This window comes from Cyclopterus lumpus, chromosome 17, assembly GCF_009769545.1.
Source record: "Cyclopterus lumpus isolate fCycLum1 chromosome 17, fCycLum1.pri, whole genome shotgun sequence".
Lineage (NCBI taxonomy): Eukaryota > Metazoa > Chordata > Actinopteri > Perciformes > Cyclopteridae > Cyclopterus > Cyclopterus lumpus.
This window is the reverse complement of record NC_046982.1, coordinates 15275544-15405142: the sequence shown is the minus strand read 5'-3', so window position 1 is coordinate 15405142 and position 129599 is coordinate 15275544. Positions and strand designations below refer to the sequence as shown.

At 40.9% G+C, this 129599-nt stretch overlaps 9 protein-coding genes across 18 annotated transcripts; 4 read left to right on the top strand and 5 right to left on the bottom strand.

Moving 5' to 3' along the window:
• Positions 1–19786: 19786 nt before the first annotated feature.
• On the bottom strand, positions 19787–30591 carry LOC117746373 (WW domain-containing adapter protein with coiled-coil-like). Of its 3 annotated transcripts, none has more exons than XM_034555453.1 (13): positions 30234–30591; positions 29758–29791; positions 28943–29132; positions 28301–28392; positions 26733–26848; positions 26452–26549; positions 25936–26214; positions 25161–25277; positions 23442–23590; positions 23205–23296; positions 22500–22683; positions 21908–22035; positions 19787–21313 (listed from the first exon to the last, which is right to left on the bottom strand). In XM_034555453.1, the coding sequence occupies exons 1-13, from the start codon at positions 30272–30274 to the stop codon at positions 21244–21246; spliced, it is 1590 nt and encodes a 529-aa protein (XP_034411344.1). In that variant the 5' UTR covers positions 30275–30591; the 3' UTR covers positions 19787–21243. The 3 variants fall into 3 exon arrangements, with proteins under 3 accessions (XP_034411344.1, XP_034411345.1, XP_034411346.1); XM_034555454.1 differs by having other exon boundaries at positions 30400–30552; XM_034555455.1 differs by lacking the exon at positions 25161–25277 and having other exon boundaries at positions 30234–30518.
• Positions 30592–33212: 2621 nt separating this feature from the next.
• LOC117747006 (MAGUK p55 subfamily member 7-like) lies at positions 33213–53517 on the top strand. Its single transcript, XM_034556387.1, has 18 exons — positions 33213–34401; positions 35735–35853; positions 36556–36633; positions 37930–38010; positions 40464–40598; positions 42505–42586; positions 42750–42835; positions 43460–43534; positions 44224–44420; positions 44517–44575; positions 44781–44792; positions 45203–45247; positions 47275–47448; positions 49263–49343; positions 49443–49536; positions 49700–49808; positions 50519–50662; positions 51937–53517. The coding sequence occupies exons 1-18, from the start codon at positions 34377–34379 to the stop codon at positions 52165–52167; spliced, it is 1827 nt and encodes a 608-aa protein (XP_034412278.1). The 5' UTR covers positions 33213–34376; the 3' UTR covers positions 52168–53517.
• A 2475-nt stretch (positions 53518–55992) lies between these two features.
• Positions 55993–62006, top strand: LOC117746801 (homeobox protein Mohawk-like). The gene is made up of 6 exons (XM_034556111.1): positions 55993–56222; positions 56524–56683; positions 56818–56971; positions 57135–57473; positions 61317–61350; positions 61592–62006. The coding sequence occupies exons 1-6, from the start codon at positions 55993–55995 to the stop codon at positions 61914–61916; spliced, it is 1242 nt and encodes a 413-aa protein (XP_034412002.1). The 3' UTR covers positions 61917–62006.
• Positions 62007–62752: 746 nt separating this feature from the next.
• On the bottom strand, positions 62753–67067 carry LOC117746856 (ras-related protein Rab-18-B). The gene is made up of 7 exons (XM_034556181.1): positions 66850–67067; positions 66396–66451; positions 66227–66288; positions 65694–65766; positions 65288–65406; positions 64923–64989; positions 62753–64318 (listed from the first exon to the last, which is right to left on the bottom strand). Exons 1-7 carry the CDS (start codon positions 66915–66917, stop codon positions 64146–64148), a joined length of 618 nt encoding a protein of 205 aa, XP_034412072.1. The 5' UTR covers positions 66918–67067; the 3' UTR covers positions 62753–64145.
• A 958-nt stretch (positions 67068–68025) lies between these two features.
• Positions 68026–71204, top strand: LOC117746361 (patched domain-containing protein 3). Its single transcript, XM_034555440.1, has 4 exons — positions 68026–68745; positions 68836–68957; positions 69042–69187; positions 69691–71204. Exons 1-4 carry the CDS (start codon positions 68026–68028, stop codon positions 71202–71204), a joined length of 2502 nt encoding a protein of 833 aa, XP_034411331.1.
• A 644-nt stretch (positions 71205–71848) lies between these two features.
• Positions 71849–80678, bottom strand: yme1l1b (YME1-like 1b). 2 transcript variants are annotated; one of them, XM_034555772.1, is made up of 18 exons: positions 80462–80678; positions 79903–80037; positions 79643–79820; positions 79269–79358; positions 78523–78632; positions 78187–78337; positions 78000–78083; positions 77514–77687; positions 77263–77415; positions 76260–76392; positions 75541–75603; positions 75241–75353; positions 74844–74999; positions 74479–74630; positions 74217–74343; positions 74048–74121; positions 73559–73645; positions 71849–73465 (listed from the first exon to the last, which is right to left on the bottom strand). In XM_034555772.1, exons 1-18 carry the CDS (start codon positions 80492–80494, stop codon positions 73322–73324), a joined length of 2157 nt encoding a protein of 718 aa, XP_034411663.1. In that variant the 5' UTR covers positions 80495–80678; the 3' UTR covers positions 71849–73321. The 2 variants fall into 2 exon arrangements, with proteins under 2 accessions (XP_034411663.1, XP_034411664.1); XM_034555773.1 differs by having other exon boundaries at positions 77514–77669; positions 80462–80639.
• Positions 80679–80907: 229 nt separating this feature from the next.
• On the bottom strand, positions 80908–87744 carry LOC117746959 (acyl-CoA-binding domain-containing protein 5A-like). Of its 5 annotated transcripts, none has more exons than XM_034556318.1 (14): positions 87609–87744; positions 87238–87359; positions 86817–86940; positions 86329–86401; positions 85135–85291; positions 84960–84998; positions 84407–84622; positions 83747–83965; positions 83382–83533; positions 82962–83148; positions 82228–82436; positions 82057–82107; positions 81820–81935; positions 80908–81727 (listed from the first exon to the last, which is right to left on the bottom strand). In XM_034556318.1, exons 2-14 carry the CDS (start codon positions 87317–87319, stop codon positions 81715–81717), a joined length of 1638 nt encoding a protein of 545 aa, XP_034412209.1. In that variant the 5' UTR covers positions 87320–87359; positions 87609–87744; the 3' UTR covers positions 80908–81714. The 5 variants fall into 5 exon arrangements, with proteins under 5 accessions (XP_034412209.1, XP_034412211.1, XP_034412210.1 ...); XM_034556320.1 differs by having other exon boundaries at positions 83439–83533; XM_034556319.1 differs by lacking the exon at positions 84960–84998.
• A 663-nt stretch (positions 87745–88407) lies between these two features.
• On the top strand, positions 88408–111823 carry LOC117745953 (abl interactor 1-like). Of its 3 annotated transcripts, XM_034554594.1 has the most exons (10): positions 88408–88662; positions 93649–93816; positions 97814–97990; positions 101552–101655; positions 101920–102060; positions 103772–103872; positions 104766–104981; positions 106548–106637; positions 108830–109015; positions 109116–111823. In XM_034554594.1, exons 1-10 carry the CDS (start codon positions 88546–88548, stop codon positions 109289–109291), a joined length of 1476 nt encoding a protein of 491 aa, XP_034410485.1. In that variant the 5' UTR covers positions 88408–88545; the 3' UTR covers positions 109292–111823. The 3 variants fall into 3 exon arrangements, with proteins under 3 accessions (XP_034410485.1, XP_034410487.1, XP_034410486.1); XM_034554595.1 differs by lacking the exon at positions 106548–106637 and having other exon boundaries at positions 88409–88662; positions 109116–109431; XM_034554596.1 differs by lacking the exon at positions 109116–111823 and having other exon boundaries at positions 105551–108871.
• Positions 111824–112020: 197 nt separating this feature from the next.
• Positions 112021–124338, bottom strand: LOC117745954 (amyloid beta A4 precursor protein-binding family B member 1-interacting protein-like). The gene is made up of 13 exons (XM_034554597.1): positions 124298–124338; positions 121451–121510; positions 119774–119849; positions 119028–119233; positions 118868–118939; positions 118622–118781; positions 118366–118487; positions 118203–118277; positions 117500–117643; positions 115032–115142; positions 112835–112933; positions 112587–112671; positions 112021–112191 (listed from the first exon to the last, which is right to left on the bottom strand). Exons 1-13 carry the CDS (start codon positions 124328–124330, stop codon positions 112058–112060), a joined length of 1377 nt encoding a protein of 458 aa, XP_034410488.1. The 5' UTR covers positions 124331–124338; the 3' UTR covers positions 112021–112057.
• Between the last annotated feature and the right edge of the window lie 5261 nt (positions 124339–129599).

Below are 129599 nucleotides of genomic sequence, written 5' to 3'. Positions count from 1 at the left end.
AGATTTGGTGGGCCAGTTCAATTATCTGCACGATATCTTCAAGGCGTCTCCATTTCCTTTTTTATTGAGACTCACAACTTTGTTCATGACTGAGGCAACACATTCACACTGTGGAGTCACAGAGTGGGAAGAAGGGGAAGAGTGGATGTGTCTATTTTTCTTATGTATTGTGGATTGACCCATTGGAGAGCCCTGAGGCAAAAATGAGTTGTGGGCCCCTGTTGACCCCCACATTCATCCCACTCTGTGCATTGGCTATGTACCCTGTCATGTTCAAGTACTCATCAAATGCAGTTCAGACAGGGGACTGCGCATGGCAGCTTCATTTGAATATGCCTGAAGGCCGAAGAACCACACTGTACTCTTCTGCTGGGGTACCTGCCTCCAGATTGACGATGTGTCAGTTTGTGCTTGTTTGATTAGACAAAATCTGTCCATCCCTTATTCAGTCGCAGTCTTCATTAGGGATCTCAGGGCGCTCCCAAGCCAGCTGCAACGTGTAATCCCTCTGGTGTATGTGGGGTCCCTCCCATCGCCTTCTCATAGTTGGAAACCAGCTGAAGCACGATATCCACAAAAAGGAGAAATGTAATTCTGAGGCAAACACACCAGACTCTCTTCGCCTTGAAATTCTGTCTCCGTGAAAATCACAGAGACACAACTCTTTTTCTTTTTTCTCTTACTTTCTTGATTATATTTCCAAACAGCTCTGCAATTATTCACAGTACCAAAGTAGCTGTCGCACAATGAAACTAGGGCCCTCAAAATCCCCTGTGGGTCTTGGGCCAGGGCAGCTACTCACTTCTTCCACTTGATAGTCCAGTCTGTCTCGAGAAGCACAAATCATAATCCTCGTCATCATCCGTTTGTGTTTCAGGCTGGGTGGAGACCCATCAGTGTAATCAAGAAACTCTCATTCTTTTATTTCCTTACTACTGAGGAACCAATCTGGCGAAGTGAATACAAAAAAAGAAAATATTACATTTAAAGCTTGTCTTTGGTTCTTTTGAGGATTTAGCAAACCCACAGAGAGGTGTGTTTGTCACTCCCTAAATGAACCTATGAGCACAGCGTGGGTGTGTTGAAGAACTGCCGAGCGGTGATATGAAAACTCCTGCTCTGATGCAGGGGGGCTGCAGCTGTAACAATATGCGTCATTGAGGACTGTGTGTTTGTTATACAGCCAGCATCACAAACAGCCCTCTGCAAATCTGACAGGTGGGATGTGAGATTAATCCCACCAGATTAATGGCGTCTTTTTACTCTCACATAAAGCCACTGAAGTCCATGGTGATTGGTGGAGAGATTTAAGGTCATATCGTTCTGTTTTACATGTCAAAGGTGAGAGGATCAAGGCTCGGGCTATTGAGTGAAAAGCTATTTAAAATAATTATGTGCATCAGATAAAGGTATTGGAGGTCAACAAACGTATCTTCAATACTGATAAAAGGGCACAGGATCCATCCTATTTTGCTTTGACTGTAGCAAAGACAGTTTATTTTACTGTAAAAATACAAATAAAAAGTTACAGGGCAGCAGTGTAACACAGTGACACGTCTCCGGCTCATAGTGACAGGGTCTATTCTCAGATCCTGCCGTGCTGTGTAGTTTGCTTGTTGCCCTCCTGGTCAGAATTCCTTAATGTGCTTCGCTTCCTTATCCTCCCAAGGTGAAAAGACAGCCTTGAAATTGCCCAACGGTATGAATGTGTGTGTGAGTGATAGTCTGTCTACCTGTATTAGCCCTGCGATGGATGCGTGACCTATTCAGACAGTTGTGCTGCATGCCCATTGTGTGCTCAAGCTACACATTGTTACTGGAGAGAAATAGGTTGATAACATAATGTATATTAAGGTGTTGATGTGCCTTACATTTAGTTTCTGCTGACTTTCAGCCTCATGGGAATAGCTAGACAGCAAGACAGACTGATTTTTATTTTAAATTCAAAGCTTCTTAGATTATATATACTGCTTTATGGATACACAATTTCACTGTATCGTTGTCTCAGGAATGTCTGTGCTGCAAAGCATAAGATAAAATAAGATAATCCTTTATTAGTCCCTCAGTGGGGAAATTACAGGATTACAGCAGCATTGCTCACAGTAATAAGTAAAAAACAAGTAGTATAATAACAGAAATAAGATAAAAGAGTAAAAACAAGAAGAATATTATATATATAGACGGAGTAGAAATAGAATAAAGTGGATAAAGTGTATAAAATAAATTAAAAATTAAAAAGTACTTAAACGTATTAGTATTGCATTTATAGATATTAAGCTCTGACCATCTTCCTGACCATTAAAATGGAACATAAAAACCAGTGCTGTTCATTTTGCATTGTTGAAGGATCATATCATAGCTGTCTTTTCCTTTACATTCAGGATTTCTGAATCCTTTGAGTTTTGTTGTAAATTAGTCTTTAAAATGTAGTCCCTGTGCATCTGATTCAGACTTCAAACTGCTGTTTAAGCCAGCTGAACTGAAACATTATGAGTCGCAGTCCACAGCCAACGTCAGATTCCCTCCCACCCTCGAAACGCAGCCTGTGCCAGGGGAATAACGGCTGTGGACTTTGGCTTTCAGAAAAGGCCTCTCTGGATGTGTGGAGCTCATAGATCCTGCAACCAATGACCACACGGGTGTCAGGAATAGACAGTTTCCTGGGATTTATATGCCAGCTGTCTGAAACTGGGTGAGTCCATGATGTAGTCACATGGTCACAGAGTCGCATCGTTGTCTGTGTAAAAGGGACAGCCATGCATGCCAAACACTAGATGCCAATGCTGTTGTGGTTAGCGAGGTATATGATTGCATGAGTGAGTTTGGTGGTGGGCAGGTATCCTACACTTGGTGTAGAGGTGGGTGAGAGCAGTGAGAGTGAACAGAAACAGTTGAAAGATGCCATCTCCATACAGCTGAGGGGGTCAGCCTCATCTCTACCAAGGTAGCCTTTCATCATCAGAGTCATCATCAGATCCATTTTAAACATAAGAATATTGACAACAGCTGCTTAAGACCATTTAACTAATTTACAATGTTGGGTGAGCTACTTTGAGCTAAATCATATATTGTACCAATTTCTTCACACTGGATTAACAACAGCAACACCTCTGGAGAAATCTAGTTTGGTTAACTGGAGCAACTGATAAAAACATTAGAACAACATATAATGCAAATAAATAAAGCAATAAATGACACTTTATTTGTTTGCCCCATATATTTACCCACTTGTTCACAGGTCATTCATTAAGCAATGATAATAAATACCACACACTTACACATTTACACAGTTTGACAGGCTCTAAAAAGAAGTAATCTTAAATCCTCAACTTGCTGAAGTTGTTGATGCTATCCCTCTGTGAGCAATGAGCAGTCCCGCCCCTTTAACAGATGTAGGCACTGCACAAAGCTGAAAAGGCACGTATGTGGTCATGGCTGCCTATTGAATACGTTGAAAGGAAAAAGGGCCACGCCCGGTCAAAAGGGGTTCAATTACAGTAGAGAAGCAATGGTAAAATGGTGAAAAAATCATTCCTCTGCTTTTATGGCCCAACACTGTTTTTCATTAGATAACTACAAAGAAAATGTTTTTTAAAAAATAGTAATTTAATTACTGGAATCTGCAAATATGATGATACCAGCAGGATATTGCAAAATGTAGTTAAACATCTAGTTCAATTGCATGTAGTTCACTATATTCCCCAACACTGCTCATTTAGCACAATCAATAATACAACATGTACTGTGTGTATACTCAGAAGGATGTTTGTTTGTCCTACATCCATTTGCTCACACACAATGGTGTTAACAGATGTGTGTTTGAATTCAACCATTTAAAATCATGTACAGTTTTCCCCCGACGCTGTGAGTAACCACAGAGTTCCATCTTACTGGATAGAGAGCACCTCATAAAAGTTGGATGTGATGCCAGATTGGTGGATTTGAGCAGAAGAAGCTGAGCTCAGTAGAAAACCGAGAATCCTGCACCAAGAATTTTGTTTATTAAGTGATTTCAACATAATATTAATGGGCTTGAGCATTTGGTGATTTAATTATTTGTCATCTTTGTCAGGGTGACAAGAGAGCAGCTATATGTGTCTCTATAGACCCCGCAGCTGATGACCGTCTCTCAAATCAATGTGCACTTTGAGAATAAAGACACATTTTGTTGTGCACTGTAGGAGAAAGTAGATCCAAGATTAAATTAATTTTCTTTTTCTCAGGGGGTATGTTAATGCCACATCAGTGACATTTGTATCGTTCATTTATCTGTAAAATTAAATATCTTTTTACACATCTTTCTATTATGACTGATCTTATTTAATAGTTGTACCCCTATTACTGTTGCAACTTTACGACTTGATTTATCAAAGCTTTGTCAGGGGAGCCTCTGAGTAAGTGTTCTTCAGGTTTGATCTGTATTTATGTGCAATCCCGGCATCCTCAGGGCCAGATCTAGTTCTTAAGTCTTCTGATTTAATTCATGGTCAAGATCGTATCACACCAAAAATGTTTTCTGATGGTTTAAAGACAATATTGGTGAAGGCATCGAACATTGTGGGATAAAGAAACTAATCATTGAACAAAAACATTAATAAAGGGGTGCCGATTTTACAAATTGTTTACTCATCACAAGAGAGTACTCTAAATAGAGCTTTCTAAATGAATAACTCGTATTTTTGCCTTTTGTGTTTTATCAATTAAAAACTGCAAATACAAATGCATTGATGGGCAAGTTCACATGAGGATCGCTGTGCTTTTGCAGCCACTGAACCTGCCCAAAAGAGACAAAAAGAAACCGTGTAATCCTCAAAGCACCCGCAAAGCGTGAAATGCACCCATAAAGCGTCTTGGTGCTTCTGTGCTGTTTGAACGTATTTAAATGAGGTAATATCCCTACATCTGGCACAAAATTAAACCCTATGCAAATTCACAAAGATCAACGCTAACAGCCACATGCAGTAACAATTACATTAATATTGTCTTCAGAGAGTTTGTTGTAACTAAATGCGTTTATAAAGGGTGTCATGCCCAGACTTAGTTAATTTGGGATGCAGTGACTGGATACAATGAAAGTTTTAAAGAAAAGTATGTGAACTTTCCTAAATGTCATTATTGGAAATATATAACAAAATAAGATTCATTATATAAACCATTTCTTCCTTTCCCAAATCCAGACCTCTGGCTCTGGCCAACTCTCACCACTCACAACTGACCTGGCCTGAAGCACGTTTATTGCTTATCCACATGAGTAATTGCAATGAGACTCAAAAAAATATAATAATATCAAATATATAAATAATTTCGCTCAGCTGCAGAAATGTATGAGTGTGTTTGCAATCTAACATCATTAGCACGATATCTTTTCTGAATCAGATCTTGACATGTGGCAGAGAGATTGTAAATGACGTGTCCACGATCCATTCTTTATGAATTCCCAACATTTTAGATTACATGTACACCAGGGAGCTCAGGCTAAGGCTAAAGTAGTTCTATAGTTCTAACTCACAGACTGTGAGCAAGATTGTTTGACAGACAGCAAAGCTTTGGGAAAAGACATACTCTGTGTTTGAGGGAGCGCTCACGAGATATGTTTTAAGGTCAGTTAATGGAAGGCCTTGAAAATCAATGTGAGGTGGTTAAATTTCCCCCGCGTGGTGTGGGGGAGTGCTGCTCATCAAGTAAGTAACAACTCCAGAGCCCAAATGAATACCACATGATTAAGTGGAGAACATGAAAGCTTCTCCCACTGTGCATGCTGCCCATGATGCGAAGCAGAAATGACGACAAAGAGGGAAAGTGTGAACACTCAATCTCTGGCCCGCAGGGCCTCCAGCCGTGAAGGTGGATGAGCTGCTGGGTGAGTCAAATGAAGGTCATTGGAGTGAATTTCCAAATCTGGCAGCCACTGAAGCATATCTGTTTTAGTAATTTAAAGAAAATGCTGTTTTGTTTCTGAGACCTACAACAGTCTAAAGGTGCTCAATATGAATTTCAGAGCATAGCCTACCTAGCGCCTCCAAATGGCAAGTGTTGAGCTGGTGTCTCGCAGTTCACGGCGCTGCCAGAGCCACCAGAACAAAGAGGTCACGGTGTTTACTCGAGGTGGCTACACTTCCGCAAAGACGGCGTCCATCAGCTGTAATGTCAGTGTGAGTGTAGTGGAGAGCGGCAGAGGTAAGCTACGTCAACATAGCACAGAGATGCTTGGATTACAACACATACAGAGGGAGAGCAGCTTCATTCTCTGCTCAGGTGGACATTACTCCTCGATATCGTGAGAGAGTAAATAGTTGTTTGCTACTTTATTAACGCCCGGGGCGTCGTAGGGAACCTTTAATTACTGCAGATTATTCCCTATTCCTCGTTGTCCACCTGGCTCTATCTCTCTCCTTTCCTTCCTGTCCTGTCCAGTCTGTACTGGCCCATCAAGAAGATATCAAGATAAACATTAAAGTAGTCTGAGGTTGACAAGAAAATAAGAGTCATCCATCAAAGGGCTTGGCTACTTACACAGCATGTCAGAGAACCCCTTGGGTTCCCAACAAACTGGCCGGCTCTCTTAAATTCAGGACACCGAACCGGAACATCACCATCAGACAGCAGGACAACAAGCTGAGATATACAAAATTAAATCTTAAAGGGACTGGGTTTTTTTGGTTAACGTTTCTGAACAGTTAAGAGTCACACCTTTGGTAGAGGTTGGAGTCCGGAGATGGGAGAGGATTATAGTCTTTATCATCATATCAGACCTCTGGAATCTGCTTAATCCTTCTTTGTCCAGGCTTCCCCCGACATATCGGACGTCAGAGTATTTTTCTTTTTACACCATCAACCCAACGCTCTGTTTCGTTTGCAGGGGTCAATAAATATGTGTGGGCCACATCAGCTGCTGTCCATTCCTTTGTCAAAGATAAGCTAATGTTTATAAAGTTTTGTCCTCCAATCCTGATAAACACCTCCTGAAAGAAACCTTGTGCACTTCTGAATATCACCTTTTATTTTGTCTTGTCAAACTTTTGCCTAAAAGATGGTGAATACATGTATATTCAGACAGACAATAGGAGAAAAATAAAGGGCATAAAATGAGCATATCATCTCTCCTCTAAGATTTCCGTCTTGGTTGATCTATAATTTCTATTTGAGGGAAAACAATGCAGTTGAGCTTAAAGTTTAGTAGTCTGGAGTCTTGTTTTTAATACATGAGCTATTTGAACGGTGTGCATTGTTCCATTGTGTGTGTGTATTCAATGGAGAAAAACTGTAATAAAGCATTTCTTTCCGTGAATGTCTCCACAGACACCCAGGTTGTAATTCTGCAAATATTGAAATATTGAAATATTTTCATCAGTGGGCCATAGGCACAATCACCATTGTGTTAACTCCTTCGGCGGTACAGAGGGACTTAACAGAAATCTTTGAGATTGCTACTTTAAGTGTTGAGCAAGTTCACGTCACCACCATCTGTGTAGCCTCATAGCATGCTAATATTTGTTAATTAGCGCTAAACGCAAAGTATAGCTGAGGCTGATGAGAATTAATCCTTTATAATTCATCCTCTAGGGACCTTAAATATGTGTAGCCAATTCCTCTGCTTGTTGTCTGGATATGTCAGTCACAAAACAAAAATGTCGACTTAATGATGGCACGAGAGGAAAAAGTCAGGGGGATCATCAGCGTGTGTACTAAAGTTTATGGCAGTTGAACGTATTGTTGTTGAGACATTTAACTTTGATCTGAAATGTTCTCTTCTTGTTGCCACTGGAGGAAAGGATACACCAACTTTAAGGTAAGGCGCTACTTTTAAGTAACTCTACTTCATGTACCGTCGGGTAGTTTATGTGTAGTGGAGTAGAAGCATAAAGTACATTTAAATACACTGGTAAAATACAAGTTGCTTAAGTAAAGTACTCCATTCCACCACTGACTATCTGATGAGAGGAGTGATTTACAGGTCAATAATATTGAATGAAAATCCACAGTCCTAATACTGACACTAGGGATACCCACTGCAGGCTTTTTAAGTCTGAATGTACAACAGGCTTGAACACAGGGAGCAAACCTATTGCAACAAACCTGAAAATCTAAAAAGCTTCTTTGATTTCCTGGAAAAAGTTGATGTGGTTGGCAACAGACATTAAGTCTTTAACTACCACTATTTCAGCATTTAATCGAATGACTCCAAGGACTAAGGAAACCACTCGCATGACATTTATCTCCATGATATCAATTTGTATTTCTCTCTGGGGAAAAATTCAAGTGCAGAATAAAAGGTTGTGAGCAGAAGTCCGCTCCCCTAATTGGACAGCTTAAGGTTACAAATCCTGTGACGGACAGGTCAAGAGACAGAGACAGAGTCAGGTTGTTCACATCGTGACTCGTTGGCAATGGACAAAAGGCTTCTGCCAGTCAGGAAAGGATGTTGGCAGAGACACACAGTCACCTTGTGACCTCCAACTGCTCTCAACTGTAAAGAGCTCCCCGTACCAATTCACATGCACTTAAAGTTATGTAAGTAACACCTCCATCAGTCACATCTGGCATCATTACACACTCTGGACCCTGATGATAATGAAATTGGCTTCAGCTGACACAGATCAGCGATGCTGCTACCAGCCATGTGAAGATAACCTGGTTTGTTGCCCAGCACATCACACAGGGCTGAACAAAAAACCTTGATGGCAACACAGGACTTGCTGGCTGAGCACATGCTTGAGCGTAGTCCCAGAATCCTGCAACTACAGCGTGATAATCCTAAAACCACAGCAGAGACCTACAGCACCATTAATCACTGCCAAGTTGTAGGCCACAATGCATTAGTTTGAATGAGGGTGTTTTTCTCCTTCCACATCAATTCTTACCTCTGAGAACAGCACAAGCGTCTAGCCAAACTGCTGCGTTAGAGGCCACGCGACCTGCAAACAATGGTACAAAATATGCTGCTTTCTCTTCCATTCTGGTCAAAAATCTAATAATAAAAACGAGAGATTTTCGTACACATTGTCGCCATACGAGCGTCCCGATCACTTGATCACATCCTGCCAGGAGAAACAAATGATTATTTAGCGAGCCATGCATTCATGTGCGATTAGATATCCAACATAATTAGTTAAGAGGCCGATATAATTAATTGGGGCTAATTAATCAACTGTTCCCTTCTTCGCATGTTTGCTACAAAAAGAGATTTTGGCCACGTAAGCTCAATTCAGGCGACCAAGCAAATGAGATCTTGCTTTTTAAAAAAAAAACTATTTAGCTGTCGACACAAAAAACAGCAGTATAAAATGAATGAAGATATATGGCTTCTATTAGCTGCTGTGATTTGAGGTAATACATCAAACGAAACAAAAAACGTGGCACTTTAAATAAAGAGGGGGTCAAAGGTGATATTGTGTAACTACAGCGATCATTAAATGAGGTGGAAACTGCACAGCTTTTTCTTCTCCAGGAGCAGTGATCCGAGGCCATCCAGAAAATGGATTGTGTGTGTGTGTGTGTGTGTGTGTGTGTGTGTGTGTGTGTGTGTGTGTGTGTGTGTGTGTGTGTGAAATGGGAGGGGGGCGGACTTGCAATGCTTCGGTTCTTTTCCCCATATTTAATTATCTTCAGTAGATTGGGTGGGAAAAAGGTTTCTGAGGTTGAAACAGTGTGTTGGGATCTTCCTTTCGGTGCGCAGCAGGAATCTTGAGGTATGTCAACTGTGCTAATTAAAACAAACCCCACCAATTATTGTGAGTAAAAATGACTCAGATGGTACAAACTGCTGACACTTTCTCGATTCACATTCAAACATATACTGTACATTCAACTAATCCAAGCCTCGTTTCTACAGAACCAATAGAGCTCAACAGTAATCGGCCCATTTGTTAATGGCTGCGGTTCCGAAGGTGGACTTCCCTTCATTCACTGCACTGATGTATCAGACAATCTAAAAGAGTTGTAAGCTCTGAACTAAGCAGAATAACTATGAGATGAATCAAGACCATATCATATATAATTTGGAGCAATACAAAATATTTGAAAATGGAAAAAAAGGCAAATGTACAAAACTGTGTCCATAACTAGCTCCAGTTGTCTTACAGTGTAATTGATTACCCATGATGCTGTGCTCACGAACTAATAAACTTCAAGTTCATTATCGGAGGGATAATAAATCCCAGGATCACCCGAAGTGAGGATTTATTAATAAATCATCTACGATGTAATTGAATTTGTAGATAGAAAGTGCTTTCTATCTACAGTATATGGCACACCATGTGTAATAAAATATCCATCCATCCATTTTCAATACCGCTTATCCTCATTAGGGTCGCGGGGGCGCTGGAGCCTATCCCAGCTGACATAGGGCGAAGGCAGGGGACACCCTGGACAGGCCGCCAGTCCATCGAGGGCAGTAATAAAATATGATTACCTCAATTATATTTTACTGTAACGGACGCCATCAGGGCTCATAGTTTCAGAGTGGTTTCAGCTTTCAGCAGCTGCAATATTATTGAATTGTTTAATCACTGCAGTTTCTTTTCATGCGTTTATACCAATTTACCCCTTATTGATACTTTTGTTAGTTTTGGTAAATCTGAATGTTGGACTGGAATAAAAACGTGTAATGTGTCCGCGTGTCAGAACGGATCTTCATTCAGACACCGTACAATATATTCATTGCATCATACACAAATCTACTTCTCTGTGCGGTGGATAGTATATATCTGATATTGGCCGGAGCAAATTCCCAAACTTTTTTTACTGGAGATCCATTTAAGCAAAAAGACACATCATGGCACCCAAATTCACAATATAGTAGGCCTTATTAATAAATAGAGAGAAGAGAGAATTTGTGTGTAAATTAATCTTCCTGACCATTTCCACATCACCATTTAAACAAGTTTGATAAATCACAACTTTGTTTTCTGCATGTGAAATTGAAAACATATACACATGTTAACTGCTTTATGAATAAGACTAAATAATGCATTTTGGCAGATCACCAGTTAAACTAAAAGTATGTACGCTTGCCTTTCATTTTAGATTCAATATTAAAAGTAGGCTAAAATTATCAGAGCAATACAGATGTGAATCTGAAATAAAAGACAGTCTTTGGAAATGAATGTTTCACTGTTGTACAAATCCTGGGAGTTTGTTGTACGTTTTCTCCGGCTGTTCTCAACTAGCTGACACATGCTGTGAGGGAAGATTGTGAGCGAAAACTGTAATTAAATATAAAATATCGGAGACATCTATTTTGGTCCCTTTAATTTGTTGTTACTGGTACTTCTATCCAATTTGTAAATAAAAATGTAATTCACCTAAATACCACAAATCACAAATCTGCCTCAGAGGGCTTTGTGATCTGCACAGCAGGCAGCATCCTCTGTCCTTGGATCCTCGCATCGGAAAAAGGAAAAACTCTAATGAACAAACAAGGCTGCAGGACCAAACAACTGCAGGCAGGAGATGATGTGATCTTGAGTAAGTGCTGCGATTGAGTAAACCAGACCATTTGTTATGTGTTGTGTGTACACTCCGACGCCCAGACGGTAGATTTAGAAGAGCATCCATTCTGGGTTTACCTTGAGCTCCTGATTCAATTTCTTCCTGTTTGTCATGTGAGGTGAACACAGAATCACCGTTTGCTGGGACAGATTTACAGCGACATTTACACTCAATGGCTTTTCCTTCCCGGCAGGATTATGGGGGGTGGGGGGTGGGGGGGAAGGGAATTACGCGGGTAAGGAAATTCCTATTCAAAGGTTTCCAGACAGCCGGCGTCCAAATCTTCAGCTCAGCTCGTATCATTGTGGTGATGTCGTGGACAACGGAGCGAGATCAGCTTAACGAGGGAACATGCAAACCCTAAACACCGAGGACAGCCACCTCCTCTTCTTCTTTACCTCCCTTTGCAGGTGAACATTTGTTCTGCAAGGAGATCAATACTTCATTTAGTTGAGCATTCAACCATCTTAAAGAGTACAAACTTAATTTGACTATCAGTGTATCATTACAACAGTGGGACTCCGATCCTGCTGAATTACTCCCACAGTGTAAGAAGGTCATTATTTGTCTCTGATATCTTTATCTCTGTTTGTGCGTAATGTGCTAAGAGAATAATTTGAATAGCTTTTAATGTATCGCACCGTGGTCAGATGTCTTTGTGAAAGGCAGGAAATGAGAAAGTATGCCAGTAGGTCTCCAATACTTTTAATTGTCATGCTGCTCTCAGAGATCAGCATAAGCAGAAACCATAAATACATATGTTTATTTTAATTTGAAAGAAAAAAGTGATCTTATAACACTAAAATGCTTGTAAAGATTTATCAATACATGTATCAATAAAATACAGGAAAAAAATGTGAACATTGCCTTGACTTTCTGCCCATTCACTGAGCTTCGTGGGTCAGGAAGCATTTCAAAAGCAGCTCCACCGTGTGATACGTGTCTTGTTGTTCTGCTAAGTGTTGCTCGCAATCAAATTGGCTTCATCAGACGTCTGTCGTGCAAACCTGTATTTGACATTGGGACTGCATGCTCATCTATTCCCCTCTGAATGAGATTGCTGGTGGTGTTGCAGACAACTTGAAGTGCAGACAAAGAAGCGCAGACAAAGAAGCAAATAAAATGATGCAGCCATTTTCTTTCCACCTTGGCGCTGGTTCAGTTGTACCAAAGAACAAATCACAAAGGGAAATGTTTGCCAGCCGGGCCAACGGTTCTCCACGTGGATGGCCGTGTATCATCACTACAGCCTACATACACACTCTCTTGGCTCACTCACCCTCGCCAGTTGCCAAGTCTTTTGAGAGTTTTTGGTTGTGACGAGGGAAGGAGGAAGTAAAGGGGTATAAATAGGGAGAGGTAGAGGTTACAAAGCTAAGTCATCCACACAGCTGCTCAGGAGCCGTGAAGTACAGTCAAACCAGCAGAACTTTTGATGGATCCTTAAAACAAGCCAGCTATTGATTGGGCCTTAAAACAAATCCTTTATGTTTAATAATCTCTCATTTCTAAAATCTTTTAAATCATGGTGAACTGCAATGAACGCTGAGTCCAAAATGCATGGAATATTTAGACCGTAAGACTTCAATCCTCCTGTTCAGTGTGTAAATCCCACTCGCATATAGTTGGAGGGAATCTGCTGATAGCAATGTGCATCGCACAGATCATTGATATTCATGAGATGATAAAAAAAGACTTCATAAAGTTGTCTGGTTTAAAAGGGAGAATAACTTTAGAAAGATACATTACCACAATCTTCCTCTAACAAATGAAACGTTTAATTGATAAACAACTAAACACACACTTTTCAGAAGAGGGCTTTTCAATTCAATACACTCCTCCAGCTTTATTGGTATGGTATGACCATGGATGTATTAAAGTGCTGCCACTCAATTTGTCCCAGTGACCCTCGCAGTGTTGCATTGAAAAGAAATCCTCAACAGCCCAAAAAGTATTTTAGTTTTTATCATAAAAGAGATGTCTGAACAACTTCTAAAAGGCAATAATTAACCTCCTTTGCAATGCAAAGGAGGTTAATTATTCCTCTTTCTATTATTATTATTATTATTATTTAATCCATGAAAGTTATATAGAAAAGAGATTTGTATCTGCATGATTTCATCCCAATGTAAAGTGTATTGGCCCAGAGAAAACGCGTGGGGGGGAAAACAAGGAAGAAAACCCAGAAGGTAGAAAAATAAAAGTTTGGTTTATGAGCTCTAGTAGCAATGCTCTTGTGTTGTCGACATGTGGTATTATACAACGTTTAAATTTAGTTTAAATATTTCATGTAAGATGGCTAATTTTATCATATGTTATCTATCGTTGTAACTGACAATACTGAGTTAGTTTTCAGACTTTCTGGCACCTCTATTTGTGCTGCATTTCATGATCCTGTTACTGCCCCGTTCAAGGACCTCTGATGAGGCAGCATCCTTCTGGCTGTTGAATAGGCTTATTTACGCTACTCCCAAAATAAAACCTCTCTTAACAACAATAAGCATTGGAGCCCCGATGAGCTGTAACTATTTGAAACAACAAGAGTTTTGGCATTCAATTATCGCAGCAAATTGTCCATTGTTCTCGAGAAGACTAATTGGTCCGGTCTAATGGAGTTCCAAGCCGTCTGAAGATTTCTAAGTTATTTATTGTTATTAAGCGTTAACATTTAAAGTCCAGCTGTAGGGGACAATGCCATGGCATTTGCAGTTTACTGTATCTTGTGAATATTGTCTAGCTCTAATTTTAGCTGCAGAATATTGTATGGGCTTTTTAAAATGACACTTACGTTTGTTAAGAGGGCCTGTCGGGTCAAACAATGACACTTATTTGCAATATTAAAACCCACACACTTCCAACGGCTCTTTTTGGCTGCTTCAGTACTTGTAATTGTCTTAATTTGTAAGTCTAGTTGGGCTTTCCATCCACCGTTATATCTTTGTAACTGTGTACCAAAGGCCAAAAAAACAAAATCTATATTAAGATAAATAGCCAAATATTTAAATAACCATCACTTTTACATAATGTGGTTAAAGCACTTATTTGCTCTCTGGGTGCACAGCAGATGGATCAAAGCGGCCCACAAGGAGCTTCTTTTCTGTGAGAGTGCATCCGTCGGCCTGACCACTGACCAACAGCACTCCCCTGTGGTAAGTCTGTATTATTACAGTTTCTCACTGTCCCAATGAGGCTAAGACCAATATCTTGCACAGTTGTTGCCTTCCTCCATTTATTTATGTGCCTATGTGGATTTTTATTTATATGCGTATGTGTATCTTCGATCTTGTACATATCCAGGACTAAATGTATAAATACGCAGGTTTTTGTCTTTATCTGTCAATATATTGCTACTCTAAATGGCTCACTAGATTTTTTTTTAGATCTAACTTATTATCCTGAGATGTCTTTGCAAACACATCTCGCCTCCAAGCTATTTTTACTTGGATGACCACCTGGTTACGCAACATAATCATTCCGTGCAATCACCAGCTCTTAAAAATAATGATGTATTTATGCATTCTGTGTGCAAGTCATTTAAGAGATGAGCAATCACTGTGTAGATGGACCGATTTTAGACGTCCACGGGCTGGAAAATGTAGATAAGTACAACAACAAAAGATGCACGGGCACTTGTGGGAAGGCAATTCCAACTGTGAGTGTGTTTTTTTATCATTTTGAGGTTCACTGTTGCAGAGGGGATGAGTTCTGATTTAGTTTATGAGCCAATGTTTCCATCGCTAAATGACAAATCTCCCATTTCCAGGTTTGAGTGGGTTACACTTGTTTGGAAATATGTGCTCACGTCTATCTATGGTTTATTGTAAAAGTACTTTCTTGCTTCTTTCGTATGTCAATGCAACTCGTCAATCATCGTGATGTCAAAGCCCCTGAAGACTGGTATTGGAGTCTCGAATATTTCTCTCAAAAAGTAAATATTCCTGAGTAATAAGCAAAATGAGTTATGTAAATTAATCCTGCAATAAATGCAGCTGTTACCACAACACTGACACATCATCACCTTTTAAGTTGATATTGCAAACCTGCGAGCAAACAGTTGCTTATTTACACATCAAGCAGACCCAGAGCAACATTTACATTTATTTGGAGTTTTGTCTCTGATCTCCTAATACATGTATGTCTGAATAAAGAACTGAATGTTCTCCAGAAGTTCTTAGGGAAATATCTGGCTCTTTAGATGATAAATGGACCTCTATGGCCACTTCTTCTAAAAAAAAAAAGGCTGCCTGTCGACAATGCTGATGTTGACTGTAAAATCAAAACAATGAGCTGAAAGAAAAGCCCCGTAGAGCTGACGGGAACTGCAGAGTCAGATGATGATTCTGCTAAATCCCCAATGGTTCACAGAAATATGTGATGTCACATAGTTTTTCCAACAGTCAACTTTAAACCATTGAGAAAAGCACATAAAGATAGCTCTCAATGTAAAAAAACAAAAATGTTGAGCTCATGAACATATATTTTTCAGGGCCTTTTAATAATGGCAGTATTCTTAAATGTGCTGCCCATGCCTCTGTTACATATCACATCGTAGACGGCTCCTCGGTTGAGATATTAAATCACAAGATAGGATTTATAGCACATCAACGTATTTGCAATAAGTGCCGATCCCGTCAATCCTCACACGTTGCCATTCTAGTGACGAAATGACAATCGACGGTAAAGGAAGTGCTCAAATCTTGATGACACACGTGTTTCATTTAGAGAGCCATGCGTACAGTTATGACACAAGTCCCACTCCCCTCACATCAATGTCTAAACCGTGTGAGAGTTAATTCAATTCAATTCAGTTTATTTTGTATAGCCCCAAATCACAAATTACAAACAAAGAGAAAAGAGTGAGAAGAGGAGGAAGAGGGTGAGATAAGAAAAGAGGCGGACAGAGGTGGGGATGGAGAGGGAACGGAGCTAATGGCCAAGCTCACAGCTGGCTCACTTGGATAAGTGGGGACTCATAAATAAACCTGTGACAGCGATAAATATAGTATGACTGGTCATCAGCACATTACCCACGTCCCCCCCAAGGACAGTGCTGGTGAAAGGGGCATCGCACATGCGGACTGCCCAGTGTCTCACGCACCGTTTACTGGACAAACGGAACACAGAAGGTAAGAGTAGATGAAGATGACCTTTGACCTGCGCTGGATGAAATGAGCAGTGAGGGATCGAAGACAGCAGCGATGGAATCTATCACTCACCTGATGTGGACATATATTGGTTCTTATATAAGGTGCAATGTTCTGAGCTGTCCCGTGGGCCTGAAGGGTAATATCTTGTCCATAGTGCCTTTGACAGAATTTTAAATTCATGCTGACATTGGAAAAATAGTTCAAACTTGTTTTACAGAAAGATGAAACAGGGCGGGAAAAGTCCAGTTTCACAAAAGTAAAAAATAAGTTTAGTTTAGATTATTTTTGCAAGATTTAAAATAATATACAAACATAACAGAGATACATATTATCACAGTGCAGGAAGAGGCAGAATGTCTACTGGGCTTATTTAAAGCCTGCACTTACATAATATTAAAATGTAACAATATTATAGAAAACACAAAATGAATATCCATAAGATTAGACTACGTAATATTGTTGACAAGATATTTTGGGCATTTTCCTATCCCATAAAACTGCTTGTTCGTCACATTTTCATTCATTTGGAACTGGTAACAATTGACATTTCTTCTCATATGCTATGAAGCAATTGGTGAAATTGTGCAAATACAAAAGTAACTTGTGATCAGGCACCACGACGAGGCCACTGTGGTTACTACTTGAAAGGTGTTGCCACTGGAAAAGCCAGTATTGCAACAACCAACGCAGAGGGAAGATACATGTGGGCAACATTTGTAATACAAACAATGCAGGCACGAGTTAATGCTGCAGAAGAAGTGGTGATTTCCAAAAGTTTTTCCAAGGGTGAAACAGACACAGAGGGTAACAACTACCCAGCATGCCTCTTTCTAGGATTAGACCAGTACCACAATGTTACCACGGATCCACATTAGTGATGTAGAGACTATATTTATTTTAGAGTCTGGCTGCAGATCTATGATGACATTGGGTTAACTTGTCATATTCATTTAAAATGTGTTTATGTAACTCTGTATTGCTGTTCATTCTGTACACATGAGTGATGACATCTATTGCATCTGTCCATCTGGGGAGAGGGATCCTCCTCTGTTGCTCTCCTGAAGGTTTCTTCCCTTTTTTCCCTGTGAAAGGTTCTTTTTTGGGGTGTTTTTCCTGATTCGATGTGAGGTCCTGGGACAGGGATGTCGTATGTGTACAGATTGTAAAGCCCTCTGAGGCAAATTTGTAATTTGTGATATTGGGCTATACAAAATAAACTGAATTGAATTGAATTAACTTTACTTCTCCATCAACATGGAAGTAGAGCAATTAAATGTGTCACATATCTTGAAATTAATTATCAGCTTTGACTTAAGAGGCAAATATAAATATTCTTGACATAGTTTAAACTAACGGGATTATATTAATACAATATGTTATATATATATGTTCTGAAAGATGGTTGCAAACACACACAAGAAAACTATTTGGAACAACCGGGTTTGGGGAGGGTTGTCAAACTGAGGTACTATGGCAGCTCATACGAATTGTGTTTAGCAGCCAAATAGATAAATGAAGTCCACTAGTCGTAGATCACATAATGACACAGAGGGGTTCTTAACTGTGTTTACTGCTGACGATGAAGCTGGAACAATAGAGGCGACTGGAGACCTCTTTGTAATGAGAGCAGCTCGCTGTAATCTCCGCGCCCTTTTAAATCTGTCTCTGTGTTGGATGTGAAGACCTAAACGTTCCCCACAGGATTGCTGGATCTCAACAACTGAGTTATTGTACTTGGTAAAAAAAATTAAAAAAAGAATATTCTAAATGGCATTGACAGTTTGCTCACGTTCATTTGAAATTGAAGGTATCAGACATGCGTATCAACATTAGAGGCAAATTAAAAATGTCACACATCTAGTTCTCAAAGTCAACAAGAATTCTCTGGTGAAGCATTTAGTTTGCTTGATATTTAAAAGAGGAACACTTCTGAAGTTCATTGGCGCACATTCTTGTTAAGTTGAATGATTGAGTTCATATGCAAACATAATTAGAGAAACATTGACACCAAAGCATATCTGCCATCTGTGGGGTGTCTCTGGTGATATGAAAAGATGTAGTGGTGTTCTCTTTAAACTGTCGGTTCACTGAAATTACTAATAACTATATATTTCCTCAGGTACCTCAGTGGTTTTAAGATATCCGTCTCTGAGATTCCTGCCAACACTCCGATACGATCAAGCTGAATGGATTTTGTGTGTTTGTGGCACTTCATTTTTGGACTCAAATTACAATTTATTGATTTTTTTTATTTTACCATTTTAATGCCGGTGTGGACAGGCCTTTTGTGTCAACTAGAGGGCACTCACAAGCTTAAACTCTTAAGGTCCTGCTCAGTACAACACTTGTTTAGACCTATCTACGTACAGGTAATGACCTCATAAATCCTGTCAGGCTATAATCACTAATATTGTCATCACTTAGAGAACACTAGAGTTGCAGCTCGAAAATGTATTTTACAGTATTAAGCCCAGCTGTAAGTATGACTCCTCTGAAAGAGCTGTGCAAGCAGGAAAAGCTGCCGAGGTGTTCTCACCAAAGGCCAAGTTCAATGTCAGATATCCCACTGCGGCTGAAATAAGTCAAAATAAGTTTTTTAATTATCTTGTGCTTTGGTCTTGTCCACCAGCAACTCTGTTTTATTATCATCTCTCATCTTTGTACCCATCGGGGGTATTACCCTAAGGGTTGGCCCGGTTTCATAACACGGGTCAACTCAATTCTGATTTCATCCAGCCTTCTGCTTTAGTTAATGCTACATTTTACACAATGACCTGTTCACTAATAGGTTTTTAATCTGAGAGAACAAAAACAACACATAAGCAGAACCAGATTCATGGTTAAATTGCACAGCGTCACCACCTTGTGGCCAAATATTGAGCTGCACTCCTTCAGACTCTGGAGTGCCCGGAGTGCATCTGTGCGACAAGTCATTGACAAAGTGCATGTCTGGTCCCAACGCACATACAGATGTCAACCTAACCCTCCCCTAACTGCATAATTACACACTTTAATTTAACAAAATTTCTAAATGAATAATTCATCGAATAATGTACTCATGGCATTCAGCGCACAAAAATGCACACGCGCAAAGACTCCTAAACAGATTCTAGACCCGCTTAACAGTGAGTAACAACTAGAGCAAGAGGTGTGGTATAATATTTTATTCTCATATTTTATGGAATACAAAGCCCCCAACCCTCCACCCCAAAGAGTGTGCACATCAGATCTGGTGGAAACTATAGGGACAAGGAAAAGAACCGGCCAGAGACAAAAGGAAGTTGCTTCATGGGCGTGGAAATGTGTGACTGCAATTAAATGTGTTGCTCAAATAAAAAGCTTACCCTCTCATCATGAATTAACCCTTTTAAAAAAAGCAGCCATAACTGGCTCGAGTCAGTTGATAAACGGGCTGCAGCCATGACGACTGAAAAAAAATAATATATATATATGATTAACAAAACACGAGTTTTCCATTTTGTAAAAATAAAACTTCTTTCCATTAGGACTACAAGGAAGTGTTCAATCATGTGCAACAATAATTTAGCTTTACATGACAATAGATTCAGTCGCCTTTCCATTCTTTTAGAAAATCTCTTGCTAAGCTGCACAACAGGAATGAAATATTTCCCCAATCTGACTGGGGAGAGAAGTAAAATGATAATTACACGCACAAAAGACAACAAATAGCGGAAGGGATAAGAAAACAGCCAGCAGGGCTGCAAATGAATGCAACCCTCAAATGTACTTGCAGCCAACCTAGGTCCAATAATGTAGGCTTTTTTTTATAAATGGCTCTGAAAAGAATCTGGAGTGTGTTTGATAGCTAGCCAAAACGCCCCAGTGAATCTGTACCACTGGAACCATGATGCAGAATCCCATTAAGTGGGACAAAATAACTGAAGCACATTTAAAGTATTTTCAGAAAAGGTCTGGCCAAAGGTCTTTGCTAATCTCATGACATGTAAAACGAACCAGCTCGAAGACACACTGGGATGGCAAAACCACGGACAAGTATAGTGAATTAAAAATAACATTAGTAACATCACTGCCATTGAATCCATACATTTCAATGAATGACTAAGTCCATTTCAGAATATTGGGGAACCCCAGAAATGTGTCACACCAATTATAATGACATGGCTTGTTTTAGTTAAATTTTCCCAAGAATGAATTGTAATCTTTTCCTGACCACTACACATCAAAACACACCAGAAAACAAGTTAACCCAATACAATACACACAATCCAAGGTTCACAGTCCGAGAAGGTGCTGTTTGAAAAGAGCCTCAGGTCCTCTATGTCCACGTGTTAAAGTGTCCGACTCGGTGAACGGGCAGTTTCACCTTTCAGCAAGAGCAATTCATGTGGTGGACACTGAAAAAAGACATTTTTAAAAAAAGAAGAGAAGAAAAGACATGTTCAGGATAATGGAGCTTCACCTCGCCAGCCACGTCTTTTATTTGTCTTCTAACGGCTGTTCTCAGTTGCTCTGGTAGGGAGAATAAACAGGCTGTAGCAGCTTGCCGTCCATGTCTATTCCTCTTCTTCAATCTGTATTTCAACCCATCCATCCATCCATCCGTCCGTCCATCCATCCCAGGTCCTCACACCATGTAGGAGTTCTGGTTCTTCAGCTTGTCCAGCTCTTTGCTCTGCTGCCTCAGAAACAGGATTCTGTAGTTGAAGAGAAAATAAGTCTGTGAATAATGGTTGGGCGACAATGGAATTCCCCTACTGATGAAATGGCTTCCAGCAAAACAATAGACAAAATGATCGCCTGCTCCTTCACACAAGGGCATGCTAAGACCAATAAATCAGATCAATAACTGGTAGGAACAGCCCTTGTAGAGTGTCGCCACCGTTGACTGTTAGGCTTAGATGTTGTAGTCTCGATGATTGAGGGTTGTGGGAGAACTTTCATGTCCCGCTGCTCTTTGTGGATAGAGTTACGTATTCTGTTGGACGGTTAGTTTTAAGATGGGAGCGGAGATTTGTGACATTTCTACCCGACGTGTGTATTACTCGGGCTGTACCGAATAGTTTGACACTTCATTCATAACGTTGACATTCAAATTCTTATTTATTACACAGAAATCATGCAATATTAGTCCTTTACCTTCACGTGTCCTCATCTCTGTAAATGTCTCATTCCAAACTTTTACAGCAGTCAAACTCAGACACACAAGTATATTTTTTGGAGAGCAAAATTCATAACTGCCATGGCAAAATTGAATTATGTCCTCATCGAAAATGTCCCAGTCGCCTCACCTCTGTTCCCTCAGTGTGGCTTGAATTTCGCAGACTCTGACCAGGGAGCGGAGGTTTTTCATCTCTGTGCAGATCTCAGACATGTACAAGTTGCCCATGTTGTGGATGTCCTCCCTCAACCGAGCCGCCTGACGGAGAGGAACGAGTGCTTGTTGTCAAGTCATGACTGGAGACTTTCAAATCAAACAAACATCAACATTTCATCGATACTTTGAAAACATATATAAACACTGGCTCACTGATTTAGAATTTATCAAAACGCATCGAGCTGAAGGGAATAAACGTTTCACAGAAGAATGGCCATCACAAGGACCCATACTTGGTCTTGACAAAGCTTCCAACCACAACTTCCTCTGAGAGGCCACGAGATGAAAGCTTCGGAAACAACAAGTGAGTGGACCCTGTGATGACATTCTCTTTTTGTCAAAGACTTAAAGTCTACATTTGAAGCCGGCATGTCAATGAAGCCGTTACGTTTCAGTCGCGGCGTGATGATGCTAATGCTAGAAAATGCAGTGGTTACTCACTTGTAACACTCTGAACAACTGAACACTGCTCTGTAACGTGTGTACATCTCTGTGGTGGACAATACCTGTTTCTCTGTGTTCTCTGAAGGCCATCCTTGGATATGTCTGATGAGGCTCTCATCAAAATGAGATGCCAGGGTGGGGGTGAAGGAGCCGGGGGTGTCGGCCTGGGTTTGGCTGGTGCTGGCGGAGGGGACATGGGCCAACGCAGCACCAGATGTGTTTGATCCCGTACACAGAATCTCTTGGCTGAGGGATGAGACAACTGATTACCGAGGTGTAGACGGTGTAAATAAATCCAGCTGCAGCTTCCATACTGGTGAAATTCTGCTGTTTGGGCATGTTCGACATGGATACTATGGATAATCCAGTCCATGTGCATTTCTTTCTCCCCATTTATTATCACAGAATATCTCAAACACTGCTCATCCTATTTAGATTAACATTGGGTGAATAAAAACCTCACCAATGTATTTAACCATGTCATGAGAAGTCCAAGTGAGGCCCTAAGGTAGTATGAAAAAGAACTTAACATACTTCTGGGAACTACATCATTATAAGTAGTGAAGGCGTTATATTTAAAATTATAATAATTGTAAAAGTATGTGTTCCAGACAGGAAGACGTCTTTGGACTAACAAATCAACTGTGAAACCTGACCTATGCTGCTATTGTAACATGTTTTTTGTAATTCAGATTCTTCTTGTTTTTTTATTCGTTTACTTTACCTCCGAGCTAATTTATCATCGCAAACTAAATAATGTCTTCTACCTTCTCTGCTGGAGAGTTCTGGGGTCCTCTGGGCGCTTCTCTGCGGTCTGAGAGGGGGGCACTGATCCTTGTTTACCTGAAGACATGGTGCCCTGGAGACGGAAGAACAGACGGCAAGAGACAAATAAATATGAATGAAAACAAAAAGAGGTGAACCAGACGTTAGTCATAACAGAAAAAAGTACTCCTCCATTCTTCAATTTGGACTTTCCTGTTACTTTTGGTTCTGCGACTCACCCTTGTTTGTGAAGATGTGATGCTGCCAGGGTGCACGCCCAGAAGTGATTTCTGGTTGCTCTGTGGCGTTCCGTTCCGTGGTGAGACGTACGGCCGCGGTGAAGATGCATCAGATGTCAGGGAAACGGGGGACTGACTGGAGTGCTGGGCTGAAGGGGGAGAAGAGGTTCATTACTTTCCTTTTGTTTCAATCGTCTTACACAAATACAGAATGTTAGCCGTGATAAATACCAAGAAATTGGAAACCCAAAGCCTGCAGTAATTTCCATGCTTGGATTGAAGAATAGCACACATACGAATAATTAGTTTAGCAACAAAGTAGCATCAAATCTGACAACAAGCAATTTAGAAGGCTAGTCATAATATGGTTTTCAGCTCAGGCTTGTGTCAACGTTGTCTGGCTCACTGGTTGTGATTGCAATGCAACACATCTTCTCTTCCAACAGAGGGGCCTCATTAAAATACATGGGAGGACATCTTTTGTTTTTCCCACAGACAAAGTCACTCTGAATAAACCCTTAAGGCATGCACGCAAATCACATGCATACAATGAAAAAGTTCATTGACTGAAGGTCAACAACAAATTGTGTCTTACATTGCATTAAAAAAAATCGGATTTGCAGGAACAAGAGAAAAAGAAAACAGTTTGTGTAGCAGATGGTGTGAAACAAACTGTGGTGCGGTCGCAACAACCTAGAGCTGAACACGCTTAAAACCGTGGAGATGACAGTGGACTTTAGGAAAAGCCCCCCAGCACTGCCCCCCCTCATCATACACAACACTACTGTGTTGGCTGTGGAATCCTTCAGGTTTCTGGGATCCACAATCTCCCGGAATCTGAAGTGGGAACCCAACATCAACACCATCATCAAGAAGGCCCAGCAGAGGCTGTACTTCCTGCGCCAGCTTAGGAAGTACAACCTGCCTCAGGATCTGCTGACCTTGTTCTACACCGCAGTCATAGAGTCTGTTCTGTGCACCTCAATCACTGTCTGGTTTGGATCGGCCACCAAACTGGACAAGAACAGACTCCAACGGACAGTCAGGTCTGCAGTAAAGATCATCGGTGCCAACCTGCCCACCATCCAAGACCTGTACACCTCCAGAGTCAGGAAACGGGCAGGAAAAAATCACTGCAGACCCCTCACACCCCGGATACAAACTATTCAAACTCCTCCCCTCTGGTAGACGCTACAGATCACTGTTAGCCAAAACCTCCAGACTCAAAAACAGTTTCTTCCCCCTCGCCGTCTCACTACTGAACAAATAACACCACTGTAGCATATATATACATATATATATTTATATTTATATACTTTAAATCCCTGCCCTTCTTGCCCTTCTCGCACTCTCCACTTCTTCTTGCACTACTGCTGTGCAACATTCCACAGCCACTGTATATTTGTTTGTCTGTATTGTTTGTATTGTATTGGATATTGTGTTGTATATTTGTATTAAGTTGTATACTGTATTGTATTGTATTGTGTTGTATATTTGTATTAAGTTGTATATTTGTATACTGTATTGTATTGTATTGTGTTGTATATTTGTATTAAGTTGTATATTTGTATACTGTATTGTATTGTATTGTATTGTATTGTATATTTTGTGTAAGCACACTGAGAGTCACCTTACCAAGTCAAATTCCTTGTTTGTGCAAACTTACTTGGCCAATTAAACCTGATTCTGATTCTGATTGTGACAGCGAGGCGGCCGTACCTTGATTGGAGTGCTGAGCAGCTGAGAGCAGAGCAGTGATGTTGAAAGCAGGTCCAGCAGTGAGGAGCTTATGAAGCACAGACCGCAAGGAAGCTTGGGTGACAGCAGCTGCCAAGACTGGAGGGATGAAAGAGAAAATGTACGCACACACACACACACACACACACACACACACACACACACAGTACACAGGTGAGTTCACAAACACGCACAGTAAAGTCAGAAATCTATAAAAAGATGTTTACCGGCACAGGAGTCGGTTCATGTACGTGTCATTTTACCAGCAAACAGCTATTAAACAACGAGCACACATTTATGTCAGCCTAATAGCAAGAAATTCGTCATCAATGACAAGTGCAAGCCCTGGTTAGTAACCGCGTGACATATTCACTTTTTTGCCATAAACGCAGCTGTGTGCACAAATACTACCGCACTGGTCGGAACAAAATAAGACAAACTCTGTTTGCGGTGGTGTTTGTAAAAAGACACAAAACTCTTTCACACTAGTCCTGTTACGTTACATTACGAGCGACTCTGCAACATTCTACAAGTTATTTTCAATGAAAGCCGGTGCCATGAAGCGACAGGCTTGAGCCGGACACTTGTTGCTGCGTGACTGGCCGTGATACACTCCAAATCAAAGTAGAGCTGGCCTCCAATGACTGGGTGAAGCTTCAAACAATCAGAGGGTTTTGTTTCAACTAAATAAGATACTATGGAAGACGGCCATGTTCAAAGTGACACCTTGTGTTCCTCTGATCTTATGTTCACTCACCCTCGTTGAGTTTAGCCATGTCCATACTGCCGTTATTCATCTGCAGAGCAGCCTGCAGCGCCGGGAGGAGCTGATGCAGAAGGGCTGGGTCCTGCAGCAGTGCTGGTGACGGGGATTGGACAGACTGAGGCACCTGCCCCGAAGAGGAGGAAGAGGATGAGGACACGGCGGAGGGGGTGGTACCTAAAGCACCAGGAGCAGAGTTCAGGCTCTGAGAAGAAGAGGAAGAGGAGGAATGGCCGGAGTTGGATGCTGTGGACTGGTCCCCTGATGTGGTCTCTGTGGAAATGAGAAGAGCAGGAAAGCAAAGCATTACTTAACACAATATTTGTCAGGGGGAAATGTGTGAGCCAGACCAACATCGTAAATTATATGTAAAGAAAAAAGAAAAAAAAAAACTGTCTGTATATAAATGTATTCTCCAGAAAAGTGATCAACAGAAGAAGCTAGCTATAATGCTGGACAGGATGTCCATTTTAAAACATTAATTTGGTTTTATAATTCTCCCAAACTTACTTGTTGAGGCTTTGTCCTGCAAGGCCTCTTGTCTGTAGTCCATGTCCCTGGGGAAACTATTTGCCGCCATCTTGACTGGGTCTTTCTGTCGTTGTTCCCTGAAGCAGATTAAGGAGAAAGCACCGGTGACAATGTGCAGGATGCAGGATTGCGGTTAGACTCTGTATCCTAAGCTAATGATATTCTGCGAAGACCGGTACCCTGCGTGGTCTAATGTATGACCCTGCATGAGAATGAGCAACTCGATGCGTGTGTGGTAATATCTTTTTAAGATGGCTTGCCTCTCCAACAGGTCCTTGGGCTTCTCCCACTGGGAGACCTCAGTTCTACAGTTGTAGTAGTACTTCTTCCCAGAGGAGCTGATGTGTTCTGTCCAGTCATCTGCTGGCTCCTGTTGCTGAGAGAGATAAGACAGGGGGGTGTTATAAAGACCAATTTCTACATTCGACTTTTAAAAGACTAAAGACAAAACGTATGGTAACATATGATAACGGTTCGGAGAGTGCCCATCCATCAAATGTTACAATGTCCCAGTCATTGACATTCACTATCCACATGGTGACTTTCGGTAAACATGTTTGATTTCTTAAGCAGCTCAAACTACTTTACAACAAACAATCGAGATCACAGGAGCTGGCCACAACTCTCATGATGTTATTTTGACATTGGAAATTTGTTTGCAACAGTAATATTGCTGGAAAAGTTGTTTGAGAGATGTTATGAAAAGTTGAAGGATTGAAAAAAGCAAGCCGACAGCAGACTTCACATTCCCTGCGATGGAGTAAATCATCTCTCAAGCCTTAAATGTTCATATACTTGAAAAAATGGCAACACTTTTAAAAATGGTAACACTCCTATAATAATATTTGTATGATTTCAAAAATCATCACAACATGAGACAATGCAAAAGTAGCATTTCATATGAATTAAGTATACATGAGTCTATGTTCCCTTAATAAGTAAGCATACGTCTTCCTTTATTAGGTCAGCCTCCTTGACTTTCCACCCTCAGTAATGGACAACAGCTTTTCAGTATGGATTGGAGATGCTATGTTTAATATTCATGTATATGCCAACCATTCTAGTCATTACCAAAAACCACAAAAACAGATTTTTAATTGCAGTTTACAATTTTAAATGTACTCCCGACAGAAACGGAACATAATATATAACTTTGAATGTTATGGGTGATCGGCTACCCGGAGTATAGCATAGAGGTGGTGAGAGGGGGGCTTTGATAAAAAATAAATAAAAAACAAACAGAAGTTATTTTAGCAGCAGCTAACGGCTAATCAAAGTGTTCTGGGCCTTGGCACCTTAAAGTAGCGCAGAGAAGGGCAAGAAGGCATACTTATCAGTAGGCCCACAAAGCAAAAAATCATCTTTAATAACTTAATCTGGGTCTCTTAGTCTTTCCCTGTGTGGATTTAATGATGGTGAATAAATTAGGAAAAACCTGCCTTTTGGCTACACGATTGTCACAGTATAGCAGTTTACATTAACAGCATCAGTTAGACGTCCTGTATTTATTACGCTGATGAACCCATGTCCAACGAGACAATGATGAACATTGAGTATCTCGCTTCACTGCTCAGTTCAACCAGATACTGAGTGAGATACAATAATTCAATATTGTAATGAGAAAGTCTAAAATCAAATGCACCCTTTTATTCTATGAAAGCATTTATACATGCAATGTTGTTGAGTCCAAAAAATTAAATGTCTGCACAGCGAGCGAGAGAAACGCCTCTAGATATTGACCCAATACCGTGTTCCAAAGCAGTGCAACAGCAATTTGTAAAATAAATGCTGAGGGTTTATCAATAGATAACACTTGACCGCATCTTACCCTGTCTGCAGGCTTGCTCTGAGTCGCATGCGAGTCGGGGCCATGGTGGGAGCTGTTGTTGTGAGAGTTCTCCTGAGGAGAGCCGCTGGTCCCTGAAACAAATCCACTCATCAAGTCACAGAAGACGTACAATGTCCTGCAGAGGACTGAATCTTAGGAACAGCTGCGATTTCCAAATAAGAAACACTCTGAGATTGTTTTAGGTTAGCATTTTTCAAATTCACACAGCAGTAATAGCTGTAATGTGATCAGATGGCAGTGAGATGACAAAATAATGTAAAGTTTCACTTTGTTCTCCATCAAAGTTTCAGGGTACATGTTTGGCTTTTTCTCAAACTCTGCACTCACATATGCTAAAAATTGATATGGGTTAAAGTGCATATTTGACAAAAGAACCACACAGTATGTCAGAGATGAACAAAAAGTATCAGAAGACTCTTTTGATCTTCTGATATGTGTGTACAAAATTGATTACAGAAAGCTGAGGCTGAGAACCATTAGCTTGCCTGCATCCACAAAGATATGATTTTCTTTTTCATTTGTCTGACAGTATTGCAGGACAAAGATGCTGCCTTTTCCTTATAACAACCCTTCAAGACAAAACTTGTAAGGCATTTGTAAGATGAACAGATCCAGCCTTACCATTTTTTCCTCTAACTGCCTGAGAGGTTTTTGCCTTGCCATGCCCTGTGCCGTCTCCGTGTCTGCTGACAGGACTTTCGTCTGAGCGTCGCAGCATCTTGAAAGGGGGTGTGGGGTCTGATGAGCCGTCGCGCACCTTGTCATAGCGGTGAAGGCTGCTGGACTGGCTCTTTGGCTGAGATTTATGGGTCTAGATTGAATAAAGTATGTCAGAAAGACTTGTTGGAATGGGTAGTTTTGGTCATTTTTTCCATATTTTGTTGGAATAAATATTTGTGTGAAATGTGAGTGTCTGTAATAAATATTACAATATGAGTGGAGAGAAAAGGTTATTTGCCTTTCAGCGTTTCATGAATGTAGACTATAGGAAGCCATTGGTAATAAATGTTAATTGTCTGAATAACTACATGTGTGTAAAACCTGTGTCCTATATTGACAAGGTTGATGCTACATCACACCTACAACACCCATTTAAGAGCAACAATAAACAAACTGCCACAGCAGTCACAGAGCTTCTAGAGATAGTTTTGTAAAAGCCATGTAGGAGTATTGGTAAAAAAAAATAGTCAACTGTTAATGTTAGTGGTTTATTTTTGTATTATTAAGTGGCAGTATAAGTGGGAGATTAACTGGAGGAGTAAAGGAGACTCAAACCATAGACTTGAAACTGTGTCAGGCTTGAGCAGGGTTCCTGCATCTCCAACATAACTACATTATTGATAAATTCATCGTTCTCATGGAGAATACTACACCTTGATTGGCTATGTGAGTGGAGAATAAGGACAGGTGACTGTTAACAAATACGTCTGTCATACCTGATAGGATTGGGAATCCCTTCTGTCGTTGCACCTGTCAAAACATAGAACAAACAATATAGTCAGGCAGTTATCATTTTAACTGATTGTATTACTATAGCGCACTTTATGGGAGATAACGTTATTTAACTGCTGATAAATAACTGCCGTTAGCTAGGTTAGCTTAATATGCCACCTTAGCAACAGCCGTTTGCTCAATATGTCCCTGGTAGAAAATAACAGATCTTGTTTTAATCGCATCGTACATACTGTGGCCTGTGCACTAACGGTAACCATCACCGCGTCAGTTAGCTAACGTCTCGTTCAGTTAAGTAGTTACTCGATAAGCTAAAGGAAATATCCGGAACCTGCTAGCTTGTAGCACTGACAGCTAACGTTAAAAGCTAACGTCACAAACAAACAGCACCTATTCCACAAAAACAATAAATAAACCCTACGAATAACTTTGTAAACGTTGTAGTTTGTGCTTAAATTACCCATCGCTGACTCTTGTTGGTTTCCTTGCATACATCACCATCAAGGCCGTGGTGATGTGTGTGTGTGTGAGGGGGAACCGTGGCCTGCTGTCTATCTGCTCTCAGTTCTCTTTTCTTCGGCTTCCTAATGTTTGGGTTCAATATACTCTACCCAACAGATACCTACAAGCCGCGCGCCGAGCACCAGCACTGCATAGCGGGTGGTCTTTATCGCAAACCACCCTCAGTGCATCGTCTGACATGTAGTTTGAGGTATACGCTGAGATCGGCCGATGTTGCTCAGCGAAAAGCAGCGGAGTCAGGAAGAAACGGCGTAGACGAACTCCTCTGTGAAGTTTAGCTGAAAAAAAGAAGTTCCGGTTGTATATTTCAAATTAAAATTATTATCAATGAGGCAACTGCTCCGACCTTATTGAGGAAAGTATTATACAATGAGAGAGTGTGTGCCTTTGTGTCCCTTTTTTATTTTTAAAATGTATTTTGCCATTCTTTATTTATGAAATTGTACATCTGTTATTGTAAGAAGCATTATAAAAAGAAAAAGAAAGTAAAGAAAATTACCACAATGTACAAAAATGACATTAGTTATATGTGCTTATGGCGTTTTAGACGACCCTATGGATAGCTATATCCCTGTACAGAAAAAAACATGATAATTAAATGATATGCTAATTATTACAAGAAGGGACATTTTTGGGTAATGAAAGGTGACTTGCCTTTAAAACATATTTAATTTGTTCTAATTGTTGTTGGTACATCGTAAATAATATTTATTCTTTTCTTTTTTTCTGCATGACAAAGCAGAAGAAAAACACTTCACGACCTCGTTATAACGAATTTAACATTTGTTTTCACATTATGGAAGTTGTAAGAGTGCGCTCTTATTTTGAAGTAAGTCGCTCTTTTTCCGACAAAGCCGTGAGTGAGGTCATCTCCGTTCACTCCACTTTTTTTTACAGCAATGGCGGATCATGCCTCTGTGCCCGGAAGTTAGCAGCGAATATTACCAGCGGCAGATGAATCCCACTGCTCTTCTTGCCTAGACACGCCCTTCGTAGCATTCAAGCATTGTGATTGGTCAATACCATAGAGCCCTTATACAGTTTGTCGTTCCAGTGGAGAGAACTGACGAGTCGTTAAATTGTTCACACCAACACTGATTTGCTGTCGACTGTATTGTCATGGTCTGGTTTATCTTTGTTCTTTAAACTGTGGGGCGCGCCCCTCAAGTGGGGCACCGAGGTATTACAGGTGGGGCGCGGGGGGGCAGTGCGGAGAACTTCACATATTAAAAAGTACGTGTAAATATTTACGCTACGGTTACGGCGTGAACAGGTTACGCATGCGCATGCGCAATCGCGACGTCCAAGATCCTTTGGGACTCACGTGTAACTTAGTAGTGTGCTAAATGAAGAGCTCGTTAGGCTTCTGAGCATTTACCTGACAGAACACGGGCTGAATGGGAGAGTTGTGTGGGTTTCTGCACAGATAGTGCGCAGACCACGGCAGGGAAAACGAAGGGCTTGCAGGCGCTGATCAAGAGGGTCTCTCCAAATGTGCCCCACCAAACCCCCGGTCGTGACACTATGTAGTTCACACCATTAACACTAATTGCTGAAGGAAATATTCAGAAATGCCACTCAAACAATATATCAGGAACACAAACATTATGTTTATATTTTTTATTACAATTATTGCGTCGCATTTAACCCTACAATAAATCAATGATGGCATGTCGAATATATTAGCCAACATTAAAACTGCAGTGGGACTGATACAATTAATCGTTTTTATGATTTTAGTTTGGTTTTGTTGTCTTTGACTGAATTGATCGCTCCAGTTTGCCAGATAATCAGCAACCCTCATCGTAGCATCAAACCTGAACTGTAGCATTTGTACATTTTTGTGCAATGACACAATATTACTTTAGTTGGACAATATCATAGTATTTTCCTCATTTGGGGGGATCAGAATCTCCTCAGAAACAAAACATCCAGCAGAATGAATTTACACCTGCATTAAAATCTAGTGGCATCAGCAGAGCTCCACAGTGTTGATGCTAGGCTGGTTTGTAAGTGCATCTTCAGGGACACATCAATAGGGTTTAGTTTGTAGCTCCCAAATGTTTCGTCTAAAGTTGACTTTTTCTCAATCAAATTATGTATTATGCTTTAGTGAGGAACACAGTCATGTATTTCATGCATGGTGCAATATCTTCTTTCACAATGCAGGTGTGGGGCCCACATTAATGTTGGACACAATATTAGGAACTGGACATGGACACCCCCCATATTCTCATGTATTTTCATTTATGTATTATTTGGATTTATTGTTGATTGTTTTGTTTATTCATCTGGCATATGTTCATCTGCAATATAAACTGAAATGGTTTAGGAGGTTAATATTTGGTTGCAATGAGTAAAGCTCATACAAGCTCTTAAGTCAGCTCAGGGGTCCTTTGGGAGGAACGCGTGGGGAGCGTTACTACGCTTGCTTCATTCAGTAGACCAAAACTGTGCGTGTGTTTCTGTGCGTTAAGGTGGGTCATAGTGGTAAAACTGTATAAAAGTAGCGTCAAATATGAATCATAACTGTGAGAATAACGGACGATCAGGAAGGCAAATATGAATGTGTACAGTGAGTTGAATGTAATATTGTGTCGGGATACATAGTGCATCACCTAGCTAGTACCCCGCGAATGAGAAAACCAGTATAATGACCACCAGTAAATGCGTTCCATGATAAAATGTGTTTCCCTTGAAACTTAATTTACAATACAGTTCTGTTGTCATTTTTACGAGACCTGGTCTCTCTGTAATTCTTTTCCCAAATAACTGGCCCTGTAATGCTTTTTAGTTTTAGACTTTTGACATTTGATGGTTGCGACCATCCCACCTGGGCCACGATTTCCTGGGAAGCAGCTTACTTGCTGAGAGTTAATCGCGAAGAGCGACACCACTCTCATATGTGTTAGTTTAGCTTATGGGAGCAGGAGGAAACTGCGAGCCTGAATCTGTCGGTAGACTCCATGAGGTCACATGTGCTCAGCCGAGGAACAGTCCGAGCACTCAAACTCCCGTAAAACCTCAGCATTTCATTTTTCCACTTTTGCTTTTTGTACGGATTAAACAAGAACACCATAGCAATTCATCACAAAAGAGAAGTCCAAGTGTGAAATTAAAATGACAATCAAAGAAACTGAAAGGATGTAACTGCTGACCTCGGCTTCAATTACAGCCGTGTGACAAATGTGGAAAGTGAACATTACGCCCCATGCTCTTTGATTGCTGTATTGATTGCCCGCCGGCTTGATTTAGGTCAGACCGAACACATATTGACTGAACAAGGACAGTTTCTTTGACAATCTGACCTGTCAGACACTATACAACCTCTCTACAAGTGGATGTGCAAATGTTGCTCATATGAGGCACTAAGCGACATGGTCTGCCTGCACTGGGCCTTACGGAATGCAATGTCTCTGGTGAGTGAAAAACAAATATCTCTGTGGATATAATATTGTGTTTCTCTAGATGGGTTTATTGAGGGATTCTGGACAATAAGTGCATTTCTGTTGAACCAATTATCATGTTTTTCAATGGAATTCTGCATATTTGTATATCATTTCTTAAATTAATCAAAATATGGTCTGAGAAAGGGTAAACATATGTTTCTTTTATGCAGAGGACATTCATTATATACTGTGTAGTTATGTATGTAGTTATGTTCTCATCTTTTGCTTGTTCTCATCTTTTGCTTGATGTAATTTTAAGTAAGTAATACTCGTCAGTCATTCATGCAGATGTGTTTAGTTTAATGAAATGAAGAAAAAGAACCCTGAATATAACTGATTTAATAGTTTATTAATTTAGCTGTATGGAAAATGGAACAGTATTTTAACGTAATGTTGAAATATCTCATAACAGCAATAGGTGGCAGTAATATCTCAGAAGAAGCATCTTTTACATACCCTGTGAAAAAAAAATTGTATTCTTTATGTTTTCCCTTCATTTCTCCTTTTTGTCATGTTCTAGTCTCCATATTTGTCTGTAAAAATAAGAAATCTGGATACCAAATTGTATATAACATATATTAAGGGTTTCAATATTTTGAATCTTGATCTTCTCTGTTCTCAGAGTGAGGAGGATGCTAAGCCGAACAGAACACAGAGGTACATCCAATGTGTGTAGCAGGTTAACAGGTTATATGAACATGAAAGGCAAGGAGTATGCCATTTGAGCACATTAGGTTTCTGTTTGTTCACCTCCCTTATAGATAATTGATCTGTAATACTGCAAAATAAAGCAACAATCCCCATAACGGAATCTTTTAAAGGCTTCCCTATATGATTGTTGTTATCACACCCTTCATTTAACCTTCGATTTCTATCTTTGAGTTGTTGACCTCACCTCATAATCTTAAAAACAAGCTCTCTGAGTGCTGGTGGTGTACGTACAGTCAGGTCCATAACTCCAATGGGATTCAAATATCATCAACGGCCAGTGGCCCAGTTCCACTGGCAGCCATACAAGCCCTTGCCACAGCATTGCCTCCACCATGTTAACCAGCTGATGTGGTTTGCTTTAGATCAGGAGCCGTTCCTTTCCTTCTCTACACTTTTCTTTTCCCATCAATCTGGTACAAAAAGTCAGTCTTGGTTTCATCTTCCAAAGAACCTTCACCTAAAACTGATCAGGTATCAGATGTTTTCTGGAAAAGTTGAATCTGGCCTTCCTGTTCTTCAGTGTTCCCAGTGGTTTGCACATTGTTGTAAACCTTCTGTATTCAGACTCATGAAGGCATCTCTTGATTGTAAACTTTGACAAAGACACGTCTTCCTCCTCCAGGGTATTCTTGACCTCAGTATTCATGTTATGAAGGGTTTTTCATCTCAGAGGAAAGAATTCTGCTCCATCCACTTTACATGTTTTGTGTGGTTTTCCAGGCCTCTTGGTGTTGGTGAGCTTGCCAGTACATTCCTTCTTTTTAGGAATGTACCCAACGGTTGATTTGGTTAATCCTAATGGTTCTGCTGTCTGCCTGATCGGTTTCTGTAGTTTGTCAACTTTTTAATGGCCTCCTTCACTTGCATTGACACCTCTTTGGTCCCTAATGCTGAGAGTGCTCTGGACCAGCTACAAATTACAAACATTTTGAATAATCTCCAGACATTTTTATCTGCTCAATTTGTCATGAAGTACTGAGGGAACAGGCCATCAAACCATTTGTAAGACAATCGTCCAAGTACTTTTAAGCCTCTGAAAATGTGGGGGACTGTGTAAAAATGGTTGTAATTTCTAAATGTAATTAATTAATTATATACATTGAATTAAAGCTGAAAGTCAACCACATATTGACTGCGTCATTTAAAATCCATTGCAGTCGTGTAAATAGGCTAAATTAAAACTAAACTAAAATTGTGTCACCGTCCAAATACTTATGGAATCTGACTGTGTGTGTGTGTGTGTGTGTTTAAATGTGTGGTCGTGCTCCTTCTCCTGCAGGTGTGTGCATGCTGCTATCTTCAGTGATGTCTGGAACAGAGGCTCATACCGACAGAGAGGAGGACTACAGGTTCCTCCACAGCATGTTGATGGAGAAGAAGCTTCATCTGCTCTTTAAGGTGAAGACACGTTTGTGCTACAAGGATTTGTCCTTGATTACTTCCACTCGTTTCAGCTACAGCATCTATTTACAAACTTGTTTTAGTTGCAAAATGCATATCTTATTTTGTTAGGATACCAGTGCAAAAATGCTCTATTACAAATAAATGGTCATGCAATCAAAGTGTTACTCAAGCAACATTTGCTAAATAATCTAAACATTAGTAGAATGCCATACGTGTTCTACATATTATTTTACAGGACAAATGGCTGCTGTTTTATACATTTTATAAATTGTTACTAATGCATTACTGTGTAAGTGGCACTTCAATGTTGTAGCTTTTATGGATTTTAATTACTGGATTGTATTTACTGTTAGGTAATAAAATGTGTAAACATTTATATTTCATAAATTGATGATCCAGTTTGTGTGTAAACTATTAACCTCTATAGTAAGTCATGTACAATACATCAACATTTTGTACAATATTTTAATAAATGTACTTAGTTGAGTTACTTTCCACCACCATTAAAAAGAAAACACATTAACTGAACTGCGATACCTCCTAATATTTATTTTGTATTATAGTACGTTATTGTGTTCTAGCCACGGTACCATTGCAGGACTTTCAATAAAGAATATTGTATCCATATAAATAAATGTTATTAGTATAAGTGTTATTAGTAGTTTAAGTTACTGTGATACTTTCCTGACTTGACAGATCCACGAGCGGCTGAGGCGGTTTGAGAAGCGTAGCCCCGCCCCCGTCCTTGAGCACGCAGCGAGTCTGGCCTCAGAAGTAAGGGACTCTCTCCAAACATCTTTTGCAGATAGACAAACACAGACACTCTCCTCCTCATACAGATGCTGTGCCTTGTCACACAGAAGCATGAATGGAATGTCCAGTCCTACATTTGTGTAGTGAATTATGAAATCAGATCTCAAAACTAGGTCAACTCGGTTATTATCACTTGAAAGGCTGTGTTTATCGTTTTGTATTTATGTGCCAGGATTTAGGTCACTGAGGATAGTGACAAAGAGGGCTCCCACTCTGGTTGTGGCTCAAAACGGCACAACCAGTGTATTCCCTTCAGATGTGCATCATATTCCATATACCAGTCCACTTCGTTCCTGTTACCAAACAAGCACTCCTATATTTCCATCTCATCCCACTACCTCCCCTGAGCCATTTTGGTCATGTTCCACTTTGATTTCCTGGTTTCCTTCTCTTGTTCCTGGAAAACTTGTGAAACAAGGATGTTCTTTCTAATTTCCCCCTTACTCTACTCTTCCATCTGTTCTTCTCTCCATCCCCAAACCTCCCTTCCATTATCTCTATTCTTCCTTATCCTTTCACTTCTCTGTTCTGTAATTCCTGCCATGTTTCCATACTGTCTATCTATCCCTATCCTCTCCCCCAAACTCCTCTCCATCTTCTTCTCTTCACTCCCTTTGCTTCAGATTCTGTGGGACAGTCACTCTCCGCCTGGCTTAAATCATCAGGACCTACTAGAAGGGCCAAACCATGGGTCTGTTTCGACTCAGAGAGGCTTCTGTTTGCTCACAGTGGAAACTCATGACCTTCATGCATTGTGTCTCTGGAGTGTGCCTCGACATCTTGAAGCAGTAGAAGTCATTACAGTAATATGCTCGACAAGTCGGGCGACTGTACCCAGTCAACCGCAGCCTCTTCCTTTGACGGTCAAGGCTGCTTTGTTTAACCCGTCGCCGCAGCTGTCGTGTAGCCTTGAACATTTGGGAGCCCCCCCCACGCCCCCCGGCGGTGGCTAAAAGGCACAAAACCAAAACAGGAACACTGACAAAAGGTTAACATCAAGAAGAGAGAGAGAGAGAAAAAAAAAGCAAAAGTCCTAGTGAAGTGAACGGGGACAACATGAGAAGATAATAAATAAGAACAGTATGTGTCACTGCAGTCTGAACAAGACACAAGTTTAATGTCACTAACCCTCCGTCTCTCTTGGCTCATACAGTGTAGCCTGGAGGAAACCTTTGAGGCCAAGATATACATGTACATCTCTAATTATAAACAAACAAAAGGATGACACATCCTGCCGCTCCTTTCCTTTGCTTCCAGTTGGCGGAGGAGCTAATAGACCAAGGCTGGAGAGACGAAGTCAAAGAACTGGTTGCCCTCTTTTCCAAACCCAACTTTAAGGTAAAGAGTATTTCCTTCCATGTGTTTACTGTAGCTTCACACACACACACACACACACACACACACACACACACACACACACACACACACACACACACACAAATGCAGACACAAACAAGAAAGGAGCAGAAACAATGCAAGGATTTCATTCTTTTTTTAAAGCTTACAATTCGAGCTTACAAGCTGGAATTCAACATAACAGGTAGGAAGCAGCATGCACGGCAAACTGGGACCCAACTCCCAACATAACAGGAAGCAGCATGCACTGCAAACTGGGGTCCAACTCCCAACATAACAGGAAGCAGCATGCACTGCAAACTGGGGTCCAACTCCCAACATAACAGGAAGCAGCATGCACTGCAAACTGGGGCCCAACTCCCAACATAACAGGAAGCAGCATGCACGGTAAACTGGGGCCCAACTCCCAACATACCATTTAGCAGAATGCACAGTAAACTGTGGGCCAACTCCCAACATAACATTTAGCAGAATGCACAGTAAACTGTGGGCCCAACTCCCAACATAACATTTAGCAGAATGCACGGTAAACTGGGGCCCAACTCCCAACATAACCGAAAACAAACCGATGGCGTCTAACTTTTGGCAAGAAAGCAAATATGTGCATTTCCCAACCTGTCAAACTTTTCCCTTAAGGGACTTTCTAACATCTGTGATATTACCGCACACTCACACCCATAAACATGCCCCAAACTGTGCAAGAGTGCAGTTTTCTGTCACTGAAGCATAAGATATGATTGACATTCACACAGGCCATTTATTTAGCACGAATGCAATTAGCTCAGAAGATGCTGCTTTGCTTCCTTCTATTTCAGCGCCCCAGTGGATCATTAACAAGGAAATAAACCTTCTCATGAATGATTCAATTCAATTCAGTTTATTTTGTATAGCCCAACATTACAAATTTGCCTCAGAGGGTTTTACAATCTGTACACATAGGACCTCACATCTATGATGTGGTTACATGTTCAGTCATTTATTCTGGACCTAGCTCTAACACTAGTAGTGTAATCTGAGAAACTATAAAACCATGAAGGAAGGCTTCATCTGAGCTATTCTGATGCCGTTCAGGCGACTGAACATTGGACCTTACGCACACATCAAAAAGCCTTTAGAGACAAAGTCATCCAACTGCAAATTTTATTGATATTTCTTTCACCTAATTATTTTGCCCTCTGAGAGGTGCTGATAAATATTAACCATTAATTGAAGCTAATCTACGCTCTAATCGTGTGTTTATTAGTGTTCACTCATGTAGAGGCCCAGACTACTCAAAGGCATGTTTCCTTATTTCAGTTCTGCTGACAGTCATCATTCAGACATACACACACACACGCACACACACACACACACACACACACACACACAGCGTTTGGTTTTCCAGTGAGCTCCAGGAGTCGTGGTTTTTCTTAATGAGGAGCCAAATCCAGCCGAGAACTAACCGGTTTGTTTAAAGAGTCTTAATGACCTGTTTGTTCTTGGCTCAAACGCAGGAGCTCACACATACTTATGAGAGACTCAGGGTATAACATTCTTTGAATGAATGTTTGTTTTTTTGAAAACTTGCCCCTGAAAGTGTCCAGAGACACATTGCTCACGCGCTGGCAGTGTCTGAGCAGTGCAACTGTTGATGGACAACATGGATAAGTAGACTAACTGACGGATGGATGGCTGATTGTTAAAATGATGAGCAGATGTCCCCCCCTTTTTATTTTTTATTATTACATTAAATTCCCTTTGATAGTGAGTCATGTATCAATTCCCAGTCCCATCACTGGAAAAGAGCTTCTTAAGACGTCCGTGATATTTGAGGTGAGCCAGCACGACTGTCAGGAGTACAGGGGGTTGCTTTCAGATGGCCCACAGGCTGGCAGTACATTCCAGACTAAATCAAATGTGGCATGTTGGCACCATCGAAACTGAAGGTTTGCGACCAAAAGGGAAGTGCTGTATTTGGATTCATTCGATGTAGTGAGTGGTGCCAGGCCAATCAAACTTATTGGACTTTTGCCCACAGTCTCAGTCACCTTTGATTAGTCAACAGGGATCTGTGTCATTTTTGTTTGAATGCTTAGCATTTTTTTCAACTTTACAATTACATTTAACCATCTGTAGCCTAGTTGGCCTAAAGTGTTTGAACCTGCACTGGTGTCAGTGGTTCCTTCAGTGTGCTTTCGTCTAGAATGGATGGCATTAAATGAACGGACTCTTGCAGTGAGTACACATGGCATTTGCTCACAATGCTGCATTTGAATAGCGTGACAACCAACAGGTTGGTTTTCATTTTGTTTGGATTATACTGTTGTCCTTATCCAGCGCCATTTTTTCCATACAGAGTCTATTAAAGAATACGTGTTCCTTTCCACGCCTCGAATTCAAAGTGACATATCTGAACACTGATCAGCACCCTCACTCCGTTTCTGTTTCCTCTACAGATTCTCCTGGCTGTGCATGATGCTGTAGCTCAGAGAGACTTTGAGCCTCGTCTGCCACCAATACCCGATGACGCGCTGGAGGACGACGAGGATTCGGTCAAAATCGTCAGTCTGGTCAAAACCAAAGACCCCCTGGTCAGTAAACATGTCTTCATGTTCCAGAGGTCATGTTATAAATTAGATTCATCTCAGACTTGAATTATTCGTTCAACACAACGGGAAATACACTTAAGTGCTTTCTTGGTGAGAGTTACTGAGAAGATTGTTACAGTTTCACTCTGTTGCCTGTATGCTAAATGTGCAGCTAAAGCCAGCAGGCAGTTAGCTATAGCTTTGAATGAAGGCTGAACACAGGGGGAAACTAGCTCTGTTGAGAGGTTTGTAGATTCTTTTCTTTTCTTGGCACAACAGGAATGAGATATAACATGTTAATTAGTAAGTTGAGGAGTTGTCTGAAGGCCAGGCCATCTGTTTCATTCTGTTTCCATCCTCCATGCTAAACTAAGATAACCTCATGCAGGCTGCATATACATACGGTACATACATGAGAGTGGTATCAATCTTCTCATCTAACTCTCTTAACTATATTTTTATATGCCTCTAAAAACTAGTACAACTACACTTTGGGCCTGTCAGCCTGTTTCTAATTTGGTCTAACTGGCCTTGCAGTGAACACAAAACAAACTATTTAGTTTAAGACAACCGTGTAACAGGGCAACTGCACTGTGTAATTTGTCCAGCAGTAATTTCTGACACACATTGGTTCAAAGCAATAAACATATCCAAGAGACAGCGGATCTTTTTTCTCTGGTGACTGAATTTATATCATGTTGTCAAACTTGACTGCTCAAGCCACGGATGCCAAGGTGTAGCAGGACTCACAACGACAGGACACATAAGGAAAAGGTTCCTGCAGCAGCCAATACAGTCAATTCTTCCACATCTTTATTGCCATATATCTGCTGTGACGCATGCTTTCAGCATTGTTCTCTCTCTATCTGTGTGTGTGTGTGTGCATATTTACGCATGTGCGTATACGTATATCCACTGCAAAACTATAAATGAGTATGTTTAAGCCGCATTGAGCGTTGAAATGGGAAAATGTCTTTTCTGTTTCTGATATAAATCAACTTGTTTCTTTAATCAGAGCTCATTTTCTTGATATTACTGGAATAATCTGCCTTATTCCACCTTGTTCCAAGACACTGTCACTTATTTCTGGAAATTTCCTGGATCAAGTGTAATTGGACTGAAAACAAACCAAGACCAAAAAAAATTGTTATTTTAATAATTAAACAAGGTTCAGATTTTTTTTTTTTTAAATACATATAGTGATGGACCGCCTGGTACATGTGCCAGGTAGTATTACACTTAACTAGATCCAGTTGTTCATTAGAAAATAGCAGAAATGTAAAAAGAAAATTCCTTGAAAAGAAAATCTAAAACGTTTGTCAATGAAATCTGTTGCGATATCCTGCTAAATAAAAGACAAATAAATGGTGCCAAAGACATAACCCTTATGGCAGAGATGAGTTTCATATTTTCTAAGGAGAATAAATGAGAATAATTTTGTTAATGATGGACATGTGTGTATGCCGGTGTGCTTTGGGAGTGGAACGTGCTCAGGACCAATAATAGAGATAATAGAGAACACACTTTTGTATTGATCCCAAAACTAGATTACAAGGGGACTGACCTTTTTCTGACACGGTCTCTTTGATCGATCTAACATGTTCCCGTTTTCCAGACAACAGGGTTACACCCGAACATGAGCTGATTGTAGTCGGCTGCATAAGATGCTCTTTCCATTTGCGATTTTCTCCAAATCCATAACATCTGTTGAAAACAATGCTAATTTGGATAACCTTTTCCAGCGCTTTGTGTTACATGGAGGCAGCCTGCTAACTGGTCTTGATACAAATGACCTTCACTGGAATGAAGCGACTAAATAAGAAGCTTGTCTCGACGATAATAAAACCAACATGTTATTCTCTTTGCCTCTGTTTGTTTATCATCCTTTCATTCACTAATCATCCTCAAGGGGGCAACAATTAAGAGGGATAAATCCACCGGGGCTATTGTTGTGGCGAGGATCATGCGAGGAGGTGCAGCTGATAAAAGTGGTGAGCTTATTTATTACAGTTTTTACAGTGTATTATTGTGTCCACTCTACTCTCGCTCTACCTTTATACTGTTTCTGGTTGTAGTAACATTATGATGGTGCACACTAAATGCAATGAAGAGCATGTGGTACAAACTTTCATATGTATTTCCAACACTTTGAAGGCCTGATCCATGAAGGAGATGAGCTGAAAGAGGTGAATGGGGTCCCACTGGAGCACAGGAAGCCAAAGGAGATCCTTACTCTTTTGGTTCGTCACACAGACATTTGATTCTGTCTCCTCATTGGATGTTTCTGTTTCTTTCTTTCCTCTTGCACTTCTTCTTCTTCTTCTTCTTCTTCTTCTTCTTCTTCTTCTTCTCTTCAGCATTCTCACGCTAATCATGTTATTGTTCCTATCAAGGACTGTTTCAGAAAAGTAATTATTGAAAACATCATGGCACTGTAGTTTTTAGTGTGTTTGTTTGGATTAATCCACATTTGGTGGACTCGAGAGTATATGCAGGATGGCTTATTTTAGATGGAGCCAACATATTGCAATGCTGTATGTGTTTCGATCATTTCTAGATAACAATGGGGCTACCTGGCACAGAAATAAGAAATATCAGGATTTGGCTGCACAGACAATGCTTGTTGCTTGGCTATTCATTTTTTGGACAAATCTTTTATTGGATTTGTCGATGGAACTCAGACAACCGGTTCTTCCTGCTTTTATTTTAAGCTCAGCTAATCGAGGGCTGGGTGTAGCGTCAAATATCACCAGACAGACATTTATGAGAGAGACATCAATCTTCTCATCTAACCCTTGGCAAGAAAGTAAATAAGATCATTTTCTAAAATAAATAACTCCCACTTCAAACTGTTTTTTACGCAGACTCAATCTCGGGGTGAGGTTACATTCAAAATAGTTCCTGCCTCCTCCAAGGAAGAAATGTCATCAAAAAAGAAGGTACGGTTAATATTAACTCCATTTATTTATGCACCATGTGTTTTTTCAAGTTAGCATGCAATCTGGCTCCATGGGGAAAGCTGCCCAGCTGGTTTCAGTAAAAACAGATGAAATCAGTGGCATCTTGTGTTTGGTTATATTTTGTGTTTTTGCCACGGTGCTGTCACTTCAGCAGCACATTGTCAAGAAGTAAATCCAGCCCAAGGATAAGACACTTTCTGACGTTATTACAATATACAGCTTTTTATCATTTAAACACTTGATTTATCATTTTTCACATCAAATGTGTTAAACCGCATCAACTTAATTTAACATTACCAATGAATCTGCACACCTTATATGGAAAATGTCACAAGTTCCACAATACTTTTTTGGGGGGATTAGGAATAATTCATGGCCACAACCACCACATACATGACGTGGTTGTCGAAGCTGGAAACTGTTACAGCAGGGAGCATTTGCAATAGATTAACACAAATTATTTTCTATGATCATCGTCATTCCTCAAAAATGCAACATATGTAAAAAAAAAAAGCAACGGACAAAGATGTTGAGTTCACATCGAATTTCACAGAGCTGCATTATTAGGACAAGAGAATAATGAATCAATTGATTATAAACAATGTGCATTTTCCTTTGTCACCTGTTTGTCTGTTTGAAAGCAAAAACATTCAACTCTTTCCCCTCAGCTGTTTATGCAGGCTCTGTTTGACTATGATCCGAACGACGATCCCACCGTTCCATCCAAGGATGCAGCGGTCGCCTTCAAGAGAGGGGACGTCCTTCGGATTGTCAGCATGGAGGATGACACCTGGTGGCAGGCATGTCACCTTGGGGATAGCAACACTCGGGCCGGGCTCATCCCCTCGCAGCAGCTCCATGAGAGGTCGCCCATAGCAACATGTTTACCCACTTGAAAACACCTGTTTTGATCCAGCCTTGTTTCATCTATTTTGTATATGTTTTTTTTGTCTGTCTACAGGAGAGTTGCCCTACAGCGACCTAAAGCCCTGTTCACGCCTCGACGAGTCAAACCACCAGGTGATGAGCCAACGTTTGTCTATAAAACCCCCACACCTGAAAAGAATAAAACCTTTTAACACTTTCCAATAAACATATGGGAGCTCCTTTTGCACTAAGCTGAGAGGTGACAGGTCATCTCTGAAGAACCTGGTCAAGGTCATGACCTTGCTCTGCTGCCACCGCGTTGCACTCACTGCTTTTGTTTTCTCCACATGCTCCACAGATGAGGGGGAAGGTACTGTCTGTTTACATTTGCTTACGAACCTTGAGCATAGTTTATATGATATGATACATATGTACTATTTTAGGATTTTAAGATTTAGAGATATGTATTATCCAAAAATAATAACCTTGTAATTCTCCGTGCATGTCTTTCCAACATGGAAAATATTACGTTAAATGTTCCTTTAAGTAAGTTTATGGTATCTGGCCTTCTTGCCTTGTGCTAGTTTTTAGCTAACAAGTAAGAGTAAGGTAGTTACAAAATAAGACTTTTATTAGATTTTCCAAACCAAAATATAAGGACATTTGGGTTAGTACATATGCTAATACTTTGAGTATTTAATTTCAGAGCAATACACGTGTCATCTCTTTGTGGTTTGTGTTCCTCACTCTTTCCTCTTCCCTCTTCCTATTTTTTTCCAGTCGTGGAGGATGTAGACTACGGAGCGATAACAGGGATCCACATTGGTGAGATGTTTGAATTGTTCCACTCAAATCCTACCGAAACTAGAGAACGGACCAGTGTGATGGAAGACAAGAACACTCAGGGCTAATGGACATGACAACTCACAACAACACACATATATTACATATGTATTATATTTGCAATAAAAATAGATGGAGCAAAACCAGTCACAAAAGGAGACCCTGGTTAGTTACAGGACAAATACGTTCATATGATGATGTCGTTTCGTGGTTTGAGGATTTAAGGGAGAAGACTAGAACAGCAAATGTGGTTTCAGCCTTGCCATTTATCCCATTTGTCTTGATCTCAGGGATTGGATATGATGTGCTTGAGTGTATTTGCGTGTGTGCAAATGAGCAGTGCAGGATGTTCATATGGGGGGCGTGCACTTACGGCTGATTGTAAAAAGGCTCCTTACGTCGGGGCAAGGCAAGGTAATTACAGATGTTGCATGGTATCAGTTCCAAAAGTCATTTAATAATGTGCATTTCATCTAATCTCAGGCCAGCTTTCACCTGAAGACGTCGTTCAGACTTAACTTGTATCAATGCTGCACAAACCAAATGACAGCATGCAGAGTAATCAGAGCAAAGAGTGGCTGAAAGAAAAGGGAAATAGTGATAATAGTGGTAATACTTTTCGGACTGAATGTTTTTGTCCACTCTCTGCAGGTTAAGGCTCATATCAGACCATCTTAACATGAAGGGCCCAGGTCCAGTTTGTGACATGCATTGCACATATTCACTCTCCTCGCAGTCTTATCTCTACTCTCACCCTTAATTCATACTGCAGAAATAGCATGCAGCATTTCCAAAAATGTACTACAGTTTTACAGCTGAGAGCATTTTCAGCAACACATGATGAACGTCAGAATTACTCAAGATTGACATTTCCGATATGTTTTCCTCTAGACCTTATTTCATTCTAGGAAATAAGATATCTCATATGCTGTATAACATATGTTTAATACAGTATGTATTACTTTCTGTTAGTGAAATCATCAGTTTAAATCCTGTGTAAACAAAAGTCTGAAATCTCTCCTCATAGTGCAATGTCTCTTAGAATGAAGCCCAGAAAGGAAATAGACAGATATGCTTACAAAGTGAAATTGCAGCTGACGTGACGTCAAAGGAAGCCTGGCAGCATCACTTAGCAGCAGTTAACATCATGAAAGAGAGCGCGCGCCTGCCAAGCCGGGCCAGACCACAGTCGCATGGCAGACGCTGGCTGTCAGACAGCGTATAAGCGACGCGTGACAGCCTGAGTCGTCGTCTGTCGACTGAGACTTGTGCCGTTCAGGATGATGCTCGACACCAGAGTTTGGGTGGCTGTTTTGATGCAGCTCTACATTCTGTCATGGCCCTTGTTGTCACCTGAGTGCCTTGGGTGCTTTTTAACAATGTGGAGGAGTTCTAACCTTCACACACTTTAAAGTGTTGACAAAGAGAAGCAATGTTGGTGATTCGTGGAAGAAATACATTCATAATAAATCAAGCCTTTGGAGCATATTAATGTTTGATGGAATGCAGGTTATGTCAAAATGAATGAAGCAATAACATTGTCGTGATGGATTAATATGGCCTGGATTTAGCATTCTTTAAGTGTTTTAAGTGTTCTTAAAGTTTCACAGATCAAATTGTTTATTATTTACAATAGATCAAATATATGTTTTATATTTAATGTGACAAATCCACAGAGAATTATCACCTGTCCCTGCTGTTCCACTCGACTTTACTGTTGGTGGAGACTAAAACCTGAACTAAAAGGTAAGTGAATAAAAGACTTGCCCTCACCAGTTGAGGTAATGTCACTCTCCCTGCTGGATGTGTAAATTAGTCGTGGATTGTTTCCTCACACATCCACCACATCAACAAGAACAACAAAAAGTCAGATGTTGAGTCGCACTGCGTTCAATTGGCCAACTACAATCAGTGAATGCAGGTTTTAGGACTGCCACAATGTGGCTATCCTCCAGCTAGATGTTCAGCAATACAATAGCAGGTCTAAGGTCCCTCTGTTTCGTTTCCAGCTGGTTTAAGAAGGAGTTTCCGACTCGGGCGAAAGAGCAGCTTGGCCAGAGAAGCAGCTCGGTCCAGGAGGTGGAGCACAGGGGTACACAGCTCAATTTGTCCCCCTACCTACAAAGAGGTGATCCCCTACCACAGAGACCCCAGAGACAGACACCGCCTGGTTGTTCTGGTTGGTATGTATGAGCGAAAGATACCAAAAGAAACCGGCAAGCTCCATCTTGTGTGTAAAGTTTGTTTTAAAGTTTGACATGGATTCGTCCATGAGCAACTGCTGTGACACGTACATTTAACATTGCTATACACAAAGCAAGGTAGCTTCAGTGGTTATACAACATTGCACATTGTGATCAATTGTGTTCTGTTTTATATCATTACACACTTTCTTTGGTCCATATAAAACATTATAAACAAAACAATCCCATTCATTAAAAGGACAATATTATAGAAGCTGTTGTTGATCACAAGAAAAAGTAATGCATTGATGAAGATGTATGTCCCCACTGAGTACAAGAACAATCTATTCCCATCAGAACCACGTAAACACTGTCAGAGAAAGTCAGAATATATTGTGTTGTCTTAAATTACCAAGTGGCCCACCCCAGATTCACATCTCTGCCAATCCTGCAGGCCTGCTCTATGTATTTCTTAGCTATATCCCTCCACTGGGAATTCTACAATGAGCACTGCTGAAGGTCTTTTTAATGTCATATTATGTCATCTGTGACCAAGGTAAATCAAAGAAAGAAGAGAAGGGGAGAGAAGCAAAGAGAGGGACAGAAAATCAAAAGTGGAAGGCAGAGAGGAGCGAAACACAGTAAAAATGAAACCAGACAAAGAGGAGATAAAATAAAGGTGAATGTAGAGGAAGTGATGAGTGGATTGTGAAAAATATCCTTCATAATGTCAGCCAAGTGCTCCATCTTCAAACTGGAACAGTCAAAACAGCTTGGATTTAGATTTAGACTTAATTGAGTTGGAGCTATCCTCGACTCTGGATTATTTTGTACTGTCTGCTGTGAAGGCTCGTCATTGACCGGAGGTCATCGTTAAGAATATATAGCTTATTGGCAATGAGAGTTATGGCCGGTAAGGCCAAAAACCTGGATCGCTAAAACAGGACCTGCTGGACAATGTTTGACCAGGTTGGAAATGTATCTGTTTTTGTTTGCTTTGCATACGCACGTTGAATGAAACAATAGACTGTTGTGCCCCAGGACAGCTGGTGAAAGGGACCGCCAGCCATTTTAAATCCTAGAGATTGTGTAACTCTTGACTAAAAAAACAAAAAGGTTGGAAGAAAGTATCCTCAGAGCTCGATGATGCTCCTCTCCAGTTATGTGAAACAGCTGGGAAGGACATCAGCAGTGTGACAGTGGAGAGTCTATGAACTTGATATTTTGTAATGCATCAAGCTCATGCAACGCTGTGATGGAAAAGGCAGGTATGTCAAGAATCCGACTTTCAGACAGCTCTCTATTGGAGCCTGATGCAATCTTGGACTGCAGAAACCTGCTTTAGAAGAAAATCCCAGATGCTGCTGCTGCTGTGTGTGTGTGTGTGTGTGTGTGTGTGTGTGTGTGTGTGTGTGTGTGTGTGTGCGCGCACGCTTCATCCTGTACATCCTACACTATAATGACACTGATACTGTGTGCCTTTGCAGATGTCACATTTAATTGTGATGCTATGTATTTTCCAGAGGGCATATGAGCATTTAACATTAAATAGAGAGACACAGGAGGAGGGGGGAAAGGATTGGAGAGAGGTTAGTTGGAGAATCATTTTCAGACTGAAATCAGTATGAAATCAGAGCTCTGTCTGTCTGACTCTCTCGCTCCCCTTCTGCTTCTCTGATGATAAAGACAGATGTGTCACCAGATCACTGAGCCAATTTGATGTCGGACTTGTCGTGAGGAAAACATTCGTACACAAATATTGAGAATGAATACCCGCACACAGAACACAGTGTTTTCATCTTTTTTGTCTCAAGGGCCCAGCGGCGTTGGCGTTAATGAGCTGAAGAGGAGGCTCCTGATCTCCGACCCCGACCACTTCGGCGTCACTGTACCGTGTAAGACAGACGTCCGAAAAACTGTCCCCTTCACCTCCACAATGGTTTCTCTTCTTTGGTTTCTCTTCTTTTTACAGCTGCCGTCCCGTTCTCTTTCAGACACCACACGTGAAAGGAGAAGGCAGGAGACTGAAGGGGTGGATTATCATTATGTTTCAATTCACAAGTTTGAAGAGGATATTCTCAATCATAGGTACATAAACAGGTGGTTTGCTCTCCCATAGAAATAAAAACAATCCCACTCACTGTCCCTTTTCACGAGATTCATGTCCACCATTTCTCCTGCTGTCTGATGATGATTTGATGCTGTGTCTCGCTGTCTTTCCTGTCTGTCCCTGTTTCTGTTTGACCTCTAGGTTTATAGAATATGGGAGGTACAAAGGACACTACTATGGAACAAGTCTAGACTCTGTGCACAGAGTGATGGCTGAAGGCAAGGTGTGCCTCCTGGATGTGCACCCTAATGTGAGTATTATGCCATTAAAATAAACATGTTCACATAGCCAACTGAATTTGGCAGAAGAGAAGGAAGTTTTTAAACAAAATCCTTCATGCTGATGTTTTATAATGTTACTTGCGACGATTGTCTCATCAGTAATCGTTTTTCATCAGAAGACTGACTTTTAAATAATACAAATTAAGTTTCCACGGGTGTGTGCGTGTGTGTGTGTGTGTGCGTGTGCGTGTGTGTGCGTGTGTGTGTGTGTGTGTGTGTGTGTATGTGTGTGTGTGTGTGCATGTGTGTGCGTCACCACCACAGGGTCTAGGTCCTGGCAGTGGTGCTTCTCTCCTGGCCCCTTTATCAAACACATTTGGCAGTGGTGTGGTGGTGAGAAGCCAGTGAGGGATTGCATGCTACTGGTTTGTTGGGGTCCCTGAGTAGAGGAGGGATAACATGAACCTCCACTTTTTTTACTCTGACAATTAAAGTGTCATTGCTAACAAATAGCGTTGGGTGACTCCATGTGTGTTGGAAGAAGCATATTGAGCTCTTCCCTCTTCCCAAAATATTTTCAGATGGAGGTCCTTGAAGTAAAATCTTGTGAATTGGAAGTCCATGGCGTAATGTGTATCAATGTAGGGGTTCTCGACATGAAAGAAGTTGAGATCCATTATGTACCATGAATATTGCGGCCTACATCTAACCTCCTTCTTTTTTGTCTCCGCCACCCCAGAAAATAAAGCACGTGTACACATCTGAATTCAAACCATACATGGTGTTCGTGAAGCCCCCGCGAATAGACGAGCTACGCCTCACCAGACGAAGGGCTAAATTCATCTGCGATGAGGAGGATAAGACCTCAGTCAGGATCTTTTCAGTAAGTTAACCACAACATTAACACACAAAGCACATGCCACCAGGTCCATGTGTGAATCAGGTGCTTGTTCTGTTTCTAGTAACATAAAGGGCGGTGTGAGGTCAAACACCCTGGCCTTATTGCACCCACCCAGCCCCACAGACTTACACACACCTTGCCTTACACATAGTTGACCCTGTGGTTTGCATTTAAGAGATGTTTAAGAGACAGGGGGAGTTACAAGGCTGCTCTGTGGGTGGTTGTTGGTCCATAACTAACAGGTGAGTACTTTCTGTCCATGATGAAGGGTACAATCCTGTGTGTATATGTGATGGATTGAAATAATGACTGAATGAGGTGATGAAAACAGATCTCCAAACAAGAGCATGTATGTTCTGATGGTAGATGTGTGACAAAAAAGATGCTAGGTCACTCTCTTAGTCCCCATCTGGCTTGTCCTTCACTGTCTGACCCTGGCTGCAAATGTTGCCCTTATTAAACCCATGAGGTCACACACCTGTGTTGCAGCATGGCTGGGGGATGCCCAGTGCCAAGCACCGAAACCTTTCCATGGTGTAGGCCATAGAAACAGAATAGGAGCAGAACGGACTTTCCCATTCAAATCAATGTAGCTGGATGGTCAGAGTGGCAGCCATTTTTATGGTTTTCGTTGCCATTGCAACCGTCCTAGTGGGCTGCGTTCCATATAAAGGAAACTGACAGAGCTACGACAACACTTTACGACCCCACTGACTTGTTTTGTCATCATAACAACTAACAAAAATTGGCAATTTCTTTTGTGTTTGTCAAATGAGCACAGAAATCAGTTCAATGTCCGTTCTACTCCTATTCTATTTCTACGTTTCAGGCATATCTTCTCGGTCTGTGCTTTCAACTTGTTCTACAGCTTGTGGGAAAAGGCTTCCTCCGCTCAGCATGTAACGACGTGTTATGCCTTGGTAACTATAGCTGAATGGGCTCCGTCCCATGTGCTGTAACGTTACAGTACGTGCAGATTATTGTAAAACAACTTCTTGGAGGATGTCACCATATGGTCAGGCTTTAGCGTTTAGGTTTCCATCAACAGAGTTTGTCATATTAACACTGAAATCATAATTAATCATCAATTGCTTTTTTTTCATTATTTTTATTTTTATTTTCTGTAGAGATTCTTCTTATCTTTTACCAGCCGGATAGTCAAAGGACACTCAAACCAAATGATGAAAAGAGCTGAATAGAGGTATTATGACATCATGATACTACATTGTGTTAACCCAGTCGTTCTCTCTTCTCAGGAGGAGGATTTTGAGGACATGATTAACTTGGCTGAAACCATAGAAAGCCAGTGCGGACACTTGTTTGACAAGGTGATTGTTAACGGAGATATGGCCGAGGTGTTGAGAGAGCTGAAAGTGGACCTCGAGAAGGTGGAAGAGGCAGATGTCCAGTGGATTCCTGCTAAGTGGAGTTGCTCTTCACCAACAAAAGCACGGAGAAGTTGTGGTCATTTGGATGGCTGGATTTGAACTTTGAACTCACAAAGAACAACAAAATAATGTCTTAATTGTATGTAGATAGAATTCAACACCTTGAACCATGAACATTTAATTGTTGTCATATTTCACATATTTTTCCTGTCCTGTGATTACCACAGTTTTCCATGGTGTCCCTTGGTGTGTATCTAATTAAGCAAACAGAATCCATCTCTCTCCCTTCGTCTGTCCAAGAGCCAGTTTTTCTGTTGGCATTTGGCTGAAATAACGTTGGCTTGCAGGACGGAGAAGAAATAGAAAAAAAGGAAACTGTCCAGAGAAACTCTACTTGTGGCTGAGTGTAATCCCTCCCTGCCAAATCGCAAACATCAGCATGTAATTATTCTGACAGCTGCTGCACTTCAATTAACTGTAATGTACACCAGAGAAATATTATTAGTAGCAGTCAGGGAGGCATTTTGCCAAAATGCTGTACAAAATAGGGACGCAAACAAGATAACAGTCCATTAAAGACTGTAGATGAAGAAGAAGAAAAGCCTTTCTTTATGGCAGCAAGTTTCAGAATGTTTACATTTTCTAGTGTACAAGTAGTTTTCACAACTGTAGACACTAGCTTGGTTCTTGAATATTTTTAAGGGTTGAATTTGTGTATTTTTAAGGACCCGATGGTGAAAATCTATACCATCATGGACCCTGAAGTGGAAAGAAAACCTTTTTTATTCACAATCACACTGAGACCATTACAATTAATTGGCGGAGAGTCATTAGAGACACTCCATTAACAAATACTCATATTTGAGCGTCACAGCTGCAGATTCAGAGGCTCTCCTCCACAAGCTGCTTAAAACCAATTCCTTTTAATGACTGAATTCCTCCACATTCAATGGTGTTTCCTTCCCCTTGTTGGATGCTGTACTCAATGGGGTATGAAGGGGTGTTAATGTGTCTGTCATGTTGTGTTTGTGAGGAAGAGGGAACAACGCGATGTATGGAGACGGTAATGTCTTTCTAGGGACTCGGGCCTTCCCAGATGTTCGAAGAGAAAGTAACGACCGCACATAAAAAGCTTACTGTAAAAGCACGGTTAGGTTTTACACATAGTGGATTAGGCTGCAGGAATAAAGAGCATGCCATATTTTAGTTTTGCGGGCTTATTGTCAGTGTCACAAATAGATGGGTAGAGATGAAGCCCAAGCTCAGACAAAGCGTAGCAGTATAAGTTCATCACATCACTGTGAATCTGCAGGCAGCCTCTGAGATCATAACGATGCCGTTTAAGACACCAGAGCGATCCAATGAAAACCCACCGTTTAATGTTCACTGCAGCTCCCACTTCAGACAGCCCACAGAAGTATGATGTCAATTGGTCTCGGATGATTTGCCTTGATCATCGAACTGTCTATTCGAAGTATGTAAAAATAAATATGACGGATGTTAAACAATATCGTCGTCTTTGCGTGACATATTCATAACTTTTAAACAAGCAGCACAGTAACGTACATGTTGAAAGTATATGGGAGTTAATATACAAAACTGCAGCAGGAAGGTGAAAAGGGTTTTATTCATTACAGAGAAAATTGAAAGAGTCATCTACTGATTTATATGTCCTGATATTGACACATTAAAGCCAGACTATGTACCTTTTGAAAGAAGAAATAACAGTCTTCTACTCTCGAGTGTGTAGGTCTGGTGTGAGCAGAAAGTTATTGTGCAAACTTACAGCTGTAAGACCAACATGACTGACACAGTTGGCTTTGACATGCTAACAGGTAGTTTATCTTTTGAATGACAGGTTAGGAAGTCAGAGTGAAACATTTTGCTGGTTTGATTACAAAAGTGAAACATGAAGGGAGCACGCCCGATCTCACCAGAAGACACTTGCCTTCGGCTTGTGGTCATCTCGCTGTAAAGCTCATAACACAACATTGATATTTTATCACCTAACAGTGGTTATATTGAAAGTATTTGTAAACAATTGGCTGTTCATCTCGTATCTTTGAGCAGTCCAATATTCTCACCTTTTAGCTCTGTTTGGGTCTCCACCGACTCCTGAGGTATATCTCGTTCTTCACTCCCTTAATGTTCAAACTAGTTGCTAACTTTGTCAGTTTTATGTCCGAAGCTGGACAGGTAGTATACAGTGGGTTTATCAGTATTTTGCTAATGTTTTATTAAGTATTAGGCCTATCAACAATCTCCGACACCAATACTAAATTTGAACTAATTGAAGATCTACATTTGGCCAAAGCTACTTCTTCAGGATACTTGAGAACACAATCAATTTCTCCAACTCACACTTGATAGATGTTTGGCCCTTTGGATAGGCCTGGAGTTTTTGAACCTGCAAGACACACACACACACACACACACACACACACACGCTTGTGCCAAACTACCCAAACAAGATATATGTCCTTCCACAGCTTTTTACAGGTCTCCTAGCTGCTGAATGTAGGTGTGCTCACAGCTAATATCAACAGTTGAACCGGTGAACATATCACAGAGGGACGGGAGTAAATGGTGTGTGATAGCATGTAGCATTCGCCGACTACTGCTGAGGAATGTGAGCAAGGAATTTACTGCACCTAACGGGGATGCTTCTGGTCCATGTGTTTTTCAGCTTTGAAACCATTGAACACACTCAACCTGCCCACCAATACAGCTGAATTATGAACAGGGACGTTAGTTATGGATCCCTTTAATATGTTTGAACAAGTGCTGCACGGACTTTAACCGTAAGCCTGAAAATATTTCATTTTGTGGGCAGGAAAATTGCATTTTATCACATGTTTGCATAAAGATAATCAAGTTATGCTTATGCATAGCAAATTCATTACTGGTTATCCGACCAGTCTTACATACGACTGTTTGGATGTCAAGAGGAAAAACATGCATGGATGACAGCTCAAGTTGAACCGCAGAGTGTCTGAATACTGGGCCAAATGCCAGCATGGTGTCATGAAGTTACACAAATGACAACGCAAAGCTTCTGTCAGTTTTAAATCATTGTTTACAGTCCTTGTTCCAAAATGGAGACAAAAATAGACAAATGTGAGGATTATAGTTGGATACGCCTGCTCACACTGCAGAGAGCATAAAAAAGATCCACATTTCTGACAGTGGCTCACTTTCTGACTCGGAAATATGTATGTGCAACACTGTCTGAGGATTATACAGGCAAGGATCAATTTCATTTTCCAGTGTTTGTGTTAACTACTGTGAGCCAATTTGTACTGAAATCCATTTCAGCTCAGCAGGCATCCTTGTCTAACACAAGGCACAGTTTGGTGGTTTTGCTGGTTATTAGCAACCATGCAATTACACCCATAAAATTTCCAGAGTCTCCTGGTAAAACATGCAGTAATATCTGCTGACATGATTTTTGGTAAAACCACAAGAGATTCATATACCCTGTGTCGAAAATATGAGTGCTTAGCACAGGCTGTAGACATACTATGCAAAAATCCCACTAGTGAATCTTCTGATATTCATGTGCAATATTTTTCATATCCTGGAGTACTACCGAGGTCCAAGGCTGCCTGCCGTTCTGCAAGCTTCTCCTCACAGAGCTCTCCAGAGCAGTGATTGGATGGCAGGAGAGCCAATAGGCAGCTGAGCAGCAGGTTATTTGAACTCTCCTCACACAACTCAACTAAACCAGACAACATCCTCTGACTTTTAAAACATCATTCTCTCATGAGCATCATCTGTCTGCTCAGCCACTGCTCCCGTGGTGCAAAGAAGGAAGAAGAAGGAACACTTTAAACATTTTTTGTTCAATTTGTTTTTAATTAACTTCACATCAAGTGTATCCAGGATGGGAATCTGCTGCTTCTATTTACATCTGGAAGTCTACTGATGCACCTGTTGATCAAGGAAAACTCTGCATGTTCAACAATGATCAAAGTTGCTGAGATGAAGTCTGATACTCTGCTTCATTTTGAGGACAACATGAGAGCAGAGGAGAGGAGCAGACTGAACTGTGTAGACTTACCTCGGAGCAGTTTGACAGACGAGCAGAACACAGACCTGCTGCGATGCCAGGACACCACTGACGACAGCTCTCCTCTCAAGTACGGAAGATATGGGTACGCCCTTTTTGTCTGTGTTGGAAGTTATGTTTTGAACAGTTAAACAGGTGTGAAATGTATCGTAAAATGTAGTATTTCAGATGTCATATAAAAAGGATCATTCTTGAACCTATCAAATATGTCATGCTAAAATGTAGTTTTATGTTCTGCCTTTACATAGTTAAAAAGTTCTTTGCAGTTCTTTAGAAATGTCAGCCACATACATAAATGATGTATCTGTTGTCATGAGTAGGTTTAATAGTTCGAACAGAAGGGATTGTGGGTGGTGAATCTACGAGGTAACTTGTGATTCCTCCAGGTCTCGTCTGGGTGGGGTCAAAGTTCGTCACAAGAGACAGGTGCTGCAGGACATGGCCCGACCGTTGAAACATTGGCTGTACAAACACCGGGACAACCCTTACCCAACCAAGACAGAGAAGGTCCTGCTGGCTCTGGGCTCACACATGACGCTAGTGCAGGTGAGAGATCAGCTTGTGCAAGAAAACATGAATAGAACGGATGAAGGAAAATTTACTTTGGAGATGTGTCGATTATGAGTTTTGTGGCTTTAAATTAAGCCAGTGTTGTTCTATAACAAGGTGCATCTGTGCAGGTCTCGAACTGGTTTGCGAATGCCCGGCGGAGGCTGAAGAACACAGTGAGACAGCCAGACCTGAGCTGGGCCCTGAGGATCAAACTGTACAATAAATACATCCAGGGCAACGCTGAGAGACTGAGCGTGTGCAGCAATGAAACTGACACTGATGGTACGGGCTACAGCATCATTTCATAGTGTATTTAAGTGCATTATTTTTTAAAGATGGAATTATGAAGAAAAAGATTTATATTTAAAACTTTTCATGCTGAAACAGCAGTATTTATCATAGTTTGTAACATCTTAAATATTATATTTTGTTTCCTTGGCTGCAGATGAAGAGTGTCCCTTACAAACTCCTATCAGCCAATCAGACTTTGGCAGGTCATCTTCCCACAAGAGTGTGCCCGAGAAGCAGGGCAGCATCATCGCCATGGCGGACTCCGCCAACAGTGACGACGGCGCGTCACCTCCATCCAAGTACAAGAGCAGTTTACTGAACCGGTATCTGAACGACACCCTGCGGCACATGATGGCGGCGAAGGCCGACGGCGTCCCCTCCGCCCACAAGAGGAGGAGCCGCTCTGAGTCGATTAGCTCCAACGAGTGTGATCGAGATGTCGTCTCTCCGGCGTCGTCCTACGAAACAGAGGCCAATTTTGTCTACCACATGGGTGAGAGATGTCAGTGTGTGCCACTGTGCAGGACAATATTATAGAATAGAGTAGCAAAGGAATATTAACCTTTAACACAAAGTCTACATTGAACATGTTCAAGTAGAATCAGGGAAAGCACATATTAATGCAACATAGAGGGTGGAGGAAAATTGGTGCAAGCTTCCCCTGTCCACAGAAATCATGAAAGCATCGGCCTTGTTAATTGCAGATTCATGTTGAATTTGAGACAAAATGACACTTTAACTACCCCGCTTCCCCTCAGTTCATTTTTAACACACCACAGCGTACAGTAAAATAAGAACTGACTGAACAGAGACTTCCACATGGCTCCTCAGAGCTCCTTGACATTAATACATCTCTCCCTCAGAAGCTCTGTGAGATTCAATTATAAAGTTATAGCGAATCTGGGAGGGAGTTTGACACCTGGGTGCCCTTTCAGACCTACAGGGAGCCCAGCACACTGACAACACTCAAATCCGCTCAAGGTACAGGAGCCAGAGCTTTTACAAACATTACTAATAAAGACTCATGCAGACGCAGAAATCCCTCATTTTAAAATTTGGACGGAGCTCACGCTGGCTGCCGTTGCACACCGCAAATATAATTTCCATCTACTAGAATGTGCCATTTGTTCCGCTTCAACTTCTTGCCATAGTGGAAATGTCCAGTCCAGTCTCAAGGACAATTACAGAATGTCTGAGAGTTTATTCTTCCCCGGGTGAGAAGAGGGAACCTTAGCCAAATGTAGAAATGGAGCAGTCTGTCAGTAAAGCTCTGACGACGTCTCGTAGAGCGACTGTCAGAGCTGCCACTCAATTGTGAGACAACCCAGAGCGATATTACTAAGATCCATTTGGCTTTTCCCATTGCTGTTAGAGGGAGTAGCTTTGCTTCCCTGACTCATGTGTGCTTTGGCAGGCGGCTTCTCCCCAAGTGTTTCTTTCCTACTCAAAATCAATTTTAATGGACAATATATTATAAGAGTTGTGAAAAGCTTTTTGAAACCATTCTACTCTTTCGCATACTTCGTCTAAAAATGGCTTGTTTTAGTTACTTTTTAATATAATTTAATGTTTCTAGGGAAACACTAAATCCTGGTCCCAGTCTAAAGACATGTATTTAATGGATAGTCTTTGACAAGATTTCTGATCTGTATTCGGTACACTTTTAACCTCACATTGGCCTAGAGATTGGTAACTTAAATAATTAGGGTAATTCATCATGTTAACAAGTTGTACTATATTTAACCAGTGAAATGATAAATTGTTTAAAGTGTACTGTCCTGCTTAAATGTGCTAAATATAAAATTATGAGCGTATCTATAGCCTCTACATGGCTCTCAACGTGGCGACTGAATAGCCGGCGGCTTGCAGCCAACGATGCTAAAAGTAATGGGGAACCGGAGGATGGGCGCTTTGCTTCCGCAGCGATGGTTCACACTTGGTTGGTTTGAACAAACTAAACCAAAGAGATGTAACATGTTAATTTATGAGCTTTAGAGGTTTATTGACTGGTTAGGTTTTTTTACGTTTTTTATGTTTATGCAAACTTTTAATGTATCCCTGCTGGTCATATTAATGGTGTTTGCAACCAAGGACGACTCCTCTGTGAAAGGGAAGTGGAAAGTCAAGCTGCCAGATTCATGACAGGCACTAACACAATTAACACGTTTACACTCCGCCCAGGAGACGGTCAAAAGTAAACCTCAACTGATGGGCTAATAAGTGATGCCGCTACACAGTGTCTTTCACATATCAGTCTGAATACCACAGGCAGTAAAGTCTCACAGATTAGTGTCCTATATGTTAGTGATGTTACCATTTACAGGAATGTGAGGGTGTTTACTCTGGTACTCGCATCAACTTCAGTGTTTCCCTTAAAAAGGCTGGAGAGCCATAAATGTGACCACAGTTGTGTTTTATTGGACGCAGAGCGACGAAAAACATATCTGGACAAACGCCTTGCTGCGTTTTCCACCCATTTTGTTTCAAATGAAAACATGCATGCTGAGAGGGAAGTCTCTTGGTAATGAATATATATTGCCATTTAGGAAACAAGGTGTTGCAATATTTTCTGCACACAGTTGTTTTGCAGCGGTGATCCCAATGACACACCTATGAGAAAGGTGTTTAAACTGATATTTTGTAAGCAAACTGAATGACATAAATCCACTCTAAATTGTCTAAGTTTCGTAAACATTAAAATACACCTATTCCGTTTTCTTTGCTGAGAAGATTGATACCTCCTTCATATCTGTCAACTATATGAAGCTTGAGCCAGGAGGCGGTTAGCATTAGCTTAGCACAAAGAATGGAAGCAGGGAGAGACAGCTAGCGTAACTTTTGTTTTATAACTGGAAACCCGAAACTTGTTGTTTTTACACTTTATTTGTTGCCAAGATCACATGTTAAATTGTTAGCTTTAGTTTTGTCTGTTCAAACAAAGAAAGGCTAACTGTTTTGTTTTCAGCTAATCGAAGCGAACCAGCTACTCGCTAGCTTCATATTTGGTGTACAAACATGAGAGCAATATCAATCATCTCATCTGACTCTTGGCAAGAAAGTAAATAATAGCATTTCCCCCGAATATCGAACTATTCCTTAATTATAAATAGGTATGGTTAAATACACTCTTATATAAAAAGGCAATACTACAGCTCAATGTAGGCTACAATAACAAAAAGCTGAGCGGCTTCATTACCCCTTATAAAAGTCAGTTGTAACTGATCCATGCTGTAAATGTGAGACTCACCAGAGGTAAAACAATGTTTTCTTTTTGGGTAATAAATACAACAGAGGTACTCAAGAACTTTCTTGGCAACGCACGTTATAACTGTTAAAGAGATAAATACTCAGGGACTTTCAGTGGCAAGAAAACCATAAAACAGCTAAACGATTTACTATCAGCAAGTAGTTGCTTTTGGCTCCATCCTGGCAAAAGAATTCAGAAATGGGGATGTTTCGGGCTCTTAGTGTTGAAAGACTGTGTTTCACAGTGGACCTCTAAGTTCCTTGTCTGTTGTTCTCTGAAGAATGATTGCCTTTGACCAGCTTCTATTTGCTTCATCGAAAAAAAGCAATATTCCAAAACTGAAATGGAAAACAAGTTCTACATATAATGCAACAATATAATATTACTCTAAAGTTGTATTTATTCTACTTCTGAAATAGCCAGAGATACTGTAGTTTAATGCCAGTGCATTGTGAGACAAAGACCCTTCCTTCTTCCACAGATGGGGTCCATAGGTATTTAATCATAAAACACTCCCCGTCTGTTGGTATAATTTCACTTTGAACTCAGGCTTTGGTAAAAAAAAAAAGATGAAGATGTGCAGAGACAGCTTTTGGAAATAAATAACACGCAGTGAATCAACTTTACAGGTGCTAGCGGAGCTTTGGAAACCTGAAAACACAAAGACAGTCTTCATGACACATTGCAGATATTATTATTTTTTCCCACTCAAAAGCTCAAAAGAAAAATTGCATTGCATTTGTTTTGGCCAGAGTAGCTGAGCACAGGCCGACTGGTGCACTTTAGTGAGTCAACCCTATCTGGCACTGTAAAACACATCCAGAGAGACACACTGGACGAGTAGTAACTGATGCACATTCATATGAACAAACACATACACTAAACTCATGCAGATGCACAATCACCCATGAATACACGCATAGATACTCACACACATGCTGCAAATTTAAAACCCATGTATTATCACTAACATACGGTCATACAGCCAACATTGATGGCCCTGTGAATATTCTCTGTTTGCAATTTCATTGCTATCTAGTAAACTGATTCAAGTTACATTTAGGTGAGTCCTTTCCTTCTCTCTTGCAGACACGGTGGACTATGCTTCAACTAAATGTGACAGGTATGTGCAATTATTTATCACTCAATCTATAATAAAATCCATTTTGCCTTTTTCAACTTTCATCTGCTCGAAAAGTAATACTCTACATAATCCCTCTCTTGGAACCGAACCACCACTTCTAATTCATCCACATTATTCTGGCTGTATATCAAGAGGAGAAGCAAATCCACCATTTCTGCTTTGGATTTTTAAAATTGCTCTCTGGCCGATTTGGCCCTTTGTTATTTTCCTATATTCACAGGGAGCAGCAGCAGAGAGGAGGCGATCAGGGCTGGAGGGAGATCCACGCCGCCGTGGCTCTGACCAACTTGGCCCAGGGGCAGAGCTGCGCTGCAGAACAGAGCAGCGTGACAGTGCCCAGAGCTGCCACGGGGCAGAGCTGCACCCACGGGCCCTTCTCGGTTACGAGGACCACTATCATGGACAGGATGTTTGTCGCAGGACCCTCCGGTGCTCTTAGGCAGAGCTGCACCGCAGGGCCCACTCTCACCAGCCGCATCATCCAAAAGTCCTCTCATATCTCAGAGGTCCAGACTATTAACGTGGCCCTGGCAAACTGTGTGTAGCCACGTCATTGGAGCATCGGGTCTATCGTTCCATGTAATACCAGATGCTTAAGTGCCTTACAATATCTGTGCAGCCTCTGTGATTTTGTAATGCTGATAAACTTTTAAAAACATTTTTACATTGTTAAATAGAAAAAAATAATCTAATGCAGTTTCATATTTTCTACAGTTTTTGCCATGTTTCTAATGTCTTTCTATTGTCGTCTATTGCAGTAAGTTATATTAACTTCCATGAGACTGGATTATCATCCAATGCTTAAAGTTGACAGCAGCTATTTGAATAAACCTAATGTGAAATCTTTTGACCAGTCGTTTGCTTTACATCGTCACTTTGCAGTAGCTGGAGCGGCAGGTGAGACACACACAACTGTCATTGGTTTTTGATGTTAATAATAAATACAAAATAAGAGCTTGGGAATCGTCTGACCTCAATATGGGGTCATCTGCCCAAAAACAACACATGTCGTTGTTAATATAGAGAACACCATCAGCCGAGGGACAATGCCATGTCCACATGCGGTGAGAGTCCTACATCTGGAGAAATCCTGACACCAAACATAAGCTTGTAATCACACTCAGTCCTCTGGGATTAATTTACAAAACATGATTACCAAGATTTTTCCACTCCCGGTTTTGGTCTGTTTTTTGACAATTTGTGCAGAGAATATTTTCAGTCTTGCACGTGCGACAGGCGAGTCATCCACAACGTATCATGGAAAGAGCGCCTCACTCCCGTTCCACTGTAAACAACGTTTGACGAGATGGGCTTCTACACACATGGACACGTCATGGCAGCTCTCAAATGGCAAGTAAATAATCAGTCTTGAGGGACCCCATCTTGAAGTTGTCATTTATTTCAGTTGGAAACAATACAACCCTCACTGGACCATAAGTCCAGAACATGTCATTCAATGTTAAGGCAGATATCAATTTAACATGTTGCTGAATATGATTCAAGTAGGCGTACAGCAAACGCAACAGGAAGAAGAACGGGAATAAAAAGGTTGACATGATTTCAAACAAGAAAAAGGAATTCAAACAAATAGCAACAATACATCAAATCAATACTTTACTGTGGACAGGAAGCTCTTAGGAATGCTCTCATACTATAATGTGTGAGAAATGCCTTCAATAAGTGAGTGGGACATCACATGGACCACAGCACCACACAGAAACTGATAAATAAATGGGAAGAAAACAAGCTTAAGAGAGCAAAGCTGAGACTAAATGTACAAACTTGCCATTTTGCCAGATCAGATAGGCAACAAAATATATTTGAATGCAAGAGCTCTATTACTGTAAACGTTACATTTGTACTCGTGGAAATTATCGTGCAGGTCATGAATGCAAAGTAAATGAAGTTTAGTTGCAAGAAATCCAAAAAGATCCAAGTCGACTACTCGTCTTGGATCTTTCAATGTAAAGAGAAAGAGAAAAAAACAGGAAATGGGTTCATTTGAAAGCCTCTATATGTACTGAAGCACGGACTGGATTAAGAGTACAAATAAAGTGGCATCAGTAACCGGGGTCCATTGTGAAAGGTCTTATTCGGGAGCATTCACAGTGTTGTGGTGCATTATGACAGATCACTCAAACTCACACATGAAAACAAGCCTCTTCCATCGCCATCCGAAACCCAAGTGATGTGTTATTTATGTAATAATGCTGACAAATATATGTCTTTTAGAATATTTTAACTGTAACTCGGCAGCTAAATTCAGACATGTAGAGCTCACTAAGTATAAGCGGCGCTCTTCAGGGGACTTCTGTCTCGATTTTAATGAACTATTTGGGGTAAAATTTGAAAACATGTGTACTGCAACCTACAAATTGGTTCATGTAATAGGCACTACGCTATTAACCTGATGCCTTAATGCACAACAGAATCACTGCTGCCAATAAGCTAAATTCAAACCAGACACATACTCGTATGACGTACACGTGGCGTTGTCATGTAAATTTAAAACACCATACTTCCTTCGGGCGAGAGGTTATTTTTGCATTATCCTTTCATTCATGTTTTAAACAGAAAGTAGTGACAGATGATGATTGAAAAGGAAGTGTGCAAACGGCAAAGTCCTTTCGTCGGACAAAACTACTCCCAACAATAAACTTTTTTTAAAGTGAAGAAAGTATTGATCCATTTCCTTCACCCCCCCCCCCTTACTCTATGTTTGTGGTTTGTAGTCATTCCTATCACTTTGGTGCTTTTTTTCCTTCTGTCCAGTTTCAGGGTATGGAACAGTAACCTCCACATGCCCTGCCACCGCCCGGCTCCTGGTCCCCCAGACGGACCCTCTGACCCTGGTTTTCACTCTCCCAAAGCCCCGGAGTCTGGAGGATCTTCTCCACAAGCTCCTCAAAGGCACACTGGACGCCATCTTTGGTCTTTGCACTGGCCTCTGCACAAAGGAAAGAGGGTTGCTAAGATGTATAAGATCATCTAAAAAAGCCTATATATATATATAATATAGTAACTAATGAGAGAGATTTTAAAATATACATGTGTTGACAAACATGACATATAAAGAATGAAATTAATCTGTGGGGTGAATACATCCTCACAGCGGATTAAATCCACGTCATCTTCTTGCCCAGCCCTTTTCAAAACCCCATAATTTAGCCGTTCTAAAATGGAAACTCCATAAATGTTAACGAAATTTCCCAGAGATGAGCAGATTGGAGATGAGAATCAGGAACACATGTAGACATGGATCGGATAAAGGAAAGCCCACTAGATTTTAATCCTAATGCGGTTCTTCTGGAGTAGCCGCATATTTCAGCGTGCGAGACTCAGAAACGCCAAAGCAGTATAAACAACGCAACAAACCCAAACTAAATGCAAGCCTTAAAGTGAGGTCTTGACTTGTTCCAACTACACAATTACAGTTCTGTCTTTCAAGCACAGTATGGTAGGTTTAAGTGGATCTCCACAGCAAGTCACATGTTATGGCTCTATTAGTTTAAGTGGCCGTGTCTGATTTTTACTCTTCCATGGATACTTACCAATAAAAAGCATGGAGTGTTTCCGAGCAAATTTCAGCCCCTCATTTCTGTCCACTTCATGGTCGTCCTGAAAAATAAAAAGATATCCCATGTGTTTTTTTCTCTATGTGGAATACACAGGGTAAAGGATAAAACATCAAGTGAAGTACCACATTTATGAAACACTTCCAGGATTTTTAGAGTTGTGTGTTTTTTAATGTTTTAATATGACTAATTTAAGCATTAAAGATAAAAACAAGATTAACATGAAGGCCAACTTTCAGCCTTTATACTGCATATTCTGAACATATATGACAAGACCTGTCATGGTGATGGCCTGATGGGACAGTAACAACTATAACTTGTATTGGATGAGCAGCACTCACACGATCGATTTTGTTCCCAACAAGCATCTTTACAATGTCGTTGCGTGTGGTGTAGGTTTCCAGTTCATTCAGCCAATTTTCAAGCTTGGTGAAAGTCTCACGCTTTGTGACGTCATATACTGTCAAAACCATGCAAAAAAGAGAAAAGGAGTTAGTGAGAATATTTGACACAAGTATGATTAAATCTTCTTTGTTAAATTGTATTCATAACAAATTTTAACAGGACACTGCAGCTGTCCAATGGCTGTTGATTTCCAGTATTTATCCAAAGTAACTTACAAGATAATGTGTCGAATAAGTTCTACAAAAAGTGGAGAGTGTATGTGATTATTTGACTGGAAAGAGAAAATTGTCTCTAGGTCTGGAGTTGAACAGGTTATGTGGCTCTATGAGCATCACTGCTTACCGAGTATGACTCCCTGTGCACCGCGGTAGTAGCTGGGTGTCAGGGTGCGAAACCTTTCCTGTCCGGCTGTGTCCTACAAAAGTAAAGACACGTAACATCAATGCATGGCAGCAAACTTCAGAACAACAGGTGCACTAACCAGTCGTTGATTGAGAACTCCTTACAGATGTTTTACTTGAGATAATTATTCCTCAGAACACTATTAGCATGTTACATTTCCATGTAATTAAATGGAACATTATGAAATGTGTGCAATTATTGTATAGTATTTTTCTAGAAGTATTTGAGACCTGGTATCCTCCAGCACAAAACACATGCAGTGTATTTGGGAGTCGGTTATGGCCTCGCTGTGGATGTTGTGCTTTAGTTGGACATTAGGACTTGATGCGTCACGAAAGAAAGTTGAATCTGTTTTATTTCTGTGATTATGTCTCTGCAATGTCGCCATCTTGTGGATAAACCCTGCAGTGCATCATGTTTTTCCTGAGACAACAAGGAATACTATTGACAACACCTAATGACATCAGTCTTACCCATATGGCGAGTTTTGCTTTGTTCCCATCTATTGCGAGTGTCTTTACTTTGAAATCCACACCTGGTCAGCCACGAGAGAAAGAGGAGAGAGAGAGAGAGAGAGAGAGAGAAAGTCCATAAATCTGTGTATACACGTGGATGCAAGTCTGCGTGTGAGTGAGTTCAAACCTATTGTCGCAGACTGCTCTGGGTCAAAGGTGTCTTCAGTAAACCTCAGGAGGAGACTGTGGAGAGAGATAAAGACAGCATGGGCATACAGAATAAAATGCTGTTATGGGTTTCCTAAAGGCTCCAACAACGTTACAGGAAGGTCATAACATCGATACAGTGTATGTTGACAATGACATGAGCAGCAGCATCCTCTCTCATCGGCAAAACAAAACACCAGTGAAAAGTTGTGAAACTGCCTCTGTGACCATGACGTTATTAGCCAGCTATTATGGTTAACTTGTTCCCAGTAACAGTTTGGCCTAAACTGGCAGAACAATGGACATCGGTAACACTACCAGCTAGCTGCAGCAACAACAGCTGAGCAACGGGGAACACACTTACATAACGAGAAGAATGTCAACATTCACGACAGGCTAGCTAACAGCGCGCGACACAACACACACACACACACCTGGACTTTCCCACTCCGCTTTCGCCAATTATCAACAGCTTCAGAGTCGTCAGCACGTCGTCCTCCATATTCCCGGAGGAGCTGGTCTCACTGGCACTTTGCGACGCTTTTAATGATGAATTTCACTTGTTTTGTGCGAGCAGCAGGCGGTTAGCAGCTCCGATGACAGCCCGCTGGTCACGCAACTTCCGCCCAGCCTGCGACGGGGTCGTGACGTCACGGAGGTTCACGTGGTTTGAAAATTAAATAAAATAAAAACGAAATTGAAAACGAAAGTGAATATGTCACCAGTGTGTTATTATATTTTTATATTATTGTAGACTTGGTTGTGCACTTTACGTTGTATTCTATGTAACTTACATCAATAGAGTTGAATATAGTTGTAGTTTTATTTATTCCGTTTAAATTAAATCAATTCAATTTAACACATTTATACCATGTATACATTCTCTTTACAATAATGAATAAATAAATAAATTGTGTTTTATTTGTCAGGAAGTTACGTTGTGAATTTGTCACCAAAAAAAAAGTATTAATAATAATAATAATAATAATAATAATAATAATGATTAAATTAAATTAAATTAAAATAAAATAAAAGCTTTATCATGTGGCTTCTATTTTGTCCACTGACTTTTAAATATTTAGAAAAACTACACCAAATGTGGTTTTGTGTACATGGTTTGTTTATTTAAAATCAAGGCACATATTCATTTGCTATTGTTAGCCAGTTTACCCTGAAGCAGAGGTGGATGAGGAATTAGAGGGAAGTCGACCATAGAAAATGACTCTCAACTGACTGATTGAAAACAAAGGAAATAAAGATCCACTCTATAATAGGTCTTTGTTTTGTGCCTTTGCTACATTTCACCAATCTTCAAGCAAAAGTATAATGTTACCTCACCAATGAGAAGGAATCACCTGGGGGTCAGTATTGAAATAGAACCAGTGAGCCGTACTACACCAGCTGTTCTCCAATAGGCTCTTTGACTGAGGTCCTCCTCAAACCTCATCAGTCTCTGTTCATTGCAGCCAACAGTAGCCAACCCTGTAATTATGCAAATCTCATCTCACGCACAATAAATACAGCTAGTTGTCCTCACAGCTCTAATGTTGAAATTCATGAGAAAAGGAGCAGCTCTTCTATATCCCCAAAGTAGTTTTTCTTTTGCAGCTATGGCCAGACTCCGCACGAATTGCATAGAGAGACCTCTACGCATGTGCTATGAGATGTTGGGTCATTTTATTGGTTCCCATCCCTGGTGGTTCTTGATCGCCCCTCTTGTTCTCTCGGCAGGTCTGGGGAGCGGATTTTATCTCCTGGAGGACAGAATGTCGAACGATATCGAAGAGCAGTTCACACCACTCGATGGACAAGCCAAGCTGGAGAGGAAATATATCCAAGAAACCTTTCCAAGAAACGATTCCATGTTTTCACGTTTGAGACTGAGCACGGATGGGAATTATGCAACTCTCATAGCTACAAGTGACAGGAATATTCTGACTGCGGAGTCACTCCAGCACATTGTAGACTTGGACTTTGAAGTTAGGAGTATGATAGTGTATTTTGACAACCGGTCATTTGAATATGCTGATGTTTGTGCTGAGGTGATGGGATCCTGCACCTCCAATGACATTTTAGATATTATTGAATACAGTGCCAACAATATAGATACAGTTAATTTGACATATCCATGGTATTACTCTGATTTTAGGAATATTCCTCTATATTTAAGTCTAGGGAGTGTGAAGGTGTACGAGGAGAGCTCAGTGGTTGAAAGTTCTAAAGCATTACAGGTCCATTACTATTTACGTGAGGACAACAAAACAAAGACCGACCTTTGGTTGGAAAGCTTCATCAATTTGGTCTCAAACAAATCATCAACTTCCATTCAGGTAGGCAGAATTGTACGCTCTTTTGTTTTAAATGAACATCTTTTTGTTTAATTAATCAGCTTCTATTAAATGTATTAATAATCGTTCTAGGTGTCTTACTCCACCTCCATGTCAATGCAGTGGGAATTTAGAAAATCTCCAGCATCCGTCATCTATTTATTCTCCATCACCTATGCCACCGCCATCACATTTTCAATCATTTCATGTTGGAGGTTGGTAGAACATCTGCTGAACATGTTACAAGATATATTATTTGTACGTGTGGCTCTTTTTCATCTCAGATTTTCTTTTTTTAGGTTGGATAATGTGAGGACAAAAGTGTGGGTGGCATCCTGTGGGGTGCTCGCCACGGGTCTGGCAGTCCTGAGTGGTTTTGGTGCGCTGTTGTTGCTGGATCAAACTTTTGTCATGACAGTTGCCTCCTGTCCTTTCATGATATTAGGTAGGTGTCATTGTCCAAGGACACATCAAAGTTAGAGAACTCTCAAAACAATATCACTTCCTGTTAACCTAAAAAGTAAAATATACATTGACATGACATGCTGATCCTTTTCATGTTTGGTGTGAGCATTATTTAGGCCAGATCATAAAAAACGAAAGAAATGCAGAAGTAATTTGCGCAGTGAGGTATAATGCAACTTCAGTTCAAAAGTCTTCCAATTGATTGTCACAATGAATAGAAATGAATGGAAAACTGCATTGAACAGAAGTAAAATTATACATAGCCTGCATTTGAAAACAAAATACAAAGAAGTTTACACTTCAAACACAGTGGTATAGTCCTTTAAAAGATCTTGACAAAGGCTTTTCAAAAAGACACAAGTCACAAGATAAGGCCCCACTTCAGTTGATTGTGTACTTTAGTGTTGCACACTCCTAAATATTAGCCTTGCACACAAGACTGGAAAGAGTCATAAGCTAAAAATGTTCTCCTTCAACCCAAAGGTATTGGACTGGATGATATGTTCATCATGATCTCTTGCTGGCAGAGGACCCGCGTTCTGGACAGCGTCCCCGACCGTCTGGCCGACACCTACAAGGATGCTGCCGTCTCCATCTCCATCACCACGGTGACCGACGCTCTGGCTCTCTTTCTGGGCTACAGCTCGCCCTTCGGTTCAGTCCGGTCCTTCTGCCTGTACTCTGGAGTTTCTATCTGCTTCTGCTATCTGTACAGCATCACATTCCTGGGGGCGTGTATGGCTTTGAACGGAAAGAGAGAGGCAGAGAACCAGCACTGGTTCACCTGTGGCAAAATCCCAGAAGATTTACCTTCTAGAAGTTCAAAAGCCTTCAGTATGTGCTGTGTTGGGGGGAGCTACGATAGGGTCACTGAGAAAGAGGAAACTGAGCCCCTGAGTTTCATGTTTGAGCGCTTCTATGGCCCATTTCTGACCCACAAATGGATAAAAGTTTGTGTTTTTGTCTTTTACGCAGGCTATTTAGCTGTTAGTGTTTACGGTTGTTTTATCTTAAAGGAGGGACTCGACATTAAGAATCTGGCTTTGAATGATTCCTACATCGTAGAATACTACAACAATCAAAGGCAACACTTCTCTGAATATAGCTATAACGTGATGTTAGCAGTGAAGCATCCCCTACGGTACTGGGATGAAGATGAACAGAAGCATTTGCGTTCATGCATTTCAAGTTTTGAGAGTTTAAACTTTGTGAATGGGACTTTTGCTTGGTTTCTTTCCTTTCTCCAACATGCAAATGCAACCAATCTCAATATAGGTTCTCAAGAGGCTTTTCAAACACATCTGCTACATTTCTTAGACTTTAATTCCATGTTCAAACAAGACATCAACTTCACTGCAGACTATAAGATTCAGGCCTCTCGCTTTTTTGTTCAGACGCTGAGCAACACAACAACGAAGGACTTGATGATTGGACTGAGAAAAGCAGCAGAGGAAAGTCCATTAGAGCTCCTGGTGTACCACCCTGCTTTCATCTACTTTGACCAGTATACTGTCATCATGGACAACACCGTTCAAACAATCCTGGTGGCCGTGATTGTGATGCTGGTCGTCTCGCTTCTCCTGATACCCAATCCTCTTTGTTCCCTGTGGGTGGCTTTTGCAATTTGTTCAGTCCTGGTTGGTGTGACAGGCTTTATGGCGCTGTGGGGCGTAAACCTGGACTCCATCGCTATGATCAACCTGGTCATGTGCATTGGTTTTTCTGTCGACTTCTCAGCACATATTTCGTACTCTTTTGTCTCGAGCTCCAAGAGTGATGCCAATGAGAAAGTGATTGATGCGTTGGCCCAGTTAGGCTATCCAATACTGCAAGGAGCACTGTCCACTATTTTAGGGGTGGTGGTACTGTCCATGTCTGGGAGTTACATCTTTAGGACGTTCTTCAAAATTGTGTTTCTTGTGATTACATTTGGGCTGCTCCATGGCTTAGTGTTCATTCCAGTGTTTCTGACTCTGGTTGGGGCCTATGGGGCGTAATTATAGAGGGCTGGCATTGCCGTTGGGAGGGGGGCGGGGGGGGGGTTGCTGGGTAGACTATCATACTTGCGAGTAAAGAATTATGAATACACTTTTTTAAACTACTCAATTAAATGAATAAATTCTTATTTTCTTTGATATTTTTTTTTCATATAGACAAACGCAATTAGTATTTCTGGGTAATATGTATGCTGATGTTGTCTTTGAAATTGTTATTCCAGTGTTTGGCCACTATGTAAAATTTGCCCCAAAGCCTTTGTGCCCAATCTACAGATATTGGACCAAATAAATGACACTACTGACACCATCAATCAAAAGCAAAAAGGTGCCATGGAGAACATGTTACGGGTGTAATCATTGTGGGAATTTTCTGTTCAAAGAACATTGTTCAAAGAAGTCCACAATTAAAAACACACACCAAGGATATACTATTGATTTTTTTGTATCTTAGTATAATTAATGGTTTTAACTTCAGTTTGAGTTGAATACTTATTGTGATAATTTGTGTCAAACTTAACAATAAAGTTTTTTTTATCTGATTCTCTCTTGACAGAAGTGTATCATTTGCAATTGAGCTATGTGATGCAAAATCTTATAGTTATGTCAAAAATACATCTTAAGTACATTCCGACTCAGACCCAATACACATTATTTGGGATTCTTTTTATTTATCTCAGCTGCACAAACATTCATTAACCACATCCATCGTTGAGAGATTGTCAATCAACAGCAGAGAGACATTCAATGACTTCTCAGCATAAAAGCATCACTATACATTTATATACAATGTTCCCATGACATCCCAATCATATATACAGCTAAACATGAATAAAAGGCCAAGAAACTGAAGAACTTGTGTCCCAATTTGAAGCAAAAAAAAAGAAAAAGAAGGGAACATGAAGTACATATGCTGGTGGAAATCTTGACATGAGTTATACTTTCAATTAAAAATAATTCTAAAATATGGGTTACATACACTGCTGCAACTATTCACTTGACATTTTGAACAACATCTTAAGAGGCATAACTGCATGTTTCTACCCACAATCTGTGTTGAATAAATGTCACATTAGTCAAGAATTTCACTTGACAATTAGACTTCCTTTCTACAGCTTTGCAAGTAGGCATTAAAGATTGGCATCTTTCTTCCACTGCACTAAATGTGTCGAAACAGAAAGGTATAGCGCACAAATGTGAGAAATCTGCTTTGAAATAATGACAAAGGAGACATCAACAATCAATAACTGATCTTGAGGTTAGGCCAACATTGCAACTTTAAAATCGTAAAGTTCCCAATGCGCTATCCCAAGATGTTGCATGCTTTTTAAATCTGAGCATCAGTAATTGTTGATATACTTCCTTCTTTAAAAACAAAACACTTAACAGTACATTCCCAAAAGGCCACCATTTAAAATAAGAAACAGGGACATACACAGAGTGTAGGTGTAGATAAATACATATACACGATCCTCCGATCATCTCGAAGAATCCGATGGAACGTCAAAGAGCAGCACGCCATTGTGACACTTCTTGGTTCTTACTAAGAGACACACAAGCTAGAAGTGGAGAGTGTCGCCTGACCTTGAAGATATACTAGACAAATGGCATATGAACACAAACCCTGGAAGACAAGTGATAAATAGGAGTTGAGATTTAGTTATAATTTTATTATGATTACATGGGAGCTCTTTGGGCTAAAGATGAGCATTTCCCATCAACAGGTCTAAACAGACCTGACTAAACAGATTTTAAACAAATTTCAACTCCTTATTCAAAAATTAACAATATTTAACATGCTGCTTTTCTGTTTGAGGTGCATAATTACATTAATGTATTATTTCCTCCCAGCAACTGATGAAGTGACCTGAGCAACCTCCTTAACATGTACCTGTTGTTTAAGTGGCACATGACAGAATTACCTATCTGGGAATATCGATGGGATTAAACGAAGGGGACAGCGTGAGGATATGACACAGTCCCACATGAGTACTTACTTATCCAGAGACTTTGAGAATGCAGACCATGACCATCACTGCTCATGAAGTGACCCCTGAGCTCTACAAATCTGACCCCTTCCCCTTGTTGCTACCCCCTGATTGTTGATGTGCTTGCAAGTTTCATCTGGTCTCCAGGGCCTTGCCCTCCAGGACCAGCTTAATCTCTTTGGCATCCAGTGTCTCATACATGAGCAGAGCGTCTGCCAGGTCTTTGTGCTCTTTGGTATGAGACTTCAACAGGACTTTGGCACGCTCATAAGACTCCTGGGGACAGCAAGAGAGACGGTGGTAAGAAACAAAAGGTTTGACAAGGCTGGTTGAATTGCTGAGTTGTTTTGGGTTTAGCATCAAAAAGACCTTCAATAATACTCGGACTTCATGCTCCACAGCTGCTTGTGTCTCCGGGCTCTGGGCTGTCATGTCAGTGTAGGTCATCACACCCAACTGGTAGACAGGAAGGGAAAACAAACACATCAATGTACATACAATTATAGCTAAACTGTAGACTGCAATGCATATTCAGTACAAATAAACTAGGGGTCGACGGATAGTGGATTTTAAAGGCTGATATATTAACGATAGTTTGAAGCATGTTAAAAGCCAACAGATGATTTAAAATGGGTCATATGACACAAACACCACTTTTTTGCTTGCTGCAAAATCACCTGTTCCAGGAGACAGCAGGAAACATTTTCTAACCCTATCGCCAAAAAGAATGACGCTTTTACGGAGTGGAGAATTGCCTGTCACTTATTTATAGTCTGTCACTTATTGATAGCTGGAGCATTGTCGGACAACCTGTGCTATGAACAGCCTTCTCTTTTTACAGCCCATAAGTTAACTTACCTTTTGACACATTCCAAATCTGGTGACCATCATTTTAGCAATCTTTGTGGCACCATCGAAGTCGCTTGATGCACCTGGAGAAGAATTCCAACCAGTCAACCACATATCCTCATTTTAGAGAATCAAGAGTTTCCTACATTCACCCCTCATATCAAAACATTTTTCTCACCAGTTGTTATGTACTCCTGGCCAAATATAATCTCCTCTGCTACACGGCCGCCCATACTGACGTCCATCTGGGCCAGCAGCTGAGAGCGAGTCTCACTCCAGCGATCGTCCTCTGGGAGCATGGACACCTGACGAGACACATCAAGCAAGAAAGATTTGTGATGAGAGGATGTACGCAGTAATGACAGTTTGCACCAGACCTGTTATTAAAACTTAATATGCAGAGTTTAACAATTTAGTTTAAAAGCCCAAGGTTTCCTTACATGTCCCAGACTGGGGCCTCTGGGCATGATAGTAGCCTTGTTAATCGGCATGGCATCTTTGGTGTAGAAAGCCACGATTGCATGGCCCGATTCATGGTACGCTGTGATGAGCTTGTTTTTTTTGTCTATTTCTACACTTCTTCTCTCAGGGCCTTGAAGAAAAGAAAAGGTATGAATTAAATTATAGCAACATTTTCAAAATGACTTTGATTAGAGTGAAGCTAGTTATAAAAAGGAAGCCATGCAAGATGAAAAGAGAAAATCAGGATACGGTTTAATGGAAAGATTATTCATATTTTTACAATTGCTGGGAAACAAGAAAGGGGTCCGTCTTTGCCAACTAGCACATCTTCCTAATTACTCACCCATGAGGATTTTGTCTTTAGCAAACTCCAGCTCCTTCAGGGTGACCATGTCTTTGCCATCAACTGCTGCCTTCAGAGCAGCCTGGTTGACCAAATTTTCCAGGTCAGCGCCAGAGAAGCCCACTGTGCCCCGGGCAATGATATTGGCCTCAATAGCTGCAGAGATATCGCATCAACAAAGATCAGTCCAGGCCTCAGACTGGGTAAGTAAAGTAAGTAAACATTCAGCCTAAGATGTCAACTTAAAAAAATACCAATGTGCTGTGCTCTTGTGTCAGGACCCCCAAGCCCAGGCATACAAATAATTGTTAGTTCCGTCTCGTTACAATATCACATACCATAACAAAGCATTCGAGAGTGAAAATATTGTTAGAATTAGCAGATTCTGATCTCACACCTGGATCCATTTTAATCTTCTTCAGATACCAGTTGAGGATCTCTGTGCGTCCTTTCACGTCTGGTTTGGGTACAGTCACCTGCATGTCAAAGCGTCCTGGGCGGATCAGGGCACTAAAAAAAAAAAGAAGATCAACTGGTTAGAAAAGGGCCGACACTGTCAGCATCCGGGTCGCTGCATTCAAAACAGCCTCAGGGTTGCACTTCCTTCGTTGTTATTATCAAGGAACGCTCAACAAGAATGTACATTGCAAGCTCTGACATTTTGACAGGCTATAGCAAGAAACAGAGACAAACATACTTATCCAAAGCTTCTGGGAAGTTGGTTGCTCCAATAATGATCACGCCTTCATTTGGTTTAAACCTACAAAATAATAGCACAGGGTAAAAGTCAGTGTCTGCAATGCTGCGGCTCTCCTTAAAAACTGTTCTTTATGATCTGTCAACTGAGGGCCACACTTATTAAAGTCTTGCGACAGCCAAAGATAGCAGATGTTTTTATTTTGTCAGAGCATTTGATTTATTGATGATAATATCTTTATTGATGTGGGCGACTGTGGGTCAGTGGTTAGCATGCCCGTCTTTCAATCAGGGGGTTGGCGGTTCAATCCCCACCCTAGTCGATGTGTCCTTGAGCAAGACACTTAACCCTGAATTGTTCCCTGTAGCTGTGTCTACAGTGTATGAATGTAACATGATTGTAAGTCGCTTTGGATAAAAGCGTCAGCTAAATGACATGTATTGTATTATTATTGTATTGATAGATAATTTCAACAAATATTACATAAATGTTTTTTTAAAGATAACTAACCCTTGCTTTGAGAGTTGGATTGTTTACACAATGCATCATGTGTATTATAAACACCATAGTGATATTTAATTTTCTAAAGATAATGTTTGTCAATACCAGTATATTGCAACATCCCCACCCACCATATTGCCAAATGTCCATTGCCAAATCTAAATTAAAACATCTCACTCATTAAGTGTAAAAATGCAACAGATATATTTAGAGATTACCCATCCATCTCTGCAAGCAGTTGGTTGATAGTCTGTCTGGAGTAAGGGTGCATGGGAGACTCGATCCTTTTCCCACCCACACTGTCTAGCTCATCAATGAAGATCACACAGGGAGCATTGCCTTTAGCCTCCCCTAGCAAACAGCAGAAGGACAAATATAGAAATCAACACATGTACCACAATATTCAGCAGAGCAATTCATTAAAGCTGAGGCTGAACTGCATTGCTGGCTTTAAGAGTTTAAAAATACACATAATGTTTCAAAGTTGTACTCATTAAGTATGAAAGATATGGAGCATGTTATGGTCTGAATGGAGAATGAATCTTAGGCAAGAGTTGAAAGAAGAGTGAGAGACCAAATCAGAATTGGAGGTTATTTCATAAGATGAAATGTATGATGGGAGAAGGCACTTTGGCCTGGTGACTTAGAGTATAAGGTTTAAGGAGATCAGGCCTTTAGGAAGGGGCGTGTCCATTTACAATGTTTAAGTCACCAGAGGCACCTTAAATTCTGATCTGACATGGTTCCAACAAAGGGAAGAACGGGGAAACAAAATCCGTCTGAAACATTTCAAGACTTTTAGTATTATTGCTGGCTTTAAAAGTTGAAAAATACAAATAATGTATAAAAAATGTGGACTATTGTTTGTAGTTTGACTACATAGTGTAATTATAGTTTGAATAAAGTTTCAAGCTCAAATTATAAATGAAGTAGAGAAAAGCTTGAAAACAATGAATATTATTATATTTGTATACAGTATATATTTAATGTAGTCAGGTTTGACTGGTGAAAGTAAAAGGGGGCATGTCCTAATTGAGCAGAGCGTTTTGATGTTTGAATGACATTTCTCTATTGGAAGAAGTTAAGTAAATAATAAATATAAATTCACACCAATTACTTGTGTTGCCACAAACATGCAGCCCGTGTACCAGGAGTGGTCAACTCTACATACTAAGCAAGGACAAATTCTAATTTTTATTATAAATATTTTTTAAATCCTACTGAAAAGATTCCGGATGCGGCTGGCTCCCACTCCAACAAACATCTCGTCAAATTCGGACCCGGAGGCGTAGTAGAATGGCACATCGGCCTCTCCTGCCACCGCTCTGGCCAGTAGCGTCTTCCCAGTCCCTGGAGGACCAATCAGTAGAACGCCTAGAGTAGAGAAAGGGATGACGAAGAATGGGACCCGGATACAAAAACAAGCTCCCTGAACCGAATTAAAGAAAATGCACAGTGAGAGATAGCGATACCTTTTGGCAACTTTCCACCCAAGGCTGTGAACTTCTCTGGGTTTTTCAGGAACTCCACAACTTCCTGCAGCTCGTTCTTCGCTTCTTCTACCCCTTTGACATGCTCAAATGTCACATTTTTCACCTGGACGGGGTCCACTGCAGAGTCCAGGCCTGCTGTGGTTCGGAACCGTACTATCCAAAATGGTTAGATTAAAGTTCGAAATCACACTGCATGGCACAGTTAATAAACTCACACACACTTGCCTGTTACTGAGGATTATTTAAGAACCACAACTGATCGCATATATATTAGTGCTTTTCTTACTGCAGGTTAGAATATGCAAATAGCAGAAAAGGGTTAATCCATGTTCAAGATATATAGATTAGTTTAGCAGGCTAATAATGGACTTTATTATTGACATATTAAAATGTTAACATATTAGAGGGGAGTTTACATGTGATATGAAATTAAAAGCAGCTTTAGAGAAGAAAGAGAGCCTTTACCCGATATGAAAGGGGTCTTGGAGAGGCCATAGAGCCCAACAAGAAGCAGCACCAGCAGGATTAGACGAGTCCTCCTAAAAGAGTCTGAACAGTTGGAGCACAAAAAATATACATCAGCCATGTTTAATTCTTATAATGGAATAACGATTGTGCGACTCAATTTAAGTTTGTTAGTATTAAAACTTGCCTTGCGTGCGTTGTGTCAAGGCTTGGGCTTTCAGGAAACCCTCAGCAAAGCCGCTCTTGAAAGCATCCTGCTGCCCCTCGGGTAGACTCTTCTTCTTAACCAGACTGTCTAGATTGTCAACTTCTATCCCCTTGTCACGTGTTAGGAAACCCTGCCGCACAAGGTAAGACTGGTCGGCAGTATTCACAAAGCGACAATACGGCTTCACTTCAATCCCACCGTCACTCATGCTAGACACAATGTGTAGGATATGTTAACTATAATAAGCACATTAAGCATATAGCATTACATGCTGAGGGATTTGCTTAAGCATGTGAACATCTCTAAAGTACTTACCTTCATAAAAGATGGTGTGAATCCCTCAGAGTCCTGGGCGCGGTCAGAGGCGGACTGCAGTCGTCTGGTTTTGCTCTTTAAAGTTTTAAAGCCTCTGTTTGGAACCCACACTTGAAATATGAGGTAAGCATTTGATGTTTAAATATTTTAAAAAGCTAGCCATGTTTCCTCAGCATATAACTTAACAAGATTAACATAAGTATTGTAAATCTACAATGTACATGTAAAAATAGGCCACACTCTCTCAGTAATATTATTTATATCATTGTCAAACAACATACACACCAATGTTAGTAATTTATTAGGAACAACTGAATGCAAAGCTTTGGATTATCCATCCATCCTTCCATTTTCAATACCGCTTATCCTCATTAGGGTCGCGGGGGCGCTGGAGCCTATCCCAGCTGACATAGGGCGAAGGCAGGGGACACCCTGGACAGGCCGCCAGTCCATCGAGGGCACATGTAGGGACATACGACCATTCACTCTCACATTCACACCTATGGGCAATTTAGAGATCAATTAACCTGCAGCATGTCTTTGGACTGTGGGAGGAAGCCGGAGAGCCCGGAGAGAACCCACGCTGCCACGGGGAGAACATGCAAACTCCACACAGAAGGACCGCTCCGACCGGGAATTGAACCCGCGGCCCTCTTGCTGTGAGGCGACAGTGCTAGCCACTACACCACCGTGCAGCCCTAAGCTTTGGATTAGTACAAAAATATTATATAGTGATCTATAGTTACCGGGCCAGTGTTGAAGCTCTGTGCAGACAGACTGGAGAAGCATGGGGTGTTGCCTGGAATAAGACATGGGCATTGCACCACACGAGAAGCCTGGGAACAGAGAACAAGGCTTAACGTTTAACTTTGAGCTAACCTGGGGAAAGATTGGTAGCAGAGGCCCTAAATACTTGTTAAGACGGTTAACTAATAACTAAGCTGATCCAAAAATATATATAAACAGTCAAGTGAAACACAATAATCGAATTTCTTCCAAACTGTGAAGTCCTGGCATGTTGATTTGCTAAGGAGTCAGGAAAAAGCACCAGCCACACTTATTTAAGTAGTACTATTTCCAGTATGGGAGACCTGTGCATATCACCAATGTGCATTCTCACCATGCTTATTGGAGTAAAAGGAGTGTGTAGAAAGATGTGAGGTCCTCCAGGCTGTCTGTCCACCCAAACAAAGTGGCGTCTCCTGTGGACTCAAGCGAGGGAACACACTGTTCACCAGCTCATCCAGTTGCTGTGCTCCCAGGTCTGATAAGCCAAGCTCACGCAGATTCCACATGGGCTGCAAACATACATTATAACATATTTGATTTATATTCCTCACATGATTATTGTGGAACAGCAACTCCAATGAATGTGTGTACCTCTGTGCTGTGTCGTTCGGAGTCTGAGGCTTGCTCCTTGTGTTTTCTTGATTTGTAGGAGGCGCTGCTGCTGCTGCCCACTGAGCTCTTCATAGAGTGAAGGACATTGATGAGGTGGCTAAGAGGGACAGTCACCTATGATCACATGAAGTCAAAAGGTGAAAGTTCATCGGCGAGCTGGTGGTACAAAGTCAACTTGACGTAATGCAAGCTTACACGCCAGTTATTTCTAAATGGAAAACAAAGTAGCAAGGTGATATGAGGATGTATTGTATTGTATAACATATCGCTAATTGACGCAGTCTCAGGTCAGGACAAACAGACACAGTTACGTTAACGTTAGCTGCCATCAGGAGAAACTTCTCCCAACGGTCTTTATTTAATAGCGCGTAAACAGAGCGATAACTATATTGACATAATGTCCACTGACGTGAACACGAACGTCTTCCAAACGGTAACAAAAGGTCGACAGAGGTCACTTGAGAGAGCGAGCGAAGTTTGCACCAAAACAACAACAGTGCTAATGTTAGCTTGGCCTTCGCGTCTCCTGCTTTCTTACCTGTGGCTGGACAGTCATTGACAGGGAAAACATGTCTAATTCTCACTCGTACACAACGGACGTTGAGCTGCACAAATTAAGCCACTGTCCTCGAGGGTTAAAGGTTTGTATTTAGTTTTCTTATCTCACTGTAGCAGGCATAGCAACTGAAACTGCGAACTTCAGCGGTAGCTGCAAATAAACCGGATATGACGTACATCGTGTCGCGCCCCAGTTTACTGTTCTCCTTTTCTGACTCCGTTTAAGTATCATCTTCATTTAATGTAACACTTGAACATATTAGTCAGCAAATGTACATCAGTCTAAACTGATAAGTGCGATCTAATAAACTATACTTAACACCTATATGTCCCAGCACGTGTACCCATTTCACAAGCAGTTACAGCTTTTCAGCCAATTATTTCAATTCTGAACTTCAAAATCAAAGATTCACCACAATAAATGTGTTTGTCCAAATAATGTGTTTATTGCATGTCAAAATATGCGTTACCTACTTAACTTTATGAAAAACTTTATTGAAAGCACCACACTTCTTCAGAGAAATCTTAATTGTCACTGTACAACTGACAAGAAACTGGAATGCATGTATGGATTGTCTTTTCTCCGTTTTTCACTTTAAACAAAGGTGCACTCTTTTATACTATTGCACTGAAGCCATACAATAAATATACTTTTACATGTACATACAATATTGGTCACCATCTCTATTTGGTCTAAAAATAAATTAACCTCAATGATTTTTATAATTCTAACAATATAAAAGTTTTTAGTAATGAGAAAAACAAGTTTGACAAAACATGAAAGAAACCTAAATAAACAATGAAATGTACAATAAATAAAACAACTGGCAATGACAATGGGGAATCGCTTAAGGTCAACAGCTACTGTATAATCCTGAATTCATTTCAATAAATAGTTGACTTATTGGTGTGAGTTATGTGTATATTGAGTTCCTGGTATGCCATAAATAAGACCACCATCTAATGCTAAGCTTTCTGTAACAAAGAAAATATAATACACAAATCTTCCTTTTCTTAAAACACATAAAAAGTATTCATGAAGTCAAAATGCTACACTATATTGCAACGTCTTGCACACCTTTCTGACTCTTCATTTATCTAATGTAGCCTCTACATTTCTACTGGAGCCTCATTATACTCCGTCTGTGAAGGGGCTTGAGAAAGCCACAAAGCGACAAAAGTGCAACAATTCCATCTTCATGTTCTTTGATTGATGCCGATGGTTGACATAATTCAGAGGATTTTCCTGTGTGGGTGAAAAGATGAAACTGAGTTTTGGCAATTTGTAGTATGGCTATAAAGAAAAAGTAATATATGATAACAGCATTTTTTGCTCACCTTCTCCTCCGTTGTAAATAAAGCTGGACGAGACAATGGGCAATCAGAGGCCAGAGTGCAGTCAACAGCGCAGTGAGTGGAGAAAAGGCAAAAGGCCACCAAGATGGTCTCAGGAACTTAAAAAAAAAAACAGAAACCAAAGGACTGTTTGTTTGCTGTTTGGACACAACTCAGTCATGAAATTAAGTATAAAAAAAACATGACAATATTACATTTTAAATTGAAATCTATAAGGACCTTTTGTGCTACAGTTGGGGAGTCCTCTTGCCATGGCGAAGATGATCTAGACTGAAAAATGTCAAAATATAGAAATCTATGAATAAATCTATAATAAATTGTCCCGCAGACTGTAATCAACAATGGTACATTTCAGTGAACACACTGGGGTTAAGACCTCTGGTCTTTCACCTGTGACACCGTAAGTGCCTCCAGAGCGTGCAGCCTCTGCAACACCGTGGCCATGTCATGCTGCAGGCGCAGCAGAGCTGCAGCTATTTGCTCATTGACGTTTCCTCTGACAGAGCTGATTGAATGTCTGCTCTGTGACACACAACAGCAGGCGGTATTGACACTGGCACACCGATGAGAGGTGCGGGGAGCCCTCGGCGACTGCGAACCTGAAACAGGAGTCAGAAAGTGACATCTTAAAAGGTCTAGTGTAGGATTGGGCAGTGGGGTTGCATATTGAAACCAACTGAAACTACTTTGGGATGACAAGCATGTAGGAGAAATACGGTGGTCAACAAAACTCTGAATGGCCCTCTTCGAGAGCAGGCGTTTAGTTTGCCATTCTGGGCTACCGTAGAAACATTTGTCGGCTCAGTGAAGAGATGCATGTAGTATGTAGAGAGAAACGGCTCATTCTAATGCAACGAAAATAACAAAGATTCTTATTTTATTTTAGATTGTACTCTAAAGAAAAGATACTTAATGATATTATACTCCATTTCTGCTAATCGATCCTCCCGAAAATCTACACACTACTCATGTATTGCTACAAAGTGCAACTTTTGTGGAAAAGTGCTGTGCGTCAGTGTATCAAATGCCTTTAAATGTTAGAGGAGGAGGATATGAGTACACATTTTAGAAGAAAAACAAATTAGGGAAACGGTGTCAGCATAAATCAAAGTGGACAGGGTCACCTCTCCCTCTTCTTGACAAGGAGCTGTTGTGCTGGCTTGCACTAATCCCTTCTTTAAGGTAGGAATCTCCCATGAGTACTTGATCCTCTCCTCCCTTAAGGGTAGTGTTGCTCTCAAACCAAAGATCCCTTTGCCTCACTGAAGAAGCTCCTGATCCAGCTGACAGTATTCTTGACGTAGACAGCCCCTTGGGAGGAAAAGAAGTTGACCACAATGGCAATGGCCATTATTGGGTCAGAACACATTACATTTATTGTATTTTACATTGCAACTATTTGTGACTTTATTTCAATAATGTCGATGTGATTTAAGGGATAGTTCGACATTTTTGGGAAATATTTTATTTGCTTTCTGGCCTCGGGTTACATGATAAAAGAAGCTCATCTAGCTCACAGAAAGAAAGTAAATAGCAATATTTGCCTCAATGTAAAAACGAATCCTTTGATGTGGTGCACATATGGAGGAGGGACGCCACACCTCTTCCATGGCCAGATGTTCCATTGAGTCACAGAATTCCTCATTATCGGAGTCTGTGGAGCGATGGTTCTTCTCAGGAAAAGCATCAGTATGACCTGAACATGGAGAAAATGGTAAATTATATTGTTCTTCAATGTAATAAACATTTAGTTTGTTATATTTTCTTTTGGAAGAACATAGTTATTATTTGTAATTATTTTAATATATATATATATATATATATATATATATATATATAAAAAAAAAAAAAAAAATACACACATTTATAAAAATATGTGTACACTTTTTGTATTAATGTGTAATCTAACCACTCAGGTGTCCATTAAAGTGCATATAAGAGTTATACTGGACACTAGGCTCCATGCAACAGGCCAGCTCCTCCTCCTCCACCTCGCTGTTGAGGGAGCTGTGTGTCCCGTTGGTGAAGGAGGACATGCTGGGCTCCATGCTGCTGCTGGACCCCGTAGTGTCAGACCTCCACCTCTTGTCCACCATTAGCAGCCTCGGGTCAGGCCTCCTGTCTGAGACTGAACAAGAGAAAGAGAAAGAGAAGGAGAGAGCGAGAGAGAGAGAAAAAATAACAAAGCATTACAATAGGGTGCAGCTCTTTTTTTGGTGCCCTTTGTCTTGCCATATCTTTCCCTGGATGTAAAACTGCAAATGACTTTTTTCTTTATCTCACTTCTGTTCTCATTTACAGTATATGGATGTTTACAGAGGCAACATGCATTACATTCATCTACTTATAATGGAAACTATGTGGATTCTACACCCTTACAAATACCTCAAGTGGGTAACATTGTGGGAAAAACTCCTGATACTAAAATATGAAGTAAAAAAACTGCAGTTACTCAAATGGCCACTTAAATACAAGTCAATCCCCATAGACCCCAATGTTAAAATGCCCAACCATACAGCAGAAATAAACACGGCACAACACAACTAACAACTTCTACCACATATGGTACCTTCTTCCTCCTCCTTGTCTTCATTGTCTGTATTGTCTTCTTCATCCCCATTCTCCTCTTCCTCACTGTTCCTCCAATCACTACTTTCCTCGTTTCTCTCGATTTCACTATTTGCATTGCTTTCCTCTGCCTCCTCGCCACTTAAGAGACTCGTGCAGTGAGCACTGCTGTCAATTTCTCCGAGATTTTGTATTTCATCCCACAGATCCCCATAGCCTGAGCGGTGAGGGAAACACTCATCATGAACTCTCTAAGTTGCACAAAGCAAAAGACATACTCACAGTTGACAGTTGAACATTTCACAGCTTCTGCCCACTACATCTATACCACAGATAACGATAAAAGGCAACAACCAACACGCTGACTAACTACAGCTCATACATGACAGATTACACAAGAAAGTTTCATCTAACCATCTCATTTCTTACAGTTCCTACAGTGTAAGCCAAGCACAATGTACACGTATCACTCTTTTGTCAAATGAAACTGAATGAAAGCAACGTAAAGACGTTGAAATAAATGTATACAGCTACTGCGAACACCAAAGACTTGCCTTCCATTGTCGGTTTGTAAAATTGTTCGACCATTTCATCTAGTGATAAAAACACAAGTAAGACGGGCTCAGTGTTAGAACAAATGTCCTCTGTGTGACTAACAGAGATGCCTAACAGCAGTATACTACATCCCCCTGGATTGTATTGTGCTCCTATGGCATCACTGCACATTACCTGCAGGGTTTCCAAAAGGCCGGGTGAAGGGTCTCCGGTCCACCTCATTATCTTCTTCTTCTTCTCCTCCTCCTTCTCTGTCGACTTCTGTGTAGAAGTTGCCCAGCTTCTCTACCAAATCGGACACCTCATCCGAGATTGGGATGGTCTCCAAAATCTGACAACACAATAATAATAAATGTTGATGCATATTCTCCCAATCTCTTTTACAACAATTTGAAATGGTTACAATAAAGCACTTGCTTTTGCATGAACAGGTGTGGTACAACTTTAAACCAGGTGCCAGAAAACCAGTTAAGACATAATTACATGGAGCAAAGGCTGACTGATTTATCTGCTGGACCAGGTAATTAAAGCTGATTAAAAACAGCTGATAACCGGAGGACCTAATGCTGTGAGGTGAAAAATTCATAATGCAATTTGTAAAAGCAGACTGCTGTTATTTAACAGCATCTGCCATTGTTCAACACATGAAGTGAGTCATTTTTTTATTACTAAGATTAAAGCCACACTAGCAGCTGCTCTGTGAGGCTGTACTAACATAACATGCTCACAATAACAAGGATGTTTATCAAGTGTATTGTTTACCATACACTGTCCTAGTTTAGCCTGATAGTATGCAAACATGTTCTAATTAGCAATAAACACAAACTGCATTTGAGGCTGATGGGATGTCAAATCAAACAACTAAATGTTGACCTGATGGCGGCACAAGGTGAACAGGTACAAGATAATCAAAGTTATGATAATTCAAAAGTCAGTCTCACGGTGACACTAGAGAAAAGGTCAGGGGATCACAACGAAACATCCTCCGGGGAACGGGAATATCGCTGCTAATTTCACAGCAAACCATCAAAAAGACTAACTCTGGCTTTATAATAATAATATTAATAATAATAATAATAATAATAATAATGATAAATAATGTGCTTCATACTCAAATAAATTGTCCTCACACAAAGTGTCTTTAAAGTGTCATTTGTGATATACATTTTGTATTAGAAGATGATCAGCCTCCATAAGCACATAATGTATTATACATATACATATATTTACTGTTCATTGGGCACAAACACTTTTCTTACTGAGCAAAAGCATCAATGTGAGGAGAGATGTATATTCCAAGTATATTAACTTAAAAATTATTACGCATATTGTTTGCCTTCAGCTATAGTTTTCCTTGGCATGACTTACCAGCTGGATGTCCTCGACATAATTCTTCATAGCTTCCTGCTTTGTCCTATTTCCCAAAGAGCTCCATGCATCCCTGGTAACACAAAGTCTTAGTTCAACACTTGAACCCTGAGAGCAAAGTGAACGTTGAATAACTTTTTAAAAAAGGGGAAGTACGTGGAAATCTCACCAAACTTAATCTATTCTGTATTACAGCAGGATTATCCATATTTGCAGTATTGTGCTGTAATATTTGGGTATTGCATTATTAAAATAAGCCATGGATTTGGAACAGTGGTATGGTACAGCAGGCATGGGAAGTGCATTTGACAGGCTCTGAATGGACAGGGAGCGAGATTCTATGACAGTATGCATATTAGTTAGTTAGTTTTTGTGAAACATGCAAATGCACCTTGCCGTCTGTCTCCTGTGTTGCCATTAGCAACGACTCGGAATTTAGTGGTGGAATAAAACAATCACGTGTGCATTAAGATCAGACCATATTATACCATTTAGCTTTTCCACTCGTGTCCCAGAAGCCGTTAGGTCTTGGGATGTTGCAGGGCCCCAAGGTGGCCTGCTTGTAGTAACTATAGAACATCAGCAGCATGTCATCCGATGGCTGGAAAGGACCTGCAATTATAAAGTAAAAGAACACAGACAGCTTGAAGATGCAACATGAATTGCTATGCTGAGATACATGTGAGCTACAGAGAACTTTGTTAGACTCAAGATATGACTGATTCAGTTAATCTGCTCTTATCCTTATAGCAGCTTTATCAATAGAGCGACAGCTCTTAGAGGCTCCGCATGTAGGTCAATCACCTGGAGAGTTCACACACAAACAGGTACAGACTTCATCGTCCAGCACACATAATGCGAACTGAACACCAGTCCAATCACTTTGAGACGAGCATAAAGCAGCATCACCTTCTTCAGGCAAACTCCGGATCACTTTAACTGCAGCAACAAATTTCGCCTCCAGGCTGTGTGCGTCCTCCTCCTGCGCCATGCTGAATCCCAACACGGAAGAAGTGAAGCGGTCCTCACATCTTGAACAGTAAATATGAAGCAATCAATGGAACACAATCAAATCCGTTCAGAAAGTGTTCAGCGAAGGGACACTTTGTGGTCATCACTGCAGCTGGTTGCCACTTGTCTTGTCTAAGAAGGCAGATTGTTTCCTCTTTAATCTAGGCTATTCTAGAGAACATTTGGTTTATTAAATAAGATATTGTCGGTTTAGCGCCAATAGACTACATTCTTTAATTCTCCCTACGGCTGATTTGTTAGAAACTCACCAAAAAGTTCATATTCGCCGGTGCAATAATTATTTCATTAGCCCCAGTGTTTGTCAGCAATATGCAGTAGAAAGCATTTCGACTCCGGTGAAGGATGAGCCAAACAGTCAACGTCTGGTCACGAAATATGTCTGGGAAATGTAGTTTTTTGTGGAAGCGGTTTCACAGAGTAGTGGGTCAAAACGTAACGTGCCCTACTTCAAGACCCACAAACCCCCCTCATCCGGGATTTAAACCGCGGTGATCTGTGGGAAATGTAGTGTCTTGTGTAAAGTCTATATGGGCCTGTCTTTAAAACTCAATTGTGAATTTCAACAGTGCTTTTGTATTTCTGTTACTCCCATTTTCAATAATGTCTTCTGGCTATGTATTTAATATGTGAGGGTATTGTTGATGTTATTGTTGTAACTGTAAGACTAGCTCCCCCTTGCCTGTCGTTTGTTCTTTTTTTTAAAGATAATCTGACTTTGTGATATGTGTATTGTTGTGTCCGATTTTATTTCTGTGAAAAAAAAAACCAATGGTGGAAGAAATGTTATACATAATGTGTTATTTAACCTAAAATATACTATTCATATTGCACGTGTTATTTTTATAATAATGATACTCCATTATTTTTACGAAACTACTAGAAAACCAAATAGTTTATTGATTAAAATAATGACTGTTATTATTTTACCTTACATTTTCACTGATAGACTCATACGTCACCACAGTGAAATGCGATTGGTCTACAGCTCTTCTCCCTCGGCTTCTCAGCCAATCGCGGGCCACCGTTGATAACGTAGCTGCCCGTTTGTCACAGGCTATTGTGAATCGGAGGCCAGCGGCCCCACAATGCCAGGCGGGGGAGCCCCTCTCTCAGCTACACGCCACAGCATCACCGCCTCGCCTCACTGAGAAGGACAGAGAGGAGAGCAATGCGAAGGGATGTAAGATGGCAGAGCTACAAATGCTATTAGAGGAGGAAATCCCTGCCAGTAAAAGAGCCCTTGTAGAAAGCTACCAGAACCTGTCCAAGGTTGCGGAATACTGTGAAAACAATTATGTTCAGGTAAGAGATGCCTTTAACGGCCGTTCAATTCGTTGGATTTAACCGCGATCTCCGTCGAGTCTGCGGCGCCGTATAGTCACGTTAGAAGTGAGTGAAACCACAGGGACAGGAAACGCTGGTCGGAACGAAAGGGATCCTCAAACCGCTAGCTACACGTAGTGGCCTCCCCCCCTCTGATATAAGGATTCGGTCAGGCGCGGCTGCGGTTCGTTATTTTCTCGTTTCGGCTCGTGTTCTCCTGTAAACGCGAACGTTACTCGATGTGTCGGGAGCTGCTGGAGGCTTACAGAGGGTGTGTCGTTGTTATGACCGAGTGGTTTTGTCACTGACTGCATTCCCTGTGACAGAATATCATATCGGCCCCCATCAAAAAAATCAACAAAAATTCATTTAGACGTCACATATCCTTGTTAAGCGTGACGTTTGGGCCACATAACGGCGCTGTAAATTAACAAAAAATAAAAAAAATCGCGACTTAAATCTATACAGAGGCATTTGTACTCCAACATCAGTATTAGTAATCAATAAGTGATTAGTTACTAATTCGTTGTAACGTTAGGGGTTATTAACGTACTCCAGAGTCACTATAAACTCTGTGTTAATGTCGCATATCGAGTAAAGCACCTACTCACTACCAGGACTGTTACATGTCCTTCTCATTAGCCACTTCCATATAGACACCAAGCATCCCTCCACAGTTGGGGTGCTTATTAGTGGATAGCATTATGTAGGTCAAGTCCTGAAAGACTTGGGGGGAAAAACACAAGTCATTGAGGACTCAAGATGTGTAGTGCAGCTACTCATGATGCAGAATGTGTTTGCTACAGTGCTGAAAACATGGCTCTGGATCATTTGCATGTAATCAAATGCCTGGTGCATGTCGATGATAGGTGTGTCTGCTGCTTTTTGTACAGACTGGATGTTAAATCAGTGTCGGTCAGGAACATTATTTATCAGAAGCAGTAGCTCCCAAACTGGGACAAACAGATGGAGCTGCAGGGACCATACAAGTTTCACTTACTATTTTATTAATTTAATTGGAAGTTTTGAAGAGAGTCATTATTACTAGCTAATGTTATTTCCACACCCACAACACCCACAACACAGCACAATAATCAGTTGTGTCAATGTTCAGCTGCAAACATGTGCTCAAGTTGGATGGTGGGATTTCTAGCCTGAAGCGTTCTCTCACAATAAATTGCATCACCCTGCTATTTTGCCACTTTGAGAATGTATTCATTTAATGTGTGGGTGAGAGTGTGAGCTTACACCGGAGACCATCACTAGGTTCAATGGTCTGGTGTGAACAGCAGAGTCTGCTGACAGACCAGCACACCCCAGAAACCCCACTGTGCTCCAGCAGGGTAACATTTGGACTTGCTGCTGAGAAAGCCCACAGTTTGCTGTAATAACACGTCAGATGGCTTTGCCTTGCTTGTCATCAGAAATGCAATGTGGGTTACACTACTTGAATGCACGTTTAGATGATGAAAAGCATGCACAGCTCTATGTTGGAGTGTCCTCACCTCAATGTCATTATGCAGAAAGCTACCTGATGAATTTTGACATGAAGCTCAAAGGATTGTGTTATTATCCCAAGTCATTTAAGGTCTCGCAGGTACAATTTAGTTGACAGTTTGGGAGGAAATGTCATGCTTCTGTAGGTAAACTTATATATTATTAGAAGTAGTGGGTTAGAGGTTAAACATAGTGGCTGACATATTGATTTATACATGTTCACTTATGGATGTTTTACATTTCAGTAATTTGGATGATTGTGTGGACATCATCTTGTCAGGAACACCAGGTTGATAGCTTGACCCTTTTGTGTTACTACCAGGAAGCAGTGTATGTGGTTGTGTTAATAAAATCTACGGGTTGATGATGCTTTTCATCCCCTTCTCAGTTGATCTCAGGGGTGTGTACTATAGTGTCACCTTCTGCTTCAATATCTGTAATTATGCCTGGAATATGAAGATACATTTATGCCGCTTCTCCTGAATAATTATTATTTTTGGGACATTAAAATGATTATCTATAATATCGCATGCATATGAATCCACTTGACAAACACGACAGGGAATTAAGAGTAAGCTGTGCAAGTCATTACAGCAGATACTCTGTCTGTGAGCAGAAATATTAGACATGCAATATGTTTCAGTAATACAGCTCTAAATTCAACACGTTATAGATGCAGTACATGCATTCACAGTATCAACCAGAATAGCATAATCTCTCAAAATACCGTACTGTCAGTGATATGCCCTGATATGTAAATCCACTCTTATTCTGTAGGAGAAAAGAGTTTTATTCTTGGATGAGTATTTTTGAAATTGGCCAATGAAACGCTGTCACCTACAAAATGATGGTTTTCATGAAAGCAGAACTCCGCTTTGGTGGTACCCTTCTTAAGGCCTTTGTATACTAAAATAGCAACTCTTTAGATGATACTGGTGTTAACATTGAAACTTGCTGTTTTTGGATGGTCCTTTGCTGCTATTGGTGTGTAAATGGGTTTTAACATTTAGGCTTATTTAATTAAACTCCTTCATTTTGTTCCAGTATGTGATTCGAAAACCACAAAGTGCCAATCAATGGGTTTAAGCTGCACATTATTTTTGAAAGTATCCGTATCAATTTTTATGTGCTGAAGGGGGTGTGGAAACCCATTCTACTAAATATTTCCCTGACGTTGACCCCCCCTCCCGTCAGCTCACATGAGACCCCTCTGACTCATGGCTGTTTCATTCATGACTCATGAGGTTCATGATATTCCACTATCAGACCTGTTGTTCAGTATGATATGGCACCGTTACGCACTACGCATTGTTAAGGTTGATTCTGGTGCTTAACAAAAAAATCATTCCCAAATGCAGCTCTTACAAAAAGCCTTTTGTACGCTTAAAATGAAACATAATAGAAATAGTGTAAGAGAGAGAAAGAGAGGGAGAGAATTATAATGAATAATGCCTATTACAAAGATGTGGGCAATTATCACAAAGGGTTTTCTATGCAGGATATGTTCAGACTTTTAAAAATTGAATTTGATTCCGTTCATAGTCTCTTTTTAATCCCAGTTCACACGATTTCTTCTTCCAACTCCCTCTTATTCGAACATTGTTAAAGATAGGAGTAGGCAGCTAATTTGATCTATTATGTTTGTTTGTGTACTCCTAATTGGCTCATGAGAATAGTAAAATACGAGGTGTTTTTGTAGTCTGGACGTCCTCGGAAACGCAAGTCAGCGTTTCCTAAGCTCAGGTATGAGGACCTGTTCCAGTCTCTGTGATAAAGCTGAGTAGGCAGTATTGTTCCCTCTGCACGGGATGGGCGGACGTGTTAGTACCACCAGACATCTGCAACACATATTGGTGCTGCTGGTGGTTTGCTAGCTAGCAGGTAGGCAGGGGGTTCTTTTTTGTTAATGCAGGTTATTATCTTCCTGCAACCTCACACAAACCAAAGTGTTGCTTGGTGAGAGCTGGTGAATCAAAGCCAATGTCTTTGTGTCAACACATTTATGGGATTCTAGATTAGAGCTTTGAAAGTAAAAATAATCATAGTGACTGTGTTCAGTCACTATGACTGAAGCATATAGTTTAACAGATCAAACCCGATGGGTTTAAGTGTTTTTGAAGCACTAGTTTAGTGAGATGGGAGTCTGATATCGCACTCGTATCTGCCTGTTTATCTGTATACACCAGTCATGAGATCATTAGCTCAGCTTAGCATGAAGATAGAACACAGGGAAAGTGTTCAAGCAAGTAACTTCCTGTGAAACCAAAACTTCTTTTCACATTTCTTTTTCTGTGCATTATGTTATTAAGTAGGAATTAGAGATGCTGTTACGTAGGCTTATTTTGATTATTTTTTTTTTTTAAAGAAAGAATCAAGCTAGCCGTTTTCCCCCTACATCCAATTTTTTTATGATAAGCTACTCGTATTGTTTTCTTGCCTCTAGCATCATACTTAATGCAGAGGTGAGAGTGATATTGAACATCTCACCTAACTCTCGGCAAGAAAGTGAATAAGCCTATTTCCTAAAATATACATTTGCCTTTACCTAAAAAGGAGCAAGTCATGCACTGAAGTACCTTTCATTTCTTTCTTATGTATAACATTCATTAATCCCCAATGAATGTGATGAATCCACATTATAGCTACTATGTATGATGTTCATTGCACACTCCAGACTATTGTAAAACAGGGATGCTACTCTTTCTTAATGCACAGCTTCTTTGCTTTGATTTTTCTTTCTTTCTTGCTTTTGGTGAAACAAATTAGTTTAGTATGTGGTGGTCATTTTATCATTTCATACACTTATTGAGGAATTTATTAACGAAAAAAGAAAATCATTGGGATCAGTTATATTGACCATAATTGCTAGTTGTAGTCTTGCCTCCAGTTTTCTGCAAAAGACTGTCAGTCCCCTGTTGAACTCTCTGTGTGGCTGCATTACCCCTGTTTAGTTTCCAAACTATAAATATGTACATTCAGTCCCTTTGCTATTTAAAGGCATCCAGAAACAGATGGTTTGCACAGCCGGGTGGATATTTGGGATCCCAGGAAATGTCTTGGCATTCCTGCTCCCTTGGCTCAACTCCCACCATGCACCTGTCCCATGTTGTCCATCTTGGTGTGTTATTCGGAAATGATTGTTGTCCAGTTCCAGGCTGCTTTGCGTCCATGAAGTCATTCCCTCTGAGAATTATGAAATTGTGTTCACTTCCCTTCAGATCTTAACTTAGCTTTGCAGTTTTTAAACAGTCGAGAATGAACGGTCCTGTTAAATACAGCCCCTTGTAGAGAGCTGCCCTTTCCCTGCTCACAAACCTGATTGGAGACTGCAGCATTTCCTCTTAAGTTTGTTGGAGCTCCCTACCTTACTTCCCTCTGCCAACTTCTCCATTTCTTCCACCCACACATCCTTCCACTGATTATGACTGACTCGTGTTTTTCTCCTCCTCTCTTTCTTCTTTTTGCCAGGCTCAAGACAAGAAAAAGGCCCTGGAGGAGACCAAGGCCTATACCACCCAGTCTCTGGCCAGCGTGGCCTACCAGATCAACGCCTTAGCTAACAATGTGCTGCAGCTGCTGGACATCCAGGCCTCGCAACTGCGACGCATGGAGTCCTCCATCAACCACATCTCCCAGGTCAGGTACACACCACAGCACTGGAAGACGCTCATACCCTATGGATGCATACATTGCATTTATGTAAATGCATAATGTCCAGGGTCTTTATTTACCTTTTTTTTGGGACAAAAGCCTATATTACACTTTAGTGAGACATCTCCCTATTAGTTGATCTACTCTTGTTTTAATTTGCTGTTGATGCTTTTTGAAGTCAATGCAAACTCGAAACGTCCTCCATGTTTAAATGTTGTGTGGTTTTTGAGGATTGTCATGTGAGGATTAAACCTATTTGAATACAATAAAGTACAAACCTGCTGTTATTGTCCCGTGTCATAGTGACACATTCACACTTTATAATGACACACAGAAATGGACAGGGCATCGATCATGCTGGAGCTGCCAAACCTCCACAGTCTCTCTTCAGTCCCTCTTGCTTCATCAGCAATCCTCTCTCTCTCTCTCTCTCTCTCTCTCTCTCTCTCTCCCTCTCGCTGTCTGCACTTCACAAGGCCTGTCAGCCAGTGAATGTCCCCGTCCCCTCCCCGTGTGCTTCATTAAGCCTGTCAGGATGAAGTCCTGACGCCAGCTCTCTCGCCTGGTTAGCATTTTCAGCTTCCGCTTTACTCCACAGGCTGCAGGATGGAGTACAGTCGGGTGACGTCCAATGAAGGAGAGAGAAAGTCTTTTATCGTTCTTTGAGATAGTCGGTTGATATTTCTGCCCCAGATACAACAGCTCTATCGGGACTTGAAACCACACAGAAACTCTAAAGCCGGCCTGGTCACTTAACGATAGTTGGTACTGAGTCAATCTGAGGAGGGACTTCCATCAGCCCCAGTCTGTCCATCATGTTTACAATACTTCTTTTTCACAGCAGCCCTTTTGATTGTTAAAGCTCAGGTGGAATTAATAACATTAGCGATGGCTCCATTTCATATGAGAGTACCAGTGAAGCCAATATGCCCGACACTAGAGCTGAAGAACAAGTCAAGCTAACCGGATACAGCCGTCATTAAAGCTGTTTAGTTATAGCCTATTTAGTTACCTGTACTTTTCATAAAAGGTGTACTTGATGAAAGGCAATCCAACAGACAGTGCATGACAATTCGTATGTAAAAGGTATTATCATATCACGATTAATGAATGTGACTGTCTCAATGTAAATGTCTCTCACAGGTAGAGAAAAGTACATTTACTTTAAGATGCATCTCATGCAGGTTGGCCCCCAGGGCTTTGATTCATTATTCTAGTGGCGACACTTCCGACAAATTACATTTTATCTTAGTTGTGCCAGGTGTTTTTCTGCCTCACAAATGTATGTGCTGAATTGGTGGGATTAGAAAGTGAAGGTAGCCGAGCACTGCTGCCAAATCCAAAGCCCCATCTCTGTAGGATTTAAATGCTGCAGAGGAGGCTGTCACAAAGTTCCACCAGAAATGCCACTAAATGCAAAACTACAGCAGGTTTTAAAAAAGCAGAGCTGTTGCAGCTACCCCAAAGCAGTGTGAGGGATTGTGTTGCGATAAAAAACACAAGTACCTTGCCATACGTCTCTTTACTCCTCTTTTCCATTTCCTTGAATCCCGCAGAGTGTTGTCTGTTTTCTTTTTTTATTCATCTGGTCCTTATTTCTCTGAAGTAGTTGTCATTCATCAGCTCAACGACCCACTTGTGCCTCTGTCTGCTCCATTTCGACTTGCCAAATCCTCTGAAGAATCATATCTGAGGGCAAATTGAAAAAAAATTATAATGACACGGATGCAGGCACTTGTGAGGTTTCATTCATAACTCCAGAGTATCATTTGTACTGTCGAATTGGCTGAATATGTAGACGTGTTACTGAACAATATATGACAATTGCACTGCAGAGGCCAATCATGTGCTAAAACACAGATGTATAAGGCAGCAAATAGGATATAGATCCAGTCGTGAACAGTACAGCTGTGCATCTGCTCACAGAAACACACTGCAGTGGTTGAGCAGACAGCCAGAAGTTTAGATATTAGATATTACAAAAGAAAATTAGATTGAGAGAGGACAGAGGTCTGTCATCAATGATTAGGTAACAGTAATTATGTTGCACGTGTAGAGGAAATAGGGAGTCCAGTCACCACCTGCAGATGTGTGCCATGCACTCTGCACCGCTGCTTCAGTTGTTCCTCTTTGTCTCTGGATGCTACTTTCATGTTTTTACAGTATAGACACAAGATGGGTTGCGATAGTTTAGTAAAAGTTACCATTTTAAATGATGTTGGCTTGAATCTCGAAAGTAAAAAGTGTTCTCTGCATCCATCTCATCCCCACTTTAATTTCTTTTGACATTTATTTCTAAACATGACAGCCCACCTCGGGCCTTTCTGTCCTTCTGAGTTGTGTTCTCGCTTTCTCTAATCTGCGCTCCACCTTCACTCGCCTATCACAGGCAGGAAATGGGCGTGTCTTTTTTGTCTCTCTTACTTCCCAGCTGAAGCTGGGCGTGTCCACGCCCTCAGTTTCCTCTCCTAAAAAAAGAGCCTTGCATGTTTTCTATATATATCTCATATGCAGCACACAGACTTCATGTCAGAGAGAGAGTTCTGCGTGGGTCAACTTCACAACACCTATCAGACGTTCCATCTCTTGGATTCTTCATCTCCCCAGAGAGAGGCGATGGCTCAGTGGTGATTGATGAGTGACCCGTGTTGCTGTTTGGGAGTCACACACACACACACAAAATAAGTACACATCTACTCACAACACATGCACTCACAGATATCTACATGAATATACATTGATATTGAATACTCAATATCAATTGTCTCCTTGCCATCTAGTATGCACAGATGCAGGGCGAAGGTACACTATGTAGAGTCTGATTAACAACTGCCATGGATTCCTATATGCCCGTTATAACACTCATCGGCTCCCAAACGTGACCGCATATTCCTGAGATAAAGCCGTCCCCGTTACCCCCACCATTCTTCCCCCCCGATTCGTTTAGCTCCCTCCTTTAATCCCTCACTCTTTCAACTTTCATTTATCATTCATAAATTGAAGGCCAGTCCTAAGGCGGCAGTCCTGCTGTGAAAAGGGTGCTGTGAGCGATAATGACCGTAATCTCAGAAGAAATGGAGGTCACTGGCATTTTCACTTCGCTTCTGGTGCGAGAGGTTAAAGTAGAGCTTCGTCAAATGGGCCAGTACAGCAGAATAGTGGGCCAGGAGGAGTTCAAAGGATGAACCTAGAGTGTGTGTTCAAGCAGTGGGAGGTCGGAGGATTCAAAAACCACAAAGGAATAAACTGGGTGAATTTCTAAACCATCATTGCTTTGATATTCTTTTTTAATCCACACACATGTTAGTTTAGTTTCTCTCTGTTGCGAACCGATGTCACACAATGGTGGACTCAATCAAGATATGAAACAACTGTAACTCAGGGGAGCAGGTAGCAGCAATTGATCCTGCATATTCTCATATAAACGTATTGACTGGGTCTCAAAAAATAGTACATATTTTAAGAATAAATGTGCTTGAATGGAAACGAAATATAGTAATAATGAATATGCTTAAATAAAAAGATTAGAGTGATTCCTGTCAGGTGATCTTATTTCAAACCTGGCCATGTTCTTCCTTTTTGCAGTCATTTTAGGATGGGATCTGAAATATATATATATATATATATATATATATATATATATATATATATATATATATAAATTGACAATACAATCTCACCAGGGAAGTGAGGTGATTATGCCCCCTGAGCTCCTGGGAGGCTTTTTAATGTGAAACAGATGGAGGAAGTATTGGGTTTGTATATAATAAGTGCAACAGGCACAGGGAGGCCTTTTCATAAAATATGATCCAATCTCTCCTGTCACTCCAAAACAGGGAAAATATAAATCGTACATGTCTGTGATCATAATCTGTCTAAAATAAAAGCAATGCATTTGGATCATTTTGCAATCTGAAGAGTAAACCCTTAAAGTCTGTTGTACCCCGACACTCATGTTCTCCTTCATTTCTCTCTCCTGCAGACGGTGGATATCCACAAGGAGAAGGTGGCACGTCGAGAGATCGGCATCCTGACCACAAATAAGAACACCGCACGCACCCACAAGATCATCGCCCCTGGCAACATGGAGCGGCCGGTGCGCTACATTCGAAAGCCCATCGACTACACACTGCTGGACGATGTGGGACACGGCGTCAAAGTAAGAAAGATATCGGTCATTGTGTAAAAAAAAAATATATCCCTCATATAAGACTAATTTACTCACATGAAGAGAACCCGAGTTTCTGTCCACAATTTAGTGACTGGTTTTCAAAAAGCACTTCCACACTATTCTCGCTTCACCGCAACCAGTGTTGCAGGCAACTAAATCCCAAAGTCATTACTTTGATGCATTATCTTGATTTACCAGTGATAATCAATTTTGCTAGACGGGACACATTCCTAGTCGAGGTCACACTTTCCACTTTCGTGTGAACAAGCCGACTGTCTCCTTCACTCACAATGCAAGCCGATCAATACACTGGCCTTTCAGTTAATTAAGTCCAGAAACACGGAGAAATGTATCAAACACTCGCCCCAGAATGATATGTGGAGTGGCTAAAAGGAAATCTGTGTTGGTCAGAGATTTCATTCATACAACATCCTCAACTGGAAGTTAATGAGAATGTGTTTAGCACCCACAGTGTGAGTAAAAGAGACATATTGGTGCTACACACCATCACGTCCTCTATTGAACTGTGGGAAAAATATTCTTTCAACCCCCTTTCTGGCTCATTCTTCAATTTTTCATTCTCTCTCCCCATGATCCATCTTGCCGTCTCCCCTCTTCTTCTTCTCTTTTATATAACAGTCTGAGTGTTTTTGCTTGTGTATGGCGTTTGTATACACACACACAGTTGTGGCCATTGATTGCTGGTGCCACACATTTCCGCAGCTTGTTTGAGTTCACTCCTCATCCCTCTCCCCATGTCTGTCTCTGTTGAGATAGCGGCTGTCCGCTGATTTTCAAACATCCGCTTAATCGAATTCAAAAGCCAGTGTTTCCTCCCGTGAGAGCCGGCTCACACTGACACAGATTTGGCTTGGCCCACTATGCAAATGAAGCATCATTCATGGATGCTGCAAATTATGGATCTCTGCAGAAATCAGTGCACAGGCGAGAACATGTGCATGCTGGTGTGTGTGTGCGTGTGTGTGCGTGTGTGTGTGTGCGTGTGTGTGTGTGTGTGTGTGCGTGTGTGTGTACACAGACAGAAAGGCGTAATATCCCAATTCCATATTGTTCCCGCAGAACTCTCTCTCTCTCTCTCTCTCTCTTTCTCTCTCTCTCTCTCTCTCTCATGTCTGTGAATAATTCAGAGAGAGATTTATATAATGTCATACTCTGCATCAGAAAGAGACAGACAGAAAGCCAGAAATGTAAAGTATTCTGAGAAGTATACGATAATGCACGTGTATGGTTATATTCGTCTGTGTATTTGTTTTGGTGTGTTCCTACTTTGTGGGGGAATGGCAGCTTATTAGCGGTGCGTGGTTCCAGCCTATTTCCTCCTTGCAGCGGTGGGTTCCCTTGAGCGTCCAGGCCGTGATCATCACTCCCTTTTCATCCACATAAGCCACCCATGGATAGTTGGGAAGTCAGGCTTGGGCATTGAAAGAGCCATTTGCAGATTTACGGAGGACTGTGCTCACCCCTCCACCTTAACAGCCTTTATTGGCATTACTGGCAGTTACCAGGGAGACATCGTTGCGACCACATTACAGCCACTCTGACATCTGGCTGCTGTTATTTATGACCTTGCCGTGCTTTACTGCCCAGGTTCCTCTTCTCCAGCAGAGCTGCATGTCGTGCGGGCACTGCTCATTATTTCTAGTGTTTAGAGATTCAGGCGATTCTCATTCTGATTACAGTCTATACCACAGGTCTAGACACCGACACACACTCCCATACACACACTGGGGTGGTGAGTAGTTTCATGATGTGTGTTTGATCTCGAGCGCAGTGGTGGTTTCACCTTTTTCTGCTCCTTTTTATTCAAGCTTTACCAAGCAGTACAAAGGGAAGTTATTTCTTCCTGTTTGTTGCATAAAACCTACATTAGGTTGTTTGGTGTGGGTTTGATTTCTGGGAGGCAGCTTTCTGTCTGAGTGTAAATGCCAGTGAGTGACATTATAGAACAATATTTCTGGTGCTGATGATTAAAAGACAATGTGCCAGATATTGTATGACAGTTTTACTCAAATATGACTCAAGATAAGTTAAGAATGTGATTAGTGCTGAAACAGATTATTCAATTAGTTGAAAATGAATTACCAACCCAAAAAAAAAAAGATCAGGTGCCAGCCTTCCTCTACTTTTGTCTGTAATCTTTTAGGTTTTGGGTTGTTGGTTGGACAAAACAAGCAATTTGAAGATGAGGGAAATGAGGAAGCAATGAGCTATTTTCTGACATTTTGTAAACTAAACAGATTAAACAATAATGAAAGCCATCACCAGCTTCCGCCCTAAATGTGATAAAACCTGTTAATGTTACAATTAAATAACATATCATTAAGACAATGGCAATTTGGCTTGTATTACATTTATTATTTATTATTAATAAATCACTAGAGGAAAATAATACTGTCTAAAATAAAGATCCCTGATTGCTGTAATTCATCTTTTGCCCACAGCTGCAAGATTTTCCCAAGGTTTTCACACACACACACACACACACACACACACACACACACACACACACACACACACACACATATACACACATTCCCACACACTAGCAACTGACACACACGTCACACATTAGAAAGGAATAGACCCTTTTAAGTCCCTCATCATGTGCTCATTTGGCCAGCTCGCCAATTCAAACCACACGAGTCTCGAGGCAGCATGGGTGACTTTGACTTATTATTTTTAACCATGTTTCATTAGATTCTCCTTGGTGTCCTACTCGTTTTCTCGACCGTGTGATTTTATTATTCACAATGCTCTTCTTAAACTTTATGTACTGTATATAAATATGTACTGTATTAATTAGAAATACATGGGGTTCATGCATACTGCTTATTTATCACACTTGCTTTCACTAAACTCACTTTAACCATTAACCAATGAGCACATCTTGTTTTCTGTCTTCCTTTTTGCCTGCTTGCACTCAGTGGCTTAAGGCCAAGGTAAGAGATGGTTATCTTTCTCTTGTTTTTCTTTCATTTGTAAAAACATGTACATGAATTTTAGATTTTGATAACCTGCAATTAAGCAGTTTCATTGAACAAATGATTCCATGAAAAAGCTGATTTATTACGATGCTAGAAAGCACCGTCATTACACCGACTGTATCTCTTGTTTCCTGTTTTAACATTTACAACATCACTATTTGTCATTGATGAACTTTAATTAACAGAATTTAACTTTTTCAAATGAACTGTCACAAGTATAAACCTGGTGTGAAATTCTACCATGAACATACTTTAGTTTCAACTATATATATGTGTGTCACTGTAAATGCAGAAAAATTGTAAAAATGAGATATATTCCTATCTCTTTTATATCATCGATATACCGGGTGACATCCACAAAGGCAGCCAGTCAGCATCGTGCTGCCTTCTATTCGCTTTTGAACGAAATTCAAGTTTGGCTTAGTCCTTATAGGTTTAAGTGACTCATCCTCTGCCTAAATATTCATTGGCAGGGGAAACACTGGTGTCAGCTCATCAGATTATAAAAAAAACAACATGTTTTAACTTCTCTTTTCTCCTCTAGCAACATGGGAACAATGCGGCAGGAAGGGGAGGGACACTTTCCAGGACCACCCCACCCTCACAGAAACCCCCAAGCCCCCCCATGGCTGGTCGCGGTACCCTGGGGTAAGAACATACAGCTTTAAAAAAAATGGTTCTCTGTACATGTATTCTTGCACAAACAGAAATAAATATGTATATTATACCTTTTATATGTTAATAGTCAGTTTGAGACTAGTCCTACATTACACAGCGGTTGTTATAAACACAAAGACCACCTGACCATGGTTACATAAACAATGTCTGTAAAAGCCCAAAGTACCTCCTCTCACTGTATGAAAACACTGAGAAGTAAGTGTGTCCTCTTTGGCTGTGTTTATCTGTATTCAGGCGTAACACTCCCTACAAGACCCTGGAGCCAGTGAAGCCTCCAGTGGTGCCCAATGACTACATGACGAGCCCCGCCCGACTGGGCAACCAGCACAGCCCCGCACGCACAGCCTCCCTCAACCAGAGGCCCAGGACACACAGGTAGCGTGGACCCTCTGTTTCTTGGACCTGGAATCAACATATAATCTGTGTTCGCACAGCGTAACACTCTGATAGAGCTCCACGGTAGACAATCCCAGGAGTGAATGCATTGCTGCAAAGCTGCGAACCACACTAGTTTGAGACCAATTTGGCCATGCACTGTAAGTCACGTTCAACTAGAATGTGTGAGGATCAAACCAGAAACATGCAACGCGTGATTTACACACAGCTCTATAATTGGAGTTAAATATGAAATGACGGGAAATAAATGACAATAAACTACTTGTTGCCCTTTTCATACACACATTTTGACCCGTGATAGTAGTAAAATCACAGGTGTTACTAATAACCAATGTCTCTGTGCTACTTAAGTGACCCAGTATGACAGTGAGTCAGCATGCACAAAAGGCCCATTTCACAGCAGCTTGACATGTCATAGCAGGGTAAACACAGCAATTGATAAAAATATTGTATTTAGTGTGTAACAGCCACTCAGGTGAGCCAGCATACACAATACCAGGGCGTAACAGGGCCGTAATTACTCTTATTAATTACACCTGTGTTGACCCTGCTATGACAGGGGGAAAGGGCCTCGACTAGGATATTGAGGCGGCTAAATGAAATCCAGCCATCATTCATTTAATTATTTATAACGGTGTTTCCTGGTGTGATATGTCAACATGTCTGTGTTTGTGGAAAAGGCCTAGTGCCTGTGACTCACTCCACTGAAGGCTCTACACACCAGACTTCCTTCCCTACCACAGCTGCTTTAGACACAAGCTAATTAGATCTCTCCTCAACACTGTGTGTGCTTAATTGATTGAGACCTCTTTTCTTGTTCCCTCTTGATATGTACAGCTTTAAATGTGCCATGGCTCGGCCAAACTTCATCCTGAGAGGACACGTAATCAATCGGAAGCGAAAACACCTGTGTAACCTTTGATCTACAACTGCTCAGTTATTGCTGTATTCGCTTGATAACTTTATATTCTTAGCTTGTATTTTCTTTGACCATCCCGAGTCATTGTTTTCAGTACATATCCGTTTGGCTGGAGCACCTATACATCCATCCATCCATTGTACCCATTTATCCACAGCAACACAGTGTCAGTGCATAAGAATACGAGTGCTGGTGTTTGCTAAAATGAAGACTACATTTCCAATTAAAATATTGTCTATTTTAATATCAGCGGCTAGCTAAAGCTTTCAACTGTTTTTATCCAGTTGCACCAGCCCGAATATAGCATAGTGTTCAGCATGGAATTCAACCGTTATCTCTATTTCTTGCTCATTTTCTAATTTCAAATTCAAAGCAACAACAATTTATACATGTTTAACTTTACAATCCAGCATCTAAAGGCAACGTGTAATTACTAATTTAGTCTGAGCTTTAGAGAGTTGATCATGGTTCTTTAGGTCTTCCAAACAAGCCCGGGCTGTCATCGTGTTGTTTTTCTGACACTGTGTAACTGCAAATGTGACTGTGTGCTCCCCAAATCTGTGCCCAGTATTCATGTGTGAATGCGACAGACGGCGCACACAACACATCCACAGAACCGTGAATGTGTTGCCACGGTGACAAGGACGTTGTTATGACAGAATGACATATGAGTGTGTAATGATAGGACGTCAAACGCTGTCATGTAATTAAGTTTGTCTCACACTTCCTCTAATGATCACCATAAAGATTCTTTCTAACTCTTGTCTGCAGTGGCAGCAGTGGCGGAAGTGGCAGCAGGGAGAACAGTGGAGGCAGTGCAGTTGGTATTCCACTCGCAGTTCCCACCCCCTCCCCTCCCAGTATGGGGCAAGGTGAGTCTCAGCGGCCGTACCCTCACTGCTCATCGCGGGTGTACACAGTGAGGAGTCACTGCTGGTTACAGTAATATTATATTTGTCCCTGTGTGTCACTTGTCCTCACCCAATCATTATCACATACGCTCAGATGGACATGCATCGGGCCAAACAGAAGGATATATAAGATGATATTATAAACAATACAAACAATTTTATACAAAAGTAAAAGTGCATTCATATAATCTCACTTAATATTGAAGACATTTCTGTACATCTGAGAAATATGATCAGCATTTAGCTTTATTCAGGCCATATCTGAGTGTTTCAGCTTGTATAAATAACCTATGAGGAAACATTGCAGGTCACACTGATCACTGATTATTGTAAAGGTATAGTCTATGATTACATTACTTATCATTTAGCTGATATGGGTGAATTTAGGTTGAAGACCAGTTGAGCTGCTGCATTCTGGATGAGCTGCAGAGGTCGGATGGCCTTAGCAGGTAGACCTGCCAGGAGGGAGTTACAGTACCTGTGCCCCCTTTTTCAGTTTTTTCTCAAACATGCATTAAATATACACTGAAAAAAAAAACTTTTGAGGCAGGAAGCAAAGAAAAAAAAAAGGGGCACTGAAAAGCAATAATTATTAAAGTGGTTAAGAACAAGATGAGTGTTTTGCTTGAAAGTTTTTTTATTTTTTATTGTACTGTTTTATTTAATTTATTCATTTAGTGTAAGTAAACTGAATTGAAATGCTCTCATCTTATTATTTTCTTCTCACATTCTGCATGGAAATATACTGAAAATGGATGCATACTATTACAAAAACTACTGATAATGTCAGCAGTAAAAAGTGACTTATCAAGCTTAACACTTTACACTCATGTCTTCTCTCTCCTCTGCTGCAGTGGTGACGTCCTCTGCCTCGGTGCCCCAGGGCCCCGGCTTGGGTCCAATACCCATGTCCCAGTTCGGCACCATCTCCCGCCAGATCTCCCGTCACAACTCTTCCACCACCTCCTCGGCCTCCATGGTGTCGGCCACTGGCACCTACCGCCGCGCACCCTCCGTCTCATCCCAGCAGCCCCACATCAACGGTGGTCCGGCCTACCCACAGAACTTGGGTAACTCAGATTCAATACATTTTCTTGTCATCAATAATGTTTAAGAATGGTCTGCTTTTCTTGATGGTTGGTGCGTAGTAATAGACTCATCTGATCTGGTGAAACTCACACATACAGTACATTTTGGCTTATGTTTTCAAGAAGAGAGAAAGCTTGTATTATTGGCAGAACAGACATCGTGCAGACTCCACAATCTATAATTATGTGAAACTGCTAAAAACGATCCTCTGGGTCTAAAAGATATGCTTGGGCTTCCAGAGGCTAATGAATGATGAACCATAATTACTGAAGTCAGGGTTGTTGAAACCTTCCCACCTCACCACTGCGGTGCAGAGTGTTTCATTACCATTTGTAATTGAGTTATGACATTATCACTTTAGTCAGCTGGAGAAGGATTCTTGTTCAGGAGAGGAAGGCAGTCAGGAGGCATGTCAGGGCAGCAAACACATAAATAGTTACTAGACTTGGGGAAACCCGGTACATATGCATATTCTCTGTCAGAAGATATCATTTATTTTGGCAGGCGCCCCTCTGAGCCATTTTCTTCTAATGGCTTCTCTCCCTCAAAGGACAAGCATCTTCCTTGGCACAGATGGAGGAGGCTGTTTGTCTTGTCTGGGAGGAGAGAGACAATGATGCAGAGCTGCATCAACCAGGGTCTGTAACTGGGGCAGCGTATGATCTCTGTGATGTCTGCTCATTTAAATTTAATTCAAGTAAAATATACTGGGATTTCTGGTGGATGTAATGGCAGAAAAAGCATGAGGGATTTCATTGATCTCTCGGGTGTAGCTGTGGATGGATGTGACTCTGCGGTGTGAGTAGAGTGGAATAATAAGCCCAGTGAGTTTACAGACGCCATTCCATGTGATTTATGAGTCAGACCTGGCGTGCACTGGTGTGACATCATGTCTTCATCTGTCAGACAAGCAGTGCTTGTCTGTTTGTCTCTTCATTTTTCTCCTTTAAAGAAACTGGAGCAAAAAGTCCTGTTCTAGAGGCAGAAGGTGGCGATTGTGTGGATGCTAGGCTGTCCAGTAGAGAGTGAACTAAATGTAGCACTCAATCCAGACATACCACTCTAATTCATATACAGATGCTGCAGCTCTCCCTGTAAATGCTTTTTTTGAGAACACACATCCCTGCCATGTTACAGCGCCCGAGCTTCCACCTTGCAACTCATGTCTTTAGGCCTGTGTAGTGCTTTGCAGCTCTTGCATTGTAGCAGAAACATATTGCTAGCTACGGCCTTTCACTCTTGATGTTAAACGGATGCCGATGAGGTAGATTTCCTAACTGAGATGAGACGAATGCCTCCTTAAACGAAGGAAACAATAGAACAATGATTGGAAATGTGTGAAAGAGTTGCTCAGCAATGCTTTCTGCACTCACAAGCTGTTTGTTTTCTTAAATTCACCTCTCTTTCTGCATTCTGTGTTTGGACTTCATCTCCTCTGTAATGTTTATTTGCTCTTCGCTTGACGTTGCCTGTCTCCCTGTCCAACACCTCCATCTCTCTCTGTCTCTCTGCTGCTTCGTCTGCCTCTCTGGGTGTTGCTGCTCCAGTGTCTGTGGCTCCTCCGCCTCCTCCTCCAATGGTTCAGCTGACCCCACAGATCCCTCTGACCGGCTTTGTTGCCAGAATGCAGGAGAGCAGTAAGTAGAAAATCCATGTAAAACATGCACATGCACCGAGTTAAGCAGATATACATGTGTGAGTTCAATTAAACCCATTATATATTATACACACACTCACTTATGCACATACAGGCTGTGTGTTTCCAAATATCTCAGTATTCAATTCACATTCTTATAGAGATGACTCTTTACATTCACATCCACACTCTGAGACAGTTACGACCACACAGTTGCACAAAACACACACACAGTATACACTGTAGGTGGGGCTGAATAAAAAAACTGAATTAATTGAATGACCTACATTAAAAATCTCTGAACGACCTAAATTGACTCCAATCAAATTTTCACCGAATGTACTGAAATAATGCAGAACGGTAAATCCATCTTGATACAGATCTTCAGTCATATTGGTCGTATTTTATGTCTCCGTGAATGTGGCCATACAAACCTAGAGAAACACCTTTCATCAATGCTCTGAAGCATCCACACGTAGCCTCACTTTTACACTCTTCCCCGTGGCTTGCTTCACTCGGCACACCTTTTCGTGCACTGTATTTGGGGTCGAGGGGGAGCACACGCCCCTCGGCTGAATGTCTGTTGCCATGGTGATGGATCACGGAAAGCGTGCATCCCGTTCTTTCTGTCCACTGAGGAGAGAAAATGTGACCTGATGCCGTGTGCTGATTCACCCATCAGCCTGTCTGTGTTTGTCCGGTCAAACGTGATGCAGACTGCCGGCCTGCTGCACCACCAAAGAATGCAATATGTCTTAAACCAAGTTTATGGTCTCAAGCCGGTAATTAGCACATTTTGATACAAAGAATTGTGAACCTATATTCATTAAGCTTTTGCCTCGTATTCTTCTAAACAGACAGAGGCACACAGGAAGTGAAGCATGTCACATTTCCCACCAGAAACAGGGATTGCTATCCAAATAGAAGAAGCAGTGGCTAGTTAGTATGACCAGTGATAGCCCCCCTCCCAAGAAATGCTGATCTCATATATAATCACTTTAAACACATGCTTTTCAAATGTTTTTAAGAGTGAATTTCTGTCTGCCTGAATTGTAATTTACTATTAATACAGATTTTTTGTCAGATGTATTTCCCGCCAACTACATAGCATGCTGAGACTAAATGTAACGTATGTTGTGTTTACACAGACCTTAAAGGGGCAATGGACCGGACTAATAAAATGCAAGACAGCTTTTATTATATCGTGAAGCATTTTCAGCTCTTAATGCTAAAGAATATTAAAATGTAGTTGTTTAACCAGTAGATAAAAAGGTATGTATGCAGTTCTCTGGTTCCTTATGCAGTTTGTTTAATTCAAGAGCAGGCTTATGAATTAGTTACACAAGGAGGTGCCGTTTTTCTTTCATCTCTGGACTTGAATGTGTTTAAGTAGCACTAGTGGAAGAGTGTCAGGACCTTGTGTGATTTATTTATTAAGCCAGTAAAACACATATCCAGCCAATAGACCACCTTGTCCTTGTATATGCAGACCACTTAGTAAAATTAAATACGAGAGGCTGAAACATCCATTTTAGGCACCAAGAGTAAAAAAATTAAAAAAAAAACTTAATAGATAGTCATTTGGAAATTCTTGGTTTAAATGGGGTGACAAATACAATGAAGGGTGCTATTAGCATATGTATTTCTTTTTTTACCAACAATACTAGCAGGGCTGTAGCTGCCATTGAGAACAGAAGTCTGGGGTTAAGCCACCTGGGGGGGTTGTATTCCACAGTGTTTTAGACTGAACATGATTTCATTGGACATAGGTTAAGAAACAAATACACTAGTAGTAGTAGTGACCCGGCGCTGCCCTCTAGTGGACATTTAAGTGCATAAGTCGCCACAGTAACAGGGTCCATAAAGGTTTTTGTTGGTCTCTATAATGGTTGTCAATATGGAAATATTAATTTGACAATATCTATGCACGTTTAAAGTCAAGTCCCATTGTCCCTCTTCACAGTGAAATTTTTTTGTTGCAAAAAATAGTCCAACCCCCCCCCAAAAAATGAAATGGAATGAATAAAAGAGGGTGTCAAAAAAAATAACATTTGGAAGGGAAATTGAACACAAACTCTGAGAGAGACACATTTTGAAATTGGCTGCGCTGACGGATGAGATGAGGAGAGCTAACGTGTTATCTGTGCACTTCTCTCTGATCCTCCATCTCCTCCACTGTCTGTCCTCTTTCAGTAACGGACAGCCCCGCCCCGCCTCCTCCGCCTCCCCCAGAGGACATGGGTGTGTTTGAGGAGCCCTCTCCCCCTCCTCCCCCCCCACCTGTGGACTATGAGGAGGAGGAAGCCGCGGTGGTTCATTACAGCGATCCCTACGCTGACGGAGACCCCCACTGGGCCCCCAAGGTTTATTTAGAGAAAGGTTAGCGACCGCTTTCCCCTTTTCTTACTGGAAAAACTTGACTCGATGTTCATTTACATTTTTGTAATGATACCTTTTTGTTTTTTGTTTTTTCCCCCAGTTGTGGCCATCTATGACTACAGCAGGGACAAGGAGGATGAGCTGTCCTTCTTGGAAGGAGCCATCATCTACATAATCAAGAAAAACGATGACGGCTGGTTTGAAGGCGTCGCCAACGGCGTCACCGGACTCTTCCCAGGAAACTACGTTGAGTCGATCATGCACTATGCTGACTAAAAACAAAACAGAAACGCACCCAAAATGGCAATGCAGTTTTGAGGTAAAACCGTGAGGATGTACAGATGTTCGCAGCTCCCGTTTTGAATGAAGTGCCATAGTGGATTTTTAAATGCTTTTCTTTTTTTGGGAGGGAGGGAGGGGAGGGGGGGGGGGGGGGAGGGGGCTTATGCTTGCACGGTTTTGTTATGCTCCCAAAAACAAACAACAACAAAAACGTGTCGCACAAAGAAGGAGGGTGCTGAAGCTTTGGACTGGGGGTCTGTTAGTTTACACTGTGGCCGAAAAGGGAGGAGATAAAGGCCTTTGTGCTACTGCTGATACACTCGGTTCGGTCAGTAGCACTTTGCAAACTTTAAACTGTCATATTTTGCCTGGCAAAACTTGACAGAGTAATTTCTAGCAATGCCAAGTAAATCTAGATTTAGTGATTCAGTGTTTATGCAACCAGTATTTCCTGCTCGCAGTAGATCCAGACAGTGAAGTTATCACTAGGATTTCATGAATAGATGAGGCAGTGTAGCAGTCTTTAGATAAAATGCTGCGCAGAAGCTCCTCCCTCTTTATTTGCACTGTAGACCAGCAGACCAACGGTTCCCTCCTTTCACAAACATCCATCATACCTTTACAAAAAAAAAAAACCCGAAAAGGACAAACTGACATCAACAAGTGCATTAGGACACGACTGAATGTTTGATGCCGTCGATGTCCAAATCACAAGATGTTAAAGAGGGAACAAAAGCAACCTTGAGTTGTGTATTTACTGGGCTCTGTGTATGTGGGGCTGCTGTCAAAAAGGGTGAACTGAGTGTAAAGAATGCATTACGAAAAAAAAAAAAAAGACAACCCAACTCTTCTTTCTGTTCTCTTGTATATAAACTGTAACGTGAGAAGCTGCAAGTACAGTACATTTGTCAGATAGTGTGTTTCACCTGTGAGTTTCCACCAGCGTCAGTGGAGGTGATGCCAAGATCGGATGTTGTTTTCAATTTTAATTGTTTATTTTTTACTTGAATATTCATTTTATTCATCACTCACAGTGCCATTTTAACTTTATCGGAGCAAAGTGGCCGTGTATAAACATTTATTTTTCTATGTTCAGTCACCACTATATCATTTTTTGATCATTGTCACTGAATTCGGTGATGCTGTCCAGCTCCTGTAGCAGCGATTGCTTCAAAATGAGAAGCAGAGGAAGGACTAACCGGTGTGTTTTCATGTTGGTTCCCATTGTGTTGGAATAGCTGCACTGATTAGTAATCAACTGTGATGACTTAATGATTTCCTTCATTGCTTTTGGTTTTTACTCAAGAGTTGCTATCCAGAAGTATCAACTCACCTTTACTCTTGTCCATTCTTTCAGTGGTGTGGTGCTTCACATTGGTGCTTAATAACCATAATCACCGACCCAAACAACCTCAAACCAAGACTGCTCTAAGTACTGTGGAAGTGTAACAGGGGATTTAAGTCGCATTGCTTTCTTCCAGAGGATGACCATTTATCAGATTTGATTGTAATCGTCTTCAATCACAGCTGCATTTCAGTGAATGTAGTGCTAACCCAGCAGTAATGTGCTCTAGCTAGAGACGGTCTGCCACTCACAGTCTGCTTTTGTCGATCGGCACACGGATACAGATACGAGTCTGTGCTACATATGAATGACACCCGCTAACTGCAGTGATGGAATGATTTGCAATCCCGAGGTCTTAAACATAGTGCCGATATGGAGACTTCTGTTCTCATTTCTACTATTTTTTGTTTTGTTTTGCGAAATAAGATGACTGCTCTTGAAAAGTGATCGTTGGTTCAAGTAAAACCCACTGTCAAATATCATTGAAGCTAATGTTGATCTCAGAATCAATGTTTTTCAACAATCCACATAAACACAATCGTAGATACACTTTGGGAATAACGGGCATTGACAAACTTTCATTTTGAAATGGATACAGACTTCCTCGTGTCGTGAAGAGATTATTATCCAGAGGGAACATTTTTCAGGTTTCCACACAGACAACAATAACTCAAACCAACAGTATTCATTCAGCTCTCTGTGCAAAAGAAATATCTCAAAATTGTTGCAGTGAATGATTCGCCACTACATCCCATTCTTGATTGTATTTTTTCCATCATGAGGTAATTTCTTTGTGAGAAAACAACTTTTTCTACCTAATGTATTTCTAACTTTGCATTCAACTTGTTTTTGTGTCGGATACTGCTGAGGAACGTCCGCTAGCAGTTTGTATGTAAAGGATTAATTTATACTTTTTTCATAGAGAAATCATGAGACAACCACTGATGACTTTGTAATGTTTACCACTTAACGTCTCGCATTTCAGGGCATCACAGGTCAAGGCGCCTTTCTTTGATGTGGGTTTTCTTAATGATGAAACGTGGGTGGGGAAAGAAATCTGTAACTTAAATGTTCATGGGAACAGAAACCAATATTTGTCTTCTCTCAGTTTGTAAATATTATGTGTCCATTGAAATTTATGTACAGTCTTTTTTTAATAAACAGCCCATTGAAACAATGAACCCAAGTGTGTGATTTGTGTGTTGTATAGCTGAATGAATGTATACATGTACATTTGTTTTAAATATCAGTATACATTTGGGAATACATACAATCTAAAATGTGATCTATTGCATCATATCCATGTAAGGCTACTGCTACACTTGAGTGCATTACTAAAAACATTGGCACATTTGTTCAGACGTGCACAGGAAGGCTAAACGGGCTTAAGCCAGGTTGAAGGAGGGGAGGATGTGTCAATATTGTGCAGGAGGAGGAGGAGGAGGAGGAGGAGGAGGCGGGATGAAGTCAGGTGGTGCCTCATGTGGATTGTCCTCAAAATTTGTGGTTTTGGGTGGAGCTGGAACTGTCTGTGGGCTGTTGTATCTGCCTGTAAAGACAAATAATGAATTCCAGATTTTTAATTGTATTCCTATTCTATATTATTTTGTTGAAAATTCCTACTTTCCTACAGTTTTCGTCATTGTTTTTCAAAAGCAGTTGTATTCTTACCTGTGCCTGTATGTACATATAAAACTGTCAAGAAAGATGTTGGTCTTAAGTACGTCAGAATTCTCAGAAAGGTATAATTTTGCTTTTATTAAAGTTAAGAATAAATACCATGCATGCAAATGTTCGACTTTTAGGTTGAATTCTGATTTGGAAGGAATAGTTCAATCTAAACATACAAACATTGTATACTGCCCCCACAGGGACTTACTTACTTTAGGTTTCTTAAAGCTTCGAAGAGATTACAACAGCTCCTGTTGTAATGTGTGCACTCACCTTTGTGTGCAGCAGAGTGAAGAGGTTGCAAACTGGAGGCTCTCTTCATTGCAGCCTGGTAGTTCTTGTACAGGACCGTCCCATACTGAGCACATAGACAGTGGACACACACTTTGCTGGAGATGAAATGTCTATATTTGCTATTTCTGTCCATTAAATTCCTAAATTTGAAGCTGAATTGAAAATAGATTTATCATTGAACTGTTCACATGGAAGTGACTTGTGTTACTGACAGTGTTGAATCTGACCTTGGCTATTCTGATGGAGTTTACCCAAAGCAGCAGTGTGTGTTCGTCATCACAGCACAGGAACTTGACGTAGTGCGACTCTTTCTGGATGCAGGGATGCTGGGGAAAGAGTGCATGCAGAGAGAACATTGAGGTTCAAGGGCCATTCCCTTGATTTAGTATTGCACTTCCATGAGGTTAGGGGGAATTGAGAGAGGCATATATATCTTTATATATAAATATACAATGGTCAAAACTGATGCATCTCTGCTGCCAGTTTGTGTATTTGTAGTACATGTATGATTCAGCAGAGGGCAGCTGATACCAAGCTGCTGCTGCACTGTGGAACCTCTCTTGACTTATAACAGGACCAAAAACATGTTTTCACCAGACATGAGAGTGGTCACAATCTTCTTATCTAACTCTCGGAAAGAAAGCAAAGTTTATTTATTTGAAAGTTTTTTTTTGGTCTATCTAAATCCCAACAACATTATGGTATTTCCCAAATTGATATATGTGCACTTCAGTTATATTGAATTTTAAAATAGAAAAATATTGGAAATCCTTTTTTTTATTACGTAAACTATATCACTTTGTTGCTTTGTCAAGTTTCTCACGGTTGAGAAGCAATTCTCTGAAATAACAACAAGCCAGAAATACACAATGTACTCACAGGTCAATGAGTCAAAACCAGTAGAGGTTTGTTAGTTTCTCTTCAGTCATCTCACTTCCCCTCAATGTGACAAAGCTGTAGCCAGCAACACTTTTTTTCTGACAACAGCTCTTTATCTGTTGCTGCTTATGAGTGCAGTTGTGTAACGTCCTCCTCTCGTTATCTTCAGCCTCCCTCTCAATCTATGCTCACGTTGGTTTGATGTAGAAAGCACCATAGTGGAACTGGTGTGATTTGAAAGTGCTCACTGTAACAATCCTGGGGTACTTTGTTTCCTGTTTTATTTTGAAGTGTGTGTCATGTTTGGTTTGACTTCCTGTTTTTGTGAGTTTTCTCGCCTTTTTGATTGCCTGCTCTGTCCTGAAGTCCCTCAGTAGTCACTCACCTCACTTCCCTTGTTAGTCAGTCTTTATTTATAGCACCTGGGTTCCCGAGCTCCTTCTTGGTTTGTCATGGCTGCTGTTTGCAGTTTGTTAGCAGTAACCTGTCAACCCGCATGGACTCTTGTCAACTGGGAGATCAATTTTATTCAAATAGTGAAGTTAATCTATACCGCTTCCTCGGTGTTCTGCTTTTGGGTCCGATCAATGTTCAAGATTTCACTGCACCATGGCATCAATGTGATCTGAGGCTCTGTTTAAAACACAAAGTCTATAAGCACTGCAAGGTGTGCTATAGTACGATCCGGCATGCCCTTCAAATGGAACAAAACCACACACACACACACACACACACACACACACACACACACACACACACACACACACACACACACACTACCAGCAGCAGCCTACATGTTGTTCCACTTTATTCATACATTTTTCTTATTAAATTAAACATTATATTCCATGATAAAATACCACAAAGGGTTGCAAAGTCCATATTGACCACCAAGATGTTAAACCCTGCTAAACCTCTGCCCAACTGACTGCTTCGGTCCTCCATCATGTTCTCTCTCCTGTGCTTTGGTGATCTAAACTGCATGGGCAACACAGCTTTATTTAAACATACACTGACACACCTCTGACCATGTGGTGGTCTATGGTCTCTCCAGAACAAGTATATTTGTCAAATAGAAGAAAACGAAAATATTTTTTTGTAGACCCGTCCGCCTAAAATCACAACCTTTTTTGGTTAATGAACCTTCCCAAATGTCTAATTTCCACCCATTGGTGATGATTGGCATGTGAGAAAGGATGACGATAAAAAAACAGAAACCAAATTTACAGCTCTCAAAAGGTTGTGTGTTTGTGTTTTGGGGGGCTGTTGAATACAATCTACTAGTAAATCTTCTGAAAGTGCACAAGCAGAAAAAAAACACAGATTAAGAAAGAATTTTAAGAAAAAAAAATAGCAGTTGCTCCAACCAGAATTGGGTGCTGCTTGTTATTTATAGTTTCAGACGTCAGCCAGCGTTAGTTTTTCTCTTCTCTTGTCAAACCAGGACACACATTTTAAAATATCCACCAGGTACATTACACAAATGTTCTCTGTAATGCCTTTACCTTATTCCCCTTTTGGTGATCAAATATTTTTTTTGCTTACCTTTATTATGAAGCAGAAGTCGGTGGGAGCTCTGTATTTCTGTTTGTAGTTGTTGGTGGTGTGGATGTTGACTTTTTCCAAACGAACAAAGCAGATGAGATCGCTGATAGCCTGCCGGGCAGAACAAAGCAAACCATCACACTAACTGGTAGACATATTATTATGTGGATCATATTATACATTATTTATATTGTAGTAATATAGGTGTTTCTATGATAGATGAGTCTCTGGTTATCCTGAACATGTGCTCGGAGGGAATAGTGGAAAAAAGTATTTATACACAAAAGTAAATAGTCTAGTATTTTATCTGTTAATCCAGAATAGTTCTCCAGTGATATTTAAAATGTAGCATACATTGGAGTGGTCCAAATGCTGTTGATGAAATACATGTTCTCAATCTCATTTTAAGGTAGGTAAATCAAAATGAGAGAAAACAGTTTAGTGTAAGGACGTTTGTCTTCATCAAACTTTCAAAGAAAGCCCACCATGTCAAAGGACATATTTATTTTTTCTCTCCAAAGCGTTTCAACATTCCTTTCTATTTTTTATTTGAAGCACATCGTGTTTACATGAAACCACACTGACAGCGCTGCTGCGGTTTACTGGAAACTACAAAGTGAAGCTTCCTGGAAGTGTAAGTGATCCTAAGAGGATGTTGTTCTGACTTCCCTCAGGTTCCCTTACTTCTCACACCTTTGTCCACTTTTCTTCTTCCATCTCTTACCTTATCTCTAACTCGGCCTGCTTGAGGATCACAGCCCCATTATTTTCTCTACTTAATTTATGATAATAGCTGTTGTGTTTTTTTTTGTGTTTTTTTGTGTGTGTCTGATTTGTCATTTTCTACTTCCCCCGCCTATTATCCTTTCTAGATCTTCTTCTGCTTCACTCTTGTGTCCTGACCTCAGAAGATTCCTGCTGCTCTCTGGTTACGATTTGCACATCTGCTTTGCACAGTTTGCCCTCCATCTATTATTTCTTCTTGGATAATTTTGATGTTGTTGTTTGCCTGCATGGGTGGCATCTTTACTTTCTGTCTCAGTGTCAGAACGACTAGCTCGTCTTTAACAGTGGCGAGACCTCCATTCCCACTGTCCATCTTCATTTCTCTGTCGCTCTCTCTTGTCTTTTCCCCTCTGCTGTGCTTGGGCGCTCAGATGTAAGCCATCATGGACTTCACAGAGGGAAAACCATCTCTTGTCTCTCTGTGCACGTACTGCTACCACATGTAACGCAGAACAAGTTTTTATTCTTCAAATTTTCCGAACTGTACAGTTGTTAATAGACCGCATGAAAGACCTGACACCATTTGTCAACATTGCAAATGAATAGAGGCACCGATGCATTTTAAAAGCATGTCATGAGTTATAGTTGAGAACAATCACTACCACACATGTCTGCATGTCCAATATGTAGCTAGAGTTAGCAGCTGGTTAGCTTCGCACAAAGACTGTAAACAGGGGGAATAAATAGCATAACTCTGTCTGAATAGAAAGAAAAAATATCCCCACTATGACATTAACATTTCATATTTGTTAGTTTTCTAACATTATACGTGTTTTATAGGGGGTTATGTGTGAATCTTTGTGTCTGTTAGTTTAGCTAATGTGAGCTAAGCATGGAGAAACAACTAGCTTGTGTCATGTCCAGGAAAAGTTTTGTGTCTTGTGTCCATGTTGTCTCGTGATTTCCTGTTTTATTTTGAAGGTCAACTCTCCTCTTGTTTCAGGCAACTTGTTCCTTCCCCTGTGTGTTTCTCCTCTGGTCTGATTGTCTGCCTCGCTCCCGATTGTTTCCACCTGTGGCCTCACCCTGTGTATCTATTGTCTGCGTCTCTCTTTGTCCGGGGCCAGTTCGTCTTGTCTTTTGTGCAAAAGAACCAGCCATTCCCATGAAATTCACGAGTCACCAGGTTATGATATTTTGTTACTTTGTTCATGTAGATTTTCTGTTTGTTTGTTCCAGTTAATTAATTAAATGTTTTGTTGTTACTTTGCTTTAAGCCGTGCGTATGGGTTCTAGTCTTTGTTCGGTCTTGACAGCTTGGTGTAAAACCACAACTCTTTTTTTAAGGATTAAAAATATTATACTTAATAAGATTTAGATGGATTTTTTCAACCTTTGGGCAGAGGCTTTTTGCTAATAAAAGCTAATTGACTGATAGCTGTGGCCCCGTGAGGCATTTCCCAAAATGTCTAACTATTTCTTAGAGCTATGTATAGTAAAAAAGAATATTGAGTATAATGCAAATAAAGTGTTACCTTTTTTTGTCTTTTGTGGGTTGGCCCAAAAATCACCTCAACATAGGCATAACTGAGTATTTATCAGTTTCACTCATGACAATGTTCTCAAAGCTTTGTGTCGACGGGTGATTTCAACCTGCGAATTGCTAAATGGAATCTCACACCTGTTGTCTTGAATATGGTGTGGATTTCTTTCATAATTAAAAGGGATGTGATCTGCCATACCTTTGTCTTTCCCTTGGGTACATAGTAAATGCCTGAGGCCCTGAGCATGAAGTAGAGAGGTTTCCAAAGCTTTTTCCCAACTTCCTTTAGGTACAGCTTGCCCTCAAGATCAGGAACAATCTGAGTGGAACCTCCAAAATGCTCCTGCAGGGTCAACAATGACATGTTAAAAAGAATTATTTATCAAAGCCCATATTCAAACAACAAACGTTGACCAAAGTGCTTTCCAGTGATTTAAGATAGAAGAGCTGGTGTGGTTAACACAGTTGGTTAGTTAGATTAGACTATCAAGTTTTAAACCAGAGATCTCTTGCATGTGAACTTGCTTTTCATAGCAGAGGCCAAGAGTATTGATTATGTGTCTGAGTAGTCAGCAGGGTTTCAAGGTCAAACATTAGTTCTATTCTGGTTCGGCTTTAGGAAGCTTTTTGCCAGGCATGATTTTACATTCTCAATGTAATTCAGGAGTTAAAACAAGATTGCAAGTGCCAGTGGGAGGTACAGCTGGGTGTTGTCTGCCTACCAATGGTAAGGGATACTATGTTTTCTTAAATATGGACCCCATAGAATGCACATGTAGGGAAAATAAAATGGGGCCTAATTTGACCTTGTTTTAATAAATTTCGACCATGTTCAATTTGTGAAATGACACACAGCTACTTGATATATATTTCCAGTAATACGGCATGGCAATGTGGCTGACCTTGAGTAAGAGCTGTTTGGCTTGCTCGTTAATCCCACTCAAACATGCGTTCTTCTTTTTCCACATGTAAAATACCTACAGAGTGAGAAAAGCATCTTTTTAATTAACCGACTAAGCATTAAAATGCAATAAACCTTTGTAAAGAAGAAAACCCAGTCCTCGCCTGAGGGTCAGTGAACATCAAATACTTCTGAGGTCTTGAAACTAAATAGATTTTGTTTTCAGTGAAGCGAGTCCACACAGACAAGTGCTCCACTAAGTGCTCATGGTCCTCAAATCCTCTTTCTGAAATGATGAGAAAACATGTGGGCTGAAAACAGTGTCTCCTGCCTCCGTGAATGAATTTTCGTTGGCATGTGTTACATATTAACTGCATGTGGTCTGAGTCTGCGTATGTACAGCATACATGGTCATCTCACCTATCTGCAGCTCAGGGTTGGTCTCACACAGGCTCCAGTCGATGCTGCAGTCACAGTGTGTCTTCTCAAACAGCTTGTCCAAAACCTCTCGGACAGTCTGTCTCTCATCCACCATCAGTGTCTTGGAGCTGCCGTCGCTCATCAGCACCTTGACTATCAACTAGGAGAGGCAGCAAGCTGGGTTTACCTTAATCTGTAGGACTGCTTAGTTAAGAAATACACACACACACACAGCGGATGACTTACCTTCCTAACTTTGGCTTCTTTCAGCTTCTCCAGAGCCAGTTTAATTTTCTCTGCTTTTGTCTGGGGTTCGCTCTGGTAAAAGGAGAAGGAAGAGGGAATCAGTTATTATTTTCATAACATTACAACTATATTTGTTATGATCAGTGCCATACTGATTTACCATATGCAGCCCTTCAGAGGATTCAGCAGGGTTCGATGGTGGAGGAAGCGCAGCTGTTGGCTCAGGTTCCCGAGACATTGCTGAAGTTGCTGCACAGCTGCTGGTCTGTTGATCTGCAGGGAGTCGCCCATCTGAGGTGGTTGACTTTGACCCAAGGTCAGCCACCAGAGCATCCAGGTCGTGGTCCTCCAGTTCATTAAGAGACTCTGTAGGCACAGTTGTGGCACTACATGTTAGGGAAGAGGCCTTACAAGGGACCTGTCCAGGTTCAATCCCTCAACATCACACTGATGACAAGATTCTCAGAGCTGTTTCCCCGTTTCCAGTCTTTACACTAAGCTAAGCTAAGCTAACTGTCTCCTGGCCGAATCCTCACATTTAACGTACAGACATGAGAGTGGTCACAATCTTCTTATCTAACTCTCGGAAAGAAAGCAAAGTTTATTTATTTGAATTTTTTTTGGTCTATCTGGTATTTCCCAAATTGATATATTATGCACTTCTATCTCTCCTGGTTTCTTGAAGTTGGCGTGACCTTCTGGCGCAAGAAAAAAGAGTCACTCCCCGACTCTCAACTGAAAACTCTTTCAATATCTCTTCAAAGACTGGCTCACATCTCCCCCACTTCTACATCACACTTCCAGCCAGGGCAGTGTGACTCGTAGCTCATTGCTGATCTGGAGATTGAAGCTGACTATTCTTGCTTTGGATGAGAGCATCATTACCTGAAGGAGCACTTACTGTACCATTTAGGTCTGTGAAGCCAATGGAGAAGGTGCTGTCTGTCTGTGAGCCTGGGTCCCCTTCTGCAGGCAATACACTCTGCAACAAAGCAATGAGATGGTCAATTTACAACAGCTCACATCACCCAGAAATGACAGTTGTATTTTGTGAAAACATGTATTTAATTCCATTGGTTGATTTTAAAGACCTTTTATACAGAAGTTATGTGGGCTATATTTGTCCTTGAACCGCTCTGCATTGTTTAAATATGTTACATGATGAGCCTGTTATCTATCAGTGATTTTTTTTTCCGCCCTGTTATTATGCTCTGTTTTCAATCTGTTCCTTTTTAATAGAGGATATACTGCACTCAGCTTCAGGAATACAGATTTTTCTAAACTGTGAAGTTGATCATGCTGGAGCTGCTGCTGCTTAAATGACACATCCAAAGTCCTTAAAGTCACGGGTAAAGAAAACAACCAAATCCTTTTTGTCTTCTGGCTCCGAGGCAGTAAAGCGCGGACTCACTTTAAATCCTTTTGTTTCTCAGATTCTGATAGGATCCATGCTTTAATCAAAATGTTTTTCCTGCTAACTCTGTAGTCCATGGAGTGGTGTCTGTCACTGTGATGGCTTTCCAAGACGATGCATGCCAAAGTGACATATAGAGGCTTTTTCTTGTATGGCTGATGTAATGTTCCAGTCTGATCCTGTTCTCAGGGCTGCACTCATTTAGCTTGCATAAAGAGATTTGAAATGGACAATAAGGAATTGAGCCTCAAAGGTTGCATCAGTTTAAAGAGTGTAATGTTTTTCTTGGCGTGCCGCAGTTATAAGATGAGCAGCTTATGTGTGCTTAAGGGAATCTGCAACGATCGCCTGCAGTCCCATCCAGATGCGATGACTTCACTTCTCAGCGTCACCTCACATTTCTCTGTCTGATGCTTCAGTTTCAAAACAAAGACTGCCTATGTATTATCAGATAATGTCCAGATTAGTGACGTAAACGTTGAGTGATCTTTCTGATTCGCTTCTCGTTCCTGCTTCAAAGGCACTCATGGGAACAGTTGGCCATATTGTAATCTCAACTCATTTCATGTTTTGAGAAAGAATGCGTGCAAAGATGTTCGATATCCCACAATTGTTTCTCCGAAAATGCATCATGGGATGTGTTGTAAAAAAAAAAAGCATGGCAGTTCGGGTCGGATGGTCCACCAGTTTGGCCCAGATTGAAATATCTCAACTACTGTTTGATGATTGGATTGCAATGAAATGTCATGTAGACATTCATGGTTCTCAGAGGATGAATCACCATGGCTCTGATGATCCCTTGACTCTTCTGGCACCACCACAAGGTCTCTTGTAAAGACATTCATTAGGATATACTAATAATAACAATAGAATATTGTTACTGTGATCCTTTATTTTTCAAAGCACCATCATCAGGTTTCTGACGACATATAGCTACAAAACACACCTACAAAACATACCATCGTAGCACCTTTAAATGTTTTAACCTACAAAACAAAGACATTCCTACCAGCCTCAGTTGTATGATATACATATATGTATATATATATATATATATACAAATATATCCTGTAAACATTATACCTGCTAACCATCAACATGTTCGCGTTGTCACTGTGAGCATGTTATGATGAGGTTAGCATTTACCTCACAGCTGCTGTGCGACTCACCTCAGAGAGATGATCTATCTCTTCGAGCAGCTGTCTGAACATGGTGTCTATGTCGTCCATCTGAGAATGGTACAGCAAAACATTTTAAATGTTAGTACAGGATTAAACAAAAGGGTAGTAAAGCAGTAGCATCAGGAACTGAAAAACGTTGCATAATTTCAGTTCATTTTAAATTCAGTTTCTACCGGCACCATCTGTTGAGTAGTTTGCTTCTCTATTGAAAGGCCTGCATACATTTACCAAGTCCTGCATGACAACATTTTTGTGGTATGGAGATAAAAACCTTCTTGGACACATGTATGCCAATGCACATATACAGTTTGCATATGTCTGTCACAATATGCAAAAACAGAGATCACTCCACGAAAGAACCAAGCAGAAAGAGCGCTCAGTTCACTGCTCTGCAATGTCGTTGCTATTTCAGCGTGTGTGGCAGGTTAAAATAGTTTCCATGTCGTTCTGGCTGTGAAGCTGCACACGTTGTTTTCATCACCAGTAAACCAATGACCTTCATCTTCAGTAAACTGTGGAGTGAGGTGGTTGGAGAATACATATCTTAACATAATGACTAGTCATTTTAGATTCTATAAAATAAAAGATACATTTAGCACATTTGAAATATCTTCTCTAAATGAAATGACCCTATTCACTAATAACATCACGTTAATTGCATTGATAATTGATCATTTTTGGAAATAAAAAAGGGCTTCATTGATATCAAAGATTTTAATCAGGAACAACTTGATGGGTTTGACCATATGGAGGCGGTCCCGTGCCAGCTTTAGAGTCAATAATACATCTTGCATGTGGAGCGGCTTAAAAAGCAAACAGAAGAATGAGCTCTGTGCATCTCTGCTCTGTGTGGTTATCAATAATACTATATTGTAAAGGCGCAGCAGCTTGTGGCAGTATTGGTGGTAAGATTTACATCCAGCAAGTATTGGCACCTGTGTGGTGTCACGTCTTTACTGCGACCACTGTGGAGCATCATAGTTGCTGGACTACCCAGTTAGAAAGGGACTTCAAGGGTCCTGACCAAGCATCAGTTGGGGGTGGTCTGTCCAGTGTTTGATTCCGAGCACTTAGTGTGCAGTGAGTTCATCGGAGCTTTCTCACTGAAAAGAGTGTGAACCAAAACAGTAAAGCTGCAGCGTGAGGTGACAATTCTCTGTGGGTTTGTTACAATGAGTGACTCCTCTCAAATACAAGCAGTCATGTGATCCATTGTGAATATACAAGTGTTGATTATAGATACTTTAATACCATAGACTTGGTACAACAAAACATTTTAGTACAGGATTAAACAAAAGGGTAGTAAAGCAGTAGCATCAGGAACTGAAAAACGTTGCATAATTTCAGTTTCTACCGGCACCATCTGTTGAGTAGTTTGTTTCTCTATTGAAAGATATTTTAATACCATAGACTTATTTATCTGACACAGGTTGGATCACATTGTGAATGTAGGTAAATGTATCATCTCAGAAAGAGTGGAAACTCTCAGAAGTAAAAACCTGTGTGACTCTAAGTATGCGACGAGCATAGCGGACATCTGATTTGCTTTGTTTAACTTTAATCTGATACATTTTACACATTAAAATCTACAGCTGGAAGTATGCAAAGTGCATATTCTGGCCTGTATACAGAAACTCATCTGTGCTGTTTGAGATATTCATACTTTTAAAGCCTATATATATATATATATATATATATATATATATATATATATATATATATATATATATATATATATATACACACACACACACACACACATGGAGCCTAATGTGCATAGCGAGACACATACAGTATACAGTCCTGCCCGTACTGTTCAGTCTCATTCTGTGTTTATGCTGAAAAGTAAACAGAGCATCCATTTAACTGTAATGAGGTGGAGGGGGAAGTTGAGAGGATGATAGTAGACTAAGTTTTACTTCCATATGAAAGTGAATTTTGTTAATCAAGAAGGCAAACTTTACCTTTGTGACTTCTCAGGACTTCTTGTGTGAAAGTCAACCCTAACTTCTGTTTCTGTAACTTCTTTAATGTATATCGGTACGTCTGTTCAATGGTACCCAGTGATCCCTAACATGTGCTCATCAAAGCGTGCATGACAAAACCCCCATTTGTTTATGTTTGCCATAGTCTCATCAGGCATCAGGCAGATTGTTGCTGCCGTCTCCCACTGTGGTCTCACACATCAACAAAACAAGGACCTAAACAGGCAAGCATCAGGCGGACGGGCCCCAAAGACAAATAGCGATTTACTGAGACTTATATGCATGAAAGGAATCAGAAAGCGTTCCCTGTTCACAGTAAACCACCATGTTTTTTTCTTCTCTTGTGGTCGAGAGCTTCTTACTGTTTTCTAATTAGTTGCACATCCATCCACTGGCGGCTGTGAGAGGACATGTGTTTGTCCTAAACAAAGCTGATGTGGCTGCTCAAGTATTTAACTCTTAAAGGGATGATGAGAAGGGAGAATGAATATATATATACATGTATATATATTACATGTCATTTAGCTGACGCTTTTATCCAAAGCGACTTACAATCATGTTACATTAATACACTGTAGACACAGCTACAGGGAACAATTCAGGGTTAAGTGTCTTGCTCAAGGACACATCGAGGGCGGGGATTGAACCACCAACCCCCTGATTGAGAGACGGACCTGCTAACCACTCAGTATATATATATATATATATATATATATATATATATATATATATATCTATCTCATCATAATAAATACTATTCATATGTTGATTTATTATACAGTTGCCATAATACATATCTACCATTTATAAACGTCCTTAAAAAACATTCACTATTATTTGAAGTTCTTACCTTCTCTGTCTCTTTCACACATGGGAGCATCATCGAGTGTGTGAGTGCTAACACTCAGAGGTCAGTCTATAAGAAACCACTTGAGCATGTGACGTTGCCTCCACTGCCTCTGCAGATATTAACTGAACTTCCTGTGGTATCAGGAAGTAGATTCGACGGCATTTCTTATAAAGCAGAGTAACGTTTACTTTATGTTGAGGCACTGTACCACAGCTACTGACCATGATGTACTTGCCTTTTCTCTTCATTTCTTACAGTACACAATCATGATAGAGCCACGCTGGTGTCACCCCCTATTTTGCCTGACTATGTAGCATAATTGATTATTATATCTATTTACTCTTAGTTTAATGTTTGTTGCACATAAACCATCTTGCTTTAGTGAGGGAAAATCAAAAAGCATGACTCAAAACTCTTGTATGAATTGAGCTAATGCAGCATGTAAGTATATTGACTTGGAGGGTTTAATGTAAGAAGCAAGATTAAAGCGACTATTGTTGTATATTAACATAACTTTTGTTGACACTGCAGAGAAAATGATTAAACTGTGTGATTATTTTAGAGGCTGCAGTTTGGGCTGCTGTGTAATTGAGTTGAATTATACTGACTGGTGTTTCTATTATTTTGTCCACCCCATTTATATCAATAAGTGCAGGCTGAATAACAGAAACAATTCTCTGTAAAATGCACCACACACTGCAGCCACCGCAATGAAGTTGTCTCTTCTCTAAAACGGCTTCAACAAAACCCTTCAGGATGCATTGTGGGACGTTACTGCATTAATTTTGCAACTGAGTGTAATAACACAGTTGAAGTTGCAGCCGATTGAGACACTCACCGATGATGACACTATCACAATAGACAAGGAAAGAAACTTCTCAATTTTCATATAGACATTAAAAAGCCTCCAAAGTTGTGAGTGTTTCCCAGTCGTTTGTTCTGTATCTTTTTGAACACATAGTTGTTGTCAGTATCATTCATGTGTGGTCCCACTTTAGTTTAAGTGAGAAAATTAGTAAGCATGTCTAAGTGCCACCCTTATGTGTATGTGCAGATTGTACATCCAACCTTCAGCAACCTACTTCCTCTTACCATTCCTGTAAAATTCACGAAAAACGCCTATCCAGACGTACCCAAAGTAAATTGAAAGCCATTTGGAGTATATGCATGGTTTTGGTCTCTTTTGAAAGGTAACACAGTTTTTCCCCCCAACAGTCAGAATCACTTTAAGTGCTGCTGACATTGAGTAATATAATTTGGCACACACATAAGTAGAAGATTTTCTATTTTCGCCTAAATATTTTTGTGAAATAGATGCCTGCAGATGATTATAGCTGTGACTTATGGTCTGGAAAACACAATGGGAGCATAGCATAAAGCCTTACCTAGTCCAAGTTAAAAGTAGATTTTACACATGTTTTACTAAGGGTATGTTTAGGCGTTTTTCCAATAAAGGAATTGAAACCAAATTGTGTACAAAATGAACCAAAATCATTTGACAAATCCGACTCCGTGTGAGCGCACAGTAGCCAAAAGAAGTTGGTCAGCCCTCTTCTTTTTTCTCTGACTCGCTGGTTGGCTAATGTGGGATTAGAAAAGGATCTCTTGCTCCTATTTGGTGTCAATCGAAAGGTTAGAGTCGAACGAACAGTTTGATATCCGGGTTGTAAAGGTGCGCGGCAGAGAATGGCTTTTACAGCTACTTTTCTGAAATATTTTGTCATATCTGCTGGCTGATTTGAAATGATGCAATGGCAGTTTGTGGATATTTATGGATGTAATCACGTGTTTTGGACAAAATCTTTTACTGAATTGGATCATGTGGACCTTTTTACGATGTAACAAGACCGTTTTTATTGCAATGTGATGACCTGTGGCTCAAAACGAAGCTTCATCGATGAGTCGGCTTGATTTTAAAAACGTTTGTTTGTTTGTTGTTGTCTGGCATAAACGTTGCCTGTAGTGCTGCTGTGGTGGTCCGATCTTGAAATGGAGTGGATAGTTAGAATCACAAGAATCGTAGGTTTCCAGAAACATACGACACTAGTACCTAACTATAAATAGATGGACGATGAACGGTAGGCCTACGATCTCCAGCGCACAGTTGGCTGTCCCGCCCACGGGACACCGGAACGTGAAGAGGTTTTTAAGAAGACAAAATGTTTACGACTCTATATATTCAGTGACTGTTAGAAGATTTATAACAAACTACTTCTGAGAGGGATGTTGAGGCTTTACCTACTGACGTTCATATATTGTGTGTGTGTGTGTGTGTGTGTGTGTGTGTGTGTATGTGTGTGTAGGATCTGTAGGATCTGTTTTGCCGAGAAGAGGGAGACACAGTGTTTCTAATGTGGGTTTAAGCTTTAATCAAAGCCATGTGCAGGGGAGGGAAATGAGTGGCAATAAACTTTAATAAAGTTAACATTTTACAGGAGAGGCAGGTTTGGCTTCAGAATATCAACGAGTCCGACCACTGCTCCCTAATCTAGTTCTACATCAAAGCTGTGATGCCATGAAGCAGATTCTAATTCTGACAGGGCTTGTTAAAAAAAAAAACACCGGGCTGTTCCGGTCATCAAAATGAATGGCAATAGTAAAGGGGAAAAGTTAGCAAGAAAGAACAATGTTTCCTTTAAATAATGTAGTTAAATGTGAAGAAAAAAAAAGATTATGTAAATATCTGAAAGTCATGCACTGCACTATTTGGAGCTTCCTAATATATTTCGGGTCACTGTACACACACATCTACTCATAAAGGACCCACATGCACAACTTTAATAGGAATGGGGTGACTCTGCAGAGTGGTATGTCCGGGAAAGCTACGGGTTAATTTAAGACTAGGAGCAAAGCCTGTTGCCAATTAGGAGCCGTGGGCGCCACATGTGGGCTAGACGTAGCTATCTCCAGAAGAGGCAAAGGGGGTAAACATCGAGGTGTGCGCAATGGAGACAAGCTACATGTCTGTGCAACCACTTGTTCAAGATCAACTGGCACTCACACGAATGGACAATTATTAATTTGGGCGATTTTCTCTCTTAAAGACATGATCAAACAAGACCCACAGGACTGAAGGATTGATGCGCAAACAGGGGTCACCATTCACCCGTGGCCTGATTTCGTTTACCTTTCAGCATTGAAACATGGCACGGATCTCTACCCTATTTTTACTCTGCGTAGCCTCTCTACTCACTGGGGCTAAGAGCGCATCTGAGTTGTGCCGGGGGACGCGCTGCTTCTCTGGGCAGGACTGGAGACCGTGCGTCGGAGTGCATTGCCAGGGGCGCACGGAGGCAGCGGAGTCCCGACAACAGTTTCACAGCTCTGCCCAATCCAGGCAAGGACAAGTCTACCCAAGTTACCAGCAGGATGCTCATGTCAGTCACCACCAAGCCCAGAGCGCGCCGTTGGCACCGTACACCATCATCCAACCTCAGCAGGGACGCTTTGCGCAACCGTCGGGAACAGATGTCACCAGGAGGACGAACCCGAGAACCATCACAGCGGAGGTGTTCCATCCTGGTTGCGCCGGTGGGACCTGTGCGACCACTGTCTCTCACCGCCCGACGAGTGATGACAGCGCAACCCGAGAGTGCAAAGGGATTGGATGTAAACTTCCTCTTCGGATGCGCCACAAGCCCAAACCTTGCGTCGGAGACGGCTGTGGTACGCACGGAGGGGACGACGGGAGAGGACACTCTTCACCGGTTCATGTGACAGACAGAGCGGCGCAATTTCTGGATGAGCTTCCAGACTTCGGGTCGGAACGTGGCGCATGGATACAGTTGACATGTGATATGAAACCAGGTCAGTATAGCATGTGAGTGATTAGCCACACAATGGAAAGATAGATACACGAATCTACTTCGCACGAGGCGCCTTCTCAGTGAGAAAAAAAAATCTCTTAAATTGTAATAGTTTTTCTTTCTTTGCCTCAGGGACCAATGAGCTTCCCTCAGAAGACGCTCTTGTGCTGCATCTGCAGCTGTCCAAGAGCGAGGAGAAGCTGGTTGAGGCCCTCAGGGCCCAGCAGGACGAGGTCCAGGAGCTGCAGAGGCTCCTCAATGAGCAGCAGGGGACGCTGGTCAACCAGCAGAGAGAAATACTGGAACAACAGAGGAAGATGTATGACCAGATGGAGCAAGTAAGACTGCTGTGATCGATGATGCGGAACATGTTGGTTGTTGTTTGTTATGGGCAGCAAAGAAGCATTATACATTTATTTCGATGAGGTGGATGGAAAACACCTGACCTACTAAAGTTTTATATGTTCGATACTGAGTGCTGACCTCCCTGTGGTGGATCTTTTCCATATGTGGATCAGAGGAAGGGAATGTACTGCACCACAATAGATAATTATAATGATACACAGAGCAGACTGAGGGACTGGGGATGCATGGAATAATCATACACGTATTTTAATGTGTGTATATTCATAACATAGTTCATGGTGATTATTATCAGGATCATACTAAAACAAGTTTACACTTTTTTTTATTTTTCTACTTGCAGGTTAAAGCCCAGTACAGCATAATGATGGAAAGCATCAAGCAAACATCTCTCCAGAACCTCCAGGAGGAGCTAGACAGTCACGTGGAAACCATGAGTGGGCAGGTTAGAGGTCACCAAGCACAGCAGGCTCTCTCGCTGCACAAGGTGGACATGGAGGCCAGCGTGATGGAGGTGAATCATAAATCACGTGTATTATAGTGGATAAAAAACAACAACCTGACAGATGATAAAAAAATCATATATCAGTATGGAACAAAGGTGATGTTCTGCAAAAGCACTATAAAATAACACAAGTAATTATGTTCAAAAAAAATACTTTCTCTTGAGCTACTTCAACTAGCAAAATGGATTCGACAAGTAAATGACTTATTTCCAATATATGACATCTGGTTAGCTACTCCGCTTAGCCATCTTTATATGATGTACAGACCTGACTGATGTTCAACGACATGTTTGATGCCGCCAGGTGGGGGGCTCCCTGCTGGCCTGTGGGAGCTGCGGGCCTGAGGAGTACTGTGGCTTCAGCAGCGCTCATCCTCGCTGTGAGAAATGTACCATCTGTCCTGCAGGCTTCTTCATGGTCGCACAGTGTTCAGTCCACGCTGACAGAATATGCCAGGTTAGCACTATTATCTTTATGAACTCGTGGACATAAATGGGACTCGTACAACAGGGCAAACGTTTAACTTAAAGAGTGGGAGACAAAACCAAGCTTATGTTGGTGAGTTACAGCAGATGTGTCCACTGTCTCACTGAATACTATCAAGAGTAGAAATGATGTTGAGTAGTC

Bases quoted from the DNA above. Each gene is read 5' to 3' on its own strand.
- LOC117746373 (XM_034555453.1), bottom strand. From the start codon at position 30,274: ATGGTGATGTATGCAAGGAAACCAACAAGAGTCAGCGATGG. The intron at 29,133-29,757 runs GTATGACAGACG...TATTCAATCTAG, and splicing joins GGGATTCCCAATCCTATCAG to ACCCATAAATCTCAGCCAAA. The intron at 22,036-22,499 runs GTATTGTCCACC...CCTCTCCGTCAG, and splicing joins CAGAGAACACAGAGAAACAG to GCGGCTCGGTTGAGGGAGGA.
- LOC117747006 (XM_034556387.1), top strand. From the start codon at position 34,377: ATGCTAAGCCGAACAGAACACAGAG. The intron at 38,011-40,463 runs GTAAAGAGTATT...TTTCCTCTACAG, and splicing joins TTTCCAAACCCAACTTTAAG to ATTCTCCTGGCTGTGCATGA. The intron at 42,836-43,459 runs GTTCGTCACACA...TTTTTTACGCAG, and splicing joins AGGAGATCCTTACTCTTTTG to ACTCAATCTCGGGGTGAGGT.
- LOC117746801 (XM_034556111.1), top strand. From the start codon at position 55,993: ATGCACCTGTTGATCAAGGAAAACTCTGCATGTTCAACAATGATCAAA. The intron at 56,684-56,817 runs GTGAGAGATCAG...GCATCTGTGCAG, and splicing joins CACACATGACGCTAGTGCAG to GTCTCGAACTGGTTTGCGAA. The intron at 57,474-61,316 runs GTGAGAGATGTC...TCTCTCTTGCAG, and splicing joins CAATTTTGTCTACCACATGG to ACACGGTGGACTATGCTTCA.
- LOC117746856 (XM_034556181.1), bottom strand. From the start codon at position 66,917: ATGGAGGACGACGTGCTGACGACTCTGAAGCTGTTGATAATTGGCGAA. The intron at 64,990-65,287 runs GTGAGTGCTGCT...TTTATTTTTCAG, and splicing joins TTGGGAACAAAATCGATCGT to GACGACCATGAAGTGGACAG. The intron at 64,319-64,922 runs GTAAGTATCCAT...TCCTTTGTGCAG, and splicing joins ACACTCCATGCTTTTTATTG to AGGCCAGTGCAAAGACCAAA.
- LOC117746361 (XM_034555440.1), top strand. From the start codon at position 68,026: ATGGCCAGACTCCGCACGAATTGCATAGAGAGACCTCTACGCATGTGC. The intron at 68,746-68,835 runs GTAGGCAGAATT...TAATCGTTCTAG, and splicing joins AATCATCAACTTCCATTCAG to GTGTCTTACTCCACCTCCAT. The intron at 69,188-69,690 runs GTAGGTGTCATT...TTCAACCCAAAG, and splicing joins CTGTCCTTTCATGATATTAG to GTATTGGACTGGATGATATG.
- yme1l1b (XM_034555772.1), bottom strand. From the start codon at position 80,494: ATGTTTTCCCTGTCAATGACTGTCCAGCCACAG. The intron at 78,633-79,268 runs GTAACTATAGAT...TCATATTTCAAG, and splicing joins AGAGCTTCAACACTGGCCCG to TGTGGGTTCCAAACAGAGGC. The intron at 73,466-73,558 runs GTCTTTTTGATG...TGCTGTCCCCAG, and splicing joins AAGTCCGAGTATTATTGAAG to GAGTCTTATGAGCGTGCCAA.
- LOC117746959 (XM_034556318.1), bottom strand. From the start codon at position 87,319: ATGGCGCAGGAGGAGGACGCACACAGCCTGGAGGCGAAATTTGTTGCT. The intron at 86,402-86,816 runs GTATAATATGGT...TTGTGTTACCAG, and splicing joins ACGAGTGGAAAAGCTAAATG to GGATGCATGGAGCTCTTTGG. The intron at 81,936-82,056 runs GTCCTTATAGAT...TTTTTTTTTAAG, and splicing joins CCCCAACTGTAGCACAAAAG to TTCCTGAGACCATCTTGGTG.
- LOC117745953 (XM_034554594.1), top strand. From the start codon at position 88,546: ATGGCAGAGCTACAAATGCTATTAGAGGAGGAAATCCCTGCCAGTAAA. The intron at 88,663-93,648 runs GTAAGAGATGCC...TCTTTTTGCCAG, and splicing joins GTGAAAACAATTATGTTCAG to GCTCAAGACAAGAAAAAGGC. The intron at 102,061-103,771 runs GTAGCGTGGACC...TCTTGTCTGCAG, and splicing joins CAGAGGCCCAGGACACACAG to TGGCAGCAGTGGCGGAAGTG.
- LOC117745954 (XM_034554597.1), bottom strand. From the start codon at position 124,330: ATGATGCTCCCATGTGTGAAAGAGACAGAGAAG. The intron at 117,644-118,202 runs GTCAGCCACATT...TTGACCCTGCAG, and splicing joins CCAAACAGCTCTTACTCAAG to GAGCATTTTGGAGGTTCCAC. The intron at 112,672-112,834 runs GTCAGATTCAAC...CTATGTGCTCAG, and splicing joins ACTCCATCAGAATAGCCAAG to TATGGGACGGTCCTGTACAA.